Here is a 122,911-nt window from a genome sequence, read left to right as displayed (position 1 = left end):
TTGCAGAACCTTGCACAACGTTGAAATCATTCTCCACTGCGCTTGAGTCAGGTGCATTCCACCTCCTTTGCCTATATCGTGGCCAGATGTATAGGCTTGAATGGCCTTTTGCTGCTCCTCCATCCTCTGAAGCATATAGAGGGTTGAATTCCACCTCGTTACCACCTCTTGCTTCAGATGATGGCAGGGCAGGTTCAGGGATGTTTGGTGGTGCTCCAGTCTTCTGTACGTGAGGCCTGAACGCTGAAAGTGGGCCGCAATTCTTCAGGCCACCGACAGCATCTCTTGCACGCCCCTGTCGTTTTTTAAATAATTCTGCACCACCAAATTCAAGGTATGTGCAAAACATGGGACGTGCTGGAATTTGCCCAGATGTAATGCACGCACAATATTGCTGGCGTTGTCCGATGTCACAAATCCCCAGGAGAGTCCAATTGGGGTAAGTCATTCTGCGATGATCTTCCTCAGTTGCCGTAAGAGGTTTTCAGCTGTGTGCCTATTCTGGAAAGCGGTGATACAAAGCGTAGCCTGCCTAGGAACGAGTTGGCGTTTGCGAGATGCTGCTACTGGTGCCGCCGCTGCTGTTCTTGCAGCGGGAGGCAATACATCTACCCAGTGGGCTGTCACAGTCATATAGTCCTGAGTCTGCCCTGCTCCACTTGTCCACATGTCCGTGGTTAAGTGGACATTGGGTACAACTGCATTTTTTAGGACACTGGTGACTCTTTTTCTGACATCTGTGTACATTTTCGGTATAGCCTGCCTAGAGAAATGGAACCTAGATGGTATTTGGTACCGAGGACACAGTACATCAATCAAGTCTATAGTTGGCTCTGAATTAACGATGGATACCGGAACCACGTTTCTCACCGCCCAGGCTGCCAAGGCCTCAGTTATCCGCTTTGCAGCAGGATGACTGCTGTGATATTTCATCTTCCTCGCAAAGGACTGTTGGACAGTCAATTGCTTACTGGAAGTAGTACAAGTGGTCTTCGGACTTCCCCTCTGGGATGACGATCGACTCCCAGCAGCAACAACAGCAGCGCCAGCAGCAGTAGGCGTTACACTCAAGAATGCATTGGAGGAATCCCAGGCAGGAGAGGACTCGTCACACTTGCCAGTGACATGGCCTGCAGGACTATTGGCTTTCCTGGGTAAGGAGGAAATTGACACTGAGGGAGTTGGTGGTGTGGTTTGCAGGAGCTTGGTTACAAGAGGAAGAGATTTAGTGGTCAGTGGACTGCTTCCGCTGTCACCCAAAGTTTTTGAACTTGTCACTGACTTATGATGAATGCGCTGCAGGTGACGTATAAGGGAGGATGTTCCGAGGTGGTTAACGTCCTTATCCCTACTTATTACAGCTTGACAAAGGCAACACACGGCTTGACACCTGTTGTCCGCATTTGTGTTGAAATAATTCCACACCGAAGAGCTGATTTTTTTTGTATTTTGACCAGGCATGTCAATGGCCATATTCCTCCCACGGACAACAGGTGTCTCCCCGGGTGCCTGGCTTAAACAAACCACCTCACCATCAGAATCCTCCTTGTCAATTTCCTCCCCAGCGCCAGCAACACCCATATCCTCATCCTGGTGTACTTCAACACTGACATCTTCAATTTGACTATCAGGAACTGGACTGCGGGTGCTCCTTCCAGCACTTGCAGGGGGCGTGCAAATGGTGGAAGGCGCAAGCTCTTCCCGTCCAGTGTTGGGAAGGTCAGGCATCGCAACCGACACAATTGGACTCTCCTTGGGGATTTGTGATTTCGAAGAACGCACAGTTCTTTGCTGTGCTTTTGCCAGCTTAAGTCTTTTCTTTTTTCTAGCGAGAGGATGAGTGCTTCCATCCTCATGTGAAGCTGAACCACTAGCCATGAACATAGGCCAGGGCCTCAGCCGTTCCTTGCCACTCCGTGTCGTAAATGGCATATTGGCAAGTTTTACGCTTCTCCTCAGACGCTTTTAATTTTGATTTTTGGGTAATTTTACTGAACTTTTGTGTTTTGGATTTTACATGCTCTCTACTATGACATTGGGCATCGGCCTTGGCAGACGACGTTGATGGCATTTCATCGTCTTGGCCATGACTAGTGGCAGCAGCTTCAGCACGAGGTGGAAGTGGATCTTGATCTTTCCCTATTTTTTTAACCTCCACATTTTTGTTCTCCATATTTTAATGTGTGGAATTATATGCCAGTATCAATAGCAATGGCCTACTACTATATATACTGCGCACAACTAAAATGCACCACAGGTATACAATGTAGATGGATAGTATACTTAATGGATGATGAGTGACGACACAGAGGTAGGTACAGCAGTGGCCTACCGTACTGCTATATATAGTATACTGGACCTGGTGGACACTGTCAGCAAACTGCTAAATTAGTCTAAAAAAAAGGCACCACAGGTATACAATGTAGATGGATGGATAGTATACTTAATGGATGATGAGTGACGACACAGAGGTAGGTACAGCAGTGGCCTACCGTACTGCTATATATAGTATACTGTACCTGGTGGACACTGTCAGCAAACTGCTAAACTAAAATGCACCATAGGTATAGGAATGTAGATGGATAGTATACTTAATGGATGACGACACAGAGGTAGGTACAGCAGTGCACTCTGCACTGTACTCCTCCTATATGATATTAATTATACTGGTGGTCCCCAGTCCCCACAATAAAGTAGCACACTGTGAGGCAGTGTGAGCACAGATATGGAGTGTTTTTCAAGCAGACAAACGTGGTCACTGTCAGCAAAACTTTGCACTGCACTCCTGCTATAGCTGCTCCCCAGTCCCCACAATTAAGCAGTGTGAGCACTCAGCACAGATATATCATGCAGCACACTGAGCACAGATATGGTATGGAGCGTTTTTTTCAGGCAGAGAACGGATAAACTGGTGGTCACTTATTATATTATCAGCAAAACTCTGCACTGTACTCCTAACAGCTGCTCCCCAATCCTCCCCACAATTAGCAATAAACAACCAATCAAATCAACTGTCAGTGTCTTCTACTATATAAACGGAGAGGACGCCAGCCACGTCCTCTCCCTATCATCTCCAATGCACGAGTGAAAATGGCGGCGACGCGCGGCTGCTTATATAGAATCCAAATCTCGCGAGAATCCGACAGCGGGATGATGACGTTCGGGCGCGCTCGTATTAGCCGAGCAAGGCGGGAAGGTTCGAACCTGCCTCGGACCCGTGTAAACAAGGTGAAGTTCGGGGGGGTTCGGTTTCCGCGAAACCGAACCCGCTCATCACTAGCTGCCAGGAGCTCCAGGTAGCAAGGGCTGCTGGGAGCTGTAGTTTATTTTGAGTTTGAACACTGTAGTAGTTTGATGCCAGACACTGGCACTAGTAACTTTGTCCCCTCAACAAATGCAGCCCTGTTGCTGGGCCCCTGGGATCCACCAGGCCCTAAAGGCCCATACACACTTGACGATAAAATAAGCGACGTCGTTCATTTCAGCTCTCATCAACGACGTCGCTCATTATATCGTCAAGTGTGTATGCATCCGACGACCACCGATGCGCGGCCCCGCGGGACGTTAACGACCCTCGCTTATCTGTGGAGCATGTATGCTCAATTTCCACTATGGTCGTTACCGACCAGAGACGTCGTTGAATGTGTATGGTGTGAACGACCAAGCCAATGTTCACCAGCCCTGTTCCCAGCTCATTATTTTAATAAACTGTTCAGCTTGGATGCTTCAACGATGAATGGTCTTTGGTCTTTGGTCGTTGGTAGTGTGTATGCTCATGTCGTTTGCTCAGCTGTTCAAGGGAAGTTCAAGGGAAGTCATTAACGACGGTCGTTAACGATGTGTGCATCGTCAAGTGTGTATAGGCCTTAAGCGACCACTTTGGTCACATAGTGGTAAATCTGCTACTAATTTTTATACAAATAATGTGAGGGTGCGTAGCTCAGACAGAAGTATATATAAGTGACCTTTTCTTTATAGGCTTCACTTAATGTTAGCCAGCTATGTGGAAGCATCTTTATATGGATGTGACATCACATATTGACTTTCAGAATGTTGACATGACATGACACTCACAATGTCACCATTCGACAATCACAATGTTGACACCAATATGTTGACATGTCCAAAATGTCGACAGTGTGAATGTAAACAGTCAGAATGTGAGCAGTCCTATTTTACCTTATCCTTAACCAGAGCCTAATCCTAACCATACACCTAATTGTATGTGAAATATTTTCATAGTGTTGGCATTCAGTATATCAACATTTTGAACATTCTGACATTTTATCAGTGTTAACATGCTGAATTTGACATGTTAAATGTCAACATTATGAACACATTGACATTACCAATGTTGACAGTCTTAACCTGTTGACGTTACAATGTTAACATTCTGAATGTTAACATAGTGACTACTGTACATACCCTTTGTATGTGCGCTGTGGTGTAGAGAGGTAACTGGACATTTGTGGTATATATAGTGAGGAGTGTGGGCATAATCTATAATGGGTGCAGGGTGTACAGTCCACACAGGCCCATACATTGCGTCCATAATTATACTTACCTCTCCAGCATCCTGCATTGACAGGCAGATACTACGAGAGTGGGGTAGCGAGTACTAATTACCCAGGCCCTGGATTGCTGGAGGGACCCGGGTTTGCGCCCCCCCCCCCCCCCCTTCCCTCTTATCTGTCAGCAGAAGCAGCTTCTCTCTCCATAAAGGTCAGAGATGCTGTATGGCCTTCTTGATGGGTACTGCAGAACAGAAGACATCGCAGGGGAAATGGTGCCGTGGCCATTTTCCCAGTGATTTGCACATGTGCAATAGAGAAGTCTCGAGGAACGTGGCATGGGTGCTACAGTATATTCTCTGAGACCTGTGCATGCACACAAGGCTAGATTCTACTGCACTGCCAGAGAGGACAGGCTCCTCTGTTAAACCACCTCTGAATAAGGGGTTGATTCAAGTGCTTAACAGACAGTGGGGTACATTCATTTGTCAGAATGGATCCAATAAGGGCTATTCAATGCCATCTCAATCCGACTTTAAAAAAAGTCGAATTGAGTTGCTTGAGCTGAGATGGGGGAGAGCAGCGCTACAGCAGCGGCTATTGCAGCGTAGCCGGAGGATGTGTCACAGCCGTCACTCACGACAGCGTCCACCTGGCTCCAGCAAGCTAAGTGTCGCTTGCTGGAGCCAGGTCGACGCTGCTGTGAGTAGTGGCTGTGACACATCCTCCGGCTACGCTGCTGTAGCCGCTGCTGTAGTGCTGCTCTCCCCCGTCTCCCCGCGGCTCTCTCCCATCTCCCCGCTGGTCTCCCCCCTCTCCTCCTCTCAGCTCCCTCATCTCAATCCAACTGTTTTTATAGTCGGATTGAGATGGTCGGAAAGGGGGCCAAAACCTGTCGGATGTGGTCCCGTTTCCGACAGAAGCATGCAGATCGACAGCTATTCCGCTGATCCACGTGCTTTCCGACAAGTCTATTAATTTTGGGTTATATTGAATAGGTCGGAACACCTTCCGACCTAAAAAAGTCGAAAACTGCCATCTTTTTGACAGACGGCAGCTTTCGACTTCAATTGAATATACCCCAATATGGTCAAGATTAGTCAAGGTAACTGTAAGAATAGCCAGATAATGATTGGTCCTTGTACAGATAATATAGAGGTCTGCATTATTCATTACATTATTTATTACATTGAAAGATGCTGTAATTGGGTTATGTATTAGGTCAAAGTTCAAATTCCATCATGGATGGAGGATAAATAAATTTTAAATTATGCCTTAGTGCCAATTAAAACAAAACCTAAACCAGTACTACGGCAGGTTTTTTACAAATTTTAGTAGATCAATAACACTGATATTGGTATATGAAAAATAGTGACACGAATCATGCAAGAACAGATAAGAGTATACTGTTATACAGCGCTCATTCACTACAAAATTAGGATCAGATACTAGCACGCTGAAACAAACAGATTCTTTCCAACAGTGGTGAAACTTGTGATTAGTGGGCCCAAGTGCAAAAATATAATTTGGGCCCTCCATCTTCCACTCCAACCCAAGTTCACAATATGCCACATGTCAGTGGGTGACAGGGAGAGGCAGAAGGAGGCAGGGGGTCACATGGGTACAAGCACAAAGTCCTGCATGGTGTGGAGATCAGGGGGCATGTATCTTGGTGGGGGGAAAAACACAGCAGCCACTGCTCTGTCTGTGACAGGGTCCCCTGCCTCTTGTGCTTTCCTCAGTTTGGCACACAGTCAGGTAGACTCTGACAGTGCCAGTTACACAGGGTGTGAGCTGACTTTAGTTCACAGACAGCAGTGAATCAGAAAAAATGTACAGCTAGTTATAGGCATCATGTGATTTTGGTCATCAGCACTGGTAGGTGGTAGGACTCCTCTATCAGTCCAGCACACACAAGGTCAGCCAGTGACCTTGTGGGGCCCATCCTGCTCTCTGCACTGGGCCATTCATCCAACATTGCTCAAAATGGTCTGTGGGGGACCACGGAATAACTGCAGCAGTGGACCCATTAGTGCTCAGGGGCCCCAATGCAATGCACCTGCTGCACCAATAGTAATTCCGCCTCTGCTTTCTGAAAAGACCGTACCACAGCAGCACAAACAGGGAATCAAGCCAACAGGAGTACTGTATGAAGAACATCACTCGTAATGTGCATTGAAGGTATTGTACCATCAAGAATAAATACTACGCTTCTGTGAACCCTCCACATCTAACCAGTAAGATCAATGCTAGCTTTTTAGTCATTATGGGATGCCACATGTATTAAAATAGTTAAACAGAATACCTCACTAATGCCCTTATTTATCAATGAGTGATAAATTTCACTGTGAGTGATAAATTGCACCAGCCAATCCGCTACTAACTGTCATTTTTCAAACCCAGCCTGTGAGATGGAAGTTAGGAGCTGATTGGCTGGTGCAATTTATCACTCACAGTGAAATATATCACTCATTGATAAATAAGGGTAGAACTTTGCTGTGATTTGAAATAGAATTTCTGTTCCACACATAGGTCAGGACAACGGACTCATGAGAGATATATTTGTTTGAAATAACTGCTCACAGGATTATTACAGAGAGATTAAGATTTGTTTAAATTTTTTCTGAAATTACTCATTTACCAATCAGAGATAAAGCTGTATCTCACCTTAACTAGTATTTACAAAAGTACATTTTTGTCTTTCATTGATAAACTGACATCTGCACATATTGAAATTGTGTGTACATACAGTGCATCCGGAAAGTATTCACAACGCTTCACTTTTTCCACATTTTGTTACAGCCTTATTCCAAAATGGAATAAATTAATTTTTTCCCTCAAAATTCTACACACAATACCCCCATGATAACAATGTGAAAAAGGTTTTTGTGATTTTTGCAAATTTATTACAAATAAAAAAAAATAAGAAATCACATGTACATAAGTATTCACAGCCTTTGCCATGAAGCTCAAAATTGAGCTCATGTGCATCCCGTTTCCACTGACCATCCTTGAGATGTTCCTACAGCTTAATTGAAGTCCACCTGTGGTAAATTCAGTTGATTGGACATGATCTGGAAAGGCACACACCTGTCTATATAAGGTCCCACACTTGACAGTGCGTGTCTGAGCACAAACCAAGCATGAAGTCAAGGGAATTGTCTGTAGACCTCCAAGACAGGATTTTCTCAAGGCACATATCTAGGGAAGGGTACAGCAAAATATCTCCTGCTTTGAAGGTTCCAATGAGCACAGTAAATGGAAGAAGTTCGGAACCACCAGGACTCTTCATAGAGCTGGCCAGCCGTCTAAACTGAGTGATCAGGGAGAAGGTCCCTAGTCAGGGAGGTGACCAAGAACCCGATGGTCACTCTGTCAGAGCTACAGCATTCCTCTGTGGAGAGAGGATAACCTTCCAGAAGGACAACCATCTTGCAGTAATCCACCAATCAGGCCTGTATGGTAGAATGTCCAGACGGAAGCCACTCCTTAAAAAGCATATGGCAGCCAGCCTGGAGTTTGCCAAAATGCACCTGAAGGACTCTCAGACCATGAGAAACAAAATTCTCTGGTCTGATGAGACAAAGATTGAACTCTCTGGCATGAATGCCAGGCGTCATGTTTGAAGGAAACCAGGCACTGCTCATCACCAGGCCAATACCATCCCTACAGTGAAGCATGGTGGTGGAAGCATCATGCTGTGGGGATGTTTTTTAGCGGCAGGAACTTGGAGACTAGTCAGAATAGAGTGAAAGATGAATGCAGCAATGTACAGAGACATCGTGGATGAAAACCTGCTCCAGAGTGCTCTTGACCTCAGACTGGAGTAACGGTTAATCTTTCAGCAGGACAACGACCCTAAGCATGCAGCCAAGATATCAAAGGTGTGGCTTCAGGACAACTCCGTGAATGTCCTTGAGTGGCCCAGCCAGAGCCCAGACTTGAATCCGATTGAACATTTCTGGAGAGATCTGAAAATGGCTGTGCACCGACGCTTCCCATCCAACCTGATGGAGCTTGAGAGGTACTGCAAAAAGGAATGGGCGAAACTGCCCAAAGATAGGTGTGCCAAGCTTGTGGCATCATATTTAAAAAGACTTGAGGCTGTAGTTGCTGCCAAAGGTGCATCAACAAAATATTGAGCAAAGGCTGTGAATACTTATGTACATGTGATTTCTCAGTTTTTTAGTTTCAATAAATTTGAAAAAATCTCAAAAGCAACTTTTTTCACGTTGTCATTATGGGGTATTGACTCTCATTCCGAGTTGATCGCTCACTGGCTAGTTTTAGCAGCCATGCAAACGCTATACCGCCGCCCACTGGGGAGTGTATTTTAGCTTAGCAGAAGTGCGAACGCATGTGCAGCCGAGCTCTGCAAAAACAGTTTGTACAGTTTCTGAGTAGCTCTGAACCTACTCAGCACTTTAGATCACTTCAGCCTATTCATGTCCGGATTTGACGTCATACACCCGCCCAGCAAACGCCCAGCAAACGCCCAGCCACGCCTGCGGTTTTTCAGACACGCCTGCGTTTTTGCAAACACTCCCTGAAAACGGTCAGTTGACACCCAGAAACGCCCCCTTCCTGTCAATCTTCTTGTGGCCGTCAGTGCGACTGAAAACTTCGCTAGAACCTGTGCACAACCGCAATGGGCTTTGTACCCGTACATCGCGCGTGCGCATTGTGGGGCATACGCATGCGCAGAAATGCAGTTTTTTAGCCTGACCGCTGTGCTGTGAACAACGGCAGCTAGCAATCAACTCGGAATGACCCCCAATAATTTATATTTTTTTTTACACAATGGCTATCAGCCCAGCACCCACTGCACAAGGGTGCTGAGGACCTTCCTTGGCTTCAGCCCTGGTCCTTGGGTGCTCTTGAGGAAGTGACCCCTTTATTGGTGGGTACTGACTCCCCCAGGGTGCCCCAGCCAGGTCTGACTAGTGATGCTGCAGCCACAGGAACCAATAACAACTTCCCCCAGCTGCAGCATAACCTCCCTGGCTAATGGAGCCCGATGCTGGTTCCAAAAATATGAGGGACCCCTATGTCTTTTCCCCCCATATTTTTGGATCCCGAACTGGTCCAAGAGCCTAGTGCTGGCTGTTAAAATACAGGGAACCCCTACTTTTCTCCTGTATCTTAGCAACCAGGATCGGCTCAAAGAGCCGCTGGTTATACTTTTGGGGGTGGGCGGGGGGAAAGGGGGATTGCCCATTTTATTTGTACTTTTTTTTTACAATTGAAACACTTTTCCTGACAGAAATATGCATGGTTTCACTGATCTGTGTATGCTTCTGTCAAACTCGCACAAAGTAATGAAACTCCCATTACAAGGGAGAGTTTTTATTCGAGAAAACCTATGCACACTTGTACAATGTAATCGCCTTGAACTTAAAAACTTGCAGGCTATTACATTGGGCGAGTTTTGCAGCAAACTCACACCTTCTAAAGTGCAAGAAGGTGCGCTTTTGTCTCGCATTAATAACTCACCCCATTATATCACGCCCCAATGGCCAAATTGGTACTCTAGTAAACAGGAATAGGTGCGTGTACAGTAAGCGGCTCCTGGAATTTCTGGGACTGCTTGCTGTTGCCAACTGGAATAAAATTGTCATGGGCACATTAAACCCCTGACAATGAGCAGTTCAAGGAAGTGAAGAGCACCCAGATAGGAAGCAGCCTCCCAGCCTGGTAAGTTTGAGGTTGACTGCCATGTGTTAGGGGCATTACTGTGAGGAAAAATGTGTAAAAGACATTATGATGTGTGGCATAATGTGTAAGGGGCATTACTGTGAGGCATAATGTGTAAGGGGTATTACTGGGTGGCATAATGTGTAAGGGGCATTTTGATGTGTGGCATAATGTGTGAGGGACATTATGGCATGTGACATAATGTGTGAGGGGCATAATGTGTAAGGGGTTTTATGGGGTGTAGCATATTGTGTAAAGGGTATTACTGTGAGGCATATTGTGTAAGGGACATTATGGAGTGTGGCATAACGTGTTCTAAGGGAAATTATGGGGTGTGAAATATTGTGTAAAGGCATTCCTGTGAGGCATAATATGTAAGGGTCATTATAGAGTGTGGCATAATGTGTAAGGGGCATTATGGCATGTGGCATATTCTGTAAGGGATATTACTGTGAGGCATAATGTGTCAGGGGCATTATGGTGTGGCATAATGTGCAAGGGGCATTATTGTTTGTGGCTTATTGTGTAAGGGACATTACTGGGAGGCATAATATGTTATAAGGGGCATCACTGTATGTGACATAACGTGAAAGGGCACTGCTGTATGGCATAACATGACTGAGAGACACTCCTGTGACTAATGGACACTACTGTGTGGCATAATTTGAATTGGAAGCACTATTGTGTTGCCACACCACATCCAGCGACACCACACCCTTTTTTTCAGCGTGTGCTCTCCCTACTTCAGATATACTGTAGAGGGGGCACCAATGCACTTGCATGTTGTTCTAATATTAATTATATGTGTAAGAGCACTGACCAAGAAGTAGGAGGAGTCAGTAATAGATTGGGGATGAGTCTATGCTAGGAGCCAGATGCATATGCGAGGTGGGTCTATGTGTTCTTTAAATGCCAGGCCCTATTCCCAGTCTGGCGCTGCATAGATGCTACACTAATTTGTAATTGATTGAGTCAAAGATTTAGTCCAGCTGGGCATAATTCACACGGATCCTTATAAGCAAAGCAACTAGCATGTGGATCCAACTGTCCCCTAGGTAATTTACACTGGCACCTACAATGGGTGGTCTTCAGTATGCCAGCTGTCGGGATCCCAGCGCACAGTGTACCGGCGCCGGGATCCCGACAGATGGCATACCGACACTTATTCTCCCTCGCGGGGTCCCAGACCCCCCTCGAGGGAGAATAAAATAGCGTGCCCGCAGCATGGCGAGCGCAGCTGGTCGCCGGGAGCCCGACCGCCGGCATACCATACTACACCCCCTACAATAGATCAGGTAGAAACCACCTCTTACCTTCTCCATTATTAAGCCCTAGAATGTCTTAATTCAAACTTAAGCTGGGTATGTTAACGTATAATATTGTATGCAATTTGTGTCACCACAATAGTGAGAAGCCTTATCTATGCTATATCTTATGCTAACTCCTACTGTGCTAAATCTACTGTAAAAAGATGGAAATTAATAAAAAGAGCAGATACAGAGAAAACTGAACTGTCTACTATAATAGTCCACAGTAGACCAATGGTTCCCAAACTTTTTTCAATCACAGCGCACTAGAGTATCAGAATTTTTTTCAGCGCCCCCTAGGTCGAAAGTTTAATATTGAGAAATTTAGAAAGAAATGTTAAATGAAGTAAATTGTGTTTATGTCATCCTTAGGTTTAGTTGTATGATGAGGCTGTGAGGGACAGGATTCGCTTCTGTTTATTCACATATTTTATGTTTGACAACCACCAGCGCTGATGTTGCCTATCACATTGACCATACATTATTTGAATTGGTCCTGGACCACCAATCCAGGGCACCCCTGCATTGCCCTGAGTCACGCCAGGGAGCCTATGAACACAGAAAACCACTGGCCTAGACAGCATGCATTTGTACACACAGAATAGTATCGATTTAGACTTTAGAAGGTGAAATTCTGCTTCTATCAGAGCAGTCTCACGAGCAGCAGCTCCATGTAAATGCTGGCGGTCTGTTATGTTTATTAGCTACTTTCTAGACTTTTCCCTCTAAGAGCATTTATGCTTCTGCTGTTATTCAAGTCTCTAGAAGCTTCAACCATTAGAATGGGTGAGCCCTTGGCCCAGTTCCAATTCTGCAGCAGCCATTACTCACTTTTTTATAGAAAGGTTGGAGTCCTCTTTCCCTGTCTGTATGCAGAAAGAAGGACTAACTCGGAAGCACTGCTTACTTTACTTACTACTTTAAATTTCCATGCCAACTTACTCTTTGTGATGCAGGCAAAACATCATGAGCATGCTGCTATGCTGTATGGACTTCATGGAGCTTCCCATGACACCCTCCTGAAATTCTCCATGTGATTGGTGACACGTGCAATTTCTGCCCTGGAAAGGAAAGGAAAATGTTGCTGCCTCTGAGCAGAAAACTGCTGCTTCCGTCTGATACTGCAGCAGCATCTTGTGCTCTGGTCAGATAGACTCTGGTTGCTTGTTAAAATAAAAAATAAAAAATAAACACAAAAACATTAAAACAATATAAGGTAATGTAGAGAGGGAAGGAGCTTTTTTCTTTAAATGTAACCTATGAAGTGCCAGCTCCTATATTCTTAGCATAACACTTATGGTGGCACTAGTGTCCACAGATGGATGAAAGAGAAATTGTGTGCTTCCAACATCGGGCCTAATTCAGACCTGATCGCTAGGCTGCGTTTTCGTACAGCCTGCGATCAGGTCTAAACTGCGCATGCATGTTGGACTGCTATTACTACCTGGGACCGGAAGGAGGCACAGCTTTGTAGGGGGAGCTTTTGTTATACAAAACCCCTATATGTTCTATCTTGTGCCTTCCCCAGAAGGTCATATGTGCGGCTGATATCAACAAAGGTGGAACGGGGACTGTGTGGATGCCTCATCTGAACTGAAGGAACCAGAATCATTTTACCATGAAAGAAGTGACTGTGAATATTATTCGCCTGACTGGATATACTGAACAGATTTTTCCGATTGGAACTGTATACTAACTAAGTGACTATAGTTAAGATCTATACTCTGAGATACCTTTGGAAAAGTGCGCAGGAATACTCTTTTTGTTCTATATATTTGTGGATAGGTGAGATCCACGTCTGAATCTTGCAGCCTTTTTTATCAACAGGGTGCGCAAAGTGTATATTTTGTTTTCTATCTACACTATTTGACTGTCCACACCCTGCTGCGCCTATTACCCATCTCCTCCACCACCCTCAACACTGACCCACACATCACTCACCCACCTGAGGCACCCACCCACACACCCCTACCCCACCCACAGCACCCTCACCTCACACCGCAGCAACACCCTCACACCTGCCCCTCCACCACACACCACCCCTACACCCTCTTCACCCCTGTCCGCAGCACCACTCCTGCCACCCCTTCCACAAAACAGTCACGCTCCCTACCCAAACCCCAGTCCACCCAATCCCCTGCCCCATCCACAACAAACACCCACCCACAACGCCTCCTCAACCCCTACCCCGGCCGCAACACCAGCTCAACCAAATCATCAACTGCAGCTCACGCACAACCGCCCCTCCGACACCCTCGGTACCCCCGCACCCGCCCCTCTGCTTCTGCCTCGCACCCGCCACTCTCCCAACCACAGCACCTACTAGGTGATTCATTGTGCCCTGCGTGCGCTGTTCACACCATCGCAAGAGCCTATGCACCCAAGGGCGTGCAAGGGTTATCTCCAAGGTGCAAGATAAAAAATGTTCCTTCAAAATATTGGAGATTATTTATATACATTAAAAAATAATAATAATAACAACAACAACAACAACAATAACAGTGTAGTATGTCTGGACAACATGCACCCTGATGATCACTCTAAATGTAATAAATGTCTGAGCGGAAGTATGGTATCTTTGTGATAAGTGATAACCACCACAAATTTGTGACACACAACAACAAAAAGTGTAATACTGTTAATTTAGGTAAACTCAGTTCATAAAGACGTACAGTATAAAGTGCCTCTGTAGAAAAAAAAAGTAAAAGCTTACATCATCTGCTAAAACAAGGCTTTGCATAAACTTCACACGTCAGATGCATACGCACCCCACTCAAGCACACTTATCTTAGTAACAGAGGCGTAACTCGGGTTTTCGGAGCCCAGGGCAAGATGGAAAATGGCGCCCCCCCCAAAAAAAAAAAAAACATACAAAAAGAAGCATGTGCGCGCGGCGAAAAAAAATGGGCATGGTCACACACCAGAAGGGGTGTGGCCACGCTCCAGAATGGGTGTGGCCACTGAAAATGTCCCACAGTGCCAGTTACATTGCCCCACAGTGCCAGTTACATTGCCCCACAGTGCCGGATACATGCCCCACAGTGCCAGATACATTGCCCCACAGTGCCAGATACATGCCCCACTCAGTGCCAGATACATGCCCCACAGTGCCAGTTACATTGCCCCACAGTGCCGGATACATGCCCCACAGTGCCAGATACATTGCCCCACAGTGCCAGATACATGCCCCACAGTGCCAGATACATGCCCCACAGTGCCAGTTACATTGCCCCACAGTGCCGGATACATGCCCCACAGTGCCACATACATTGCCCCACAGTGCCAGATACATGCCCCACAGTGCCAGATACATGCCCCACAGTGCCAGTTACATTGCCCCACAGTGCCGGATACAATGCCCCACAGTGCCGGATACATGCCCTACAGTGCCAGTTACATGCCCCACAGTGCCAGATACATGCCCCACAGTGCCAGTTACATGCCCCACAGTGCCAGATACATGCCCCTCAGTGCCAGGCCCCACTCAGTGCCAGTTACATGCCCCACAGTGCCAGACACATTGCCCCACAGTGCCAGTTACATTGCCCCACAGTGCCAGTTACATGCCCCACAGTGCCTGATACATTGCCCCACAGTGCCAGTTACATGCCCCACAGTGCCAGTTACATGCCCACAGTGCCAGTTACATGCCCCACAGTGCCAGATACATGCCCCTCAGTGCCAGGCCCCACTCAGTGCCAGTTACATGCCCCATTTGGTGCCAGTTACATGCCCCACATTGCCAGATACATTGCCCCATAGTGCCAGATACATTGCCCCACAGTGCCAGATACATTGCCCCCCAGTGCCTGATACATTGCCCCACAGTGCCAGTTACATGCCCCACAGTGCCAGTTACATGCCCCACAGTGCCAGTTACATGCCCCACAGTGCCTGATACATTGCCCCACAGTGCCAGATACATGCCCCACTCAGTGCCAGTTACATGCCCCACTTGGTGCCAGATACAAGCCCCACTTTGCCGCTGGACCCCCCCCCCCCGTGCCGCCGTACTCCCCCCCCCCCCCCGTCACTTACCGGCCGGTGGCTTCTGTTCTTGTTGCTATGTGAGGGGAGGAGAGCGCAGCGCCTCTCCTTCCCCTCGCCGCTCCAGGTCTCCGGCGGCTGTCTGGCGCCGGTTCGCTAGCCAATCAGAGCTCGCGGACCGGCAGCCAATCAGGAGCCGGTCCGCAAGCTCTGATTGGCTAACGCCGGACCCCGGACACAGCAGCGCTGCTGGCAGCGCTGCTAGTGCTGGCAGCGGCGGTGAGGGGAGGGAGAGACGCTGCGCTCTCCTCCCCTCACATTTAGGGTTGACGGGGGCGAGTAGGGCATGATGCCCTGGATGCCGGCGGCGCCCCCCTCTCCTGGGCCTGCCAAGGCGCCCAGGGCACGTGCCCCACTCGCCCTACCCTAGATACTCCTCTGCTTAGTAAATAAAGACACAACAACCGTAATTGGCGTGAAAGGGGTCAGCTTTTTATTTTGACTGAGAGGGAGGCCTATTAATACTAAAACTAAAAATGCAGACTTCCCTCTCTAACTAAGGTGGCGGGGAGAAGAACGGTTAAGCATGATAAACAACTTAATAAGGGTAATCCAAAATTATATGACGAAATAGAGCAATAAACATGTGTGTGTGAGGGGGCCTTCTGCCCCAGCTGTTCCGGGATCGGCCTCCTGCCTCCACCCCAGACATCGTAAATCCAAAAATCCAAGGCCAGGGGTCGACCTTCTGCCACTACCCCTGTCCACCAACAGTTGTAGGGACGGAGGTACGCTCTGCCCCTACGGGTTAAAAAATAGGGCCACCGGCCCCGATATCCACACATGTTTATGATCTATCATATGGGCCCACCAGGTACGGTGGTGCCCATCAATTAATAATACGACTATAAAATTACCTAAAAGTTCACCCGAACTTACTAACAATAAACTCCTTAAGTTGAACTAAAATAACCGTTCAGAAACCGGCCACCAAAAGCCGACACAAGTAACCCCATTGGAGCAACAAAAACCAACTCCCCAGGGTGGGAGGGTGGGTCACGGAAAAACTTGAAAGAGGCAGGATTTCCTAGGTCTGAAGACTATATGTATGTCAGACCGGCCCCTATACAGAATCCAGCCAATCACAATCCAGGCAGTTTCCCTTACGTTCCTCCCACAAAAACTGTATCCCCTTCCGTGCCAGAGTGATGCATTAAGAGGCGTGCCGCATGCCCAGCGGTGAGTTTATGTTGTCTCGGCCACATTCATGACCTACGCAATCTGATCTTCCTTCTCTAATAATTCCTACTGATAGTTCATTTATCAGGAACCAGTTAGTAAATTTGTATCTGTCAGATTTCGGTTGTCATGTGTAAATCATTGATGAATTAAAGTTATTAGTAAAAGTTGTGTGACTGTGAAGAAGTATGGGGGTCATTCCGAGATGATCATAGCTGTGCTAAATTTAGCACAGCTATGATCATTCACACTGACATGCGGGGGGACGCCCAGCACAGGGCTATCCCGCCCCGCATGTCAGTGCCGGCTCCCCCCGCAGAAGTGCAAAGGCTTTAACATGCTGGCCGGGAGCTACTCATCGCTCCCTGGCCCGCAGTGGCTGCGTGTGGCATCACGCAGCCGCTGCGGCCCGCCCCCTTTGGGCCGGCCACGCCTGCGTTTGCCAGACCGCGCCCATGAAACGGCGGCCAAACACAGCCGCTCTGCCCCCCTCCCAGCGAACGCCTCTGTCCGTCTGGCATGCGCTGGCGCATGCGCAGTTCGGACCCAATCGCACCGCTGCAATAAACTGCAGCGTGCGATGAGGTCAGAATGACCCCCTATATACAGTAGTGATATATACTGTATTTTAATATGCAATGGTAGTAGCTCATTAAAGTATTCAAGCTTTCCAGATAATAAACACATTGTTAGATATATTTTTGTGGTGTTGTTACATTTTCGGATGGTGCTGTTGGTGCTATTTGATTATTTTGAATGAAATTCAGCACAAAAATGTATTTCAGATCCCATAAGTCCGGCAATCTCAGTGTGTTGGCAAAAGGATTCAGAACAGAGAAAGATCATCATAAATTGCACAGCACCTGATCAACCTAAAGAAGTTACAGTCCTAAAATTCTTTCTGCATTCAAATGGACAAAATAATCGTATTCAAGATTCCACAGCTAAAGGTTTTCTCCATGCACAATTCAGACGTGAAGTTGTTTCCCGTAATGAAAAATTTGGTTGCTCTTATGAACTAAAAGTAAAAGAAGAACCATATCATCATATTGAATCACAAGTCAGCAATTTTCTGCAACCTGAAGAATGTGACAGTAAGTATATTACAAATGTGTAACTTGATAATATCATATTATTTGTAAAGTTTTATTAGCAAGAAGACAGCTATATTATCCATCGATATTATCTGAGGCTCTAAGGGGGTAATTCAGATGTGGTTGCCGTTGCTTTACACGCAGCTAATGGATCCTGCAACGATGGACGCTGATCGGCATCAGACTGTCAGTGATTGGCATCAGTGGCGTAAGTTCACCCCAGTCACCCCGAGGCAAGACAAATGTTGGTGCCCCCCGGGCTTCACCTGACCAGCTCTCAAAAAGCCTGGGAAGAGCGTGCGTGCTGCAGCTCCCCCTAGATTCAGCTTCCTGCAAGCTGTCTCTGTGGATACCAAGAGGTAGCTGCCTTGTCACTGATACAGCGTGTTAAGTGTGTGTGACCGGCAGTCACAATACCGATAGCGGGATCCCAGCATTTAGATGGCTGGCAGGGGGCGCAAGATCAACGAAGCCCCTTGCGGGCTCAGTGGCGAGCTGTGCTCACCACAGGTTCTATTCACACTCTCTGGGTGTTGTGGACACCTGTGAGACTCTGTTGGTCGGCATGCCAACAGTCAGGATAGTGAAGGTTTGGGATGTAGGTGGCGGTACAGCTCTTCCATCTCAAATAAGCAGACACCCTCCGCTCTGTGACTCGGCTCCTCAGGGTCGCGAAGGGATAATGCATCACCATAGGTGTGCGCAACACATTTTTTAAGGTGGTGCACCATTGAAGAGGTGTGCCTAGCACCATCGATTAGCATTCCTTTTTACTCCATATGCACCTTACCTATACAACGGGATACCTCTGAAGAAATGTATCCTCCCTGGGCAGATGGCGTCTTCAGTCCGTATTCACTAATCATGTAGGATATCACATGGTCCTGAAGATGCCTGTTTGTGTAGGAATATAACCAATGTCATTATCATACAACAGAGGTTCAACCAGACTTGTGTCACCTCCTGTCTCTCAGCCACACCATCTCCCTCCTGTGTCTCTCAGCAACACCATCATCTCCGTCTTGCGTCTCATAGCCATCTCTTCACCTATTCCCTAATTCTAACAGCACGCAGCCTCCTCTGCCCTCATGTGAGCCTCCTCTCTTACTCCTGGTGGCAGCAGCATTCAACCTGCTCCCGTCAGCCTTCTTTCCCTTCATGCAATCCATAGCAGCCTCCTCACCCACTCCCCTTAAGCCAGCCTGAGCCTCCTCACTCACTCCCCTCATTTCTCAGCATTCAGTCTCCTCTCCTATTCCCCTCATGTCATCAATATCCTCTCCCTTCATTCCAGACTGCTTCTCTCCTTTCATGCACCCCTCATATCAGCCTCACCCTTCACCCACTCCCCTTAAGCCAGCATCCTTCCCCCCTCCCCCTCATGCCAAAGTTTGCCACCTGCCCTCCTTTCAGTTCAGTCAGTAATTTACTCCCCTCAGTAGCACTAGTCCAGTCACCCACTCCACTCTTCTCACCCTCCTGGCTCCTTTCAGCCTCAGTATGCAAAGTAACAGGCCAGGGTTACAGTGGGAGTCTGTGGCGTTGTCTGTGAATGCAGCTGCTGCTGAACCAAAGTGAACGGACTAATTGTGAATACTCACCTCATTGAGGAAAGGTGGAGTGTGCCTGTCCTGCATGGTGCGGCGTGGCCTACTGGGCGCCTGGGCATCACGACACAGGCATCCTCATGGTGGTGGCTGGCGGAGAGTCCAGATGGCAGTTTCTGACTTTTTTAGGTCAAATCAGGATTCGACCTATTTAAATAAGTTGCCGTTTTTCCGACTTGTCGGAAAACACGTGGATCGGCGGATTAGCTGCGGATCCATGTATTTTGTCGAATTTGCGTACATTTCCGACAGGTTTTTCGCCCATCTTCTACAATGCTGATTCGACTTAAAAAAGTTGGATCAGCATTGTCGAAAAAACGTGCAAATCCTTTCGGAAATGCCCGGAAATTGAATACTGAACTGTCGGATCCTCTCCGTCGGAGAGGATCCAACAGGCATTGGATAGACCTCTAAGTGTGTACTCAGCACGTCTCACATCAGTAAACAGGCTTAGTTTCTGGCAAGCAGTATAAGCTTTTGAAAAGATATAGTGGAGTATTCCACCTTAGGGAGCGCATTTAAACCATCATAAAATATATAAAAGTTGTCAAATTTATTAAAAACACAAACATAAATAAATAAAATGACTGAACACACACATATATTACCACTGCTTGTCACCGACCCTTCAAATATATGCTGTAATAGTCCTTAATAGGAATTTTTCGGACAGAGCTTCCAGGTATTATGTGCATTGGGAGTTCAATATATATGTGTATGTCCCTTTCATTTTTAAATGGAAATTTTCCTTTTTCTAATGACCACTTTATACAGGGGAGAGCACTGCTCCTGCATGCGCTAGGTTCGATCCTTACATCCAATTATTGCTGGCACCGTGCATTAACCTGTTCATGATGTTAATAAGAGGGAGAGCGCCTGCTCTGTATCATTTTTGAGGTCCATTGAGGGTTTCACTTCAATTATACTTTCAGATAACGCTGTTATAGGACAATCCTTATTTCCTTTATATCTGGGGCACATGGAGTTCAAAGAAGCCTAATTTTATCTATAAATCTGGCATAATGATACATTAACTGGATTTAGCCATTTTTGGATAAAAAACATCCTGTATCCTACTTTATTACCAATTCTGATTTTATACCTTTAGAGTCATAAATCGATTTGTTGAACAAAGCTATACTGGAAATTATTCTGTACTTATCTTTTAGATGTCCTTCAATACCTACTGAAGAAGTCCTCAGGATGAACGCGTAGGGTTTTATCAGTTAAAAGTCCATTGTCCAATTCAGTGAGGATCCTTCCCTTAGCTTACACCTGAATTATTTTAAAATTGAAAATAAATATTTGGTATCTCTTACTGATTGGCCATTTGGCTCTTTCTTTGGGCGATCTTTTTGGTGAGATGGTAGTTCTTACAGGATTGCCTTCCAGACCATTATGGGATTATAATTGCCAGAATAAAAAGAACCGTACATACTGTATAAGGAATTTCTCAATTATCCTTCAAGAAAATCTATTATACTGATGGTCATTTAAATGTGAATATGTGAAAATAGGATATAATCCAACTTCACAATATATTAGAGCACTCTGGAATTGTTTTATGTTTACGTATTGTATTGGTTCCTACTAACAGAGATTCTTTCAAGAGTTGCAGCTGAATGCCGAGTGCAAGATAAGGGTATTTTTTGGTGTTGCCCGGGTTTAAATTTTCCAGTTATTAAGTAATCAATGAGTTGGATATAACTATTAACATATTAAAAATAATTATTAGCTTAGTACTGTAGCTCTTCCAACACACCCATGAGATGGCTGCCAAGTGCCGCTTTTGTTTTTAGGGTGTCGTCAGTAGCTCTAATCCCCAGCTTTTCTTTCTTTTCAGTTTTATAATCACTTTTCCATTGCGAGATGGGTTTAAATGTTTCTTTCTATTATTAATGTAGCTATTCCAAGGCTTTTGGGTAAACAGTTTTTTTGTCTTCTCACCTCCATTTCTGTCAGTTATTTTAGTTCATTGATATACAGTTATTTCAGTCAGTCATTTCATGTCAATGTACTATTGTTATTTCTGTCAGTTATTTTGTCAAAGTTCTGCCCTGCATACACCAACGGGAGGTCTGGCCGGTAACCCAACTCTCTAATATGTTTCCTGGGATCCAATGTTATCACTCTGTGAGGTTTTGTTCCAATCCATCCAGTGGAAAGCCCAGAACAGGCTCCCTGGGTCAAAGTTGTGCCCAGCATACATTAACAGGAGGTCCGTCTGAGACCCCAACCCTCTAGTATGTCTTCTGGGATCCAATGTTACCACTTTGTGAAGTTTTTTCCAACTCCATCCAGTGTAAGGCCCAGAACAGGCTCCCTGGGTCAAAGTTCTGCCCAGCACATTCCGCTGTGAGGTCCGAACGAGACCCTAACCCCACTAAAACCTGGCTAGGATCCAACTGAACCACAGCACATTAGTTTCATCCCATATGGAGCAGGGGTGTCTGAATGCATAACCGGACAAACAAACAGACCAATGAATTTAATATATATTAGATATATGGCCCAAGCCCCGAAAGGGGTGGATTTTGTTAGTTTAAACCCCAACAGTAGTTTAAGTTGGATAATGAAGGGTATGTGTGTCAAGTTTTGTCCAGATCCATCAAGCCATGTAGGAGCCGATGAAGAACAAATATACATATTTTCACTTTTATACAGTATATAGATATATAATAGAGAGAGTATTCTAAACAGACCATTTTACAGCAAAGGAATAAATCTCTAAAAATAACACAGGAGGCACTGTTAAGATCTACTAATAAAGATCAAAAATTATTTAAGAACAACCCTTGGGTAAATCATTATAATCAGGGAAGTGATATCATTAAACAGCAAACTAAGAATTGTGGTCTATCATATCTAGCAATGCAGATTTATTATCATTAAATCAAAGCTCTTTTATACACATGGGAGGAATCTCAAAGATATTTTAATGAAAACAGATATAGCAATGATGAATAAGGAGAAAAAAATAGTGTAATTGTGACGCTTTAGGTGTCCAAATTGTACTACATGTCGGTATGGTATCCGGATGATAGATAGACAGTGTCTAGTTAGACAGTCAATAGATAGACACCACATGTTAGACAGACAATAAGTCGACAGGGTCAAAACGTCGACATGAAAATGGTAGACACATGTTTTTTTTATTTTACATGTTTTGGGACTATTTCATACCTTCTCTATCCATGTCGGCATAGAGTTGGTTAGAAACCTTGTGGCGAGCGCAGCGAGCCACTGAGCCCCGAAGCGTGGCAAGTGAAGCGAGCCCCACGAGGGGATGCCTTTCTACAACTGGGGGTCCCAGATGACATAACTATCCACACAAACCACAAAAATGCAATAAAAATGGTGTCTACATTTTTTGTGTTGACCATTTTCACGTCGACCTTTTGACCCTGTCGACCTTTTGTATTGTCTATATGTTTCATGTCGACCTTTTGACACTGTCGACCTTCTGACCCTGTCGACCTAATGTCTGTCTAACATGTGGTGTCTATCTATTGACTGTCTAACTAGACACTGTCTATGTATCATCCCGCACCCGTCGGTACATGGTCCCTGGTCCTGTGTTTAATCACACACAGGCAGGAAAATCTTTAGAATCTGCCATTGCCTAACGTGCACATCAAAATTTGTGGTGTTATATTAAAATGATATGTCCCTGTAGTAAACTGTATGTACTGTAGGTAAAATGGAGCGTATGTTTAAGGAGCAGATGATGCTCCACAGGGGATCGGCCCGGCAGTGGGGATCACGGCAGTCATGAGACCGACGCCGGGATCCCCACAGGCGGAATCCTGGCAGCGAGCACAGCCTGTCCCCTCGCAGGCTCGCTGTGCTCGCCATGCATTGGACCCGGTGGCGACCTTTGGTCGCCATACTGTTATATAAATACAATATGTTTAATTGTGCTGTTTAGGCATAGTTAGGCTTCTTCCACTTTAATTATTGTTATAGTGAACAAAATAGCTACAATCACTTCAGTGCAAACCCATGGGGCCATACATGTTTCTGAAGTTGCTAAAATAACATTTCAAATTTTAGTCAAAAGATGTTATTGAAAGAAAATGATAGCTATGTAAGTATGCTTTATATCCATATGGCATTCATATACAAGACACCAAAATATACATTATTGTTTGTCTGGTCACTCTTTTCAGTAAATACAATTAAACCTTACTGTAATACAAAATAAATAACAAAAATAGGTCATGCTCCTGATCCAACCAGGCCAATCCCCTGGCTTGCCAAACCATGCCCATCTTGTATGATATCACGCCTTTTTTGCATATGTAACACCACTTCAAAGATTACTGTAGGACTCCTAGAAGCGCACAAGTAGGAGGTCCTGCTATTCCCCTGCGATGGTGTGGCTGTGCCCCCTTAAATGGTGCACTTTTATGGCATCGCAACATGTAAGGTGAGACCCGTATTGACAATGAGATGCGGCCATACACAAGTGCCATTGCCCACTCCAGTATCAGATCCTGTAGGATCTCCAGACAGCCATGCACATAGCAGTGAATGCATCCTTTCTGTACATAATTTAACACTGACAGTTCCGGCAATTATCATAACAATATGTGTATCACAGTGGCAGATCTGGAAGGGAAGGGTAGATAACGTACGTCGGACCGGCACCAATTCTATTCAGTTTTCCATACCCTCACTTCTATATTCCCTTTGACCACTGTGAATATATATATATATATATATATATTTATTTATTCTTTCTTTTTAAATCATATACAGTATATTATGTTCAATTTATGTTCAATTATTTCTTACGAGTTAATCAATCTTCAAAATTTTCTGATTCTTATTTTTTCTATTCAGTAAATTATCCACTTACAGAAGCCACACCAACTGTCCCTGCAGGTAAGTCATGCATTTACACAGACAATTATACTGCAAGTGCTGTTTCATATACAGTAACTTTATTATGCATTTTCAGCATACTTTTTCTTCATATCAGTATCCATTACAACAGTGACAAAAATGAGAGGTGGAGTGGCCAAAATCATTGTATTCTCATCTATTATAGGTTGAGTATCCCATATCCAAATATTCCGAAATACAGAATTTTTTGAGTGAGAGTGAGATAGGAAACCTTTGTTTTCTGATGGCTCAATGTACACAAACTTTGTTTATTACACAAAGTTATTAAAAATATTGTTTTAAATGACCTTCAGGCTGTGTGTATAAGGTGTATATGGAACATAAATGCATTCTGTGCTTAGACTTGGGTCCTATCGCCATGATATCTCATTATGGTATGTAATTATTCCAAAATACGGAAAAATCCGATATCCAAAATACTTCTGGTCCCAAGCATTTTGGATATGGGATACTCAACCTGTATACAGATAATATAGTACCACTTTCTATTAAATCCTATGGTAAATACATCAATTGACATGTTTCCAGAAAGTCTAAACTGTTTTTTTTTTATACATATAGACATAACAACGGACAATACAATGGAACTAGCAACAAGACATGGCCAAAGTGGTTAGTACTTTAATTTTCTCTGTGCCACTATTAATATGACCCTTTGTCAAACATTGAAAGAGCTGTACAGGCTTTCACAAGTGTAATGTGCAAGTGTTAAGTCATTTCTTCTCTGAAGAGAAACCCTCCTGATGGGCCAATCCCCCCTGTACCGTAGCCCGATCCCCTGTTTAGAGTCCTACTAATCATATCATGACTGAACAGGGCCTTATGATACAATGGCCTCTGCTCCCGTCAGTGATCTGTACTGGCTGGTGTGCTGCTGCTTCTGATGCATAAATTCTGGTAAGTTTGGTGAGTAGGCATGTGTGTGTTCAGGGAGATGTAAGAAGACAAGTCATGTGTATCACAAACACAAAAGACTGAGAAATGTGTTTGACATGCACAATACTTGTATGTATATACACAAGATTGCCTTGGCGCTGTCAGAGTGCAGCCGTCCAGGAGATTGTTAGTCTCCTAAAACAAACGATATACAGACAATAAAATGTGGATAGCGCTGCTAGAGTCATCATTTAAAATCAATAAAATAGTTATTAGATGACTTCTGAGGAAGCGGAGCAGTGTTACTCAACAAAACGTGTTAAGCCTTTCTTCATCTGTGAATATATTTTGCCTGACTACACTACTGTTGGACCTTGGACTAGACTTCATTGCAGTTAATGAACATCTGCAGATAGTGGACACCACCTCCTGCCCTATACGTATTGCGAGGATTCTTGCTAAAAGGACAGCTTGGATTAATGGTAGTTGCTAAATCCTAGTGGGCTAAAGGACCTTTCACGCCCAGAGGAAGGAGCAAGGCCGGGGGCTTGCAGTTTCACTATTCACACCACCACTGGCTGCCTTTAGTAACCAGGTGGTGAGCGAAGCGAGCCACCGTGCCCGAAGTGCAGTGAGCCCGCGAGGGTCCGTTTGGGTCCCTTCTTCCTTCCTTGCTCCTCCCCCTCTCCTGCCCTGTCATGTGACAGGTCCTTTAGCCCACTTGAATTTAGACCTAACCTTGGATTAATTCCCCATCTTGTGGTAACTAACTAACTAACTGGACCTTGTGGCAAAATGAATACTATCCACCTGAGTCATTATGCTGGCTAATTACATTGCTTACAGATACAGGTGCAACATCACGCCCTCTGGACTTTATAACTTATGATCTTACTGAATATATTAGATGAAGCTGTGTAAACTAATGCATATATGGGGTAATTCAGAGTTGATCGCAGCAGCAAATTTGTTAGCAGTTGGGCAAAACCATATCTACTGCAGGGGGGCAGATATAACATGTGCAGTGAAAGTTAGATTTGGGTGGGGTGTGTTCAAACTGAAATCTACATTGCAGTGTAAAAATAAAGCATCCAGTATTTACCCTGCACAGAAACAAAATAACCCACCAAAATATAACTCTCTCTGCAAATGTTATATTTGCACCCCCTGCAGTGCAAATGGTTTTGCCCAACTGCTTACAAATTTGCTGCTGCGATCAACTCTGAATTACCCCCATATTACTTTACCAACATAACTCTTTTGTGACTAAGGTTTTTTTCTATTACAGGTTGAGTATCCCATATCCAAATATTCCGAAATACTGACTTTTTTGAGTTAGAGTGAGATAGCGAAACCTTTGTTTTTTGATGGCTCAATGTACACAAACTTTGTTTAATACACAAAGTTATAAAAAAATATTGTATTAAATGACCTTCAGGCTGTGTGTATAAGGTGTATATGAAACATAAATGAATTGTGTGAATGTAGACACACTTTGGTTAATGCACAAAGTTATACTAAATATTGGATAAAATGACCTTCAGACTGTGTGTATAAGGTGTATATGAAACATAAATGCATTCTGTGCTTAGATTTAGGTCCCATCACCAAGATATCTCATTATGGTATGCAATTATTCCAAAATACGGAAAAATCTGATATCCAAAATACCTCTGGTCCGAAGCATTTTGGATAAGGAATACTCAACCTGTATTATTGTTTTAACAACAGTAACAGTATATAATATGATTACTAGAGCTGCCACCAAAACATATAGTTAAAGGGACAGACTGGGTGTTGCAAATGCCCAGTGGTACCAACTTCATCTACCAAGTATGCTGTGTGTTTGGATCTGAGCCCTCAATCAATGCTCTGGTCTAGAGAGTAGCTGCCAGGAGGAAAAGACAGGAGCCTTACTATGAGATGGGAGAATGTGAGCTTATAAAGCTCAGTTCTGTCTCCTACAGGTTCTATTATGTATGTGTATTTATACATTATGGGACGTTTAACCTTTTCCTGACCACTTATGTTATTTATATTAAATATTCTTGATACAGCCTATATTAAAGACGATCTACGTACAGTATTTAGTGTATAAAAAAGCCAATGTGTACATATATGCCCAGGGTCGGTATTGGGTTTGCTATCACTTTCCCAGACTCCTGCACTTGCTCAAATATTCCACAGAGTGGGAGATTGTGGAATGCATTTGGAAAGCCCCCTCTAGAAATCCTGTATTTGCCCCTGGATATATACTGTAGTTGTGTCCTCCTTAATTGTTGCTGCAGTCACATTAAGCTGCCCTTCTAGTTGCGCCTAGTACCACACAAGCAGACTATGCTGATTAAAATAATATATGTCTGGAGGAAATTATGTGTGTGACTGTGGCTGTATCTGTATACCAAATGCTACATCACAGTGTTTTCCACTGACACTGTAACAATAGCATTTCGTATTCAGAAACAGCTGAATTTGCAAACAGAATGTACACATGCCGCTTATCATTTTAATCAGCCTAGTCATCATAACATATGTATACTGTATGGGCAAAATAGCAATAGAAAAATAGCAATGTAATGTTTCTGTATAATTTTATACAAAATGTGTATTTTGAAATGCCTTAAGCCCAGTCCACACTACACCATCCGCGTTAACGCCGATATTGGTGACGGCGGGGACCCGGCGGGGTGTCGGCATCGGCAAGTGCATACACACTTGCCAATGCCAGCGAGGAAGTGAGTGACGGCGGGGCGGCGACAGGGAAACGACACACATGCTCGACACACATGCTGCATCTGCAGCGTGGCTGTCGTTAACGAGGACGTCCCTCGTCTGTACATGTTCAGACGAGGGAGGGGGTCATTACCGATGCGAGAAAGCGAGCATCCTTAACAACACTGAGTGAACACAATGGACAAGATTGTAAAAGACCTTGCTCAGATTGGCCCTTCTGAGCGATATCTTTTACTTTCTCATCTAGTGTGGGGCTTTACATTGACTTTTAAAGCAATAATACAGCAGACTTTTACAAATTGAGTTTCTGTTTTTTTAATCAAGCAATTAAGTGAATCTCCTTGATGATAATGATAAAGTAATACCATTTAACATTTGAATAGTAATAGTATTTATAATTCATGAACATCATGTAATAGTATTTATATCATGTAATAGTATTTATAATAATACAGTAATAGTATTTATAATTCATGAATATTATGAAATAGTTGGTAAACTCCAATCTCAGTGTTTGTTTTAGTTGAGTTTTATTGCATGCTCTGTAACTGGAGGTGGGGTGTTAGGCATTGATTGCAATTATTAGACACACATGGATACTTAACATTCCTAAAGAAAGATGCTAGGCTGAACAGCCTGTCTGAACAGGGTTGCCTTAGAAGGGTTGTTTTAAAAGGGTTAAGAAAATATTATGATATAGACTTACCCTGGACTTAAACAGGATGAAAACAGAGAGAAACATCCAACCAACATTGCAACAAAACAACCACCCTTCCTTTCATCAATCAAAATCATCTGTGCATTTAAACATATGTATATATCTTTCAAACTACAATCCTTATGACCTCTAACAACAGAATGCAACCAATTTTGTATAAAACCAGTGACAGTAATTTGGGATTTGCATGTGACTGTACATACCTGTGTTTGTCATTTGCTCTGTCATGCTCAGTTAACATACAGCGGAGAACAACACCAGTAAACAGGCATTTGTAACAAATTTACATCCATCCATGACCTCTTCATATCTAGCAGCTTCAATCTGCTGGCTATAACAGAATCATGGCTCACACAATCAGACACGGCCTTTCCTGCAGCACTGTCACATGGTGGTCTCCACTTCACACACTCCTCTAGGCCTGGTAACCATGAAGGAGGTAGGGTTGGATTATTACTTTCCCAATCTTTCTCATATACTCTTCTACCACAGGTTCCATCACTCACATTTACATCATTTGAAATACATTCCATCAGGATTTACTCTCCTTTCTCTCTGCATGTTGCAGCTATCGCCCAAACAATTTCTGGAAGGTTTTTCTGCCTGGCTCCCTCACTTCCTATCCTCTGACATCACCACCATCATCATGGGTGATTTTAATATTGCTATTGATTGTCCAAAATCTGCTGCTCATGCCTCCAAACTTCTCTCTCTAACCTCCTCTCTCGACCTCTCCCAATGGACCGAGTCCTCTACTCATCAGGAGGGCCACTGCCTTGATCTAGTATTCACAAGACTATGCTCCGTTTCTGAACTCACTAACACTCCTTTCCCCCGCTCAATTCACAACCTTATCACCTGCATGCTCTCCTCTATTAATTCAAACTCTGTGTTGCTGAAGTCCTCCAATCTTCCTCAAATCTGCAGAAATATTAACACAATTAATCTTCAAAAACTTTCCACCTCACTCCAACAACTGCTTTCACCTATTTCTGCATTTACCTCTCCTGAGATAATTGTATCACACCTGAACCAGACTCTAGAAATAACCCTTGATGAAGTGGCTACAGCTACTCATCACACTCCAAGTAGGCCTAGATGTCAACCATGGCACTCTAAATTAACAAGACATCTACAAAAACTCACACGTAAGCTTGAACGTCAGTGGCGTAAATCTCATATTTCTCGTGTTTCCAGCAACTTCCTCACATATAAGACTGTCTACCAGTCTTATAGAAATGCCCTGGACACTGCCAAACAAACATATTTCCAAACTCTCATCTCTGCTTAAGACTCTAACCTCAAATGACTCTTTAATACATTTAAATCACTTCTGAATCCTCCCTCATCTACCCCACCAGCCACTATCAAGGCACAAGATCATGCTTCCTACTTCAATAAGAAGATTGATAAGATCCGAGATGAAATGGTATGCTCTTCGGCAGCCAGTGATCTGCTCAGTTCTTTACCTGAGCCCTCTGGCACTCTCTCTTCATTTGATCCCACAAATTAAGATGAAGTATCATCACTCGTCTCATCCTGCTTCTCTACTACCTCTCCTCTTGATCCTTTACCCTCACAAATAAGTAAAGCTCTGTGTCCGGTGCTCATCCCTACCTTAACTAACATCTGTAATCTCTCTCTCTCTCTACTGGTATTTTTCCTTCACTCTTCAAGCATGCAGTGATTACTCCCATTTGGAAAAAACAAAATTCTGACCCTAACTCTCGCTCAAACTACCGCCCTATCTCTCAGCTCCCTTGTCTCTCTAAGCTACTTGAGAGACTTGCCTACACTCGACTCACATACTTTTTTAACTCATACACTTTATTGGACCCACTTCAGTCAGGCTTCCGTTCCCAACATTCCACAGAGACAGCACTGACTAAAGTGGTAAATGATTTGGTCACTACAAAGTCTAAAGGCCATTACTCACTTCTTATTCTTCTAGATCTATCTGCTTAAAGACAAAGCCCTTTCTTGGTTTCTATCCTACCTATTTAATCGCTCCTTCATTGTTCGCTTCTCTGAATATACTTCCTCTTCGCTACCTCTTTCAGTTGGAGTACCGCAAGGCTCAGTCTTAGGTCCTCTGCTTTTCTCAATCTATACCTCATCTTTTGGTAAACTAATCAGCTCTTTTGGATTTCAGTATCATCTGTACACAGATGATACTCAAATCTACCTATCCTCACCTGATTTGTCTCTATATGTACTGGGCTGCGTCACTGAATGCCTTTCTGCCATTTCATCTTGGATGACATCTCGCCACCTCAAACTTAATATTTAAAAAACAGAGTTAATTATATTTCCACCGGCCAATAGTAGGTACCAACCTGATATCTCTATCACTGTTGAAAACTCGACAATCAACCCTACCCCACAAGCTCGCTGCCTAGGTGTCATCCTTGACTCTGATCTGTCCTTTGTTCCCCACATTCAATCTGTCTCAAAATCATGTTACATGCATATAAAAAACATATCCAAAATACGACCATACCTTACACAAGACACTCATAAAACTCTAGTCTATGCTCTCATTATCGACCGCATTGATTATTGCAATAGTCTCCTAACTGGTCTTCCCAAAACAAGACTCTCACCACTACAATCCATTCTGAATGCAGCTGCGAGGCTAATCTTCCTCGCTAGATGTTCATCGTCTGCAGATCCACTCTGTCATTCCCTCCATGGGTTACCTGTATTCTACCATATTCAATAAAAAATACTTTTACTCACACATAAGGCCATTAACCAAACTACACAAACATACATTACTTCGCTTATCTCAAAATATCTCCCAACCCGAGCTCTTCGCTCTTCACAAGATTTGTGTCTCTCATCCACACTCATTACTCGCATCCACACTCATTACTCGCTCCCACTCAGGACTTTCTTCAGGCTGCACCTACTCTGTGGAATACCCTACCATGCACAATAGACTCTCCTCTAGTCTCCAAACCTTCAAGCGTTCCCTGAAAATTCACCTCTTCAGGCAAGTGTATCAAATTCCAGAACCGCCCACATAACTTTCACAAACTTTCCTATTAAATTGCGTCTACTCTGCACAGTCCACACATATCCTCACATGTATTTTCATTCTTCACTTTACCTTCCTCCCGACCCTGGTTCATCATTGCTGTGTGACCATATCATACAGCCCACCAAGAACCTTTGCAATCTGGTGGACAACTATGCAATAGATAGCAACTCTCCTTGTGTATCCATGCCTATTTCCCTATAGATTGTAAGCTTGCGAGCAGGGCCCTCCTACCTCTATGGCTGTTTGTTATTACCCACTTTTGTTATATCATTGTTATTTCCAATTGTAAAGCGCAATGGAATTTGCTGCACTATATAAGAAACTGTTAATAAATAAATAATAATAATCGTGTTCATACCATTTTAAGAAAACTTAGTGATTTTTTGAAAGGCGTTTGTGAATTCCGCTCAGGGGCAATGTTTTGTACAGTGTTTTGCTAACATACATAACATAGGTTTACTGATTAAAAAATGCTTGTCTAAATTTGGTTTTCTTTTCAAATTTTTAGCTCTTTGGGTTCCTGTTATTTCATCTCTATGTGGCATCCTCATTTTGCTCATTCTAGTAATCATACTGGTATGCATCTTTAGAAAAAAAAGTAAGTACCGATTATGGGCCTAATTCCCTATGGATCAGAATTGAGGCTGAGATAGCGATTTTTTGCAAATCTGTATTGCTAAAAATTGCATAATAAGAGCCTCCCAGATGCATATGCATTGACAAAATTGCAATGCATACGCAAAAAAGAGCACCATTGGCATCTCCTCCCAGACCTGGACTAAAGCATCCGCCAACTCCTGGACAGTCTTTGGTGCAATGGAGTCTGTTTCTGATCGTTTGAGTAGACACATGCACATTTGTGGCTTGCTGGAGGTCATTTTGCAGGGCTCTGGCAGTGCTCCTCCTGCTCCTCCTTGCACAAAGGCAGAGGTAGCGGTCCTGCTGCTGGGTTGTTGCCCTCCTACAGCCTCCTCCACGTCTCCTGATGTACTGGCCTGTCTCCTGGTAGCGCCTCCATGCTCTGGACACTATGCTGACAGACACAGCAAACCTTCTTGCCACAGCTCGCATTGATGTGCCATGGTGGATGAGCTGCACTACCTGAGCCGTGGGTTGTAGACTCCGTCTCATGCTACCACTAGAGTGAAAGCACCACCGGCTTTCAAAAGTGACCAAAACATCAGCCAGAAAGCATAGGAGCTCAGAAGTGGTCTGTGGTCACCACCTGCAGAACAACTCCTTTATTGGGGTGTCTTGCTAATTGCCTATAATTTCCACCTGTTGTCTATTCTATTTGCACAACAGCATGTGAAATTGATTGTCAATCAGTGTTGCTTCCTAAGTGGACAATTTGATTTCACAGAAGTGTGTTGACTTGGAGTTACATTGGCCCTCATTCCGAGTTGTTCGCTCGCAAGCTGCTTTTAGCAGCTTTGCACACGCTAAGCCGCCGCCTACTGGGAGTGAATCTTAGCTTATCAAAATTGCGAACGAAAGATTAGCAAAATTGCGAATAGACACTTCTTAGCAGTTTCTGAGTAGCTTCACACTTACTCGGGAACTGCGATCAGTTCAGTCAGTTTCGTTCCTGGTTTGACATCACAAACACTCCCAGCGTTCGGCCAGACACTCCTCCGTTTCTCCAGCCACTCCCGCGTTTTTCCCAGAAACGGTAGCATTTTTTCGCACACACCCATAAAATGGCCAGTTTCCGCCCAGAAACACCCACTTCCTGTCAATCACATTACGATCACCAGAACGAAGAAAAAACCTCGCAATGCCGTGAGTAAAATACCTAACTGCATAGCAAATTTACTTGGCGCAGTCGCACTGCGGACATTGCGCATGCGCATTAGCGACTAATCGCTCCGTTGCGAGATAAATATAACGAGCGAACAACTCGGAATGACCCCCATTGTGTTGTTTAAGTGTTCCCTTTATTTTTTTGAGCAGTGTATGTATGTATGTATATATATATATATATATATATATACACACATATATTTCTCTGACGTCCTAAGTGGATGCTGGGGACTCCGTCAGGACCATGGGGATAGCGGCTCCGCAGGAGACAGGGCACAAAATTAAAAGTTTGACCACTAGGTGGTGTGCACTGGCTCCTCCCCCTATGACCCTCCTCCAAGCCTCAGTTAGGTTTTTGTGCCCGGCCGAGAAGGGTGCAATCTAGGTGGCTCTCCTAAAGAGCTGCTTAGAATAAAAGTTTGTTAGGTTTTTTATTTTCAGTGAGTCCTGCTGGCAACAGGCTCACTGCAACGCGGGACTAAGGGGAGAAGAAGCGAACTCACCTGCGTGCAGGATGAATTGGCTTCTTAGGCTACTGGACACTAGCTCCAGAGGGACGATCACAGGTACAGCCTGGATGGGTCACCGGAGCCGCGCCGCCGGCCCCCTTACAGATGCTGAAGAGAGAAGAGGTCCAGAAATCGGCGGCTGAAGACGTCCCAGTCTTCTTAAGGTAGCGCACAGCACTGCAGCTGTGCGCCATTGCTCTCAGCACACTTCACACCGCGGTCACTGAGGGTGCAGGGCGCTGGGGGGGGGCGCCCTGGGCAGCAATGTAATTACCTTTACTGGCTAAAAATACATCACATATAGCCCCTGGGCTATATGGATGTATTTAACCCCCGCCAGGATTACAGAAAAAAACGGGAGAAGAGCCCGCCGTGAAGGGGGCGGGGCCTATCTCCTCAGCACACAGCGCCATTTTTCCCACACAGATCCGCTGGTGGGAAGGCTCCCAGGCTCTCCCCTGCACTGCACTACAGAAACAGGGTTAAAACAGAGAGGGGGGGCATATTTTGGCGATATTAATATATATTAAGCTGCTATAAGGGAAAACACTTACTATAAGGTTGTCCCTGTATAATTATAGCGCCTTGGTGTGTGCTGGCAAACTCTCCCTCTGTCTCCCCAAAGGGCTAGTGGGGTCCTGTCCTCTATCAGAGCATTCCCTGTGTGTGTGCTGTGTGTCGGTACGTGTGTGTCGACAGGTATGAGGACGATGTTAGTGGAGGCGGAGCAATTGCCTGTAATGGGATGTCACCCCCTAGGGAGTCGACACCGGAATGGATGGCTTTATTTATGGAATTACGTGATAGTGTCAACACGCTACAAGGTCGGTTGACGATATGAGACGGCCGGCAAACCAATTAGTACCTGTCCAGGCGTCTCAAACACCGTCAGGGGCTTTAAAACGCCCATTACCTCAGTCGGTCGACATAGACACAGACACGGACACTGACTCCAGTGTCGACGGTGAAGAAACAAACGTATTTTCCAGTAGGGCCACACGTTACATAATCACGGCAATGAAGGAGGCGTTACATATTTCTGATACTACAAGTACCACAAAAATGGGTATTATGTGGGGTGTGAAAAAAAACTACCTGTAGTTTTTCCTGAATCAGATAAATTGATTGAAGTGTGTGATGAAGCGTGGGTTACCCCCGATAGGAAGTTGCTAATTTCAAAGAAGTTATTGGCATTATACCCTTTCCCGCCAGAGGTTAGGGCGCGCTGGGAAACACCCCCTAGGGTAGATAAGGCGCTCACACGCTTATCAAAACAAGTGGCGTTACCGTCGCCTGATACGGCCGCCCTCAAAGATCCAGCTGATAGGAGGCTGGAATATACTCCAAAAAGTATATACACACATACTGATGTTATACTGCGACCAGCAATCGCCCCAGCATGGATGTGCAGTGCTGGGGGGGTTTGGTCGGAATCTCTGACTGGAAATATTGATACCCTGAATAGCGACAATATTTTATTGACTATAGAGCATTTAAAGGATGCATTTTCTTTATATGCGAGATGCACAGAGGGATATTGGCACTCTGGCATCAAGGGTAAGTGCGCTGTCCATTTCTGCCAGAAGAAGTTTATGGACGCGACAGTGGTCAGGTGATGCGGATTCCAAGCGGCATATGGAAGTTTGCCGTATAAAGGGGAGGAATTATTTGGGGTCGGTCTATCGGACTTGGTGGCCACGGCAACAGCCGGAAAATCCACCTTTTTTACCTCAGGTCACCTCCCAACAGAAATAGACACCGTCTTTTCAGCCTCAGTCCTTTCGTTCTCATAAGAACAAGCGGGCAAAAGGCCATTCATATCTGCCCGAGGCAAAGGAAAGGGTAAGAGACTGCAGCAAGCAGCTCCTTCCCAGGAGCAGAAGCCTTCCCCCGCTTCTGGAAAGTCCTCAGCATGTCGCTGGGGCCCTACAAGCGGACTCAGGTCTGGTGGGGGGGTCGTCTCAAGAATTTCAGCGCGCAGTGGGCTCACTCGCAAGATTGGAATTCGAGACGTCTCTTCCTCGCAGATTCCTGAAGTCTGCTTTACCAACATCTCCCTCCGACAGGGAGACGGTGTTGGAAGCTATTCACAAGCTGTATTCCCAGCAAGTAATAGTCAAGGTACCCCTACTACAACAAGGAAAGGGGTATTATTCCACGCTGTTTGTGGTACCGAAGCCGGACGGCTCAGTGAGACCTATTCTAAGTCTGAAATCTTTTAAACACTTACATACAAAGGTTCAAGTTCAAGATGAAATCACTCAGAGCAGTGATAGCGAATCTGGAAGAAGGGGACTTTATGGTGTCCTGGGACATCAAGGATGCTTACCTCCATGTCCCAATTTGCCCTTCACACCAAGGGTACCTCAGGTTCGTGGTACAAAACTGTCACTATCAGTTTCAGACGTTGCCGTTTGGATTGTCCACGGCACCCCGGGTCTTTACCAAGGTAAAGGCTGAAATGATGATTCTACTTCAAAGAAAAGGCGTATTAATTATCCCTTACTTGAACGTTCTCCTGATAAGGGCAAGATCAAGAGAACAGTTAGAGGTCGCAGTAGCACTATACCAAGTAGTGCTACAACAGCACGGGTGGATTCTAAATATTCCAAAATCCCAGCTGATCCCGACAACACGTCTGCTGTTCCTAGGGATGATTCTGGACACAGTTCAGAAAAAGGTTTTTCTCCCGGAGGAGAAAGCCAGGGAGTTATCCGAGCTAGTCAGGAACCTCCTAAAACCAAGAAAAGTGTCAGTGCATCAATGCACAAGAGTCCTGGGTAAATGATGGCTTCTTACGAAGCGATTCCATTCGGCAGATTCCACGCAAGAACCTTTCAGTAGGATCTGCTGGACAAATCGTCCGGATCGCATCTTCAGATGCATCAGCGGATAGCCCCGTCTCCAAGGACAAGGGGGTCTCTTCTGTGGTGGTTGCAGAGTGCTCACCTTTTTGGAGGGCCGCAGATTCGGCATTCAGGACTGGGTCCTGGTGACCACGAATGCCAGCCTGAGAGGCTGGGGAGCAGTCACACAGGGAAGAAATTTCCAGGGAGTGTGGTCAAGCCTGGAGACTTCACTTCACATAAATATACTGGAGCTAAGGGCAATTTACAATGCTCTAAGCCTGGCAAGACCTCTGCTTCAGGGTCAGCCGGTGTTGATCCAGTAGGACAACACCACGGCAGTCGCCCACGTAAACAGACAGGGCGACACAAGAAGCAGGAGGGCAATGGCAGAAGCTGCAAGGATTTTTCGCTGGGCAGAAAATCATGTGATAGCACTGTCAGCAGTGTTCATTCCGGGAGTGGACAACTGGGAAGCAGACTTCCTCAGCAGACACGATCACCACCCGGGAGAGTGGGGACTTCACCCAGAAGTCTTCCACATGATTGTGAACCGTTGGGAAAAACCAAAGGTGGACATGATGGCGTCCCGCCTCAACAAAAAACTGGACAGGTATTGCGCCGGGTCAAGAGACCCTCAGGCAATAGCTGGGGACGCATTGGTAACACCATGGGTGTACCAGTCAATGTATGTGTTCCCCCCTCTGCCTCTCATACCCAAGGTACTGAGAATTATAAGGCGAGGGGGGGTAAGAACGATACTCGTGGCTCCGGATTGGCCAAGAAGGACTTGGTACCCGGAACTTCAAGAGATGCGCACGGAGGATCCGTGCACTCTACCTCTAGACTTACCGCGGCTGCGTTTGACGGCATGGCGGTTGAACGCCGGATCCTGAAGGAGAGGGCTCCGACGGAGGAATTTCAACTGGGTCGATTCCTACATTTCCTGCAAACAGGATTGTCTATGGGCCTCAAATTGGGGTCCATTAAGGTTCAAATTTCGGCCCTGTCGATTTTCTTCCAGAAAGAATTGGCTTCAGTTCCTGAAGTCCAAGCTTTTGTCAAAGGAGTACTACATATACAGCCCGGTTGTGCCTCCAGTGGCACCGTGGGATCTCAATGTAGTTTTGGGATTTCTCAAATCCCATTGGTTTGAGCCACTCAAATCGGTGGATTTGAAATATCTTACATGGAAAGTGACCATGCTACTGGCCCTGGCTTCGGCCAGGAGAGTGTAAGAATTGGCGGCTTTATCGTACAAAAGCCCATATCTGATTTTCCATTGGGACAGGGCAGAACTGCGGACGCGTCCTCAGTTTCTCCCTAAGGTGGTATCAGCATTTCACCTGAACCAACCTATTGTGGTGCCTGCGGCTTCTAGCGACTTGGAGGACTCCAAGTTGTTCGACGTTGTCAGAGCCTTAAAAATATATATATATATTTAAAGGACGGCTGGGGTCAGAAACTCGCTGTTTATACTGTATGCACCCAACAAGCTGGGTGTTCCTGCGTCTAAGCAGACGATTGCTCGTTGGATTTGTAGCACAATTCAACTTGCGCATTCTGTGGCAGGCCTGCCACAGCCAAAATCTGTAAATGCCCACTCCACAAGGAAGGTGGGCTCACCTTGGGCGGCTGCCCGAGGGGTCTCGGCATTACAACGCTGCCGAGCAGCTAAGTGGTCAGGGGAGAACACGTTTGTAAAATTCTACAAATTTGATACCCTGGCTAAGGAGGACCTGGAGTTCTCTCATTCGGTGCTGCAGAGTCATCCGCACTCTCCCGCCCGTTTGGGAGCTTTGGTATAATCCCCATGGTCCTGACGGAGTCCCCAGCATCCACTTAGGACGTCAGAGAAAATAAGAATTTACTTACCGATAATTCTATTTCTCGTAGTCCGTAGTGGATGCTGGGCGCCCATCCCAAGTGCGGATTGTCTGCAATACTTGTACATAGTTATTGTTACAAAAATCGGGTTATTATTGTTGGAAGCCATCTTTTCAGAGGCTCCTCTGTTATCATGCTGTTAACTGGGTTCAGATCTCAAGTTGTACAGTGTGATTGGTGTGGCTGGTATGAGTCTTACCCGGGATTCAAAATCCTTCCTAATTGTGTACGCTCGTCCGGGCACAGTATCCTAACTGAGGCTTGGAGGAGGGTCATAGGGGGAGGAGCCAGTGCACACCACCTAGTGGTCAAACTTTTAATTTTGTGCCCTGTCTCCTGCGGAGCCGCTATCCCCATGGTCCTGACGGAGTCCCCAGCATCCACTACGGACTACGAGAAATAGAATTATCGGTAAGTAAATTCTTATTATATATATATATAAATTAAACATGCATACATAAGTATATATATATATATACATACATACAGTACACGCCTACTGTATATCCACATGTATATATATCATGTGTGCGTGTGTGTGTGTGTGTGTGTGTGTGTGTGTGTATGTGTTTATATGTATGTATGTATGTATATATATACATGTGTATATATGTATGCACGTGGATATATATGAACTACAATTAAAATAAAGTAAACTTTTATTAAGCACTTACAAGTGCCACCAGGAAGACAGCAGGCTGCAGAGAATGCTAGACAGCCATTAATAATATTTTTGTTTGGTGGAGGGGGGTTTCTGGGTGCTCGGAACACCCCCCCCCCCCCGGGTGCGCCACTGGGGCCAACTTCAGGACTCCTCTGTGCAATCCCGGCAGGCCATCACCTCATAGCTGCAGCTGCTGCTGGGCTTGCTGCTCTTCACTTGCAGTCTCACACATCCATTGGCTGGTAGCCCCGCCCCCATCCAGCACACTCCAGCTCCGACACAGAGTGAAAAGAACTGGAATGGATCCAGACAGCAGAGGTGACTGGGACAGGGCTGGGGTGTATGTAAGGGGGGTTGGTGGGTGCAGGGCTGGGCTTTATTTGTGTGATGGAGGTTACTGAGTGCAAGGCTGGGCTTTATTTGTGTGATGGAGGTTTCTGGGTGCAGGGCTGGGGTATAAGTGTGTGTGGGAGGTTGCTGGGGCAGGGCTAGGGTATATGTGTGTGGGGGGAGTTGCTGGGTGCTGGGCTAGGGTAGGAAAAAACTATGTGTTCCCTAATGCACACCGAGTGATAAATATTACTACATAATAGTCAGATAATACGGAGATCTTAGTTGCGTATATCTGCAGATATAGGGTTAAGCCCCCAGGCCAATCGACAAGGCTTCTCCGTCACTGGGGGTCCCTAATACTAGGTATGGGTCCGGGGTGCAGGACCCCACGATGTCGGCACAGGTCGGCGACCCCAGGTCAGCACACAGGTGAGAATTAATAGGGGTTAATAAGAAGCACAGAAGTGCTATGTAAGTGGTGTGATTAAAATAATATATACAAAGTGATAGGGAAAATCATAAGTGTTAATAAAGTGTTAGGGTGTGCCGACCTGAAGCAGCCCAGCCATACCGACACAGGGGCCACCGCACCCCACACCCACCCCATCAATAATTACAAATATGTCTGGGTTAAATTCCCAGTGTAAGGCCACATGGTAATGGCTCCTACAGCATCTGAGAGCCAGCTTACCTGGGGATACCCCTGGCTTCCCCTATGGCACTCTGGAGTCAGCAATCCCTCCTAATGCTGACCCATCCATGCCTCTCTTAATACAATGCACAAAATGGAAAGCTGCTCAATCAGATTGTAATGTCACTCAGGTGCTAAAAGGGAGGGGTAATTCTGTGTAGGAAAAAACTATGTGTTCCCTAATGCACACCGAGTGAAAAATATTACTACATAATAGTCAGATAATACGGAGAACTTAGTTGCGTATATCTGCAGATATAGGGTTAAGCCCCCAGGCCGATCGACAAGGCTTCTCCGTCACTGGGGGTCCCTAATACTAGCTATGGGTCCGGGGTGCAGGACCCCACGATGTCGGCACAGGTCGGCCATCCCAGGTCAGCACACAGGTGAGAATTAATAGGGGTTAATAAGAAGCACAGAAGTGCTATGTAAGTGGTGTGATTAAAATAATATATACAAAGTGATAGGGAAAATCATAAGTGGTAATAAAGTGTTAGGGTGTGCCGACCTGAAGCAGCCCAGCCATATCGACATACCGACACAGGGGTCACCGCACCCCACACCCACCCCATAAATAATTACAAATATGTCTGGGTTAAATTCCCAGTGTAAGGCTACATGGTAATGGCTCCTACAGCATCTGAGAGCCAGCTTACCTGGGGATACCCCTGGCTTCCCCTATGGCACTCTGGAGTCAGCAATCCCTCCTAATGCTGACCCATCCATGCCTCTCTAAATACAATGCACAAAATGGAAAGCTGCTCAATCAGATTGTAATGTCACTCAGGTGCTAAAAGGGAGGGGTAATTCTGTGTAGGAAAAAACTATGTGTTCCCTAATGCACACCGAGTGAAAAATATTACTACATAATAGTCAGATAATACGGAGATCTTAGTTGCGTATATCTGCAGATATAGACATTACAATCTGATTGAGCAGCTTTCCATTTTGTGCATTGTATTTAGAGAGGCATGGATGGGTCAGCATTAGGAGGGATTGCTGACTCCAGAGTGCCATAGGGGAAGCCAGGGGTATCCCCAGGTAAGCTGGCTCTCAGATGCTGTAGGAGCCATTACCATGTGGCCTTACACTGGGAATTTAACCCAGACATATTTCTAATTATTTATGGGGTGGGTGTGGGGTGCGGTGGCCCCTGTGTCGGTATGGCTGGGCTGCTTCAGGTCGGCACACCCTAACACTTTATTAACACTTATGATTTTCCCTATCACTTTGTATATATTATTTTAATCACACCACTTACATAGCACTTCTGTGCTTCTTATTAACCCCTATTAATTCTCACCTGTGTGCTGACCTGGGGTGGCCGACCTGTGCTGACATTGTGGGGTCCTGCACCCCGGACCCATACCTAGTATTAGGGACCCCCAGTGACGGAGAAGCCTTGTCGATCGGCCTGGGGGCTTAACCCTATATCTGCATACATACGCAACTAAGATCTCCGTATTATCTGACTATTATGTAGTAATATTTTTCACTCGGTGTGCATTAGGGAACACATAGTTTTTTCCTACACAGAATTACCCCTCCCTTTTAGCACCTGAGTGACATTACAATCTGATTGAGCAGCTTTCCATTTTGTGCATTGCTGGGCTAGGGTATAAGTGTGTGTGGGAGGTTGCTGGGCTATGGTATATGTGTGTGGGGGTAGTTGCTGGGTGCAGGGCTAGGGTATAAGTGTAAGTGGGAGGTTGCTGAGGCAGAACTAGGGTATTCGTGTGTGTGGGAGGTTGCTGGGGCAGAACTAGGGTGTAAGTGTGTGTGGGAGGTTGCTGGGGCTGAACTAGGGTATAAGTGTGTGAGGGAGGTTGCTGGATGCAGGGCTAGGGTAGATGTGTGTGGGGTGGTTGCTGGGGCAGGGCTAGGGTATATGTGTATGGGGGAGGTTGCTCAGTGCAGGGCTAGGGAATATGTGTGTGCGGGAGGTTGCTGGGTGCAGGGTTGGTGTACATGTGTGTAAGAGGTGGCTGTGGCATATGTTTCATCCTGAGGTGGCTTTGACCTGATCGCTGTGCTACAAATTACACTGTTCTGCGAACAGAGAGTCGCCGCCCAGAGTGAGTGTAAACTCGCCCTGTGCAAGTGTGCGAATGCACGTGTACGCTGTGTGAAAATTCCCCTCAGTCAGCAGACAGCTGCCAGTCCGGTCGCAGCTCACTCACCATCAAATGTGTTTTCCAGTCTGTGCAGTCTGTGCGTAGCTCAATATTTACTCCTCCAGTGCAAAGATATCAGGCTGATCGGGGCCGGAGCTAACGTCAGACACCCACCCTGAGAACGCTTGGGAACGCCTGTGTTTTTCTTGACACTCCCAGAAAACGGTCAGTTACCATCACAAACGGCCTCTTCCTGTCAATCACCTTGCAAACGCCCATGCAATCAAAATTTTTGCATCATCCTGTCGCTGCTGTCCGTCGTACATGCGCATTGTGGTGCATACGCATGTGCAGTAGTTCTATAATCGTCCACTGTGTGAAAACACACAGCAGTGATAAGGTCTGAATCGGGCCCATAGTTGATATAGGTGTCCAGTTTATAAGTGCTTGTAGTCTTACAGGTGGTGCTTTTTTCACTGCTCTGCATTTCTGATTTATGTCTTGTTGTCAAACTTTATTTTAGGTGGTATACGGTTCTATCATATATGTTTTATTTTCATAATTATTTATGTAGCTATTTTGCACATGTGGCTATATTGATACTTTATTAGCGCCCTACATGAGTGTTCCCCGAGGAAACAATTAAATTCAGAAACATTGGAACGCATTCTGGAAATGTTGTCTCATCAATTTGAAGTACCCTTGTGACTTAACATGCCACGAAGACACAAACCCCTCAGGGTAAGGCAGGAAGCTGCACTTAGGGGTCTGTTCATGCAGCAGTGAAAAGAGTGGAGAAACAGACCAGTTGAGAAGTTGCCCATGGCAACCAATCAGCATCTCCCTTACATTTTATAGAATGTACTTGATAAAGGCTTCCTTCAAAGCTGATTGGTTGCCATAGGCAACTTCTCCACTGGTCCTTTTCTCCACTCTTTTCACTGTTTCATGAATAGACCCCTTAGTACTGTACATAGGCGTGCTCAGCACATTTTATTAGGGGGTGCACCGTCGGAGGGGTGTGTCTAGCACCGCCTTTTGGGCGTGTCTAGCACCATCTATTGACGGTCAACGCAATATAAAATATCCACCCTTGTACCAATCCTAATACAGCAGATTCATTGTCAGATGATGTGGTGTGTACCAAACAAACACCCCTGATGGCACTCACTGCAATTACACTGCTCCTCCTCAGCCTGGTCTGGCTCCCCCTCTCTTTCCCCTGCAAGCTGCAGCAGCTTACTTACAAGTCAGTCACTCACTGACACCCACAGTCGAAGACTAGTACTGCTGCTGCTGGAAAAACGAGTGACGTGTCAGTGCTGCTGCCGGCCGCCAGTATTGAATTTGTCTTCCTAAGAGGAACGCTGGCTGCATGCTGATCCTCATCAGTGACTGGCGTTGGCATAGCATAGAAGGAGAGAGGTGGGCATGTGGCGGGTGTGACGGGTGGGCGTGCGAGCAGCATTATGTAATCACGTCACATCATGCTGTTTTTGTACATGGAGGTGGAGCCGGGAGTTTGAAAGCCGGTGGCAGTGGCACCCTTGATTAACCCAGGCGCCCGATCAGTAATGCAGTCCTGACAGGGTGCAGCGCAGAGGGGACAGTGATCAGCATGCTCGGCAATCGCTGCATCAGGCATGTGAGATCGGGGTGCCAGACATTAGGGGGTGCCTGTGCGCACCAGGCACCCCCCCTGCGCACTATGGTACTGTAGTTTTCATTTGCCGCTGCAGGACACACCCCTGAGTGGCAATAGAAACGCCCATAGGTGGAGCTAGATGTGTCTAGTCACACCCCCTCAACGACGCACTGCACGCGCGTAGTATAACATCACCTGCAGTCTCCCTGAAACTAGTTTTCAAAAGTAGGCAAGTATGTTGTATGGCCATGTAAAATGACCATGTGAACTGATACGCTGGCACCATGTTTTCTGTGTACTGGATGGCAGGTGTAGGCGGAGACATGCCCTGAAAACATGACACACCTACATTTTTGCACCATTTCCTGAAGCTGCCCCTAGACTGTCCCTGACTGTTAATTTGGAAAGAACTCCTCACTGCAAGCGGCATCACTGAGGTACTTTGGCGAGTGCACAGTGTGATCATGTATGCTTAACTCTGGAAATATCAGCATTGCGTACTTCTCTGATTCAGGACCACTGTTCATAGCAACTGTCAGTACATTCCAACATGATGACATCTATACAGATATCGCAATAAGCAGCTCAATTTTATCCTCTCACCAGATCAAGCATATAATTAATGACTAATAATGAAGCCAATGTAAACTTATTCCAGTGGAAGATGTACAGTAGAATTTTAAATTATTAGAACAGGAACAAGTGTAGAGCCATTTATAGTTAATCAAGCTATATTTATAACAAAATACTAACTTTTATTTTTAATCAACAGAATCCTCCAAACGGAAAATGAAGACCAGGTGCAGTATGTGTAATAAATGTATCATTAAAAGATGTGTATCTTACTGATTGTAAGCAAATACCTTCCAGATGACTAGATGATATAAAGTTCATTTTGTTCATTATTGTTTACTTATAGCAGGGGTGGGGAACCTTTTTTCTACCGAGGGCCATTTGGATATCTATAAAATCCTTCGGGGGCCATACAAGTCTGCCCCCGGGCGCGCCCAAAAAATGGGTGTGGCCAGTTAAAATGGGACGTGATACACATATGCCCCCAATAGTGCAGTGCCAGATCCACAATTGCCCCCACAGTGCCAGGTATACAAATGCCCCTCACAGTGCCAGGTATACAGATGCCCCCACAGTGCCAGGCATACAAATGCCCCTCACAGTGCCAGGTATACAGATGCCCCCACAGTGCCAGGTATACAAATGCCCCTCACAGTGCCAGGTATACAGATGCCCCCACAGTGCCAGGTATACAGATGTCCCCACAGTGCCGGGTATACAGATGCCCCCACAGTGCCAGGTATACAGATGTCCCCACAGTGCCAGGTATACAGATGCCCCCACAGTGCCAGGTATACAGATGACCCCCACAGTGCCAGGCATACAAATGCCCCTCACAGTGCCAGGTATACAGATGCCCCCACAGTGCCAGGTATACAAATGCCCCTCACAGTGCCAGGTATACAGATGTCCCCACAGTGCCAGGTATACAGATGCCCCCACAGTGCCAGGTATACAAATGCCCCTCACAGTGCCAGGTATACAGATGCCCCCACAGTGCCAGGTTTACAGATGTCCCAACAGTGCCGGGTATACAGATGCCCCCACAGTGCCAGGTATACAAATGCCCCTCAGTGCCAGGTATACAGATGCCCCCACAGTGCCAGGTATACAAATGCCCCTCACAGTGCCAGGTATACAGATGCCCCCACAGTGCCAGGTATACAAATGCCCCTCACAGTGCCAGGTATACAGATGTCCCCACAGTGCCAGGTATACAGATGCCCCCACAGTGCCAGGTATACAGATGACCCCCACAGTGCCAGGTATACAGATGCCCCCACAGTGCCAGGTATACAGATGCCCCCCCCCGCTTACCGCTCCTTTCCGCGGGTACATGGAGGAGAGCGCGGCTATGTTGGGCGGCGGTGTGTAAGACTTGAAACCAGCTGCCGGTTCGAGAGCCAATCAGAGCTCGCGGACCGGCAGCCGCGGCTCCTGATTGGCTGCCGGTCCGCGAGCTCTGATTGGCTCACGAACCGGCGGCTGGTTTCAGGTCCTAAACGCCGCCGCCACCCGACAATAGCCGTGCTCTCCTCCGTGTGGTGACAGCTGAGAAACGCTGCCGCCGGACTGTGCGGCGGCGTGTCTCACTGAGAGTAGTGGGTGGGCCGGATCAAACGGCTTCACGGGCCTTATACGGCCCGCGGGCCGGAGGTTCCCCATCCCTGACTTATAGCTAACACTCTTTAGCTATTTTTTTTATTTGTTTTATTATGTTTGTTCCATCCATAATTTTGTACAGTACAATGGGGGTAATTCAGACCTGATCATAACAACAAATTTGTTAGCAGTTGGGCAAAACCATGGCCCTCATTCCGAGTTGATCGGTCGCAAGGCGATTTTAGCAGAGTTACACACGCTAAGCCACCGCCTACTGGGAGTGAATCTTAGCTTCTTAAAATTGCGACCGATGTATTCGCAATATTGCGATTACTAACTACTTAGCAGTTTCAGAGTAGCTCCAGACTTACTCTGCCTGTGCGATCATTTCAGTGCTTGTCGTTCCTGGTTGACGTCACAAACACACCCAGCGTTCGCCCAGGCACTCCCACCGTTTCCCCGGCCACTCCTGCGTTTTTTCCGGAAACGGTAGCGTTTTCAGCCACACGCCCCTGAAACGCCGTGTTTCCGCCCAGTAACACCCATTTCCTGTCAATCACATTACGATCGCCGGAGCGAAGAAAAAGCCGTGAGTAAAAATACTTTCATCATAGTAAAGTTACTTGGCGCAGTCGCAGTGCGAACATTGCGCATGCGTACTAAGCGGATTTTCACTGCGATGCGATGAAAAATACCGAGCGAACAACTCGGAATGAGGGCCCATGTGCACTGCAGGGGTGGGGGGGGCAGATATAACATGTGCAGAGAGAGTTATATTTGGGTGGGGTGTGTTCAAATTGAAATCTAATTTGCAGTGTAAAAATAAAGCAGCCAGTATTTACCCTGCACAGAAACAATATAACCCACCCAAATCTAACTCTCTCTGCAAATGTTATATCTGCCACACTGGCAGTGCACATGAGGGCTAATTCAGACCTAATCGTAGATGTGCTAAATTTAGCACATCTTCGATCAGTCACACTGACATGCGGGGGGACACCTAGCACAGGGCTAGTCCACCCCGCATGTCAGTCCCTGCCCCGTCACACAAGTACAAAAGCATTACACAGCTGCGATGATTTTGTACTTCAGGAGTAGCTCCCTGCCAGCGCAGCTCCTGCTCGCTAGCAGGGAGTTACTCGTCGATGCCTGGGTCGCAGCTGCTGCGTGTGATGTCACGCAACCAACGCGGCCTGTCCCCCCAATGGTCCGGGCATGCCTGCACGGCCAGGACTGCGCCCCCTAAACGGCGGCTAAGTGTCGCTGGCCCGCCCCCTCCCGCCCAGTGACCGCCTCTGCCTGTCAATCAGGCAGAGGCAATCACAGCGCTATGACAGCCGTCAGCTTTCTGCCATGCGCCGGCGCACTGCGGTGTTGGCGCATGCGCAGTTCAGACCTGATCGCTGCTGTGCGAAAATGCACAGCACCGATCAGGTCTGAATCAGCCTCATGGTTTTGCCCAAATGCTAACAAATTTGCTACTACGATCAGGTCTGAATTACCCACAATATAAGGTTAGCAGTTTTGCAGTCTTGCTCACATTTACCTTTCCAGCATTAATAAATGGTGTTGACAAGGGATCCAGTCAGAATCCCAGCGGTCAGGATCCCGGCAGTCGTAATACTGACTCCGGAATCCTGACACGACTCAGTATGCTGACACCGGCATCCTGACTAGGATCACAATCCTTGGGCCGGAATCCTGACCACCGGGATCCCGAACAAGCGTTTGCCAGACCATCGGACAGGTAAGCCGCGCAGGGTCTAGTTAGGTTTACGCGGGGAGGGGGATTAGGTTTAGGCTTCATAGAGGGGGGGTTGGGTTTAGGCACCCACGGGAAGGGTTATGGTTAGGCTGCCGGGAAGGGGGGGTTAGGTTTAGGTACCAATAAGGAGGGTTATGGTTAGGCTGCTGCGGTGGAGGGTTAGGTTTTGCCTGCGGGAAGGGAGGGTTAAGGTTGGGGGGCATTGGAGTAAGGTAAGTATACTTACCTTGCCCCTGCCGGAATTCTCATCATCGGTCATTTTTAACTGCACAGCAAACAACATGGCAACATGTATCATTTATGTATGCTTTCACATAAATTGCTATTTATTTATTTATTCTTCCCACTCAGTACTTCAGAAATATAATGTCCCAGACATTCACTTTATTGCATTGTGACAGATATGCAGGTTGTCCCTTATTATTATCACATTTGTTGTTTGAATTTATTTCCCAAGCAGAGAATATTAATTTATGAGGCACCTGCTTATGAAGCTTCATCTACACAATAAAGCTAACTCCGGCAGTCCTGTATGTAATTACTGTAGTACAGTACATACTTCCAGGGCCAGCAACGTAAATCTTGGTGCCCTGTACATGGATACCCACACCCTTGATCCTCACACCCACACATCCCTCACCTGTATGTGCCAATAGAGTACCACCGCTGGGGTGTGGTGAGGGTGTCATTAGCCTGATCACGCAGCAGAACATTCCCAGGTGCCCTCAAACTTCTCATACCCCACTATATATATAATGCAAAATGAAAATAAAAATGCACTGTCATTTGACATACAGTAGCACACCACTGTCTTTGTTGTTAGTGCAGGCTCAGGCTGCTGGGTTGTCAGTCAATGTTGCCACTGACTCATGGGTGGGACTGCCAGACAGGGAGGGTTTCTGTAGAGGGAGCAGTGGCCGGGCAGTGGTGGAACTGCTTGAAGTACACAGTTACTGATGGGTGGTGATCAATCCTGCTCAGCTGGTCCTCTTTAATGGCCTGGGCCGCGGTGGCAGTAAGCATACTTGCCTACCTGACAATCTCCATGAGGGAGAAAATGCTCTGTTCCTGGACTTTCCTGGTAATGTATGATTGCCATCACCTGTGGTGAGCTAGTTAATTGATAAGAAAGTGTTTCACCACAGGTGATGGCAATCATACATTACCAGGAAAGTCCAGGAACAGAGCATTTTCTCCCTCATGGAGAGGGTCAGGTAGGCACGTATGCAGTAGAGAGCAGGGAAGGGCAGGCACAGCTGTGTCATTTATTCTATGCAGTGCAATGGCAACACAGCATGGACTGGACCAAGTGACAGGGGCAACTGACAGTGTCAGGCAGAGAGAAAGGGAGAGAGAGACAGCCTGGTGAAGTGATAAAGTGGAAGATGATAAAGCACCAGCCAGTCAGCTCCTAACTGTCATTTTTCAAACCCAGCTTGTGACATGGCAGTTAGGAGCTGATTGACTGGTGCATTATCATATTCCACTTTATCACTTCTCTAGGCTTAATAAATCTGCCCCAGTGTGAGGGAGAAAGATAGATAGAGAGAGGGAGAGAGTGGGGGTAATTCCAAGTTGATCGCAGCAGGAATTTTGTTAGCAGTTGGGCAAAACCATGTGCACTGCAGGGGGGGCAGATATAACATGTGCAGAAAGAGTTAGATTTGGCTGTGATGTGTTCAATCTGCAATCTAAATTGCAGTGTAAAAATAAAGCAGCCAGTGTTTACCCCGCACAGAAACAAAATAACCTACCCAAATCTAACTCTCTCTGCACATGTTATATCTGCCCCCCCTGCAGTGCACGTGGTTTTGCCCAATTGCTAACAAACTTGCTGCTGCGATCAACTCAGAATTACCCCCAATGTCAGGGAGAGAGAAGAGAGACAGTGCAAAGAGAGAGAGAGTCTTGCAGGGAGACAGAGAGAGGGAGTGTCATGGAAAGAGAGAGGGGGAGAGAGATACAGTGTCAGGGAAAGAGAGAAGGAAGGGGAGTGAGCGGGAGAGACACTACCTAACTACAGCACAGGTCTCTCATGAGTACTGAACATTGGTACTTTCTGCATCAGGGTGCACCTCCAACCACATCTGAATGACGGCCATTTTAGAGACACATCCAATAATGTGAAGCTGCTTAAGTTCAGTATTGGGTTCATGCTTTAGAGATGTTCATTATGTTAAGGAAAATGCACATTTAAATTTTATATTTACTGAGGAACAGAATAAGCATACTAGGCATGGAGTTGTATGAATAATTATGCATCCCTTTAATACCCTTTTCACACCAAAATCCAGGGTCCGAGTCGAGATAATGAACACGGTTTCAGCCTGTGTTGACACCTTTTTCGCATTGAGGCAAAGACCAGGAAAAACTCAGGTTGTGTTAGTGTGAATTGGTTTATGACCAGGGATTTTCCCAGGACCATACCCCTTTCAGACCGAAAGGGGTATTAAAAGGAGCTCACTGAGCTCCTTTTAACATAAGCTGCATAGAATAACCAAAGAACACCCTTTCATGTTGTACCATATCTGGCTCAGACCAGAGAGAAATCCTGGTCAAGACCAGGGTGGTGGAGCCGGGGCATAAATCCCAGTTAGACCCATCCACACCAACAAATTACCTAGGTTTTTCCCGGGTCCATGATCGGTGTGAAAGTGGTATAACAGGTGTATACGCTGTTACTACTGACACTTTCTAGAATGTTATTATAGACTTTGATAAAGTAAGTTTACAGAGCATTCTGCTACATTTCCACGTGGTGGCAATATACCTCCAAGTTGTATAAAGCCACAGAATATTCCTCTCTGGTGGAATGATGTACATTAGAAGCAACATTTCACAAAATTTGATAAAAATATATTTTTTGGGGTCTTCCAGTTCTGGTTTCTTATTTTAATGTTTTAACTGAAGCAAACTCAATCCTTAACTGAACAAACTACAATGATTTCATAACGTTGCACTCTGAAATCCAATGTAATCCTAAAAACAGGGACAACTATTGAATGTGATGACTTACAAAACATGACATCTTGTTTCAATATTACAGTGATTTTCCAGAAAATGTTGATGCAGATACTACAATTGAGGCAACATGTAAGTAACATCAGCAACAAATATTATAAGAGCAACAGTTTTAGTATACAGTATATACAATTACTGTAGATAAAGGGAAGATTAAATGGAGTTAGTAGTGAGGGATATTTTTCAAGCTGTACCACCAAATAATAGTTTCATACATCCAGATATGGAATTTTACATACTTCCCCAGTGTTATTTAACTTTAAGTGTACAGCTGACATTTTTGCAGCAAATTTGATCCATACTACAGAGCACAATGACCTGACACTGCTATCATTCTATATGCCTTTTACTGTACTTAGCAAATAATGCAGCACCTTAGCTACTGTAGCGCCCCCCGCCCCGCCCCCTGTGATTCTGCCATCAAGGGTGTAGCAGTGCCCATCCAGCAGCCATGCTTTCCCTACACAGTAGAGCCCATTCATGTTATGCCATGCAGTAGTAGGACCCCTTACACTACGTTATGCCACGCAGTAGTAATGCCCATTACACCATATTATGCCCCACACAGTAATGCCCTCTGCCCCACATTATGTCCCACACAGTAATGCCCACTGCACCACATTATGTCCCACACAGTAATGTCCATTACACCACATTATGTCCCACACAGTAATGTCCATTACACCACATTATGTCCCACACAGTAATGCCCTCTGCCCCACATTATGTCCCACACAGTAATGCCCACTGCACCACATTATGTCCCACACAGTAATGCCCACTGCACCACATTATGTCCCACACAGTAATGTCCATTACACCACATTATGTCTCACACAGTAATGCCCACTGCACCACATTATGTCCCACACAGTAATGCCCACTGCACCACATTATGTCCCACACAGTAATGTCCATTACACCACATTATGTCCCACACATTAATGTCCGTTGCACCACATTATGTCCCACACAGTAATGTCCATTGCACCACATTATGCCCCACACAGTAATGTCCGTTGCACCACATTATGCCCCACACAGTAATGTCCGTTGCACCACATTATGTCCCACACAATAATATCCATTACACCACATTATGTCCCACACATTAATGTCCATTACACCACATTATGTCCCACACAATAATGTCCATTACACCACATTATGTCCCACACAGTAATGTCCGTTGCACCACATTATGCCCCACACAGTAATGTCCGTTGCACCACATTATGTCCCACACAATAATGTCCATTACACCACATTATGTCCCACACATTAATGTCCATTACACCACATTATGTCCCACACAATAATGTCCATTACACCACATTATGTCCCACACAGTAATGTCCATTACACCACATTATGTCCCACACATTAATGTCTATTACACCACATTATGTCCCACACAGTAATGCCCACTGCACCACATTATGTCCCACACAATAATGTCCACTACACCACATTATGTCCCACACATTAATGTCCATTACACCACATTATGTCCCACACAGTAATGTCCATTACACCACATTATGTCCCACACAGTAATGCCCATTACACCATATTATGCCCCACACAGTAATGCCCTCTGCCCCACATTATGTCCCACACAGTAATGTCCACTGCACCACATTATGTCCCACACAGTAATGTCCATTACACCACATTATGTCCCACACATTAATGTCCATTACACCACATTATGTCCCACACAGTAATGCCCACTGCACCATGTTATGTCCCACACAGTAATGTCCATTACACCACATTATGTCCCACACATTAATGTCCATTACACCACATTATGTCCCACACAGTAATGTCCATTACACCACATTATGTCCCACACATTAATGTCCATTACACCACATTATGTCCCACACATTAATGTCCATTACACCACATTATGTCCCACACAGTAATGTCCATTGCACCACATTATGTCCCACACAGTAATGTCCATTACACCACATTATGTCCCACACATTAATGTCCATTACACCACATTATGTCCCACACAGTAATGCCCACTGCCCCACATTATGTCCCACACAGTAATGTCCACTGCACCATATTATGTCCCACACAGTAATGTCCATTACACCACATTATGTCCCACACAGTAATGCCCACTGCACCATATTATGTCCCACACAGTAATGTCCATTACACCACATTATGTCCCACACAGTAATGCCCACTGCACCACATTATGTCCCACACAGTAATGTCCATTGCACCACATTATGTCCCACACAGTAATGCCCACTGCCCCACATTATGTCCCACACAGTAATGTCCATTGCACCACATTATGCCCAACACAGTAATGTCCATTGCACCACATTATGTCCCACACAGTAATGCCCACTGCACCACATTATGTCCCACACAGTAATGTCCATTACACCACATTATGTCCCACACATTAATGTCCATTACACCACATTAAGTCCCACACAGTAATGTCCATTACACCACATTATGTCCCACACAGTAATGTCCATTACACCACATTATGTCCCACACATTAATGTCCATTACACCACATTATGTCCCACACAGTAATGCCCACTGCACCACATTATGCCCCACACAGTAATGTTCGTTGCACCACATTATGTCCCACACAGTAATGTCCATTGCACCACATTATGTCCCACGCAGTAATGTCCATTGCACCACATTATGCCCCACACAGTAATGTCCATTGCACCACATTATGTCCCACACAGTAATGCCCATTGCACCACATTATGCCCCACGCAGTAATGTCCATTGCACCACATTATGCCCCACACAGTAATGTCCATTGCACCACATTATGTCCCACACAGTAATGCCCATTGCACCACATTATGCCCCATACAGTAATGTCCATTGCACCACATTATGTCCCACACAGTAATGTCCATTGCACCACATTATTCCCCATACAGTAATGCCCAGGCATCACTGGCCCCGTAGCAGCCGCACCGCTTGCACCTATGGTAGTTACGCCACTGGTTTGATATAAAGAGAAGGAAGGATCGAACACTGTAACATATAATATACTGCACGTCTATATTAAAACATGTTGTAGTCTTGCAGATAAAAAAGAAAACAATGACTTGCGCCCTAGCTGCAGCTTAGCACCCGTCCAAAAGAACACCACTCCTTTCTTAAACACACAAATACACAAGATGAACGGTCTCCAAGCACTGCTATTAAGATCCAAAGTCCTTCTGTCCTGATGATCCTCAAAGAAACAACAACAGTGTGACAACGTCTGCTGAGCTCCTCAATATTTCTATTACTGTGGCCCGTGATTTTGCTGAAACTGACCTTTCTTAAAAACAATGCATTCACATAAAGGTTTCTTTCATCACCTCTTCTATAAACAGCAATGTGATACGTCTAACATCAGACAATTGGAACCCAGCTTACCTTACTGATAAGCCCTATATGCATCAAAAGGTATCTTTTTTCACAGGGGTCTCCTCCACGTTCAAAGGATAAATTCCATGTCCTCTTTATATTTTAAAAATTGATGTTTATTTTAACCACAAACATGTGGCATAAAACAATAAAAATGAACAAAACAACAAGGTACCCACTATAGACAGGCAAGGCCACTTCAACTTACACCCCTTAGATGGAATAGAGGTTTAATGTCACACCACCGAAAAAAATAGAAGTTACCATAAATCTAGGTGGGAATCAACATAAGCAGTAGGGTTCAAGCCTGGGGTCCTTCTACAATGCACCAACGCGTTTCGGATGTAAATCCTTCCTCAGGGTGTAATTATGGAAGTGACCCTCTCGGTCTTTTATAACCACTAACCATTATCACATGACAGTGTCATCCAATGGGGTTGCAGTGACGTCTAATTACATCTTTCTACATAGTTGATATTCCCCAAACAACATGTACACATAAACCTCCATGCATTAATCATAAATAGGTACATAGATTCATATTATTACTAAAAATCATTCTAAAACAGCACAAATTCATAATAATTGGTAATCCATAAAATCCGGTTATAATCCAGATAGTCCAAATCCTCATATATTGTCATCCCAGTTTCTGGACCATAATGGCCACATCTTCAATAAGTCCAAATTTCCTGATCCTCCCCGTTTGTTTATGATGTCATTGCTCCTTCCCCGGCTTGTCAGTTTGTTTACACCGTCGCTATAGAAACCGCACGTACTGCACGTCTCTCACATGCTGATCTTCATTACGAGGAGCTCCTTCCTGTGTTTGGAGCGCAGACGTCATTTCCTGTATGGCTCTAATGGAACATATAGAGCCGGGAAGTATTCATAACGCATCACTTCCGGACTTTGAAGCGCATACCGGAAGTTGATTCATAGCCGCTGTGGAACGCATATCGCCGCTCCACATAGCGCATTCACCAGCAGGGGGGAGAGATAAAAAGGAATTAATAAAATATTCTAATCGCTGCAACCATTAAACATGATAATATATACTACCAATATAACTATAGTGCAATATTTTAATCGCTGCAACCATTAACTCTACTACTGATATATGTAGGTCTCTTGAACTTAATCCATAATGTGACACATGACCCTGAGCCTACAATACACAATACAGTCCATTTATTGCAAATCACAGTATGCATGATAAGCTCTATTTGAGATCTACAGAAACCATTTGGTCTCAAAGTCCATATTGAGACCTTTCGGATGCAGAGTTTTTAGTTCAAAGATTTTTCTCATCTCTGCTCTAGCTAATCTCTCCTCATCGTCGTTCCTACGCCAGTTCGAATTGACGCATAGAATAGCACAAAAACTGGTCAGATGAGAAATGTCACTTTTATGAACATCTTTAAAATGGAGTGAGACATTGTGCGTTTCTAAACCGTTTTTAATATTACGAGTATGTTCCGCCATACGGGTCTTGAGCATTCTAGTGGTCCGTCCAACATATTGGGATCCACAAGAACATTCTAGCAGATACACACAATTCTTAGTGGAGCATGTCACAAATTCCCTAATAGGATACGTCTGTTTAGTATATGATGATACATACTCTGTGATTTTATTCTTTTGTCCTTACAGGAGCGACACATCTTACATGAGCCGCACCTGTAAAAACCTTTGGACTTAATCCTAGTCTGCATCTTCAGAACCGATATGACACTATTAACAATCTCATTCTTCAAATTCCTCGCCCTTCTCTACGCAAATCTGGGATTTTTAGCGACATGACCCTCCAATGCCGGGTCCCTACTTAGGATATCCCAATGTTTTCTTACAATCCCTTCTATTTGTTTATACTGGCTATTATAGCCTGTAATGAAGGCTACATCCCCACTTCTCCTGTTGACACTGCTCTTTCCTTTTTTCAAGATATTGGTACGGTCTAAATTAATTCCAACTTCTCGTGCTCTTTCCACTATATGAGGATCATACCCTTTTTCCAAGAACTGTTCCTGTAGTATATCCGCCTGCTGTATGTATTTTTCCATATCCGTACAATTCCTCCGGATACGATTGAACTGACTCATTGGGATACTGTGCAGCCAATTGCTGTGATGATTACTAGTAAACTCAATGAATGCGTTACAATCAGTATCCTTTGTATAATTACTGGTTTTTATCATACCACCTTCTACATAGATCTTAAGGTCCAAAAAAATAACCTCCAATTCACTAATATTAAATGTCAATTTAATATTATACCGATTATTGTTGAGATGTATGCAGAAGGTATCCAGGGAACTGCGATCACCTCCCCACACAAACACAACATCATCGATATACTGGTACCACGACACCAGGCTGGCGCCTAGCTGATGGCCTTAAAAAACTGATTGCTCCTCCCAAAAGGCCATAAATAAATTAGCATAGCTAGGCGCCAGCCTGGTGCCCATCGCTGTACCCGTCAGCTGTAAATAAAATGAATCATGAAACCAGAAAAAATTATTTTTGAGGATCAAAGCGATACCTTCCAAAACAAAATCTCTCTGATTCTCTTTGGTTCCATACTTCTCCAAAAAGAACCGGATTGCTTCCAAACCGTGTTCATGCTCTATGACCGTGTACAGCGATGTAACATCCGCTGTAACCAGCATAAGCCATGGCTGCCATTCAATCTCTGTCAGTCTATTGATGGTATCAATTGTATCTTTAAGGTATGATCGGGTTGATTTAACCATAGGTTGTAGCTTTCTATCAATAAAGAATGATAAATTCGACAAGCAGGAATTGGTGCCAGCGACAATAGGTCGTCCTGGCGGCTTTTCCTTATTTTTGTGGATTTTTGGAAGTACATAAAGTACCGGTACAGATGGACTATCGATGACAATAAAGTCACTATCTTCCTTAGTAATTACTTGCCTAGACATGTATATAGCCAAAAATGTTTTTAATTTATCTTCAATATTGACCGCAGGATTACCCCTTAATTTTTTATATGTGCCACCATCCTGTAATTGTCTAAATACCTCAGCATTATAGTCCTCCAAATTCAAAACCACCACACTGCCCCCTTTATCAGCGGGCTTAACTACTATGTTTTTATTTTCTCTTAAAGTTTTAATAGCATTACGTTCTTCTCTAGTGAGGTTAATTTTCCTATTTGGTTTCAAATGAATACTCTCTAGGTCATTCTTCACAGACTTCTCAAACACTTCTATGAAGCTGCCTTTTTTATGTCTAGGGTAGAAGGTAGATTTATGTCTTAGTTTAATTTTCTCTTCAACCTGGGGTATATTTGATACTTGTTTATCTTCAAAATATCTTTTAAGGGTAAGTCGTCTAACAAATCTCTCTATATCAACAAAGACATCAAATTTGTCACACCTATTTGATGGGGCAAATTTGAGGCCCTTCCCGAGGATCCCTTCCTCATCCTTGGTTAGCTCATAATCACTTAAGTTGTAAACTTTGGTGGCATTTTTACCCTCCACCTCATAATCCGGGGGAGTAGGGATTACTGTCTCCTTATTATTCTCCTCCTGTATGATATTAGGCTCTTTATTCAATTCTCTGATCTTACGCCTTCTCCTTGAATTGAGAGAACTACCCTTCCCCCCTCTCTTACCTCTTGCTTTAGTTTGATAATGAGTTACCTCCACTTCTTGTGATTCCTTTCTCTTACCTCTAAAAAATGCCTTTTAGAATTGGGGTTGTCATGATTCTCTCTCCCCCTAAGATTGATCTGTCCTCGCGTCTCTCATGCATCTCTCTGGCTGGGACCTGCTCGATATCTCTCATTTTCCCCTTCCCTGTTCTCCTCTCTTTCTTCATTAAACCTTCTATCCTCATACTGATTCTTCCTTCCATCATACCCCTCTCTATGTATATATCTATCATTTTGATATCGATTTGTTTGATATGTTTTTTTCTTCTCATAGTACTTTCCTGTTCTTCTTCTATAGTTATTCCTATTGATCACTCTATTGGGAGTCCCCTCCATGCTAATCCCATTTCTCTCAATTTCCTCTGATTTAGATGCTCCTCCTACATCCTTTTTCTTAACATCTTCAATATCCCTAAGATATTTCTTCCGTTTCTTATCCTTTATCTCCTTTTAATTTCTTGACACCTTTCTAGTAACCTCCTCTTCCATTTCTTTAAAATCCCTGAGTTCCGAAAAAGGCTCCACCAGAGATCTTAAGATATCAATCTCTTCTTCTAGATTCTTAAGGACTTTGCTCTTTTCTCCCACAATGAGTTGCATGAGGGAGTAAGAGCAAACATCTAGAATCTTTTGCCATTCATTCTGAAACTCAGTGGATTCAATATTGAACGAGGGTGCCTTGACAATTTTCAAACCTTTCGGTACAAGCCCCTCTGAACAATATTTTTCAAGGAAAGCTATTTCCCACCAAATCCTACTTTCTTTTATAAGTAGTTTTTCCAATTTAGACATAGCTTCTTCTAAATTATTATCCGTTAATTCGATGTCTCTATTTTCTCTAAAGAGACTATCGATCTGTGCTTGTCTATTTGTTCTATGTGAGAACAAAATGTGGGCAGCAAGACAAAGTTATATGGTAAAAGATATACAGATAAAAAAGAAAACAATGACTTGCGCCCTAGCTGCAGCTTGGCACCCGTCCAAAAGAACACCACTTCTTTCTTAAACACACAAATACACAAGATGAACAGTCTCCAAGCGCTGCTATTAAGATCCAAAGTCCTTCTGTCCTGATGATCCTCAAAGAAACAACAACAGTGTGACAATGTCTGCTGAGCTCCTCAATATTTATATTACTGTGGCCCGTGATTTTTCTGAAACTGACCTTTCTTAAAAACAATGCGTTCACATAAAGGTTTCTTTCATCACCTCTTCTATAAACAGCAATGTGATACTTCTAACATCAGACAATTGGAATCCAGCTTGTCACAATCCTGACTGTAGGTTTTATATTTGGTGACTTACCCCTGCCATCTGTCCTGGATCCTGTGTCTTTTCACTCACGGAGTTAAACAGCTTGTCAGCACTATAAGTTTTCCTGAGTTCTCTGCCTGAGAGGTAATAGTTAATTAGCTCCACCTGTGGTGATCTCCTGTGTGAGGCTGAATTCAGTAATCTGAACTTTAGGTCTAAAAGCAAGCATCCTGTGTTTTGCAGAAGTTCAGGCTTCAGTGTTCTCTCGGCCTGCTAGGCCTCATTCTACATCACAGCCTTGGCTAGAGTAGTCACATGACAGTGACTGTTCACCTGACCCAGAGTTGTTCAATCCTCTGCCAGCCTGAGACTCTCTGCATCACCTAATCCTGCTCACCAATCACCAAGAAGTATAAATCAGGAGGCTGAGTTAGAAACTGGGCCAGTTCCTCGTGTCACACACAGCTTTGTGTGAGTCTTCAAGCTGAGCTCCCTAAAGGTAATCTTTGTACCTAAGTTCCTGTGGAAACTCTGTTCCCTTGTTACCGTTTGGTTTACTTTTGTGTTGCCATTGATTTCACCATTTCCATGAGTCTCGATGTAAAGGCACAGCTGCAGTGGTTCGTCTTAAAGGCACAGTACTGAATTCCGTATTCTCCACTGAAAACCACAGCTGTCGTGTTTCAGTTTTACTGCTGTTGTAGTTGTGATCTCCAGAGCTCCCGTATCCCTGTGGCTTCTGTGTCTCTACGCACCCCAGTGTCTCTACGCACCCCAGTGTCTCTACGCACCCCAGTGTCTCTTCGCACCCCAGTGTCTCTACGCACCCCAGTACCTCCAAGCACCTCAGTGCGTCCAAGCACTTCCGTGCCTCCAGTACCTCTGTGCTTTCAGCATCCCGTGCCTCAGCACCTCGTGCCTCCAGCACCTCCGTGTCTCTACGCACCCCAGTGTCTCTACGCACCCCAGTGTCTCTACGCACCCCAGTACCTCCAAGCACCTCAGTGCGTCCAAGCACTTCCGTGCCTCCAGTGCCTCTGTGCTTTCAGCATCCCGTGCCTCAGCACCTCATGCCTCCAGCACCTCCGTATCTCTACGCACCCCAGTGTCTCTATGCACCCCAGTGTCTCTACGCACCCCAGTACCTCCAAGCACCTCAGTGCGTCCAAGCACTTCCGTGCCTCCTAGTACCTCAGTGTCTCCAAGCGCCTCCGCGCCTCCTAGCACCTTAGTTTCTCCAAGCATCTTAGTGTCTCCAAGCAACAGTGCACTTTAGCACAGTTGTACCTGGTATCTTCACTGATTCATCAGCACCTTTCCAGTTCTGTCTTTCAGGAGACCTTCAGCGTCCGCACGTGCCTCCTGTCTGCCGACCTAATCCTGCATGAGGAGAACCTAGATTCGGCCATCTCTGCTGCGGTTCCTCTTCCCAGTCACCGGAAGAAACCCCGAGTTCACAACACTCTCAAACCAGGTCAGTGGTAGTATTCATATAATCCTCCAGTCGCCCGCACAGACTTCACTAACACCGGGTTCACAAAACCACAGTCATGACAGTAGGAACTGGCCACATGGACCCGGCCGAAAGTGTTTGTCTGACGCAGGACCTCCTAAGCAATATTGCAGGACGCTTGGAAGGTCTGGAGTCGACTCAGCATCAATTAGCACAGTGTCTGCAGTGGAATTCTTTCTCCAGAGATTCTCTGACCTTCTGCACTAAGACTCCTGACCAACTGCAGATTTTCTTCCAGATGTTATTACAGTTACAAGAACTTTTGTCTAGTATTCTTTTTGTGATGCCTGATCTCTTCAGGAATACTACCAACGTTGTTGATCCTGTTTTGTCCCATCCAGTTAATAGAGTCTCTTCCTCTGTGCAAGGAAAAGTTGTTCATCAGAGCTATCCACGGCCCAAACTCTCTGAAGCTGAACGTCAGCGGCGTAGGGAGCTACACCTCTGTCTTTACTGTGGAAATTCCAGTCATTTTGTTAAAGACTGCATTCTTCGTAAGCCAGGGAATGGTGACAAATCTCAGTATCACAGTGCTCATGTCTACAAGTCATCCACAGTAGCCGATCCTGCTACTGCTGACGGGGGTATCAAGATGGCTACTCTGAAAGAGACTCAAATTTATGACTGGGATCCGGTGATTAAAAGACCTTATCCCAAGTTGGGTGTCCAGAGAAGAATGTTTAAGCCATTTAGAGTCACAGAGGAGTCCGTGTCTTCAGCCCAAGGAGGGGCGTCCGTGTCTTCAGCCCCAGGAGGGGCGTCTTCAGAGTGTCCAGCCCAAGGAGGGGCGTCTTCAGAGTGTCCAGCCCCAGGAGGGGCGTCTTCAGAGTGTCCAGCCCCAGGAGGGGCGTCTTCAGAGTGTCCAGCCCCAGGAGGGGCGTCTTCAGAGTGTCTAGCCCCAGGAGGGGCGTCTTCAGAGTGTCCAGCCCCAGGAGGGGCGTCCGTATCTCCAGCCCCTGTGAGGGGTTCAAAGGGTCCAGCCCCAGAGAGTCTACAGAGTGCTGCCCAGCCAGAGAGTCTACAGAGTGCTGCCCAGCCAGAGAGTCTACAGAGTGCTGCCCAGCCCCGTGAAGTGGGGGCTCTTGCCTCAGCCCAGCCCCGTGAAGTGGGGGCTCTTGCCTCAGCCCAGCCCCGTGAAGTGGGGGCTCTTGCCTCAGCCCAGCCCCGTGAAGAGGGGGCTCCTGCCAGTCCAGCAATACTCCAGGACCAGCCTGGTCAGTCTCCTTTGGCTCCAGCCAATTCAAGTATCCTCTGATCCAATCCAGTCCTACTCGTCCAGCCAGAGATTTCTCCAGTTTCAGTCTGTTCAAACTCATCTGGACTCAAACCGATTCCAAGCATTGGTCCGAGTAAAGAACTTTTGTCAGTTGGTCCCAGTAAAGGACTTCCACCATCTAGTTCTAAAATTAGACTTCAGTCTGTCTCTGATTCTGTTTCCTCGTCTTCCAGCTTTGAGTCCACAACTTTTGCAGGGAAATCTAATACATCTTCTCATCAATGTCAGAATAAATCTGCTGTAGCCACCAAAGTCAAGAAAATTCCCAAGGCTACTCACTTAAAGTCTGAATGTGCTACAGAGCCGGATACCGATCTGAGTACAGTTTTCTCAGCTTTGTCCCTAAGCTTGTCTAAGCAACCTAATGTTCCATCTGCTGATTCGGATAAAGGACATCAGACTAATATTGCTGAGAAGGATACTGATGTTGCTTTCTCAATCCAGTCATCAGAGTCATTTGCCTCAGTCGCAGACGCGAGTGTCGCAGCTTCAGGGGAAATTACTAGCATCACCATCCAGAATGAGATTTCAAGTGACTTTTCAGTCTCATTTGAGGATTCCAGTGAGGCAACTTCAGAAAGGATATTTTCTCATCAATGTCGGGATAATTCTGCTGTAGCATCTAAAGTCAAAAAAAATACCAAGGCTATTGACCTAATGTCTGAATGTGTACCTCAGTCTAATGTTTCAGTGACATCTGTTTCCTTGAGTCCAATTTCATCCTCCACTCAGTCTTCTGAACATTCAGCCAATGCTCCGTTTTTTGACTCCTCGCTTTCTGAGCAAGATAATGCCTTGATGAAACAATACCTTAATAATTTCAGTGATGCCAAGAATTGGGAAACTGTACAAAGACAACAGCCTGTTGATTTAAGAGTTGGTTATGTTTCCATTGATTCCACTCCAAGTTCCTTGTGTTATTCTGAACTTGTTAATGCAGCTTACAAAACGGATGTAGTTACTCCCAAAGAAGACTGGTATCTTCCAATAGACTTGGACTCAGACTCTGAATTTGATTCAGTTCATGATTCTACTCCTTTCCTGGGAGGTCCCATTCGTTCCTGTTATACTTTAACGCATGAAGAGGATCCAGAATTACCAAAAAACTCTACAGGTCTCGGTATGAAAAGTCCTCACTATAGAACAAGAATTAATTTAAGCCTTAGTGGAGTGCTAGCTTCAAAAGCACAATCCTCTCGTACTACTAATCTAGGAAAGAAACCTTCTACAGTTTATTCCTCAGTCCTTTCAGATGAAGGAAATTCCAGTTTTGTCAATGATGGATGGTCTACCTGTTCTGAAGATGAAGATCAGGAAGACTTCTAAAGAATCCAGCTTAAGTTTTGTTTCTGGACCCTCTGGTTTCCACTTTTTAGAAGCTTTGTGTACAAGTTATTCATCAAGTTCCTCTAAGATTCAAGATGGGTGTCCGGAGTCCACCCTTGAAGAGGGGGATACTGTCACAATCCTGACTGTAGGTTTTATATTTGGTGACTTACCCCTGCCATCTGTCCTGGATCCTGTGTCTTTTCACTCACGGAGTTAAACAGCTTGTCAGCACTATGAGTTTTCCTGAGTTCTCTGCCTGAGAGGTAATAGTTAATTAGCTCCACCTGTGGTGATCTCCTGTGTGAGGCTGAATTCAGTAATCTGAACTTTAGGTCTAAAAGCAAGCATCCTGTGTTTTGCAGAAGTTCAGGCTTCAGTGTTCTCTCGGCCTGCTAGGCCTCATTCTACCTCACAGCCTTGGCTAGAGTAGTCACATGACAGTGACTGTTCACCTGACCCAGAGTTGTTCAATCCTCTGCCAGCCTGAGACTCTCTGCATCACCTAATCCTGCTCACCAATCACCAAGGACCAGGAAGTATAAATCAGGAGGCTGAGTTAGAAACTGGGCCAGTTCCTCGTGTCACACACAGCTTTGTGTGAGTCTTCAAGCTGAGCTCCCTAAAGGTAATCTTTGTACCTAAGTTCCTGTGGAAACTCTGTTCCCTTGTTACCGTTTGGTTTACTTTTGTGTTGCCATTGATTTCACCATTTCCATGAGTCTCGATGTAAAGGCACAGCTGCAGTGGTTCGTCTTAAAGGCACAGTACTGAATTCCGTATTCTCCACTGAAAACCACAGCTGTCGTGTTTCAGTTTTACTGCTGTTGTAGTTGTGATCTCCAGAGCTCCCGTATCCCTGTGGCTTCTGTGTCTCTACGCACCCCAGTGTCTCTACGCACCCAAGTGTCTCTACGCACCCCAGTGTCTCTTCGCACCCCAGTGTCTCTACGCACCCCAGTACCTCCAAGCACCTCAGTGCGTCCAAGCACTTCCGTGCCTCCAGTACCTCTGTGCTTTCAGCATCCCGTGCCTCAGCACCTCGTGCCTCCAGCACCTCCGTGTCTCTACGCACCCCAGTGTCTCTACGCACCCCAGTGTCTCTACGCACCCCAGTACCTCCAAGCACCTCAGTGCGTCCAAGCACTTCCGTGCCTCCAGTGCCTCTGTGCTTTCAGCATCCCGTGCCTCAGCACCTCGTGCCTCCAGCACCTCCGTGTCTCTACGCACCCCAGTGTCTCTACGCACCCCAGTGTCTCTACGCACCCCAGTGTCTCTACGCACCCCAGTACCTCCAAGCACCTCAGTGCGTCCAAGCACTTCCGTGCCTCCTAGTACCTCAGTGTCTCCAAGCGCCTCCGCGCCTCCTAGCACCTTAGTTTCTCCAAGCATCTCAGTGTCTCCAAGCAACAGTGCACTTTAGCACAGTTGTACCTGGTATCTTCACTGATTCATCAGCACCTTTCCAGTTCTGTCTTTCAGGAGACCTTCAGCGTCCACACGTGCCTCCTGTCTGCCGACCTAATCCTGCATGAGGAGAACCTAGATTCGGCCATCTCTGCTGCGGTTCCTCTTCCCAGTCACCGGAAGAAACCCCGAGTTCACAACACTCTCAAACCAGGTCAGTGGTAGTATTCATATAATCCTCCAGTCGCCCGCACAGACTTCACTAACACCGGGTTCACAAAACCACAGTCATGACACAGCTTACCTTACTGATAAGCCCTATATGCGTCAAAAGGTATCTTTTTTCACAGGGGTCTCCTCCACGTTCAAAAGATAAATTCCATGTCCTCTTTATATTTTAAAATTTGATGTTTATTTTAACCACAAACATTTGGCATAAAATAATAAAAATTAACAAAACAACAAGGTACCCACTATAGACAGGCAAGGCCACTTCCACTTACACCCCTTAGATGGAATAGAGGTTTAATGTCACACCACCGAAAAAAATAGAAGTTACCATAAATCTAGGTGGGTATCAACATAAGCGGTAGGGTTCAAGCCTGGGGTCCTTCTACAATGCACCAACGCGTTTCGGATGTAAATCCTTCCTCAGGGTGTAATTATGGAAGTGACCCTCTCAGTCTTTTATACCCACTAACCATTATCACATGACAGTGTCATCCAGTGGGGTTGCAGTGACGTCTAATTACATCTTTCTACATAGTTGATATTCCCCAAACAACATGTACACGTAAACCTCCATGCATTAATCATAAATAGGTACATAGATTCATATTATTACTAAAAATCATTCTAAAACAGCACAAATTCATAATAATTGGTAATCCATAAAATCCGGTTATAATCCAGATAGTCCAAATCCTCATATATTGTCATCCCAGTTTCTGGACTATAATGGCCACATCTTCAATAAGTCCAAATTTCCTGATCCTCCCCCTTTGTTTATGATGTCATTGCTCCTTCCCCGGCTTGTCAGTTTGTTTACACCGTCGCTATAGAAACCGCACGTACTGCACGTCTCTCACATGCTGATCTTCATTACGAGGAGCTCCTTCCTGTGTTTGGAGCGCAGACGTCATTTCCTGTACGGCTCTAATGGAACATATCGAGCCGGGAAGTATTCATAACGCATCACTTCCGGACTTTGGAGCGCATACCGGAAGTTGATTCATAGCCGCTGTGGTACGCATATCGCCGCTCCACATAGCGCAAGGTAAACTGGGTTCCAATTGTCTGATGTTAGACGTATCACATTGCTGTTTATAGAAGAGGTGATGAAAGAAACCTTTATGTGAACACATTGTTTTTAAGAAAGGTCAGTTTCAACAAAATCACGGGCCACAGTAATAGAAATATTGAGGAGCTCAGCAGACGTTGTCACACTGTTGTTGTTTCTTTGAGGATCATCAGGACAGATGGACTTTGGATCTTAATAGCAGCGCTTGGAGACCGTTCATCTTGTGTATTTGTATGTTGTAGTCTTGATTTATTATATACAGTATCTGTGTGTCATATTTAAAATATATTTATATATATATACATTTGTTACAATGGTTCTTGGTGACAGCCTGAGAAACCTTTCTGTTTTAGAAAGCAGCCATAATATTAATCTATATGACAATTTGCTAAAGTCTATTCCGTCTGCAACATGCATGTGCAGTGGGAGCCATGGCGCGTCCCACCTGGCCAACGGCTCCCACTGCTGGGGAAAAGGGACCGATCCTAGCCTGCTGCCTAGCTAGAGAGAAGGCGGTAAGCACATTGGCAGGAAGGGGTGGGCGGTGAGTTGGAGTGAACAAAACAGGGGGACTATGTGGGATAGAGTGGCAGGCAGTGAGGGGATACAAATATGACAGGAACTAAGGGTGTATTGGCTACATCACTTAATATCTAATATATACACTCCCAATAGTTAAGTTATAATACCCCTTTCATCGATCCCGTCTTTGTACTATTGCTCATCGCAAAAAAGGCATTAAGTCAAAGTCAACATTAAGCTCCTTTGGAGTAGGGTGCCCATGTGATATATTAGTTTGGTCTCTTCTTTAATGAGTTGTTCCTCCAACTTTCCTCCTCTCCATGGTACGGAAATCTTCTTTAATCCAACAAATTGTAGCACATGTCGATTTCCTTGATGTTTTTCTTGAAAATGGGCAGAGACACTATGACCCTTCTTTTTGTTTTTTATATTACACACAGTGGCGGATCCATGGGGGGGGGGCACTCGGGCCCGTGCCCCCCCTGTCACTTGTGCCCCCCCCCCCGCGGCAGCGTGTCTCAGCTGTCAGGAGGAGAGCGCAGCTATCTGGAGGCGTGTAGTGGACTTCAAACCAGCCGCTGGTTCGTGAGCCAATCAGAGCTCGCGGACCGGCAGCCAATCAGGAGCCGAGGGTTCGCAAGCTCTGATTGGCTCACGAACCGGCGGCTAGTTTGAAGTCCTACACGCCGCCGCCACAGGCACCAGACATAGCCGGGCTCTCCTCCTGATACCCTCAGAGCCGGGCAGAGAAGCAGCAGCAGCGGTAAGCAGCTGCAGCACTGCTGTGGGGGCATTTGTATACCTGCTGTGGGGGCATTTGTATACCTGGCACTGTGAGGGCAATTGTATACCTGGCACTGTGGGGGCAATTGTTTAACTGGAACTGTGGGGGCAATTGTTTACTTGGCACTGTGGGGGCAATTGTTTAACTGGCACTGTGGGGGCATTTGTATACCTGACACTGTGGGGGCATTTTTGGATCTGGCACTTTAGGGGCATTTTTGGATCTGGCACTGTGGGGGCATTTGTGGATCTGGCACTGTGGGGTCAATTGTGGATCTGGCACTGTGGGTGCAATTGTGGATTTGGCACTGCACTATTGGGGGCATATGTCTGTGTATCACGTCTCATTTTAATTGGCCACACTCACTAAATGACTGCGGGCATTACTACAGGCAACATTACTACTGGGGGCAATACGGGCACTGCATAAGGGGCACCACTACTATGTGGTCTATATAAGGGGCACTACCAGTACAGTGGACATTGCATAATGAGCGCTACAACTGTGGGCATTGTATAAGAAGCGCCACCTCACATGCACCGAAGCCGCACGCAAATGTACTTGCCCCTTCCATGGTGCCCGCCCTATCATTTTCTTCTGGATCCGCCCCTGATTACACAGGTGTTCCTGTATTCTAATATGTAATTTCCATTTTGTCTGACCTATATATTGTAGCCCACATGGGCAAAATAATAGATAGATGATTCCTGTGCTGTTACAGCTTATTCGTTCTTTAATCTTGAAATCTGTACCGTTTGAAGATGATCGAATAGATTCAATAATTAAATAGTAGAATTCATTCTAGTTTTTCTACAAGCCGTGCATACACCCTGGAGAAACCCTTTTTCTCTCCTTCTCTCGACTTTATTTCGGGGTTAAGATGACTTCTAACCAACGTAGATTTCAGAGTATGGGCTCTCCTATAAACTATACGTGGTCTCACTGGGAGTAGCTCTTTTAAGGTTTCATCTGATAGTAAGACGTGCCAATGTTTTTGGATACTTTCTTCTATCCTATTATTCTGAGCTGAAAACGTAGTAATAAACAGCACATACTTCATAGGGTTTTTGGTTTGTAATTCAGGAGTTCTGAGCGATCTAGATTCTTTGTAACTTCCTTCATTTCTAATAGATGTTGTTTATTATAATCTTTCTCTTCAAAATTTCTGATGAGATCCTCCACTTGTATGTTAAAATCTATATCTTTTGAACAATTGCGTCTAATGCGCCTCATTTGTCCTCCCGGGATGTTTTTAATCCACGTTTTGTGGTGGTTACTGTTCACATTTTGATAGCTGTTACTATCTGTGGGTTTTATATACAGTATGTTTTAGTCTCCAGCTTATCATTCTCCACGTAAATTGTAAGATCAAGGAAATGTATCGACTCTTCACTAATTGTGCTGGTAAACTCCAAATTCACTTTATTATCGTTAAATTCCCATATGAAGTTTTCCAGCTCATTTCGTTCTCCTTTCCAAACAATAATAATGTCGTCGATATATCTAGCCCAGAGATGTCTTTAGCACAGTGCCACTGCCCCCTTTTTTGTAGGCAGTGAGGGGTGGTGGTATTAAATCCTTTTTTGTAGGCAGTGAGGGGTGGTGGTATTAAATGATGGATCTAGCAGTGGATCGAGTGGTGAGCGGACAGAGTGGGGTGTAAGATGGGAGGTTATCTGCAATATGCCAGATATCATTACTTTTTATATATATATATATATATATATATATATATATATATATATTCATGCTTGCAAAGATTTTTTTTGAGTCAATAGATTAGTGGATTAGTTTGCATTAAGACCTCTATCCACCAATATCACACGTCTAACCTAAAGTCTCCCACGAAGACTCTTCAGAAAGTTTATTTGTATCCTTTACATTGTTTCTCATCTGGGACAGTATAGTTAATGGCTTCAAATGTGCACTTTTCTTTTTGCAGACTCTTCAATTGTGAAAAGCAAGAACATTGTGACACCAAATGTAAGTAAAGATCTCACCTCTGGCTTTAGATAGACATTAGTGAGGTAAACAGATGTATAGGATTTTTCCAATAATATGCTCTCCTGGCCATAATGATGTAACCAATATGCCAAGTGCTTAAGCCATCCTATTCAACACCCCCATCACCATTACTTTACTGGATAAATAGGTAATTAGTAAATTCGAACCAGGGGAAATAATAGCATAAATACAAGCAATAAAAATTAACATTTTAATACTGTCTTATACTATTTAAAGAATAAACTCAGCTGTTTAGACAAAAGAATGTGCCCTATAACATTATACTATTAATTAAAAGGTTAAGCCTAATGGGCCACAAACAGGTATCCATAATAACATGAATTACTGATTCCGTTTGGCCTGTCATGGACAACAGATTGAAATATAAACCTCGACTTGAATTGTGTCAATCCGACAGGTAGCAGATTTGTTTCACCTTATCATTACCACGGTGTGACAAGCAAAGATTTTCAAAAATAGGATTCCCTGTTTTTTGCTTGAGAAAAAAGATTCCCCTGTCTTCTCATTACTAGCAAACTGAATTGTATACAATTATAATTATAATTATATAATTATAATTGTATAAAAGTCTGTAATGAACACATTCCTGCTTCTTACCAGTGCCATTATCAATCTGGTATTATCTACATCCATTTATTTTCCAACTGCAATAACTTGTGTAGAATGGTCAATTATCACTAAAATCATATAGGTAACACCAATTAAAGAGCAATTCATGCTACTCTTTCATCACATATATTACTCTATTTATAAAATGCATAGATTACTAGGCCAAAAATGTACCTTAAGCAGAACTTTACCAGATGTGTCCAACATGCTCTCTGTCACCTAATTATATAGTAAGGGTACAGCCAGGCATGCACACTTGCTTTTGTCGTATTAGGAACTGATAGTGTCCTAGATATGTGGCTGTGGCTTCAGTTGTGTGCAATACAGTGTGTGAATAATGTTATATTAAACAGTTCGTTGTAACTGAGATTTAGTGAAACGGCAGGACAACAATATACAATGAAGTTCACCTTCATTCTTCATATTTGTATATGTTGGAGCTCAGTGATCATTTAGAAACTCAATTCAAATTGGATAGAAGTGAGAAAGGTTATTTGGTATGATCTGTGGTGGGATATACTGTACTGTTTTTGCAACATAGCCAAAGTTGACCATATATACCCCCTCCATCAAGCATGTGCCATTTGCCATACCCACCATTACCATTAGCACATTATAAAAAATACAGTTGCTGCTTAATGAACACAGCATTGAGCCAATTTTATATCAGAAATTGCCAACACACATTGGGTCTGATTCGTGTTTGTAAGCAAAGCCAATTATCATGCAACTGGGCAAAACCATGCTGCACTGCAGATGGGGCAGATGTAACGTGCAGAAAGATTTAGATTTGGGTAGAGTGTGTTCAAAATAGAATCTAAATTGCAGTGTAAAAATAAAGCAGCTAGAATTTACCCTGCAAAGAAACAATATAACCCACCCAAATATAAATCCATAAAGACAGAGGAGTCTATTCATGTAGCAGTGAAAAGTGTGGAGAAATGAGCCAGTGGAGAAGTTGTCCAGTCAGTTGCTGCATTTAATTTTATAGAATGCACTTTATAAATGTTACCTCAACACTGATTGGTCGCCATAGACAATTTCTCCTCCACTGACTCACTTTTTTTCTGCTTCATGAAAAGACCTCTCCAGAGTTTGATAAACTCTGGTGCAAATTGTACAAGCCAGCTCTTGGTGCCAAGAGAGCCCAAGAGCTAATTGAAAACTATAGGGCTCAGTCATCCAGCCCTCATCTTCCTGTTGCCCATCCAAGCTGTGCACTGTCATTAACCTATTGTCTTATAGGCAAACGTAGCTGATAGTGATCACTGTCCTGTTCTGTACTGGGAGCTACATAATTTTTGCTGGATTTCAGTCAAGAAGTAGAAACAGAACTGCATTTTGACAGAGCTGAGTAGAGGAATTAGATTATACGATATTAGATCAGACAAATACAGTACCAGTGCTGGGACCTAATCGGAGCACTCTATTTCAATGTTTTTTTTCTTCTGTAACTGGCCAAAGAAGGGGAAGGTGATGGTGACACCGGTATAACATATGACTGTTTCACATGGCAAAAGGACTGAGCACTCTAACACTACATGTACGTACAGCAGTGACGTGCAGTGAGCTAAAAGGCTAAGGAGGCACTGGCTAGAACCAGAGCCAGATTTACACACACAATATGAGCCAAAGGGTACATCTGGGCATTATACACAGGTGCAGCAGTATAAACTCCTGGAAATTTGGTGAGTTTTGATTAGAGAAGTGCAGAAAAGATAAGCAGGTGAGGCACTGCCTCACCTGCCATAGACTTTTTACTCCAGAGTTTGGGCTATAAAAATTATTAGAATAATACAAAGAAGATATTTCAAACATATTCTTTGCATTTTTCATATACTTTATAATGTCAAAACTCTCGTACAAACGTTAGTATGACAGGAAAGGCTCTGCCTCACCCCACCGCACGTCACTGACGTACAGTAGGAGTCTTAATATATGGAACACATTCCAAATTTTTGAAAACGTACAAATGCCAGGGCCTGATGTACCTGTATATATATATATATATATATTTCTCTGACGTCCTAGTGGATGCTGGGAACTCCGTAAGGACCATGGGGAATAGCGGGCTCCGAAGGAGGCTGGGCACTCTAGAAAGATCTTAGACTACCTGGTGTGCACTGGCTCCTCCCACTATGACCCTCCTCCAAGCCTCAGTTAGATTTCGTGCCCGGCCGAGGTTGGATGCACACTAGGGGCTCTCCTGAGCTCTTAGAAAGTAATAGTCTTAGATTTTTTTATTTTCAGTGAGACCTGCTGGCAACAGGCTCACTGCAGCGAGGGACTAAGGGGAGAAGAAGCGAACTCGCCTGCTTGCAGCCGGATTGGGCTTCTTAGGCTACTGGACACCATTAGCTCCAGAGGGATCGACCGCAGGCCCAGCCTTGATGTTCGGTCCCGGAGCCGCGCCGCCGTCCCCCTTACAGAGCCAGAAGCAAGAAGATGGTCCGGAAAATCGGCGGCATGAAGACTCAGTCTTCACCAAGGTAGCGCACAGCACTGCAGCTGTGCGCCATTGCTCCTCTCACACACTTCACACTCCGGTCACTGAGGGTGCAGGGCGCTGGGGGGGGGGGGCGCCCTGAGGCAGCAATAAAAACACCTTGGCTGGCTAAAATACCTCAATATATAGCCCCAGGGGCTATATATGAGGTAAATACCCCTGCCAGAAGTCCATAAAAAGCGGGAGAATAGGCTGCGAAAAAGGGGCGGAGCCTATCTCCTCAGCACACTGGCGCCATTTTTCCCTCACAGCTCCGCTGGAAGGAAGCTCCCTGGCTCTTCCCTGCAATCTACAGTACCAGTAAGAGGGAAAAGAGAGGGGGGGGCATTAAATTTGGCAGTATATATATTATATTTTAGTGAAAAGCAGCTATTAGGGACATAACTCAGTTAGTCCCTATATATATATAGCGCTCTGGTGTGTGCTGGCATACTCTTACTCTGTCCCCCCAAAGGGCTTTTTGTGGGTCCTGTCCTCTGTTTGAGCATTCCCTGTGTGTGTGGGGTGTGTCGGTACGGCTGTGTCGACATGTTTGATGAGGATAATGATGTGGAGGCGGAGCAGATGCCTTTAGCAGGGATGTCACCCCCTGGGGGGCAGACACCTGAGTGGATGAGCTTATGGAAAGAAATGAGTGCACGTATAGACTCTTTACATAAGAAATTTGACGACATGCCAACTGTGGGACAGCCGAGTCTTCAGCTCGTGCCTGTCCAGGTGTCTCAAGGGGCATCAGGGGCTCTAAAACGCCCGCTATCTCAGCTGGCAAACGTAGATGTCGACACTGATACTGACACCAGTGTCGACGAGGATGACCGAATCTAATGCCCGTCAGGGCCATTCACTGCATGATTGAAGCAATGAAAGAGGTGCTAAACATTTCTGATTTACATCCAGGTACCACAAAAAAGGGTATTATGTTTGGGGAGAAAAAACTACCCGTAGTTTTCCCCCCTTCAGATGAATTAAATGAGGTGTGTGAAGAAGCGTGGCTTTCCCCTGATAAAAAATTAGTAATTCCTAAGAAGCTACTAATGGCGTTCCCTTTCCCGCCAGAGGATAGGTTACGCTGGGAAACACCCCCTAGGGTGGATAAAGCGCTCACACGTTTGTCTAAAAAGGTGGCACTACCGTCACAGGATACGGCCGCCCTTAAGGAGCCTGCTGATAGAAAGCAGGAGGCGATCCTGAAGTCTGTATATACACACTCAGGCATTATACTTAGACCAGCTATTGCGTCAGCATGGATGTGCAGTGCTGCCGCTGCGTGGTCAGATAAACTGTCAGAAAATATTGACACACTAGACAGAGACACGATTCTGCTAACAATTGACCATATCAAAGATTCAGTCTTGTATATGAGAGATGCACAGAGGGAAATCTGCCGGCTGGCATCTAAAGTAAGTGCATTGTCCATTTCTGCTAGGAGATGCTTATGGACTCGCCAGTGGACAGGAGATGCAGATTCCAAAAGGCACATGGAAGTTTTGCCTTATAAGGGGGAGGAATTATTTGGGGATGGTCTCTCCGACCTAGTTTCCACAGCAACGTCTGGGAAGTCAGCATTTCTACCCCATGTCCCCTCACAGCCTAAGAAGGCGCCATTTTATCAGGTTCAGTCCTTTCGGACACAGAAAAGCAAGCGTGGAAAAGGAGGTTCTTTTCTGTCTAGGGGCAGAGGTAGGGAAAAAAGGCTGCAACAAACAGCAGGTTCCCAGGAGCAAAAGTCCTCCCCCGCTTCTTCTTCTAAGTCCGCCGCATGACGGTGGGGCTCCACAGGCGGAGCCAGGTACGGTGGGGGCCCGCCTCAAAAATTTCAGCGATCAGTGGGCTCGCTCACAAGTGGATCCCTGGATCCTTCAAGTAGTATCTCACGGGTACAAGCTGGAATTCGAGGCGGCTCCACCCCACCGGTTCCTAAAATCTGCCTTGCCGATTGCTCCCTCAGACAGGGAGGCGGTGCTAGCGGCAATTCACAAGCTGTATTCCCAGCAGGTGATAATCAAGGTACCCCTACTTCAACGAGGTCGGGGTTACTATTCCACACTATTTGTGGTACCGAAACCAGACGGTTCGGTGAGACCCATTTTAAATTTGAAATCCTTGAACAAGTACATAAAAAAATTCAAGTTCAAGATGGAATCGCTCAGGGCGGTTATTGCAAGCCTGGACGAGGGGGATTACATGGTTTCCCTGGACATCAAGGATGCTTACCTGCATGTCCCCATTTACCATCCTCACCAGGAGTACCTCAGATTTGTGGTACAGGACTGCCATTACCAATTCCAGACGCTGCCGTTTGGACTCTCCACGGCACCAAGGGTATTTACCAAGGTTATGGCGGAAATGATGATACTCCTTCGAAGAAAGGGAGTTTTAATTATCCCGTACTTGGACGATCTCCTAATAAAGGCACGGTCCAAGGAACAGTTGTTGGTGGGAGTAGCACTATCTCAGGAAGTGCTGCGCCAGCACGGCTGGATTCTGAATATTCCAAAGTCACAGCTGGTACCGACGACACGTCTAATGTTCCTGGGGATGATTCTGGACACAGCCCAGAAAAAAGTGTTTCTCCCGGAGGAGAAAGCCAGGGAGTTGTCTTCTCTAGTCAGAGACCTCCTGAAACCAAAACAGGTATCGGTGCATCACTGCACGCGGGTCCTGGGAAAGATGGTAGCTTCTTACGAAGCAATTCCATTCGGCAGGTTCCATGCCAGAATTTTTCAGTGGGATCTGTTGGACAAGTGGTCAGGATCGCATCTTCAGATGCATCGCTTGATAACCCTGTCTCCAAGAACCAGGGTGTCTCTTCTATGGTGGCTGCAGAGTGCTCATCTTCTGGAGGGCCGCAGATTCGGCATACAGGACTGGGTCCTGGTGACCACGGATGCCAGCCTGCGAGGCTGGGGGGCAGTCACAAAGGGAAGAAACTTCCAAGGACTATGGTCAAGTCAGGAGACTTCTCTTCACATAAATATTCTGGAGCTAAGGGCCATCTACAATGCCCTAAGTCAAGCAAAATCCCTGCTCCTACACCAGCCGGTGCTGATCCAGTCAGACAACATCACGGCAGTCGCCCATGTGAATCGACAGGGCGGCACAAGAAGCAGGATGGCAATGGCAGAAGCCACAAGAATTCTCCGATGGGCGGAAAATCATGTACTAGCACTGTCAGCAGAGTTCATTCCGGGTGTAGACAACTGGGAAGCAGACTTTCTCAGCAGGCACGACCTCCACCCGGGAGAGTGGGGACTTCATCCAGAAGTCTTCCAAATGATTGCAAATCAGTGGGGTCGTCCACAGGTGGACATGATGGCGTCCCGTCTAAACTAAAAACTAGAGAGGTATTGCGCCAGGTCAAGAGACCCTCAGGCGATAGCGGTGGACGCTCTGGTAACACCGTGGGTGTACCAGTCAGTTTATGTGTTCCCTCCTCTGCCGCTCATACCAAAGGTATTGAGAATAATAAGAAAGCGAGGAGTAAACACAATTCTCGTGGTTCCGGATTGGCCAAGAAGAGCGTGGTACCCAGAACTTCAAGAGATGATCTCAGAGGACCCGTGGCCTCTGCCACTCAGACAAGACCTGCTACAGCAGGGGCCCTGTCTGTTCCAAGACTTACCGCGGCTGCGTTTAACGGCATGGCGGTTGAACACCGGATCCTGAAGGAAAAGGGCATTCCGGAGGAAGTCATTCCTACGCTTATTAAAGCCATGAAAGAAGTTACAGCAAATCATTATCACCGCATATGGCGGAAATATGTTGCATGGTGTGAGGCCGAAAAGGCCCCAACAGAGGAATTTCAACTAGGTCGATTTCTGCATTTCCTGCAAGCAGGAGTGAATATGGGCCTGAAACTGGGCTCTATTAAGGTACAGATCTCGGCTCTGTCGATTTTCTTTCAGAAAGAACTAGCTTCAGTACCTGAAGTTCAGACATTTGTAAAGGGAGTGCTGCATATTCAGCCCCCGTTTGTGCCTCCTGTGGCACCTTGGGATCTCAACGTGGTGTTGAGTTTCTTAAAATCACATTGGTTTGAACCACTAAAAACCGTGGATCTGAAATATCTCACGTGGAAGGTGGTTATGTTATTGGCCTTGGCTTCTGCCAGGCGAGTATCAGAATTGGCGGCTTTGTCTTGTAAAAGCCCTTATCTGATTTTCCATATGGATAGGGCAGAATTGAGGACTCGTCCCCAGTTTCTACCTAAGGTGGTGTCAGCGTTTCACCTGAATCAGCCTATTGTGGTGCCTGCGGCTACTAGGGACTTGGAGGACTCCAAGTTGTTAGACGTGGTCAGGGCCCTGAAAATTTATGTTTCCAGAACGGCTGGAGTCAGAAAATCTGACTCGTTGTTTATCCTATATGCGCCCAACAAGCTGGGTGCTCCTGCTTCTAAGCAGACTATTGCTCGTTGGATTTGTAGTACAATTCAGCTTGCGCATTCTGTGGCAGGCCTGCCACAGCCAAAATCTGTCAATGCCCATTCCACAAGGAAGGTGGGCTCATCTTGGGCGGCTGCCAGAGGGGTCTCGGCTTTACAACTTTGCCGAGCTGCTACTTGGTCAGGGGCAAACACATTTGCAAAATTCTATAAATTTGATACCCTGGCTGAGGAGGACCTGGAGTTCTCTCATTCGGTGTTGCAGAGTCATCCGCACTCTCCCGCCCGTTTGGGAGCTTTGGTATAATCCCCATGGTCCTTACGGAGTTCCCAGCATCCACTAGGACGTCAGAGAAAATAAGAATTTACTCACCGGTAATTCTATTTCTCGTAGTCCGTAGTGGATGCTGGGCGCCCATCCCAAGTGCGGTTTATCTGCAATACTTGTAAATAGTTATTGTTAACTAAATCGGGTTATTGTTGAGCCATCTGTTGAGAGGCTCTGTTGTTTCATACTGTTAACTGGGTTTCATATCACGAGTTGTACGGTGTGATTGGTGTGGCTGGTATGAGTCTTACCCGGGATTCAAAATCCTTCCTTATTGTGTACGCTCGTCCGGGCACAGTATCCTAACTGAGGCTTGGAGGAGGGTCATAGTGGGAGGAGCCAGTGCACACCAGGTAGTCTAAGATCTTTCTAGAGTGCCCAGCCTCCTTCGGAGCCCGCTATTCCCCATGGTCCTTACGGAGTTCCCAGCATCCACTACGGACTACGAGAAATAGAATTACCGGTGAGTAAATTCTTATTATACACAGTATATATATATATATATATATATATATGTACAGTGCTTAAAGTGGTCCTAGATAGGTGGTGGAACTCACTTCCCCCCTCCACCACGGACGTGAAATCAGGGGATTGCGTGCGCCTCAAAAAGGGGTGTGGTCTCAAAAAGGGGCGTGGTCACCCAATAGTATCCCTAATTCAAATTATGCCGCACGGTAGCACAATCTTATTATCATTACGCCACACATTAGTGCCCCTTATACACAAAGCCCATGGTAGTAGCACCACAAATACACATAATGCCCACAGCAATAGTGCCCCTTATACAATTCCCTCAGTAGTAGTGCCTCTTATGTCACCAGGAGTGATGCCCCTAATAAAGTGCCCCCTATGCAATGCCCTCATTAGTAGTGCCCCCAGTAGTAATGCCCCCAGTGGTAATGCCCCATGTAGTGTTGACCAAAGTAGTAATGCCCCCAGTAGTTATGCCCCCAGTCAGTAGTTATGCACCCTGTAGTTATGCCCCAGTAGATTTACCCCCAGTAGTTATGTCCCCTGTAGTTATGCCCCCAGTCAGTAGATATGCCCTCAGTCAGTAGATATGCTCCTAGTAGTAATGCCCCCAGTAGATATGCCCCAGTCAGAAGTTATGCCCCCAGTAGTTATGCCCCCTTTAGTTGTGCCCCAGTAGACATGACCCAGTAGATGTGCCCCAAGTAGATGTGCCCCCAGCAGATGTGCGCCCTGTAGTTATGCCCCCAGTCAGAAGTTATGCCTCCAGTAGATGTGCCCCCAGCAGTTGTGCCCCCAGTAGATGTGAACCCAGTAGTTGTGCCCCCAGTAGTTGTGCCTCCAGAAGATGTCCCCCAGCCATTATGTCCCCAGTAGATGTGCCACCAGCCATTGTGCCCCCAGTAGATGTTCCCCCAGCCATTGTGCCCCCAGCAATTGTGCCCCCAGTAGATGTGCCCCCTGTAGATGTGCCCCCCAGCCAATGTGCCCCCTAGTAGCGCCGCTTACACACATGCAAAAAGGAAGCACAACAAAGAAACACTATACTCACCAGCCACGCATCTGCTTCCAGACCGCTACTGCCCTCTCTCTGGCCGCCTGCTCTTCGGCTCTTTGGGAGAGACGTCATGATGTCTCTCCCATAGCACCGCACGTGCACACTGCCTGAATCGGAAGCCGGAGCTCAGGAGTGAGCTCCAGCGTCAGGCGGCAACTGAGAGGAAGAAGCCGGGCGCCCACTGGTAACAAAATCTCAGTGGGCACCCTACTTCTCCCTGGGTTAGGTGAGCCGGAGGAGGTGGAACTGCATTCCGGCTGCAAATGGAACTGACGGAATGCAGTTCCGCCCCATTCTGGCTCACTTTAACCACTGTATATATATATATGTATATATATATATTTATATACTAGGTGCTTCATCGCGCCCTACGGGCGCTCTTCACACCGTCGGAAGGGGCTACGCCCCCTTAACCCCTGCACGCCTTTCTGGGGTTCAATATATGGAGTATTACCTGCATTCCTAGTTTTGTTAGTGTTTGAATATTGCACAATGATAGGGCGTCCGATGGTGAAGGGGGCGTAGTCCCTTGCAACAGGAAGGGGTTTGGGGAGTGGGGACCGCGGATGGGGGAGGGGGTATGAAGGCGCTGTGGGTGGGGTAGGAGCAGGGGTGTCACAGGTGGGGGATGGCAGCTGCAGGGCTGTTGCGGATGGAGGAGGGGTTCCAAAGGCGCTGCAGATGGGGAAGGGGTGGGTGCGGGTGTGCAGTGGATGAGGGAGGTGTCCAGGGGGCGCGGTGGGTGGGGGAGGGGTGGATGCGGGGGTAACGTGGGTGGGGGAGTGGCGGGTGCGGTGCTGTTGCGAATGGTGTAGGCGATGCGGATTGGGAAGGGCTTGCTGCGTGGGTGGAGTAGGGGATCCAAAGGTGCAGCGGGCGGGGGAGAGCCAGATGCGGGGTGTGGCGGATGGGGGAGGGGCTGCTGCAGATGGGGGAGGGGTTTGGAAGACACTGCGGTGGGGTAGGGGGTCCGAAGGCGCAGTGGGTGGCGGTGCCACGGGTGGTGGAGGGGCAGGTGCGGGGGTTTGCGGGGGATGGGGAGGGGTCCAGGGGCGCTGCAGGTGGTGGAGGGGCAGATATCAGTGCACATAGTCTCTGTGGTAGTTAGTGAGGGTTGGTGATGGTGTGAGAGGGGTGAAGGCCAGTACACAGACAGGCAGTTAGAGAGCAGGATGAGGGTGACAGGGCATAGTGACGGGGAGTACTTAGCAGATATAGGGGTGGGCTACAGGTGTGATGTCACAGTGTGTGTACCTTTGCTCTCATGTGTGAGGTATATGTGAGGTATATGTGAGGTATATGTGAGGTATGTGTGAGGTAAGGATGTGCGGGTCGTGGTGGCCACTAACCTCCAGGCTGCTGCTGTGAGATGGTGACTGCAGAGGGAGGGAGCTCAGACCCAGCAGCAATGGGTCGTGGTCAGCATTCCTTCCTGGCCCCGTTCCGCCGCACACTGTCCGCCCTGTCTGACGGGCGTCATTCCTCCATCCTGCATGGCAGCGTCAGCTGCTGTGATCGCGGAGCATAGGTAAGCGTCCGGAGCCCTGTGGGCGGGCAGGCATGGTGTTTCCCTGGAGAGGTGCGGCGCGCGTCCTTAGGCTGCAGACGGAGGGAGCTCCGGCCCAGCAGCAATGTTGATTAGTGCGTGTCCCGTCCTGGCGCTGTCCCGCTGCACATGCTCCGCACCGCTTGCCGCTGAGCATGGCAGCCCTTGTCTGTATGCTGCAGATGCTGATCTAGCGGTGCCTGAGCTAGCGCCCTCTCCCTGGGATGTGGGTGTCAGGCGGCAGGTATGGTGTGTAGGTGGGAGAGGAGCTGCGGGCGGCGACTCGCTGCCTGCAAGTACCCTCCATATCAGCGCTGTTCCCCTCCCTGCAGATAGTGTCAGTGGCCGTGGTGTACTTTTGCTACTGGTGGCCAGGACCGGTGCTAGGGTGTTCGGCACCCCCCTGCAAACTATGAATTTTGCGCCCTCCTATATTCCTTTGTTGTGCATCGGGAAAAGTGGTGTGGTCTCACAACTAAGGGGCATGGCCACACAATAGTACCCCCATTTAAAATTACGCCACAATGTAGCACAATCTTATTCATCTTATACGTAATGCCCCACCCGTAGTAGTAGCGTCCTTATACGTAATGCCCCACCCGTAGTAGTAGCGTCCATATACGTAATGCCCCCCCAATAGTAGTAGTGTCCTTATACATAATGCCCCCCCAGTAGTAGTAGCAGTTATATGTAATGCTCCCCAACAGTAATAGTAGCGTCCTTATACATAATGCCCCCCCAGTAGTAGTAGCATCCTTATACATAATGCCCCCCCAGTAGTAGTAGCATCCTTATACATAATGCCCCCCCAGTAGTAGTAGCGTCCTAATACATAATGCCCCCCCAATAGTAGTAGTGTCCTTATACATAATGCCCCCCCAGTAGTAGTAGCGTCCTAATACATAATGCCCCCCCAATAGTAGTAGTGTCCTTATACATAATGCCCCCCCAGTAGTAGTAGCAGTTATATGTAATGCCCCACAACAGTAATAGTAGCATCCTTATACGTAATGCCCCACCCGTAGTAGTAGCGTCCTTATACGTAATGCCCCCCAGTAGTAGTAGCAGTTATATGTAATGCCCCCCAACAGTAATAGTAGCGTCCTTATACGTAATGCCACCCCTGTAGTAGTAGCATCCTTATACATAATGTGCCCCCAGTAGTAGTACCGTCCTTATACATAATGCCCCCCCAGTAGTAGTAGCATCCTTACATGTAATGCCCTCCCAGTAGTAGTAGCACCGTCCTTATACATAATGCCCCCCAGAAGTAATAAAGTCCTTATACATAATGCCCCCCCCAGTAGTAGCGACCTTATATGTAATGCCCCCCAGTATTAGTAGCCTCCTTATACGTAATGTCCCCCTATAGTAGTAGCGTCCTTATACGTAATGCCCCCCCATAGTAGTAGCGTCCTTATACGTAATGCCCCCCCATAGTAGTAGCGTCCTTATACGTAATGCCCCCCCTATAGTAGTAGCGTCCTTATACGTAATGCCCCCCCATAGTAGTAGCGTCCTTATACGTAATGCCCCCCTATAGTAGTAGCGTCCTTATATGTAATGCCCCCCTATAGTAGTAGCGTCCTTATACGTAATGTCCCCCTATAGTAGTAGCGTCCTTATACGTAATGCCCCCCCATAGTAGTAGCGTCCTTATACGTAATGCCCCCCCTATAGTAGTAGCGTCCTTATACGTAATGCCCCCCCATAGTAGTAGCGTCCTTATACGTAATGCCCCCCTATATTAGTAGCGTCCTTGCATGTAATGGCCCCCCCAGCAGTGGCGTCCATAAAGTGCGCACACACAGACATACCTCACACACAATTCACACATATATACAAACACACACACCCCACCATATATACACACACACACACACACACACACACACACACCCAGCCACCCACCCCCCCACCACAATATACACACACACACACACACACACACACACACACACACACACACACACACACCCCACTATACACACACACACACACACACACACACACACACACACACACACACACACACACACACACCACTATATACACACACACACCCCCACTACACACACACCCCACTATATACACACACACACACACACCCCACTATATACACACACACACCCCCACTACACACACACACACACACACACACACACACCCACTATATACACACGCACACACCCCCCCACACTATATACACCCCCCCACTATACACACACACACACTATATACACACACACACACCCCACTATATATACACACACACACCCCACTATATACACCCCCCCCACTACACCCCCCCCACTATATACACACACACACACCCCACTATACACACACACACACACCCACTATATACACACGCACACACACACCCACACTATATACACCCCCCCACTACACACACACACACACACACACACACACACCCACACCACACCACACACACACACACACACACACACACACACATACACACACATTTCTCTCTCACCCTCCACTTACCAAGTCTGGCTGGCCGTCACTGCAATGCTGATTCCACCACTGTTCAGCTGTCTGGTCCCGTGTAGCTCCGCCCCTCTATTCCGTGTAGCTCCTCCCCTTCGTGACGCCGTAGCTCCGCCCCCTTTTCGGGACCCGCACTGCACAGCACACAGCCCGCTGTCACAGGTGATTGGGGGGGGGGAGGACAGGCACAGCAGCCGGCAGCTAGTGGCCATCCTCACCTCCTATACTGTAAGGTAGGGTCTTGCACCTGACTGCTGCTGGCGCTGGGTATGGGGTAGCTCCCTGCAGCAGATGCAGTTGACTCCGCCCAGCTCTGTGACTCCGCCCAGCATTACGGGCACAGAGTCACAGATTAAGGCAAATATATAGGAGATATACACTGCTCAAAAATATAAAGGGAACACTTAAACAACACAATGTAACTCCAAGTCAATCACACTTCTGTGAAATCAAACTGTCCACTTAGGAAGCAACACTGATTGACAATCAATTTCACATGCTGTTGTGCAAATGGAATAGACAACAGGTGGAAATTATAGGCAATTAGCAAGACACCCCCAATAAAGGAGTTGTTCTGCAGGTGGTGACCACATACCACTTCTCAGCTCCTGGCTTTCTGGCTGATGTTTTGGTCACTTTTGAAAGCTGGCGGTGCGTTCACTCTAGTGGTAGCATGAGACGGAGTCTACAACCCACACAAGTGGCCCAGGTAATGCAGCTCATCCAGGATGGCACATCAATGTGAGCTGTGGCAAGAAGGTTTGCTGTGTCTGTCAGCGTAGTGTCCAGAGCATGGAGGCGCTACCAGGAGACAGGCCAGTACATTAGGAGACGTGAAGGAGGCCGTAGGAAAGCAAAAACCCAGCAGCAGGACCGCTACCTCCGCCTTTGTGCAAGGAGGAACAGGAGGAGCACTGCCAGAGCCCTGCAAAATGACCTCCAGCAAGCCACAAATGTGCATGTGTCTACTCAAATGATCAGAAACAGACTCCATGAGGGTGGTATGAGGGCCTGACGTCCACAGGTGGGGGTTGTGCTTACAGCCCAACACCGTGCAGGACGTTTGGCATTTGCCAGAGAACACCAAGATTGGCAAATTCGCCACTGGCGCCCTGTGCTCTTCACAGATGAAAGCAGGTTCTCACTGAGCACATGTGACAGATGTGACAGAGTCTGGAGACGCCAAGGAGAACGTTCTGCTGCCTGCAACATCCTCCAGCATGACCGGTTTGGCAGTGGGTCAGTAATGGTGTGGGGTGGCATTTCTTTGGGGGGCCGCACAGCCCTCCATGTTCTTGCCAGAGGTAGCCTGACTGCCATTAGGTACCGAGATGAGATCCTCAGACCCCTTGTGAGACCATATGCTGGTGCGGTTGGCCCTGGGTTCCTCCTAATGCAAGACAATGCTAGACCTCATGTGGTTGGAGCGTGTCAGCAGTTCCTGCAAGACAAAGGCATTGATGATATGGACTGGCCCGCCTGTTCCCCAGACCTGAATCCAATTGAGCACATCCGGGACATCATGCCTCGCTCCATCCACCAACGCCACGTTGCACCACAGACTGTTCAGGAGTTGGCGGATGCTTTAGTCCAGGTCTGGAGTAGATCCCTCAGGAGACCATCCGCCACCTCATCAGGAGCATGCCCAGGCGTTGTAGGGAGGTCATACAGGCACGTGGAGGCCACACACACTACTGAACCTCATTTTGACTTGTTTTAAGGACATTACATCAAAGTCGGATCAGCCTGTAGTGTGTTTTTCCACTTTAATTTTGAGTGTGACTCCAAATACAGACCTCCATGGGTTAATAAATTAGATTTCCATTGATAATTTTTGTGTGATTTTGTTGTCAGCACATTCAACTATGTAAAGAACAAAGTATTTAATAAGAATATTTCATTCATTCAGATCTAGGATGTGTTATTTTAGTGTTCCTTTTATTTTTTTGAGCAGTGTATGTATATATATATATATATGTATATATATATATATATATATATATATATATATACGAGAGTGTCCCTAAAAATGTATACACACTCTGAATTATTATAACTCAAACCCTCATATCTTTTTAGTGGGGATATGTGAAAGACGAGGTTTATAGCACAAAACCTGTAACAATTGTAAACGCTGGTTTACTTACAGGACTAAAAAGCATATACCTTAAACACACTTGATACACTTTAATATTGAGCCGCTGCGGCCGCAGTAATTAACCTTTCACCTTTATATTATTCACAAACCTTACCTACACAAGGTCGTACAGTGTACGCTCTCTGCGTACGTACGCCGAAAGGGCGCAGTGACTACACAGTTTGCCTACACAGGCCTATATGCTGTTAGCACAATGCAGCAGCCTGAGTGGCTGTAAATACACTTTAAACCTTAGCAGGGAAAGAAAACACGACACCAGATTGTATTTAAAATGCCGGGTTCCGACACACCAACATATAATTAACTGAAAGGGGGTTACAATAACAATACAATACAATAGAATAATGGCTACAGTCAATGGTACATACGTGTTTGGTTTCGCCTGCGCTTCCCAGGCTGGTCCTCAGTCATCAAGGTAGATGACCTTCAGAGTCTGTGTCTGACCTGGCATGCAGCTGGCTCTTTTATACAATATTCCAAAACCTAACACAATGGATACTGTAATCTCTTTGTCCATTGGACACAGGGATGGTCATTTACAGTACAGGAGAGGTCATAGGTTGGTTTGAATAGCTGGGCGGTGTCTGTTCCAGGTGCACTTGCAGGTGGTCTCCTCTGGGTTCCGCATAACAAATGTACAGTAAATACAGTTTATATTTATATTCTGCTCCTGCGCATAACTATTCGCAGGAGCATGCGATCTTCTGCAAACCAACACCAGAATATTGCCCTTAAAATACCCTACAGCTAGATACCAAACACCACCTTATAAACTTTTTCTGTCCCCTCCTATCCTGTAAAGGTGAATCCCTTTTTTCTGATACCATTTAAACTGTTGTAACTTGCTGGTGTGATGCAGGGAGACTATGTGTACATTGTGCACTATTTGGATTAAATATGTAATGTTTTTTTATGGCTTTTCCATGCGACTACAAACACTACCGTAAATACTCATACCATGCGCTAATGCGCAGAACCGCGGGAGCGACCATATGCAAATTGCAAATATGCGCACGCACGGCAGAACAAGTACTTGCACGGAGGCCATCTGTGTGTAGTTTGTACGTGATGTGTGTATTGCAATATTTTTCGACTTCGACAGTCCACCCTTTGGCAGTCACCAATAACTGCCACTACCTAATCAATAAACAGAAAAATATCTATACAATATATACAGAAGCTTAGATGGTCGGGGGAGAGTTGTAGATGGGAAATGTATGACCTAGTGGGATAGTAAAAAGCATGTATGTATGAATCCATGTTTGAGGGGCATGTATCATTGTGCTGTATATGTTCTAAATAAGCTTCAAGGTATTGCGAAGTATACATTAAATCTTTCTCATCTCGTATTAAGGGTCTGTAAATGGACCAACAAACACTACCGAGCTCTTTTTGGCTTCTTGTTCTAACAAATGGGGTGCACATTTAGTTGATGATACATGGAGGGGGAACATATGTGAGTGCTAGTATATGTGGATATCACCTGTCGACTATGTGTGCCATTAACTGGAGGTTGAAGAGATGAAGATAAGACACATATATAAAAATACATTCACATAAACATTTTGGGTAGGGCTGACGTCTTTTCCGGTTGGATGTATCTGAGCAGAGGGGGAGACAAAGGGTGAAAGAAACAGGCCATGAAATTAATTTGCAATCCTTATCATAATGCTGTTTCTATGGATGGATCATAAATTAAATCTGCTGCTGTAACAGTACCCTCGCTCCTTAGACTCATCAAATTTGTGCCGTGCTTGCGCCGCATTAGAATTTGAACACACCTAAATATCAAACCAATAATTATGATGACTACCAGGATACAAAGGAGAAACTTCCCCACACTCATAATGACATTTTGAGCCCACTCTATTAAACCTGAGAACCATTTGCGTGGGTTCAACCATGAGACCCAGCCGGTCAGTTCATTACTCACAGTCGCTAAGGTAAGGTTGTGCTTCCTCCTGAACTCCCACTTCAACTGCAAAATCTCGTCCATCTTCTGATCGATGATCTCCGTGGGGTCGTCAGTGCTGTTCGTAATATATGTACAGCACTTCACACCATATTGAGTTGCCAGAGTAACACAGTACCCACCTGTTACAGCTGTGACGTAATTAAGGACCATCCTGTGCTGGATCAGTTCCTTCTTGTAAGCTTGTAACTCCCTTCCCGTATACCTGAAGGTGTCATCATACATCTCAGTGATATTATCTATCAAGTTCACTAGCGCATGGATATACTTATAATTTATAGTTCCTCTGGCAGTACAGGTGATGTCTAATGCGAGAAGGAACTGAATCCCGGTGGATTCGTGGATCAAATCAGAGGCTGCGTGCTCTGTTCTATCTATGAGGTGTCTCTTGATGATGTGTTCATAGTGAGTATGAGTATAAGGAGCCTGAGCACTGCGGTGAACGTCTTTCATTTTATCATGGGTTATGGTCATGACCTCTGGTAGTACTCTCCCAATATAACACAATCCCTCTGAGTTCGGGGCAAGCCACTTGTATGCTTTCCTCCCACATATGAAATAGGCATCATCTGGGAGAACATAGGGGACAAAATGTAACATCACCATATTGCAAACTTTCCAAGTAAACCAATCCCTAGTTCTCCCATCTGCTCAGTACAAGTATCGGGCTGGATGATATGGGCACAATACCCTGACGATACTTTTCCAACCCACATGGTCTTGCTTCCACGTGTATATCTATACCGAAAATACCTCCCACTGTTGGCTATTTGGCGTACAAGTTCAGAGTCTATGGGTATCCTGTTACACAAAGGGGGCGACCCGGCACCGGTCTGAAAATAGTTTTTGATTACAGAAAAACCAAATTTGGACAATTTTCAAGTAAAATCTTTAATATAATGTCCAGTTTGGGGGTGCGCCCAGAGCCAGTGACATATGCATAAACAAAAGGGAGAAAGAAGAAGGCTCTTGTGTGGGCGCACTCATTAATGGTAGTTAAATAACTAGAATGAATAACACTAGGTTGATTAGTCAGCAGATAAAACAAAATTTATTTGGAAATATTAAGAATATAATTGCCCCTGGTTGAGGAGATGTGAATGATCCCAGATAAAAATGTTCTGGTCCTGCCTCAGGAAATGAGATGGAGAGGGGTAGAGACACTGCAAGTCATAAACCCTTTCTCACCCGGCCAGTACAGATGATCTGTATTAATGAGATCAATTAAGTCAATTGATTTTAGATTCTGTCATAATCCTAATGAAGGAATAACAGCTGTTATGGCAATAAGTAATAATAGAAACAAATCAAAGGATATACCAGGGTAAAGAAAGAAAAGGATAGGAACAAATGGTGATGCTGCTGTTGGAGTCACATACCACACATCATATGCAATGATTGATGTTCTACAACACTGAGTATTCCCTGTGAGTCTCCACCTCAGGTACTAACTCAGCCCACACTGTTTCGCTTCCAAGATCGGACGAGATCGGGCATTAGCAGTGTGGTTTGATAGTAGAAGGATTTGGTCAGACGTCCAATGAGAGTGCACCTATATAGGGGGGGATAATTAGCTGGGTCTTATAGATATAGTGTGGATCTGCTTTTTGTGTTAGGCAGGAGACATCAAGTCCCACACCGGTGGTATTGTGTCCCTGGATCACAAATGAGAGTCCACGAAAAAGGAAGATATATAGATTTATGAAAAAAACGAAGATATATAGATTTATGAAAAAAACCCTAAAAAGGATAATGGAGATCAATCAGGCTGTAGTTATTAGGAACGGGTGATAAAAATTACCCGTCCGTATAGATACAAATGGATAAAGAAACACGGATCAAGAAATTTTTTTTTTATATATATGTGTACATTGGTACTGGTGTAAGGAACAGAAAATATGTCAAAGATAATTGTAGATACAAATAAATAGTACTGGTATATGCAATGAAATAATCACTAGTGACATGGGTGTCATTAGAAACACTTTGTGTGAATTGGAGCTGTTATAATCATTAGGATATAGGGAAATAGACATGAAATTCTCATATAACCCATGCAGCAATATGACAACAGGATCTGCAGGAGGAAAGTCAAAGAAGAATGCAGTATTTCTTTCCTAAAAATGCAGTTTTTAATCCTGATGCAATAAACTAAGATGCATAAACCTGGAAAAAGGCATAAATGAAGCTGCACGGATATAGATACAATTTCTATGACAGCTGGGCAAAAATTAGCCCAAAATGGCAGGATGGAATGATCTGACCTGAGGCTAGGAGTGAATCACTTGCAGTTGGACAAAACAGGACCCATTGGAATGGGTATCCTATCAGCTCTGTGTGAAAAGGTCATTTTCTGGTTATTCCACGTCACTTCCCAATTTCCTGGTTTTCGGTAATTGGAAATATTAAAGCACAGTAAGGACCTGTCTACATGATACTGGTGGAGCTTCAAACTAGGGGGCCTAGAGATATTGAATTTCTTGTCCACCGGTCTCCCACCCCGTAATTCGAGTACCTCATCTATTGCTAAAGGGTATGGTACTAATCCTGACTTACTCTGACCTTGAGGTACCTGTGAGCACACCCAGCATTCTGTCTGGTTTAAGACCTTACCCACTAGTGAGTGGTAATCACTCAACGGATGGCGGTCCATGTCGATATTAAGGTTGGACTGACATCTCTGGATGCACCCATCCTCGACTATATTCTCACAATTCCTACAAATACAATATTCATCAGACAATAACCCTTCACAGTGCCTCCGAGCTCCATGACTACCAGAGCGCGTACTGATACCAGCCTTTACTCGAGTGATGTGCTGCTCCTGAGATCCTTCAAATTCGTACTCGCTATCAGAACCCATTCCAGATCCCTGCTCGACCTCTCTGGGAGCCTCACCAAAACAAATTGTCCTGATCAAAAACAGAATTACTAGTAGAACCCGAAACGCAGTCTCTTGTGATAGATCCATTTCGTTTGGGGAAAGAAGGAAAATAAAAAGGAGAAAAGAAAGGAAAATGCAGGGGGAGGTGAAAAAAGAAAATGGTGCGACAACCGTCCTAGATCTTGTTGCTCTCCGTGCTCAGGTGCCTTTCAACAGTCCTGCTTCTCAACTTTCCCGGAACAAACACTCCAGTGATACGAGGTTCTCTACACTCTGCTCTTTGTCACAAGTTCATTCCGGGTCAGCGACCTTCTTGCAGTGGGATGAGTGGACCCAAGTCTCTCTTTCGGTGACCTTCAATGCTGTCGTGCTGGTTAACAAGACTTGATATGGTCCTTCCCACCTGTCTATGAGGCAACCTGAGCGTAAGAAATTTTGAATCATCACATAATCCCCAGGCTCAATGTCATGACAATTACTGTTCGGTAGGTCAGGAATCACAAGTTTTAGATTTCTTTGTTGATTTCTCAGCTGCTGGCTCATCCCAACCAAATATTTCACTTCATTATTACATTTCAAATCATCCTGGGGGTCTATCATTACATGAGGTTGTCGACCAAAAAGAATTTCAAAGGGTGATAAGTTAAGTGGAGACCTGGGAGTGGTTCTGAAGCTGTACAACACTAATGGCAAAGCTTCTGGCCACAACAATCCAGTTCCAGCCATTAATTTGCTCAGCTTGTTCTTAGTAGTGCTGTTCACTCTCTCTATCTTTGCGCTCACCTGTGGCTGGTATGGAGTATGCAGCTTGCTATTAATTCCCATCAGTTTGCACATGACCTGAAAGACTTCACCTGTAAAGTGGGTACCCCTATCACTTTCAATTACTCTAGGGATACCATATCTACACACAAATTCCTGCACAATTTTCTTTGCAGTGAACGTAGCAGTATTTGTGGCAGCAGGGAACGCCTCTACCCAATTGGAAAATACATCAATACAAACTAACACATATTTCAAATTCCTACAGGGTGGTAACTGTATGAATTCGATTTGTATTACCTGAAAAGGTCCGTCTGTCGGAGGGATATGGGATGGCTCTGTTGGTATTGTCTTTCCAATATTCTTCCTCAAGCAAGTAAAACATGTCATTGCTCTCTTACCTGCATGAGAAGAGAATCCTGGTGCACACCAGTAGGCTCTTACCAACTTGCACATACCCTCTTTGCCCAGATGAGTCAGACCGTGTGCCGCCTCAGCTAGACTTGGAAGGTATGCTCTGGGGGCCACTGGCTTACCGTGTCCACATGTCCAAAGTCCTGAGAACTCCTGGCCATATCCCTTTGACCTCCAGACTGCCTTTTCCTGTAGGGAACACAAATTTTTCATTTCAATTAGTTGTTGTGTGTTGACCGTGTTAAATGTCATCAGTGGTGGGATGTTCGTCTGTATGGGGGTGCTTGCTGCTGATTTAGCAGCTTCGTCTGCCCGGCTGTTACCAAGTGAAATTGGGTCTTGGTTGTAAGTGTGTGCTTTTTATGTGGGATGCATGCGCTACAGGTGTGCCAACTGCCGTCATGAAAAAACTGAGGCACCATAGGGCCCCAAAATCATGCTCCACTCCAAAGGCGTACCTAGAATCTGTGTATATATTAGCTGACTTACTCTTGGCCAATTCACATGCTCTGGTTAGGGCGACCAACTCAGCAACTTGTGCTGAGTGCGGTGGGCCAAGGGGTTCAGCTTCTATGATACCTTCGTCATCTACAACTGCATATCCAGTGCACAAGTCTCCCGATTCTGTCTGTCTGTGGCAACTGCCGTCAGTGTAGAAGGTTTAGTCTACTCCTTCCAGTGGGTTGTCACTGATGTCAGGTCTCGCAGTGAAAGTTTGATTCAGGTATTCCATTCAATCATGCGTATCAGTATCTGCACTAAATCCTCCTTCACCATCATTCTCATCCTCCACCCTTTGTGCCTGTCCAGGCACACTTGGCAAGTAGGTTGCAGGATTTAGTGAGCTGCATCTCTTAATGGTGATGTTTACTGGGGCCATCAGTGATAATTCCCACTTTGTAAACCAAGCAGATGAGACATGCCTGGTTTGGGCAGAGTTTAGCAAGGCTGATACTGCATACGGTGTATGGATGGTCAGGTCGTGTCCTAACACTACGTCCTCACTTTTACTTACCAGCAAAGCTATCGCTGCAACACTTTGCAAGCAAGTGGGGAGAGACCGTGCTACAGTGTCCAGCTGTGCACTGTAGTAAGCTATCAGTTTGCTGGCATCACCATGTCTCTGAGTTAAGACACCTGCCGCGCACCCAGCACTTTCAATACCGTACAATTCAAAGGGCTTCTCATAATCTGGCATACCTAATGCAGGTGCCTGTGATAGACACTGTTTGAGTCTCTCAAACGCCAGTTCGGACTCATCTGTGTTAGAGATCCGTTCCGGTTTGTTCGAAGAGACCATTTCTTGCAAAGGTAAAGCCAGTATAGAGAACCCTGGAATCCAGTTTCGACAGTACCCACACATTCCAAGGAAAGTGCGGATCTGTTGCTGAGTTTGTGGCAGAGTCATGTCGCGAATCGCCTGTATTCTATCAGCGGTGAGTTGTCTAAGTCCTTGAGTCAAGCAGTGTCCCAAATATTTGACCCTGGTCCGGCACAACAGCAACTTATCCTTTGAAACCTTGTGTCCTGTATGAGAAAGATGAAACAGAAGCTGTTTCGTGTCTTTCAAGGATGATTCGAGTGAGTCAGAACACAACAATAAGTCATCAACATACTGTATTAGTACTTATCCACTCTCAGGTTGAAAGGATTGTAAACAGTCATGCAAAGCCTGGGAGAAAATACTCGGGCTGTCAATGAAACCTTGGGGAAGGCGAGTCCAGGTGTACTGTACTCCCCTGTATGTAAAGGCAAAAAGGTATTGGCTGTCAGGGTGAAGAGGGACAGAAAAGAAAGCAGAACAGAGGTCAATGACAGTGAAGAATTTTGCAGTAGAGGGAATTTGCATGAGGATGACAGCTGGATTGGGCACTATGGGGAATTGGCTCTCAACTATCTTGTTTATCCCCCTTAGATCCTGCACTAACCTGTAACCCCTCCCCCCACTCTTTTTCACAGGGAAGATGGGAATATTGGCGGTGCTGGACGTCCTGACTAGGATGCCCTGCTGTAGCAGCCGCTCTATGACAGGGTACACTCCTAACTCTACCTCTGGCTTCAGAGGATACTGAGGGATTTTTGGAGCTATCCTACCATCTTTTACTTGTACTGCTACTTTAGCTACATTCGCCATCAATCAAGTGTCTTGTCCATCTTTGGTCCAAAGGGAACCCGGTATTTGCGAGATCATTTTCCCTACCTTTGATGGACACTCGTCTATAACAGTAGAATGCGACATTAGCCTTTGAGGGGTGTCTAGTATATTTTGTACTTCTTGAGCATGGTTCTCAGGTATATCCAAGAAGACACCCTCAGGAGTACAATATATGACACACCGGATTTTACACAATAAGTCTCTGCCGAGTAGATTAGTCGTAGCCAATGCAGCCAACAGAAAATAATTTTTGGTTTGCAAGGGCCCTATCGTTATCTCTGCAGGTCTACTCAAAGGGTATTATTGCACCATTCCTGTTACTCCCATTGCAGAAATAATTTTTCCTGTGGTCTTTACACCTGATGTGGAATTCAACACTGACCTGGCTGCCCCTGTATCTACAAGAAATGGTAATGGTACACCAGCTACATCAACCGTGACCTCAGGTTCACTACCAAGGCTAGCAATCAACTTCACTGGCTGCAGACTACAGGTGTGGCCCAACCCCTATTGTGTATATGGACCCTCCCGCAGCGCATTGGCAGCTACAATATGTGAGGGGGGTAGCGGAGAATTTTCGGAGGTCTGCCAGTCTCTCCTTGGTGGGTACCTCCTTGTTTCCCCTGCATGTGGCTCGTAATTTCTCCTATGTGGTCCCTGATCCCAATTATGTGAACTGTAGTGTGGTTCGTATCCTGGTCTAGGGGGTCGGTATACATTATGTGTCCCTTTATTCTTACATTCCCTTGAGTAATGTCCTACCTTCTGACAATTATAACATATTACTACACGTGACTTACCATCAGGGGTCTGGGGTTTTGGCTGATGTGGTTTTGTTGTAAGAGCATGTATACTCAATGTCATCAGCTTATCCCCCTGAGACTCCCTGTGCTTACTGATGTTCCGGTCGTGCTCGATAGCGGACTCTCTCAATGTAGCCACCGAGATACCTCTCCAGTTAGGTAGAGAGGTTTGTACTCTTGTTCTCAGTGCTTCCTTTAACCCGTCCATTAATACAGAAACAGCTACCTCCCTATGGTGTGCATTATCTTTAATGTCCTCGATCCCAGTGTATCTAGCTATTTCCTGTAGTGCTCAATGGAAATATTCGGATGCCATTTAACCTTCCTTTTGTCTTATGGAGAAGATTTTATTCCATTTGACAACAGTAGGGAAATACACTCCTAGTTGCAGATTGATTTGCCGTACATTCTCCTGATTGTATTCATCAGTGAGAGTTACCTCTGCGTCTAACTTACAATCGGTTATGAATTTTGTGGTGTCAATATTTGAGGGTAAACACACCCGTAGCACTGTTCGCCAATCTTTATTTGTGGGCTCATGGGCGTTACCTAACTCTTTAACAAACTTCTGGCATCCGAATAGATCTTTTCTGGGATCGGGAAATTCTGACATAATTGACCTTAACTCTGCTCGGAACCAAGGACAATGAATGGCAATGTTTCTGATGGGAGTTACTCCCTGAGCATCAGTCTTCCCATTGGGAACTGCAATCACCCTAACAGGATTTAATTCAATTACATAATTCTGGTTTGACTCTATAATGTGAGGAGCTATTGTTTCTGCATAGTGTATTGTACCGTACTTACCTGTGGACACGACCTCAGTTATCACTCCGTTAGGGGGCCTTGCTACAACTCTTGGTGGCTGGGCCGTGCCCACCTGGGTGTCCTGTATGGTGGCTGCTAGAGAGAGTGCCGATATCGTGCTGGGCTCATCTTCCTGCTCACAGTCCTGGGGAAAATTTAAATCGGGATACAACTGGCAAGGGTTAGCGTTAGTACATTTATCAATCACATTCCTATCCTGTACCAACGCACCATTGCTTGTAGCCACTTTCTCCCCATCAATATATGGTGGTGGTGTGGTCGCCATTGTTTTCCCGCTAGATTTGGAACCTGCTGCGCGAGCTAATTCCCATTGCACATCCCCCTCTTGCTGCCATAGATTTAAACAATCTGTATGTCTAATCCTTAGTTTTCTGGATTTTATCAGACATATCCTTATCCTTAAGTTCTGCAATACCTCTGGCTCAAAGCTGCCCACCCTAGGGAATGATGCCCTATCTTCTGCAGTCATACGTACCCATTCAGACAAAAAGTCTTCAGCGTGTGGACCATATTTTCCACACATAACAAACCTCGCTGACCCCTTGGGCCGCGGCTCTACAACCTGAACCCTGGCTACCATATGTCCACCGCTTGTGCAATTGGATCCCATCGCGGACTTTTTCCTTTTACGCAATCCCCAATTGCACAACATGCATAGACGGTGAAAGTTCTTAGAGCGCTTTCACCCACTCCTTCTCCGCTGAGTACCACGACTCACTCCAATAGTGACCACCGCGTACCCAGTGAGGTCAACCTAATTGGTTTATATTTACTGGAAGTGTTAGGAGTGACTTACCCTTTCCAGCAAATATCCAACGCTGGAGATTTTCCTGAGATAGACCAGCGAAAACTCCCTATGCACTTATACACAAATCATGCTTGCGTATGCTCCACACGGCGCTAATGATACTGCGATTTTACGCAAAATCTTATAAAAGGGGTATCACGTTGCGCTATGTATCGCACCCACAAACATGCAGTCCAATTGCACGACGTATAGGTACTTGTTATCTAGCTGCCGTACGACCACGAGTCGATGTACAAACTGCGACCCTCAGCCGGAGCGTAACAAAATACCTTTTTACTTCAATACTACACAATGCACAATTCCCTATTACGCTCCTTTGCAAATCTCCTCACGATTTGCGTATTTCAATCTATACTAACGTGAGTCAGCCGCCTCACGCCGCCAAGCCTCTACTTTTCTCACTCCTGCTTTCACTCATTCAAATATGCTTTGTTTTTCTGTACAGAAAATTGTTTTACTCCCTTTAGGTCAGTAGCTTTATTCCAGAGGTGCTTACAGTTTTTAAACTAAATTTTTGCGTAACCTGCTTTTGAAATCGGATAGTTATGTGCTATTGTATTAAATGTCTACTATCCCACCTTAATTGAACAAATATCGTGTGGTTTTATTATGCGCACACAACTCTACGCAAGCTTGCGTAATTATGCAACCGTGCGTACCCCTATGCCACGTGTGCGGCCTTGCGCCACGTGCACGTTTTTGTACGCTGTCCTCACGTTCCGTACCACGTGTACCAATGTGCGTATGCAATAAAACAAATCACACAGCTCTATAAATGTGAGCACTGCTAACTATACTCGCACACAAGCACAACAGCTTGTTCTGTGTAGTCTTTAACGACTGGGCCAGACCTGCGTGTTGTGCTTTATTTTTTTACTTCCTTAAATGCTTTTATTTCTAATTTAACTACATAGCAACAAATGTATCCGATTTCACACAGATCTAAACAAATCTAGCAATCTAAATCTTACGGCAACAATGTGAGAGGGTATGCAAAGTATTGGTGCCCTTTGTGTACGCTTTTGGCGCCAAAAAAAATCACAGATTTTTAAATAGCTTTTTTCCTGTTTTACGGGTTCTATCAGCACCTCTGCAGACCAGACGCAATCTAACAGCACACAAATAGGGTTTTCAGCACATCCTTCGACCAGGAAAAGGTTACGTAGGATAACTTTCTGCCCTTTGCTGATAGATTAAGTCTGCTATGACCTGTTAGGCTGTGAGCATGTGAAAACCGGATTGAGCCCCCACTTGTAAACGCTGGTTTACTTACAGGACTAAAAAGCATATACCTTAAACACACTTGATACACTTTAATATTGAGCCGCTGCGGCCGCAGTAATTAACCTTTCACCTTTATATTATTCACAAACCTTACGTACACAAGGTCGTACAGTGTACGCTCTCTGCGTATGTACGCCGAAAGGGCGCAGTGACTACACAGTTTGCGTACACAGGCCTATACGCTTACACAGGCCTATACGCTGTTAGCACAATGCAGCAGCCCGAGTGGCTGGAAATACACTTTAAACCTTAGCAGGGAAAGGAAACATGACACCAGATTGTATTTAAAATGCCGGGTTCCGACACACCAACATATAATTAACTGAAAGGGGGTTACAATAACAATACAATACAATAATGGCTACAGTCAATGGTACATACGTGTTTGGTTTCGCCTGCGCTTCCCAGTCTGGTCCTCAGTCATCAAGGTAGATGACCTTCAGAGTCTGTGTCTGACCTGGCATGCAGCTGGCTCTTTTATACAATATTCCAAAACCTAACACAATGGATACTGTAATCTCTTTGTCCATTGGACACAGGGATGGTCATTTACAGTACAGGAGAGGTCATAGGTTGGTTTGAATTAGTGGGCGGTGTCTGTTCCAGGTGCACTTCCTAGTGGTCTCCTCTGGGTTCCCACCGCATAACAAATGTACAGTAAATACAGTTTATATTTATATTCTGCTCCTGCGCATAACTATTCGCAGGAGCGTGCGATCTTCTGCAAACCAACACCGGAATATTGCCCTTAAAATACCCTACAGCTGGATACCAAACACCACCTTATAAACTTGTTCTGTCCCCTCCTATCCTGTAAAGGTGAATCCCTTTGTTCTGATACCATTTAAACTGCTGTAACTTGCTGGCGTGATGCAGGGAGACTATGTGTACATTGTGCACTATTTGGATTAAATATGTAATGTGTTTTTATTGCTTTTCCATGCGACTACAAACACTACCGTAACTACTCATACCATGCGCTAATGCGCAGGACCACGGGAGCGACCATATGCAAATTGCGAATATGCGCACGCACGGCAGAACAAGTATGCGCACGGAGGCCATCTGTGTGTAGTTTGTACGTGATGTGTGTATTGCAATATTTTTCGACTTCGACACAATCCATGATTTGAGAGCAGCAATTCAAAGACAAAGCACCCAAATGCCAATTGAAATATGTTGTCATGCTTGCAATTCCAGCCGCCCATGCAGAGCTTCCTAGAGGGGTGAGGAGCGGGTACTAATTACCCGGTCCAGGACCTGACGTACAGGCCTGGGGGGAGTGGAGTCCACCATACTCATACTTGCCTACCTTCCCGGAGTGGCCAAGAGGTTCCTGAAAATCAGGTGGCGTTCCTGGCCCCCAGAAAGGAGGGCAAGTCTCCTGCTTTCCCTGACCCCCCCCCCCCCCCCCCCCATCTCCCATCCCCTGCCTCCGCTGGGCTCTATAGATTTTTTTTCTTCCTTACATTTTTCCTAAGGGGGCAAGGCCATGCCTACTGCGATTCAGCCATGCTCCCACAATTTTACTCGGGCCCGGCAGATGTCTTGCAGCATTGCGTCCATGTTATCAGTAGTGGAATAGAGCAGTCATCAGTTCGAACACCTGGGATAACTCAAAAAATTCAACTTGGATTATAAAATTTAAATATAATCTTAATAAACCTGGTAGTTATAATAAATCTAAGTGTGTATATATAGAGTATATATAATAAATCAGAGATTTATCTTTTGAATTTCCTGTGTTTCATTTCTCTCTGTTGAACTTACAGTAACTGCATGATTGATCAGTAATGTTCTTACAAGCTGACGTCAGTGAGGATATTTCAGAATAGATTGTACTTTTGAGGAAATGCCAAATACAAAAAGGAGGAAGAAGAAGTAATGCATCATTACTTAATACTATCATGTGTTACATGTTTTTATTTTCAAGAAAGACTTTTAACTCCCAATTTAAAATGTGACGAATTCTGACAGATTCAGACATTTTGTACTGATTTTGAATTGTAAAGAAAGATTTAGATTTGTGTATATGTGTGGGGGGTGGAGGGGGAGGGGAATGTGGGTGTTCATCTCAGCTTTTGATTGATCTTAAGATAACGCTGGACAGTATTAATTGCTGTATGCAAACACAAGCAGTATTTTCCTTCCTGGAATAGCTCCTAAAGCTAAATGAGTAGATTCCTGTGTTTTAATGTAAAGTAAATGTATATCGTGTTTGACATTGCAGGTAGAAGTCAATATGCAGGACCCAAATGTGGTGGATGATGATGGAATTACCTATGCTATACTGAACAATGTTCACCTAAATAAGACAACCATGACTAAAAAACATGATGACACCAGTCTATATGCAGAAGTAAACAAATCAATAAAAAAGTAAATTATAAAACATCTGTTCTGTTGAATGCTACTACAGGTTGAGTATCCCATATCCAAATATTCCGAAATACGGAATATTCCGAAATACGGACTTTTTTGAGTGAGACTGAGATAGTGAAACCTTTGTTTTTTGATGGCTCAATGTACACAAACTTTGTTTAATACACAAAGTTATTAAAAATATTGGCCCTCATTCCGAGTTGATCGGTCGCAAGGCGAATTTAGCAGAGTTACACACGCTAAGCCTACGCCTACTGGGAGTGTATCTTAGCTTCTTAAAATTGCGACCGATGTATTCGCAATATTGCGATTACAAACTACTTTGCAGTTTCTGAGTAACTTCAACCTTACTCTGCCTGTGCGATCAGTTCAGTGCTTGTCGTTCCTGGTTTGACGTCACAAACACACCCAGCGTTCGCCCAGCCACTCCTCCGTTTCTCCAGCCACTCCTGCGTTTTTTCCGGAAACGGTAGCGTTTTCATCCACACGCCCATAAAACGCCGTGTTTCCGCCCAGTAACACCCATTTCCTGTCAATCACATTACGATCGCCGGAGCGATGAAAAAGCCGTGAGTAAAAATACTATCTTCATTGTTAAATTACTTGGCGCAGTCGCAGTGCGAATATTGCGCATGCGTACTAAGCGGATTTTCATTGCGATGCGATAAAAAATACCGACCGATCAACTCGGAATGAGGGCCATTGTATTAAATGACCTTCAGACTGTGTGTATAAGGTGCATATGAAACATAAATGAATTGTGTGAATGTACACACACTTTGTTTAATGCACAAAGTTATAAAAAATATTGGCTAAAATTACCATCAGGCTGGGTGTATAAGGTGTATTTGTAACATAAATGCATTCTGTGCTTAGATTTAGGTCCCATTACCATGATATCTCATTATGGTATGCAATTATTCCAAAATACGGAAAAATCCGATATCCAAAATTCCTCTGGTCCCAAGCATTTTGGATAAGGGATACTCAACCTGTATTGGTATAGAATTGTATAAAGTAAAACAAAATGTCATGTGAAAAGAACCAATAAACCTCAGTGATTAAAGTGCCATGTTTCCTTACAGTTTGTATATTTTTTTTTTATCTAAAACAGTTAACCAATAACTTTGCCTCTTTTTTCTCATGGTGTTTTATTGTGTTTTTTTTACCAGTGTTACTTTCTGACCTTTTTACTTGGTAATACTGTATGTTATATTTGTAACTTTGTATACACCATTTGCAAACCTGACTAATGTATGTCCTCACTACTGTATGTATTTAATCAGGGGTAAAGCAAGGCTTTTTTTCACCTGGGGCAAAGACTCAGCTTGGCAACCCCACCTTCATCCCTTCCCAGTATTTGTTGGCCTCTGCCTATATGACCATCATAAATACAGAGAACATCACACTGACCACCATATAATACAGATAGCATCAGAGAACACCAAAGAATACAGAGCTCATCAGTGGTTATCATACAATATATAATACAGTGGAGTGTGACTGCCATACAATACAGAAATTATTTTTGACAGCATTCAAATATTATTCCCTCATTAATAATTAACCCAAGCTGAAAAGTATCCCTTATCCAAATATTCCGAAATACGGAATATTCCGAAATACGGACTTTTTTGAGTGAGAGTGAGATAGTGAAACCTTTGTTTTTTGATGGCTCAATGTGCACAAACTTTGTTTAATACACAAAGTTATTAAAAATATTGTATTAAATGGCCTTCAGGCTGTGTGTATTAGGTGTATTTGAAACATAAATGAATTGTGTGAATGTAGACACACTTTGTTTAATGCACAAAGTTATAAAAAATATTGGCTATAATTACCTTCAGGCTGTGTGTATAAGGAGTATATGTAACATAAATGCATTCTGTGCTTAGACTTAGGTCCCATCACCATGATATCTCATTATGGTATGCAATTATTCCAAAATACGGAAAAATCTGATATCCAAAATACCTCTGGTCCCAAGCATTTTGGATAAGGGATACTCAACCTGTACTACTATTACTTCAGCATCATTGTAATGGTATGCGGTCAATATACCGCCTGTCGGGATCCCGGTGTTCAGGATCCCGACACCAGAATCCCGACAGATGTGTAAATGCTGGCAGACTGAATCCCAACAGAAGCAGGTATTCCCCCTCGGGTGGTGGTCCACCCCACTACCTGAAGGTGAATAGAATAGTGTTGCATGCCACCGGGCCTGAAGCGCGGCGAGTACAGAGAGCTTGCGAGGGGACTCGCTGTGATCACTGATGGTATTCTGGATGTTGGGATTCTGGCGTCAGTCTCTTGACTATCGGGAACCCATACTGAAACCATTGTAAAAACCCCAACATAATATCCATTATTAATTAGCTCCAACATTATCAAATGATTCCTTTTATGTACCCCTTAATTTATTCCCTCAGTCTCATTAAAGAAATCCCTCTGTTGTAATTAACCTAATTAACCACTTAACTGACGATTTGTTTCCCCAAAAACCGCTCCGAAATTGTCAGGTTTTTTTATGAGTGAATTAGGTGAAGAACATGGATTTAAAGAACCAAAAAATGACTGTTTTGTGGAAAAATACTAAATGGTGCATATATGAATGAAAACTCCTGTATAATATATAACCATCTGATTCATTTATTCAATAAAAAATATAAATAGAAAAAGATTGGGTAACGTTCTGCTTTTACTATATAGAATTCATGTGTACAAGTCATCAAATACTTGTCCTAATTGCTATAACAATGGAAAACACCTGATATATATTACCACATGTAGTATGAATACTTATGCACACTGTAGATAGTATCCAATCTTAAGTATACATCTTTCATAAAAAAGTGCAATTTGACTTTAAAATGTTATCCATATAGATATTGTAGAAACAACTGTGTTTAAAGATGCTGTCCCAAATTGTGCTTACCACTCATATGCTGTATGCACACAGCTTATTGTTCCATGATATATATGTTTCTTAAAATGGTATGAAAACTTTTGCACACTCGTATGCTTTTCAGTTTTAAGGTGCAGTCTCTTGTATATACAAGCAGTGGCACTAAGTATGGTGTCCCACGTTATGTGCAAACGATCCTGAGAGCACTTGTCCCGTAATGTGATTGCTGCTTATGTGCCGTGTATGGCAGCTTACCACTGCAGCCCAACTGGCTGTTTTGCGGGATCTTGCTCTGCATTCAGCGGTATGTGGTGCTGTCTCTCACCCGTCTATGTCCGCTCAACAGAGCACGGGAAGCTGGAGCCGCTTGTATACGGACGGCTGTGCAGATCTGACTCTCCCCGTCAGCTGGTTGGCCGCGTCCTCGTTGCAGAAGACCCAGCCGGCGGTTTCTGATTTAAGGAGTCACGTTTGGCCGTCCTTGGTTCCCAGCGTATGGACCAGATCACCATCAGTTGTAGAAATTTGAAGAATGATCAGCAAATTCTCCCTCTAACTAGTTTCGCACCTGGGTGCTTCCTCAAAGAGTGTTTTGCAGCTCATAGTATAAAAACTAATTGAATTTATACAATTTAAAAACATACAGCACCTGAATTGTGATTTTTGAAGAACATGGATTTAACCCCATCCAAAATGATTTTAGTTAAACAAAATACAAAATATTTTTTTTGGATTTGTAAACAAATAAATATTTTTTTCAAACATTGAAACATCGATTGGGAACATCGTGACCATCGGAACATCTGAAACTTCGTGACCATCGCGGTCCCTCTGAGAGCAGCAGTGGAGGGAAGTTTCCCTTCCCTGCCGCTGCAAACACTATCTATCTGACTGGTCACATCCTGTGCGACCAGGTCAGATAAAGCACTTGCAGTTATGGTCGCATCTGATGCAACCATGCCAGGCAAGTGGTTAAAGCTGTAACCCATTACCCCCTTATTCTTACAATTTCCTACCACAATCTGCACACTCCCCAGCCCACTTTACCATAAATTACCTCTTGGAGATCTCTTATAATCCTGTTCTGTTAAAGCCATACTTCATTCAGGCAGCATCATCATGTATCTGCCTATCACGGATATTCAGGTGATTGGTCAAAAGTTAAAAGGTCGACAGTCAATAGGTCGTCAATAAATGTTTGACATGCATATGGTCAACATGGTCAAAAGTTTGACAGGTTCAAACGGTCAGCATTACAATGGTCGGAACTGCATATGGTTGACATAAGGTTTTTTTTATTTTATTTTTTGTTTTCATTTTTTTCAACTTTTTTATACTTTACTATCCAGTGTCCACATGGACTACAATTAAGAACAGTAACTGGTGCCAAGTGCAGCGGTTGTGGAGTGAGACACCTTGCCCAAAGCATGGCGAGAGACGTGAGCCATGTCAGGGGACACGGTACACTAATTGGGGTTCCACTTGCTACAAGGTAAAATTTGACACCAAAAGAAACATTAAAAACTCATGTCGACCTTTTCATATTGACCATTATATGACCATTTGGTGTTGACCTTTTGACTGTTGACCTATTATACTGGTAGGTCACGCTTAAATTTCTCTCAGTTAGTAGGACGTGGGACCATGCAGATACAGACAGGAAAGACAGCGGCCATGCAGCCTATACAGCCTATCTATATGTACAACTGATGACTTTCCTCCCTACTCACAAAGCAACTCCCACAGCCCTGCTGTAGTGGGGCAACCAATTAGATATTTGCTTTAATTTTTGTATCTGTGCTACTATAGTTGACAACTGTAATGAAACCCTATACACCAGCGGTGGCCAACCTGTGGCTCTTGAGCCACATGTGGCTCTTTCTTTATTCAAATGTGGCTCCCAACACCCTAAATCATGTGACCACAACAGATACAGAAACCGCTGCACTCCAGCCAGACACGCAGCAGCACTACAGGGACTGAAAACTGAAGGAGCCAGATACTAGAGGTGAGACACCCACAAGCAAACAGAGGACACATTAGGGACTGCTGCAATGGCACAAGTTTACTGGGGGTCTGCAGTGATACATGAGGATGGGCTAGAGTGACACATGGCAAAGCTGGCTGGAGAGACAAAGGAGGGTCCTGGCAGGAGTGACGTGGAGGGTGCTGGAAGTAGTGACACATGGGAGATATGGCTGGAGTGACATAGGAGGGTGGTAGCAGGAGTGACACATGGGAGAGCTGGCTGGAGTGACATACTGTAGGAGGGTGGTAGCAGAAGTGACACATGGTGGAGCTGGCTTCAGTGAAACAGCAGGGTCTTGGCAGTAGTGACACATGGGAGAGCTGGCTGGAGTGACATAGGAGGGTGTTGGCTGGAGTGACACATGGGGGAGCTGAAGTTTATTATGTGAATCTGCCTTTTTCAGTTATTTTTTGTGAAAGTGGCTTTTTCAATGGATCTGTCTTTAAAACATTTATTTTATGTCATTCTGGCTTTTTCAATGTATTTTAAACCAGGGGTGTGGTCTGGCAGGCACAAGGCCACATTACATTTTTGCATGCATGCCATCGGCTCGATGTCGGCTCTTTTACGTACCTAACAAGGTTTTTTGGCTCTTTGTCACTGACTGGTTGGCCAGCCCTGCTATACACTGTATGCACACATAGACCATTTTTAAATAAAACATTGTCACATAATCTTCAATCATCATTAAATCCTCACTGCATAATTATTATGCTCTGAAACAACCCCTTGTACCCCAGAAAGTTGCCTCAGAGAGCAACCACAGTCTATCTAATTACAGACATATATTTTTTAAAGTCTATCTATAACTTGGTCAGGATATAATGGGTTGGGGAAATGAAGAACCATACTTAGGAGGGGACAAAGGATGGTGATACCTTTACAGCAGACAAGTTTAGGGTTAAGCACTTAGGGAAAGCAGGGCCGGATTAAGCCTTGGGGGGCCTGGGGCATTTAAGACATCGGGGTTGGGGGAAGGGTGTATAATATATATTGTCATGTATATAAAATTTAAACCAGAGATTCTGCTGGACGCCCTCGCCCTGTTATTATGAGAATCCTCAACCAAGCTCTTAGATCACTACCGCAAGTCGGAAAGTCTGCTTTATAAGGGTGAAAGATTACTTATATTCCAGGACTTTTCCACCTATGTCGCTAATAGACGTGGAGAGTTCGTCCCATTGTGCAAACAATTATTTGAAGACAAAGTCAAGTTCTCATTGCTGTATCCAGCCCGCCTTCGAGTTTTTGTTAATGGAAAACTGCTTTTCTCCGATGACCCATTGGCGGCGAAGGCCCACTTTACTCCTCCTGATACTTGACTATTGAGTCCTTCTTAAAGTTTGCTCTCCTTTTCAATTGTTATCACCTACGGGTCACATGGTGTTAAGGGTATGATGTTGGCATGCCATATATATATATATATATATATATATATATATATATGCCTCTACTTGTTTCGTGTTTGTTAGTTTGATGTTATCGTAATTTTGTTTTTGTTGTTGTTTTGCCTGCTGGGATGATAGGTCTCGATCCTCCATAGGTTGGCCTCTCCTTGCTTGCTGAGACTGGGAGGGACACCGTTTTACCTATATATTTTTGACGCTCTATTCTCCATCTATAGGGATAGGGTAGTATGACTGACCATACTACTCCCCAACCTTCTGGCCCGGTAGTTGCCTCACTTTTTGATTTTAATATAATATCCTGGAACGTGGAAGGTCTTAATAGTCCCATCAAACGCAAAAAGGTACTTACACACCTCTCTCGTATGACCCCTCATGTTGTATTTTTACAGGAGACATATTGGGTACATGAAAGCCCCTTGGATTGGAGATTGTATCTCTGCTCCTTATGCCAACAAAACCAGGGGTGTTGCCATTCTTTTTCACAGAAATCTCCAGTATTCCATCCTTAAAAAATGTATTGATCCTGAGGGTAGATTTATCTTGTTGGATGTCTCCATTGATAATACGGTATATACCTTTTTGAACCTTTATGCACCTACTGGATCTAACAATCTCTTTTTTTGCAGATGTTCTCCAGAGAGTTTTATCTTGGGGCGGTCAGAATTTGATTTTAGGGGGTGACTTCAACACGGTCGTCGATCCATCCATGGATAGATCTGGGGTGAGTACTAAAAGACCCGGACCATCTCCAAATCTTCTCTTCTCTTTCTGTTCCCAACTTACTTTACTAGACCCTTGGCGTATACATCACCCACTCCATCGAGATTACTCTTTTTACTCACATCCACACTCCACTCATTCTCGCATTGATTATCTATTCTTATCTAAACACCTTTTCTTTAAAGTTTCTCACACTTCAATTAAGGACATAATTATTTCAGACCATGCCCCCATAACTTTGTCCCTACATTTAGCTTTACCTCACTGTATCTCCAAATATTGGATATTCCCGGCGTATCTCATACATTCTGAGGATTTTTTACTACATCTTAAACACACCTGGCTTAACTACCTTACTGACAATTTGGAACAAGAACCTAATGTTCCACTTTTTTGGGGAGCCTCTAAGGCTGTCCTTAGAGGACATATGGGGGGTAATTCTGAGTTGATCGCAGCAGGATTTTTGGGCAAATTGGGCAAAACCATGTGCACTGCAGGGGAGGCAGATATAACATGTGTAGAGAGAGGGAGATTTGGGTGGGTTATTTTGTTTCTGTGCAGGGTAAATACTGGCTGCTTTATTTTTACACTGCAAATTAGATTGCAGATTGAACACACCCCAACCCAAATCTAACTCTCTCTGCACATGTTATATCTGCCTCCCCTGCAGTGCACATGGTTTTGCCCAATTGCTATCAAAAAAATAATAATAATTTAATTCTAAATTGCGAGAGCTAAGTGCAGCGCTCACACTTGCCTATCGTGCTTATATACGATGTGATAGTCCGGCTCACAAGGAAACGTACCTCATGGCAAAACAAATCTATGATACTTTTCTTACCGAACAAGCCCAAACAAGCTATAACTATGGCAGGAATAGGTTTCATAGATGGGGAAATAAGTCAGGGAAGCTTCTGGCCAATTTAGTCAGAGGCCCTCGAAACAAAACATGGGTCGATGCATTAAACAGTTCTGGAACTATTCTTTCTAACCCCAATGACATCTGTTCAGCTTTTATGCACTTTTATAAATCTCTATATACTGTGGGCACTGACAATGCAATGGATGGCCAATCCTTTTTGAATGAAAAACAGTTGCCGGAGCTCACGTCGGAAGAGAGGGACTTGTTGGGTGCTCCTATCACCGATGATGAAGTTCAGGCCACCATTAAGTCCCTCCCTAATGGGAAGAGCCCTGGCCCTGACGGCCTCAGTGCCAAATTCTATAAGATGCTACATGCTGATGTTCTTCCGGTTCTGACCAAGTTATATAACCATATCCTTACGACGGGAGAGACTCCTCTTCGTTTTAATGAGGCAAGGCTCATTGTACTTGCGAAGCCCGGTAAGGATCCCACCCTGGTAGGGTCTTACCGCCCTAGCTCACTCCTCAACCAGGACTTTAAAATCCTGACTAAATTAATGGCTAACAGATTGCAGACTTGCTTGCCCCACCTGATTTCACCTGCACAGATGTTTGTCAAGGGTAGGCAATCCACATGGGGAATAAGAGCAGCCTTAGCTGCAATATCTCACACTCACTCCTGTCAGACCAAAAGTAATATTATTATAAATCTAGATGCAGAAAAGACGTTTGATAAGATCGCCTGGCCTCATTTAACTGGAGTACTTGCCCACCAACGATTTGGCACATTGTTCTGTAACTTGGTGCAAACCATATATACTAACCATGTAGCGCAAGTTTTAGTTAACAATGTGACATCCGCCCCTTCACGTTGGAGAGAGGCACTAGACAAGGGTGCCCTCTATCTCCCCTTCTTTTTAATCTGGCATTAGAGCCCCTTATAAGATATATTCTGTTACATAGGGATTACAGGGGCATTGCCGTGGGTACTCACTGGAACTGAGGGTGGTGGCGTTCGCTGATGACCTTCTCCTCTTTATGTCCGACCCCCACTTTTTGATTCCATAGTTGATTACCACGATTGACCGATTCTCTTCTTTCGCAGGTTTTTTTTATCAATTATGGGAAGTCGGAGGCATTGGCCATATTTGGACAGGCGAGAACGGGATGGGGAGACACTTTTCCTTTTAAATGGGTGACTGCTTATATAACCCCTCTAGGCGTAGCACTCCCCTCTTATCTCTGTCATCTATACCGATACAATATTACCCCAGTCTTGCACAAGATTAAAACTGAGCTTGGTCTTTGGCAAACCCTCCCTCTAAACTTGCTGGGGCGCTGCAACCTGTTTTAGATGGCCAGCTTACCAAAACTTCTCTATGTCTTACAGATGACTCCTTTATTATTATCCAGTTCGGATTTATCCTCACTGAATGCCTCCATTACCAAGTTTATCTGGTCTGGCAAGCGACCCCGGATTAGTATGAAAAAATTATCCCAAACGGTACCTAGAGGTGGAGAAAACCTACACAATATCAAACAATATAACCTTGCCTGTCTTCTCCGCGTTGCCATGGATTGGCTTGGAGATAAAAACTATTATACGGATTCCATTCTGGATTCTCAATTCTGCGCCCCTCTATCCCTCAGTTATCTTCTTCATGCCGGCCTTCCAAGTTGACCTTGAATATAACTAATAATTTGTTACTATTTCCTATCATTCAGGCGTGGAAGATGGCGAAAAAACCTCTTAAACTTCAATATTTTTATTCACTTTCGCCAGGGCCATAACTAGGGGAGGGGGGGGGGGGGGGCTAAGGGGGCATGCGTCACGGGTGCAGGATTTGAAGGGGTGCCAAGGATTTACAGAGAAGCAGGGTTTTTTTGTTGTTGTTTTTTTGCTCCAGTGAGACAGCAGACAGCTCCCAGACAATGTATTTGACCATATGTAAACAAGGAAATACAGCGCTTAAATGGTCACATAAGCAAAAACAGGTAGCATGTAAAATCTTTGTTTTATTAAAACATGGAGTAAAAATGTATTTAAAAAGTATATATATGATGGTTGAATCAAGTGCACATAGCTGGCAACTGCCACATAAATTCAAATATCAATCAAGATAGGTGTTTTTCCTAGTGTAGGTAGGTATTATATAGAACCTGTTCCTATGATAGTCCCCTTGAATAAAATGACCCTATATCCTATCCGTGAGTTATAGTTACCACCAGCGTCCCTTGAGGTAATTAGGCGAATCTGCGTCCGCAAATGGCTGTTCCTCAGATGGTGGTAGATGTGAATCCTCCACGGTGTAATATAGGTTCTTTTAAGGGTCCAAGTTATTAAAAAGTCAATTGAGGGGGCTTGGTCCAGGTCCAATCCTTCCAAGGTCTAGGCAAACACACTGTCAGGCAAGTCCCACCAACGCGTTTCGTTGCTTGCGTGCAACTTTTTCAAGGTGCTAAAAGGCCTGCCAGAAAGGGTTTATATACTCTGCCAACATGGCTGCTCATTAGCAAGTATAATTAATTGTGACCACCTGTTTGCATTATGTGACCAGAATAATGACAGACATAGGAGTTGGAACCATTAATAATGTAAATATGTATATAGTTTGCTATAATAAAACACATTTTTATTCAAATATAAGAAATAAAAAACTTTAATCTCAGTGGGATCCGATCACATGACCACTGACATAAACATGAAATGGAAAATCAAAAAGAAAAAGTGGATAAATAATCCGTATATACAGAGTTACTCACATGGTTAGTATATTAGTGATCCATTACATGTATTTTGGAAGATCGCACTCTAGTGAAAAATGAAACCCCACTGCTGAATCTAATAATGTTGATTGGGCTATGTCTAGTAGGAAGTCCAAGTATACTGGGGGAGCAGCATGGACGGGGCATTGTTCCGGCCACATCATCCCTCCGCGTCACTGTGTACTGCCCATTGTCATGGTTACGCTCGCGCATCATCCCGGGCGTGACAAGATGACGTGGATCCCAGGGTCAGGGGCCGCGTCATCTCTCCGCACCTCAGCGATCGTTGGCATAAATGGGATGTTACTCCCACCACGTCATCAGTTTCTATCCAGCGTGTTCTAGCGTTGTCATGGTAACACAACGACGTCACCATAAACAACCATATATCCAAGTTAAGAAGTATATCAACATAGCCATCTCCAGTGTTACTCTCACCGCGTCGTAAGTTTCTATACAGCGTATTCTAACGTTGTCATAGTAACCCAGCGATGTCACCATAAGCAACCATGTTTCCAAAGTGAGGAGTATATCAATCTAACCACCTCCGATACTGGAGATAGTCAAGGCATAAAAATATATAAATATATATAGAGCATCTAACACCAAGGTTTCGGTGTTATATTAGTTCACTAGTTCTAGAGGGTTACCAAATAAATATATCAAATATAGGTTGCCATGGTGACGTCTAGTACCTGATGTCTCCCAAAAAGACCGTTTAGCAGCCCCAGAAGAAGGGGGGGGGGGGGCAGTTTGAGACATCCTGTATATACAGATAGGTTTCGCTTGTTTCTTCTCTATTTTATATTCTATATACTATATAATGTGTGATAGGCGGCCATGAGTTTATCGAATTAATCTACATGTAACCACCAATATTCTCAGATATAAATATATAGTGAATCTTGATTTATGGTGAATACCACATATACTGTAATAGGCTCATGTAATAGTCCAAAGGTAGGATTTCATAAGAGAGATATATACATTCAGTTAATTAACTAATCATCCATTTTCATAAGGACCATACATGTATCTCATAAAGCTCATTACATGCTCGTCCTCATATATGTCATCCTCATCATTATCAGTAGAAATATGTAGTAGCCAGATAAATCTCATACAGTTAGGGTAATCCTGGTTATCTATAGTAACCCTGGTTAGCAAAACTAATATCCTTCTCAATGTATGTGGTCCATAGGGAAAGGAAAGGGGAAAGGAAGGAGCGGAAGAGTAAGAAAAAGGAAGAAAAGAGGGGGAGGGGCATGAGGACAGGCAGCCACAAAAAAAATGTGATTAAGAACTCATAATACAGGATTAAGTTCGACCATCTCATTCAATCCAGATGGATGGATAGTATCCAATTTGTACATCCAATAAAGTTCCTGTTTGCACAGATTTTTATAGCGATCCCCCCCCTATCTTAGTTGCTAGAACATGTTCAATTGCTATCAGACCCAGAGAGCTAGGGTCCCCATTATGCTTGTCTCTGAAGTGTCTAGAGACACTATGCATGGGAAATTTATTTATAATGTTTCGACGATGCTCCATGAAACGAACTTTAATACTCCTAGTAGTGCGTCCCACATATCTTTGATTGCAACCACATGTAAGTAAATAAATAATATAGCTTGTATCACAGTTCATAAAACTTCTAATTTGTCCCTTTATGTTGATTCCTTTCTCCAACCCCGTGTCTCTACCTTGAGATCACACATCAAAGATACTACTCACTTTTTACAGTTATTACAAAATTTTGTGTGGAAAGAGACATATGCGTTTATGACGTTGGATGTACAAAGTTTGTACACCAATATCCCACACGATTTGGGGTGTGACGCAATAGCAAAGAGACTACAAAAAGATGGTGATCTCACGGTGAGACACAGGCGTTTCTTGTTGGACTCTATTTCTTTCATTTTAGAGCACAATTACTTTTTATTCTTGGACACGTTTTATTTACAGGTGATGGGTACGGCCATGGGGACCAGATTTGCGCCGAGTTACGCCAACCTTTACATGGGTTTATTCGAGGATACCCATGTGTGGGGCGGGGACTTCGGCGCGAGTCTGGTCCTCTATGGCCGCTATATTGACGATCTGTTTATTATTTGGGATGGGGATTTCACTTCAGCACAACAGTTTGCTTCTAGCCTTAATTCCAATCACTTTAATCTGAAGTTTACTCACTCCTATCACCCCCACACTATTAATTTTCTTGACGTAACTCTGGAAGCCAGGGAAGGCAGAATCCATACTTCAAATTATCACAAGGAGGTCGCTACTAACTCCTACCTGCACTACCAGAGCGCTCATTATCCTCCGTGGAAAAGAAATATCCCTAAAGGACAGTTCCTTTGCTTAAGAAGGAACTGTACGGATAGGAGAAAGTATTTAGAACAGGCAGAATCTATGTTAGAAGCCTTTGTCTCGAGGGGCTACCCTGAGCCCCCCCTGAGGAGAACCATGGGAGAAGTGGCTGATATAGATAGGGATACTCTACTCCGACCAAGAGAAGCATTTGGGACTAATACTGCTGATACGGACTTAGCTAATGGTCAACAGGAAAATATAGCCTTTATATCGACATATAATAAGGATAGTATGCAAATTAAGAAAATCATTTGCAAAAACTTTGGCATACTAAATCAAGATCCAATACTTAGGGGAAATATACCTTCTAAACCCAGGTTTATTTTCAAGAAAAATCGTTCAATTAGAAATATTCTTGCCCCCAGCTTTTTAAAAGAAATACCTACAACTGTACAGCGGGGTGCCGTACAGGATATCTGGTTACCCTCCAGACCAAAAGGCTTTTTCCGTTGTGGAGCCACAAGATGCACCACCTGTAAACATATTTCTAGAAGAACATTAACCATCCCAATTGATAGAGAAGAAAATTATACATTAGCAAGTTTTATGAACTGTGATACAAGCTATATTATTTATTTACTTACATGTGGTTGCAATCAAAGATATGTGGGACGCACTACTAGGAGTATTAAAGTTCGTTTCATGGAGCATCGTCGAAACATTATAAATAAATTTCCCATGCATAGTGTCTCTAGACACTTCAGAGACAAGCATAATGGGGACCCTAGCTCTCTGGGTCTGATAGCAATTGAACATGTTCTAGCAACTAAGAGAGGGGGGGATCGCTATAAAAATCTGTGCAAACAGGAACTTTATTGGATGTACAAATTGGATACTATCCATCCATCTGGATTGAATGAGATGGTCGAACTTAATCCTGTATTATGAGTTCTTAATCACATTTTTTTTGTGGCTGCCTGTCCTCATGCCCCTCCCCCTCTTTTCTTCCTTTTTCTTACTCTTCCGCTCCTTCCTTTCCCCTTTCCTTTCCCTATGGACCACATACATTGAGAAGGATATTAGTTTTGCTAACCAGGGTTACTATAGATAACCAGGATTACCCTAACTGTATGAGATTTATCTGGCTACTACATATTTCTACTGATAATGATGAGGATGACATATATGAGGACGAGCATGTAATGAGCTTTATGAGATACATGTATGGTCCTTATGAAAATGGATGATTAGTTAACTAACTGAATGTATATATCTCTCTTATGAAATCCTACCTTTGGACTATTACATGAGCCTATTACAGTATATGTGGTATTCACCATAAATCAAGATTCACTATATATTTATATCTGAGAATATTGGTGGTTACATGTAGATTAATTCGATAAACTCATGGCCGCCTATCACACATTATATAGTATATAGAATATAAAATAGAGAAGAAACAAGCGAAACCTATCTGTATATACAGGATGTCTCAAACTGCCCCCCCCCCCCCTTCTTCTGGGGCTGCTAAACGGTCTTTTTGGGAGACATCAGGTACTAGACGTCACCATGGCAACCTATATTTGATATATTTATTTGGTAACCCTCTAGAACTAGTGAACTAATATAACACCGAAACCTTGGTGTTAGATGCTCTATATATATTTATATATTTTTATGCCTTGACTATCTCCAGTATCGGAGGTGGTTAGATTGATATACTCCTCACTTTGGAAACATGGTTGCTTATGGTGACATCGCTGGGTTACTATGACAACGTTAGAATACGCTGTATAGAAACTTACGACGCGGTGAGAGTAACACTGGAGATGGCTATGTTGATATACTTCTTAACTTGGATATATGGTTGTTTATGGTGACGTCGTTGTGTTACCATGACAACGCTAGAACACGCTGGATAGAAACTGATGACGTGGTGGGAGTAACATCCCATTTACGCCAACGATCGCTGAGGTGCGGAGAGATGACGCGGCCCCTGACCCTGGGATCCACGTCATCTTGTCACGCCCGGGATGATGCGCGAGCGTAACCATGACAATGGGCAGTACACAGTGACGCGGAGGGATGATGTGGCCGGAACAATGCCCCGTCCATGCTGCTCCCCCAGTATACTTGGACTTCCTACTAGACATAGCCCAATCAACATTATTAGATTCAGCAGTGGGGTTTCATTTTTCACTAGAGTGCGATCTTCCAAAATACATGTAATGGATCACTAATATACTAACCATGTGAGTAACTCTGTATATACGGATTATTTATCCACTTTTTCTTTTTGATTTTCCATTTCATGTTTATGTCAGTGGTCATGTGATCGGATCCCACTGAGATTAAAGTTTTTTATTTCTTATATTTGAATAAAAATGTGTTTTATTATAGCAAACTATATACATATTTACATTATTAATGGTTCCAACTCCTATGTCTGTCATTATTCTGGTCACATAATGCAAACAGGTGGTCACAATTAATTATACTTGCTAATGAGCAGCCATGTTGGCAGAGTATATAAACCCTTTCTGGCAGGCCTTTTAGCACCTTGAAAAAGTTGCACGCAAGCAACGAAACGCGTTGGTGGGACTTGCCTGACAGTGTGTTTGCCTAGACCTTGGAAGGATTGGACCTGGACCAAGCCCCCTCAATTGACTTTTTAACAACTTGGACCCTTAAAAGAACCTATATTACACCGTGGAGGATTCACATCTACCACCCTCTGAGAAACAGCCATTTGCGGACGCAGATTCGCCTAATTACCTCAAGGGACGCTGGTGGTAACTATAACTCACGGATAGGATATAGGGTCCTTTTATTCAAGGGGACTATCATAGGAACAGGTTCTATATAATACCTACCTTCTGCAAGGACTTTTGACACTAGGAAAAACACCTATCTTGATTGATATTTGAATTTATGTGGCAGTTGCCAGCTATGTGCACTTGATTCAACCATCATATATATACTTTTTAAATACCTTTTTACTCCATGTTTTAATAAAACAAAGATTTTACATGCTACCTGTTTTTGCTTATGTGACCATTTAAGCGCTGTATTTCCTTGTTTACATATTGTTTGGGGGTCTGACCAACCCTTTTCTGTATAGCTGCTGTGGGGAACCACCCATCTAGCGCCTGGGCTTAGTAATACCTTTGGGTATTGCTTTTTTATTTCCAATGTATTTGACCCACCTGTCTGACCGCAGCTGGCTCTGACGCTGTGCGGGTGAGCTCCAGTACCTGGGATCTCTCCTATGTCAGATACTGTCTTAAACTCACTTCTTTGCCAAGTGCTGCGACTAGCGTGTGGTGCACTGTATAAGCTATAGAAGTGCACTGTGCTCCTAGTTAGCAGTATCAACCTCCGCTTTGCCTCCCAGATGGGGGTGATTTGGTGTAGCTTATAGGGGTGTAGTGCAGTGATGTAGTGTACCATATAGGGTATGTAGTGTAGTAATGTATTGCAGTATATAGGAGCATGTAGTATACTGATGTGGTGTAGCATATAAGGGGATGTAGTGTAGTGATGTAGTGTAGCATATAGGGTATGTAGTGCAGTCCATAGGGGCATGTAGTGAAGTGATGTAGTTCAGTATGTAGGGGATGTTGTATAGTGATGTAGTGCAGTGGATAGGGGACTGTAGTGCAGTGATGAAGTGTTATGATATAGGGCCTAATTCTGAGTTGATCACAGCAGCAAATTTGTTAGCAGTTGGGCAAAACCATGTGCACTGCAGGGGGGACAGATATAACATGTGCAGAGAGAGTTAGATTTGGGTGGGGTGTATTCAAACTGAAATCTAAATTGCAGTGTAAAAATAAAGCAGCCAGTATTTACCCTGCACAGAAACAAAATAACCCACCTAAATCTAACGCTCTCTGCACATGTTATATCTGCCCCCCCTGCAGTGCACATGGTTTTGCCCAATTGCTAACAAACTTAGTGCTGCGATCAACTCAGAATTACCCCCATGGTGCAATGAATGGGGACACACAGATGAGCATGTAGTCGAACACACTGGCGGGGCATGTGACGCATAGGGCATTTGAGGCACATAGGGGAATATTGTCCAGTAGTATCCCCTTTTTTAAAAAATTTTGATAATCTGATTATTTTAGTCTGATAGGGTTTGTTTGTTTGTTTTTGTTGTTGTTGTTTTTTGTGTGTGTGTGTGTGGGGGGAAACGCCAAATTACTGCCTTGCCCCGGGTGACGAAAATCCTAGTTTCGGCCCTGCTTTCGCTACCCCTAGTTGGTAACCTGGAGTTTAAGGTAGGGAGGGCTTAGAGACCCTTCACTAACTGGTATTCTTCTGGTATTCATAACCTGCGCAACTTACTTAATGCCTCCCACCTCCCACTATCTTTTGCAGAAGCGAAGGATAAATATGGCTTACACCCTCGCCAAGAGTTCTCTTACTTCCAGGCAGTCCACTATCTTAAAACTGTTTTGCCCAAACTGACAAATTATGACTTTCTTGATCCCCACCACACTTCTCCACTCTGGTTTCTACTCCATCTCGACTATATATGCATGTATCCGCATAGAGATTGACCCAGACACAGATCTTCCGGAACTGTCTCAATGGTCCTCCCATGTTTCTTCGGTCACCCCTGACTCCCTTTTAGACCATTTCTAGTTAACTCTGAAACTTATTCCGGCTAGCTCATACCAAGAAATGGCCTACAAAATGCTCCATAGAGCTTATATCTCACCTAAACGCAGGCATTTAATGGGCATCTCGGAAGAGGCGAGATGTACTAAATGTTTAACAGATGGGGCGGATCTTCTGCATTGTTTTTGGGATTGTGGTTCGGTGAAAAAGTTTTGGCATGAGGTACATCGATATGCAACTACGACCCATTGCACTATATCCTGGGCACTATTTGGCTGTTTAGCGGATCAGGCGGACATCCCTAGGAACAATAAAAAACTACTTGTGATATTGTCAGCGGCTAGTAGGAAAGCAATTCTACAACAATGGATTCATAACTCTACTCCCACTCTCTCAATGGTAACATCTAGATTATTTTCTCTATTTACCATGGACTGGCTGGAGGCATACATCCATAAGGAAAAACTTACTCCAAATCTATTCCAGTGTTGGGATAACTACATTCAGACACTTCCCGTAACCACTAAACAGGCAATTCAAAATTGCTTCCAGTCTACTTCATGGTATCTACTTCACACAATAGACCATCCAAACCCCTTGTGCCTTTGAATACTATACCTTCTTATATCTTTTTTTAGTTCTCTTTCTACTTCTTTCTATATTCTGTAATATACCGGGTTGATTAGGAGATTGATCTCCTGGATTTGGAGATATCTCTGTGGATGGATCGACGGCCCGTGACTTCTGGCAGGTATTAAGTATTTTAAGTATTTTCGTTTTTATTTTTATTTTACTTTAGTTATTGTGTTTATATCTGGAGAAATTGATGCGATGTATCTGTACTGGTAGAGAACTATCACTCTATATTTTTTTTTTTCTCTCTCTCTTTTTCTTCTTACATTGTGCTTATAAAGTCTATTCTCTTCTATTACCTGTTACACACACGTTCCTTTTATTAGAATGTTTATATGTTTTATTTGTGGAAAATTTTGAAAATGTGTTTTGATTTCTCCTTGTTCTATTGTGAGATTGAATGTTATATATCTTACTGTCCTCTAGCAGAACGACCCTGTATTCACATTGTTATATCTTACTATTTCAATATTCTTTGTCTCGAACTGCTATATTTTCATTTTTGTAATGTGAGAAATTGCAATAAAAATATTTTGAAAAACTAATAATGCCTAGGTACTGTTTAAAGCTCCCCCTAATTGAGAGATAACTATTTTAAAAAATATTCTTATAGTGGAACAAAGACAACTTAACTTTAAAATATACATAGTAAAATAAAATCTTGAAAAAATGCTATAGTAGCAGCCTCTGTACTACTTACACACTGGAGCAGGACTCAGGAGGACTCTCTGTGTTTCTCTTTCTCTAGACCCGAATGCTTTCATAAGATAACAGGTTACACAGGACTCAGACACCCAAATGGGGAGAAGGAGAAGCTAGGGTCCCTGGGTCCATTACAACTCTTCTCCTCCTCCTATTCGTACTCTCACCGGGAAGCTCCATCGAGAGCTCATGAAACCTGATACTCCTGTGTCTCTGCCTGCACTGCATACTGTCCAGCTCATATTCTGGCTGCCTGGTTCTGCTGCTGCACAAGAGAAAGAGCTAGTGATGTCAGTGCGCTGCAACCAGGGGGCTCCCTAAAAGAGAGGGGTCAAGGGAATGGTAATCCCTGTGCCCCCGCCCCCCCCAATCTGGCTATGGGAGAGAGATGTGTCAAGCAATTTATGGGTCTAATTACTAAGTCTTGGAGACAGATAGAGTACCAATTATCCAGCTCCTGTCATTTTTCAAACACAGCCTGTACCATGGCAGTTAGGAGCTTCTTGGCTGGAACTTTGTCTCTTTCAACTTTATCTCTGTCCAAGGCTTAGTAAATAGGCCACATAAAGAATGTACAAGTGGAAAAGTTGCTTATACAACATCAGGGTAGCATTTATGAAGTACATTCTATAAAATTACCTACTAACTCACTGACTTTTCACTTGCCATCTACAAGCTGACTTTGGAAAAGATATACACACTTGTAAATGTTAAATGTTGCCTCAAAGCTGATAGGTTGGGTCTGGCTGGTATAGGAGTAAATGACTGAAGCAGGCTTGGTAGAGGTCCAGTATAGAGGAAGCTGGGTAGTCTGATCCAACACTTGAGCAGTGCCGATTGGGAGGAGGAGCTAGGACTACTGGGTAATTGGAAGTATATATCAGCAAATGCAGGTGTTCTAGTGGTAGCTAGCCCAAAGGCATAATCAGGAGTAGTAATGAGAAAATAACTTTATTGTACAGTAATGAAACAAAGTTTGAAGAATCTGTATTAGAACCGGCTTGACAACCAGACTGGAGTCAGAGATAACTGGAACTGGAACCGCTTGGCAAATGGGCTGGAGTCCGAGATAACTGGAATTGTAACCGGCTTGGCAACCTGACTGGAGATAGAGACAACTTGACTGGAACCAGATTAGTGACCGGACTGGAACCAGAGATATACTACAGCAGAGTCTATGAGGCAATCGGACTGGAACTGGATGAATTTAAAGCATCAGGGAGCACAGTACAGACCTGTGACTTTGGGAGAAGCAACATTGCACTGGCGGCTTGAGGATGTCCAGGAAGATCCCTTTATAAGAACTACTGTCCTATCATTGATTTTGCGGTCAGCTGACTGGGAGCAGCATGCTGACTGGCTGAGAGTGGTCAGGTGATCGCATCCAACATGGTTGCAGCCTTACACTGAATCTGGAAGAAACCTTGCATGGAAATAGAGTGACAGGATGCTGTGGGTAGTGATATGCAGCAACAGCATGAGCGGACCTCTGTGCCAGCCAAGGCAGACACAGCAGAGGTAAGATTCTCTGTTTAGAACAGAGCATGACATTCCCTCTAGAGCTGCTGTGGATTTGGTTTTTGTATTATAATGAAACTATGATTGGCTGTCACCTTCCAAGGGAGAACCAAAGCCAAGCCCTTTTAGGGACATAGGGGGTAATTCCAAGTTGATCACAGCAGGAATTTTTTTAGTAGTTGGGCAAAACCATGTGCACTGCAGGGAAGGCAGATTTAACATGTGCAGAGAGAGTTAGATTTGGGTGTGGTGTGTTCAATCTGCAATCTAATTTGCAGTGTAAAAATAAAGCAGCCAGTATTTACCCTGCACAGAAATAAAATAACCCACCCAAATCTAATTCTTTCTGCACATGTTATATTTGCCTCCCCTGCAGTGCACATGGTTTTGCCCATCTGCTAAAAAATTTCCTGCTGCGATCAACTTGGAATTACCCCCATAGATAAAGCACACAATAAAGAAAGGTTACATGGTACAATAAGGTCAGTGGAAGGCAAGATGGGGTGTTATACATAACCATTGTTCTTAAATTAAATATTTCAGTATATGGAACGTTAACAGTATGGAGGAAGCATACTTCCGGAAGAGAGGGAGACTCTGAGAGGCTCAACATTTATTGCCTGGTATCCATTTAAGATGGTTCCACACTAGGCTCTATATTGGATGATATGTCATTCCAATGTGAATTAGTATGAGCCTTTATCATGAGGCCTTACTGTAGACAAATCACATGGCCCTATGTGAGCACTGCCATTATGTAGTGTTAGGACTGCTGATATTAGAGAAGCCTTGATGTAGCTCAGCAGCTAAACATGTCTTTGCAAATGGATGCAACCAATTCCTCTGAAATTCTATTACCAGATAGGTCCAGATATGCCTACAGTTACGTTTTAGTGTGCTGGGGGGTTACCAGGGGGAGGGGAAGCACACCCCCTCTCTGTCTACTGTTTGTTTGTGATCCCTCCCCCTTTCTAGCACCTGATATATAATTATCTCCAGGAATGACTGAGCAGCTGCCACTGTCTGTTTGCATGTGTGAGAAGGCATTGAATGGGAGCAGCATTTGGGAGGCATGCTGTTCCTTGTAGTGCTAATGGGAGATCCTGGGGGTGGCTCCCAGGTAAGCTGGCTCTCTCTCTCTGAATGAGCCTTTATCATGAGACTTTACTGTAGACAAATCACATGGCCCTATGTGGGCTCTGCCTTTATGTAGTGTAAGGACTGCTGATATCGGAGAAGCCTTGATGCTGCTCAGCAGCTAAACATGTCTTTGCAAATGCATGCGACCAATTTCTCTAAAATTCTATTACCAGATAGGTTCAGATATGGTTACAGTTAATTTTTAATGTGCTGGGGGGATACCAGGGGGAGAAGAGCACCCCCATCTCTGCTGTTTGTTTGTGACCCCTCCCCCATTCTACCACCTGATATATAATTATCTCCAGGAATTATTGAGCAGCTGCCACTGTTTGTTTGCTTTCATAAACATTGTCAGGATTGGGGTAAAAATAATCCCACACTCAAGAGGTGGCTTTTTTTTTGTTTTATGCCCAGGTATCGCTATGGCTTTTTTTTATCATGGTCAACAACTTCAGCTACCGGTGGCTGACTTACACAAACAACATCATCATCAACAACCTTACTTTCAGATAGTACACACATATCCCCCTCAGCCTGTCCCACTTCCACACTTGAAGCCTCAATTTGTATTATGTCCTCCTCACCATATTCATCACCTTCCTCATCAGATTCATCACCATCTTTACTTGTACTGCTCCCTTCATGTGTAGATGGTTCAGAAATGGAGGAAGGAGGTGAAACAGGCTTCTCTATGAAGACATTGGGAGAAATGTCAGCTAACGTGGACATTCCTCAAGAGTGTCTGATGGTTTTGATACTGAATGGGGGATTTGGTATCAGGTCTATAGTAGGGGAACCCATAGGAAACAGCGACCACAATATGGTCACATTCAATATCAGTTTCCATAAACAGCCCTATACTGGCTCAACTAGGACTCTAAACTTTAGCAAAGCAAATTTTGAAAAGATGAGGGTATTTTTCAGGGATATTGAATGGGAAGGTTTGTTTTTAGGAAAAAATACTACGGAGAAATGGGAGGTACTAAAATTCCTGCTAGCTAAAAATACACTCAAATTTATTCCTATGAGCAGCAAAAAAAAGAATAAAAATCATAAACCGATGTGGCTTAACAAAAAGATTAAGGAACTTATGGGCAAGAAAAGGCGAGCATTTAAAAAATACAAATCTGATGGGGAAGCAGAGTCATTTCAGCACTATAAGGAATGTAACAAAATTTGCAAAAAGGAAATTAGAGCGGCTAAATTAGAAACTGAAAAACTAGTAGCAAAGGAAAGCAAAGCGAATCCCCAAAAAATCTTCAAATACATTAATAGCAAGAGATTAAAGAAGGAGAGTATAGGCCCTTTAAAAGACAAGTTGGGAGTCTTAAGCAAAAATGATAATGACATAGCGGACACACTAAATGAGTTTTTTTCAACAGTATTCACTAGAGAGGACCCAATTCAGGGACTGACACACAATCTCAATAATGAGAATATCCCACTGATAGGTACTTATTTAAGCGAGGAAGTAGTCTGTGACCGATTAAAACATTTAAAGATTAATAAATCACCAGGGCCCGATGGTATTCACCCAAGGGTTCTAATGGAGCTTCACTCTGAACTGGCAAAACCGCTATCTTTGATCTTTAAGGATTCAGTTATATCAGGTATGGTTCCCAAAGACTGGCGTATAGCGGAAGTAGTGCCTATATTCAAAAAGGGAAGTAAAGCTGAACCAGGTAATTATAGACCAGTTAGTCTTACATCTATAGTGGGGAAAGTATTGG

General features: G+C 44.7%; 1 protein-coding gene across 1 annotated transcript; it reads left to right on the top strand.

Moving 5' to 3' along the window:
- Window positions 1–9,778: 9,778 nt before the first annotated feature.
- On the top strand, window positions 9,779–99,708 carry LOC134965241 (uncharacterized). The gene is made up of 9 exons (XM_063941739.1): window positions 9,779–9,974; window positions 17,524–17,832; window positions 24,285–24,326; window positions 24,909–24,959; window positions 32,226–32,315; window positions 44,982–45,009; window positions 51,196–51,242; window positions 69,600–69,640; window positions 99,399–99,708. The coding sequence occupies exons 1-9, from the start codon at window positions 9,779–9,781 to the stop codon at window positions 99,549–99,551; spliced, it is 957 nt and encodes a 318-aa protein (XP_063797809.1). The 3' UTR covers window positions 99,552–99,708.
- The last annotated feature ends 23,203 nt before the right edge of the window (window positions 99,709–122,911 follow it).

The sequence above is a fragment of the Pseudophryne corroboree genome, chromosome 10 (assembly GCF_028390025.1).
Source record: "Pseudophryne corroboree isolate aPseCor3 chromosome 10, aPseCor3.hap2, whole genome shotgun sequence".
Lineage (NCBI taxonomy): Eukaryota > Metazoa > Chordata > Amphibia > Anura > Myobatrachidae > Pseudophryne > Pseudophryne corroboree.
Note: the sequence above shows the minus strand (reverse complement) of the source record. Positions and strands in the feature narration are given on the sequence as shown.

What these genes read in the sequence shown, in the direction of transcription:
- LOC134965241 (XM_063941739.1), top strand. Translation starts at nt 9,779, where the DNA reads ATGCATGGTTTCACTGATCTGTGTATGCTTCTGTCAAACTCGCACAAA. An exon ending in AACAAGACATGGCCAAAGTG is followed by an intron (nt 24,960 to 32,225) that starts GTTAGTACTTTA and finishes TCAAATTTTTAG; the next exon opens with CTCTTTGGGTTCCTGTTATT. An exon ending in AGAACATTGTGACACCAAAT is followed by an intron (nt 69,641 to 99,398) that starts GTAAGTAAAGAT and finishes TTGACATTGCAG; the next exon opens with GTAGAAGTCAATATGCAGGA.